General features: G+C 37.1%; 1 protein-coding gene across 1 annotated transcript; it reads right to left on the bottom strand.

The window, feature by feature from the left end:
* Positions 1 to 67,229: 67,229 nt before the first annotated feature.
* On the bottom strand, positions 67,230 to 139,493 carry Mbd2 (methyl-CpG binding domain protein 2). Its single transcript, XM_004855174.4, has 7 exons — positions 138,843 to 139,493; positions 122,774 to 122,933; positions 103,456 to 103,593; positions 81,180 to 81,270; positions 79,683 to 79,860; positions 72,596 to 72,733; positions 67,230 to 67,701 (listed from the first exon to the last, which is right to left on the bottom strand). Exons 1-6 carry the CDS (start codon positions 139,379 to 139,381, stop codon positions 72,607 to 72,609), a joined length of 1,233 nt encoding a protein of 410 aa, XP_004855231.2. The 5' UTR covers positions 139,382 to 139,493; the 3' UTR covers positions 67,230 to 67,701; positions 72,596 to 72,606.
* Positions 139,494 to 144,179: the final 4,686 nt, after the last annotated feature.

Raw genomic sequence — 144,179 nt, 5'->3', positions numbered from 1 at the left:
TGCATGACTACCTAGATCATGCTTAAGAAGCAGAGCTTTCTCTTTACAGCCCCTTGCAGACTTTTACATAAGGTAGAGGAAAGAAAGATTAAGAAAAAGTTCCTCTGAACAAATGAGCCTTTAGATGAAAGCTTTCATTAGGCACACAGCTCGTTGGTTCTAATGGGAGAGATTCAAATGAAGGTCACATTTGATCTCAGCCTTCTTCCACTGGGGTACATAGTGGGAGCTCAGCCTGTCCCTCAATTTCTGAATATCAATTAGAGCAGAAATGTCCATAGGACATGATTACATGGATTATGCATGATGAAATGGGGCCTTTAAATCTATTTTCTCTTTTCTATAACCACAGGAAAGCCAGCAAATTTTCTTAATAATCAGAAAATATGCTTAGCAATTGAAAAAAGCCTTACATGACCACATTTCAGATATAACAACTAAAAACTGCAGTAAATAAGCCAGAGAACAAGAATTACAGAATGAAATAAAAGAAATCAAAATTAATCAGCTTCCAGTATTAACTTTGGAAAAGCAGCTTTATAAAACAGTATACCGTATCACCCATTTTATTTTGGTTAAAACATATATAAGTATGTACACATGCACTAAAAAATCTGAGAAAATAGACAATAAAATAGTCCCCTTTATAGTAACTCAGTGGCTATCCCTGAGTGGTAGGAACCTATTTTTTTATTTTAATCATAACCACCAAAAAACATATGTTAAAATCCTAATGCATAGTACCTCAGAATGTAACCTTACTGGAAATATGATTGTTGCAGATGTAATTAATTAAGACAAAGTCATACTGGAGTGGAGGGGCCCAGATCTAATGTGACTGCCATCCTTATAAGAGAAGGACACAGAGGGGGATGGCCATAAGAAGACAGACACATGGGAACAGCGCCATGTGATAACAGAGGCAGAGACTGGAATGGCTGCCAGCCAAGGAAAACAGGATTCATGATGGCCCCATGAGAAGAGAGGAAGGAGGAATAATAAAGAGGGATCTTCCCCTACAGGTTCCAGAGAGATTTCATGCCGATACCTTGCCTTTGGACTTCTAGTTGGCAGGACTGTGAGAAAATAAAGATCTGTTGGATTAAACCACCCAGCTATGATTCTCTGTCACCATAGCTCTAGAAAATGAATTCAATAATGCTTTTCAAACTTCTGTTTGTAAGTTTTTACTTTCATCCAAGCATATATATGAATTTCATGACTTTGAAAATTTCATTTTATGAAAAAAAACAAAAAGAAGTAAGAAAAGAAGGAAAAGAAGCCAAGAAAGTTGGTGAGGCTAATTTTATTCTTGTTAACTACTTTGGATGAGACTATAGAGGATATTTAATAAAAGAAGAGTAAAAATCACAACTGAAATGCCAACAACATAACTTATAGAGGGCTCTCTGTAGCCCTTGGTCACTCTACTTGCTGACACACAACTGTGCCTTACCCTCTGTTAACTTCCTCCGATACCAGCAAAGAGCCTACTGATCTGCTGCTTGCACATACTCCCCTTCTATCAGGGAAGCGTTACCACTCTCAGCCCCATTGCCCCGGGGCCCTCTGTCTAGGTGACATCCTTCTATTTATTCTTTCATCAATCGTTTACTGAGCAATAATCTGAGCCAGGCAACCAGCGGGAGACAAAATAAATAAGGACAGTCCTTGCCCACACAGAGTTCACAGTCTAGTGGAGCATATAGACAAGAAGCAGCTAGTTCATTAGAGTGTAGAATGACTTGCTATGAACAGTCTTGTAGGAGCAGAGTGTCCTGTGAGCATTAGTCTACCTCTAGTTGCTGATATGATTGAGTGCTTACTCTGCACCCAGTTCTATTCCACATGCTATATGTAAACAAATTATATATTAATCCTCACCACAGTACTGTGAGGCAGATCTTATCATCTTCCCTATTTCACAGCCTTAGAAACTGAGGCCTTGAAACTGTTCCACTTAAACCATAATGGTAGCTACATTAGGAAACAAATTATCTAGTTGTTAAAACTAGATACATTAGGAAACAAATTATCTAATTGTTAAAACCAACAGGCCAGAGGGTAAACACAACTCGCTCAAGTCAATGAGTTCCACAAAGTTTGTCTACATGATCTGAGGGTTTTACCTATTAGAAGCAAAGTCCCAACCCTCTTCATAGAAATGCCTCTTCGCTGTTCGCTGGCAATGCTTCCCTGGCACCTATTCCTGGCAGCTGATTGAACACATTAAATCAGCCCACAGAATAAGTCAAACTCTATTAGTCACTCTGTAAAAATGCTAAGTCTATTTATTTATTATGAGTTATTCATAAACATCATGACTAGACTCTATAATTTAATACCACCTGCAATGATTCCTGAAAGTGGCAATATTTTACCAGTACAATCTGATTAATTGACCTATTCAAACAGAGCTCCAAATCAAGCATAACTTCCCTTTGACAGAAGTGTATTCATCTTCATCTCAAAACCAGCCTTCTTGACTCATCAAGGGAGAACACAACAGCTCATCTAAGAGAGTCAATTAAAACTGAAGTCATGTAGACATCCCACTGAAGAAATACTGATAAGCTCTTAATGTTTCCTGTTTTAAAAAAACCTTAACTAAGTAGTACACACTATGTGATTTCACTCATGTATGTTCAAAAACACACAAATCTAATTCATGGCATCAGAAGTCAGGACCATAGCTTTCCTTGGTAGCAGAGCCTGGCAGACCCAATGTCTGGGAGGGGGCATAGGTGAGGCCTCTGAAGGAATGGACATGTTCTGGCTGCTGGTGTCATGGCTGCATTCACTTCGTGAAGTTCATCACATTCACCCTTTTCTTTACATGATATATGTTATGGCTTGTGTTTAGATGTCCCCCCAAAGCCTCATGTCTTCTTAGGTGGGGCTTTTTCAGAGGTGGCTGGATCTAGAGTGTGTGGCCCTGGAATTAATTCACAGTACAATGCTAGGCTCAAGGGCACTAGGAGTGCTACCTGCCCCAAGTAGACTGGATAAGATTCAAGGGGCAGGAGGGCTCTGTTAAGGCCCTTGTTGTGTTTGCTATCTCTACCTTCAAGAACTGTTTCCCCTCTGTGACACCCCTCCCCTACATGCCTCTCTGCCTTGGAGCCAGTCAACTATGTACTGCAACCTCTACAAACTATGGGATAAATAAACATTTCCTCCCTTAACTTTGGGCATCAGGTATTTTTTCTCAGCAACACGAAAAGCGACTAGGATAGAATTTGGTACCAGAGAAGTGGGATGATGGCTGTGCCTACACCTGACCATGTGGTTCAGAAGCCTTTGGAACTGGCTCATGGGAAGAGTTGGAAATGTTCATAAATGCCAGCTGTTATAGCTTGTGTTTAGATGTCTCTCCCCACAGCTTCATGTTTTTTCAGAGGTGGCTGAATCTAGAGTGTATGACGCTAGCAGAGTGGGGTCAGGAAGGCATCCACCCAGACTTCAGAAGAAGGCCTGGGAGGCCAGGCAGTGTGCCCTTGAGAGAATAATATGTGAAGCTGTGAGTGTGAAGCAGAAGGTGCAGTGGAGACCCCAGAAGTTTGGAGAAGCCAGGACAGAAGATTATCTGAGGAAAACTTCAAGGAGGGAGCAGAACTGGCCCAAGAGAGAAGCCATGGGAGCTACAACCACCATCAGTGCCATAGGGGCAGAGCCACCCAAGCCCTTTGGAGTTTACATCCTGCCACAAATTGCCTTGGATGTTGGGCATGGAGCTATGAGACTTAATGTTTGACCTGCTGGATTTTGTACTTGCTTTACTCCCATTCCTTTCTTTTATTTCTTTTTTAGCACTGGGTATCGAACTCAGGACCGTGTGCTTGCAAGGCAGGCACAGGGCCACTGAGCTAAATCCCCACCCAGTCCCATTCCTTTCTAGCCCCCTATTTGTAACCTTTGGAATGGAAATGTCTGTCTTGTGCCATTGAACATTGGAAGTGTTTAACTTTCTTTTCATTCATACAGGGGGTTGCAGCTAAGAGTTTGCCTTAAATCTCACAGAAGAGTTTGGACTTGGACTTTCCAGCAATGCTGAACTGTTACGACTTTGGCCATTCTCGAGGATGGACTAAATGCATTTTTTCATAAAGGGATATCCATGAATCTTTGGGGGGCCAGGGACAGAATGTCATGGCTTGTGTTTAGATGGGTGGGGCTTTTTCAGAGGTGGCTGGATCTAGAGTGTGTGATGCTGGAATTGATTCATGGTGCAATGCTAGGCTCAAGGGCACTAGGATTAGGCATGAGTGCTACCTGCCCTAAGTAGTCTGAATAAGATAAAAGGCAGAAAGACATTGTTAAAGCCTCTTGTTGCTTTTGCTGTCTCTCTGCCACCATGAACCATTTCTCCTCTGAGATATCCCTCTGCCATGTACCCTTGTGCCTTGGAGCCAGCCAGCTCTGGACTGCAACCTCTACAAACTGTGAGCTAAATAAACATTTCCTCCCTTAACTTTGGGCATTGGGTATTTTGTCTCAGCAACAAGAAAAGTGACTAAGTATATATGTATATATATTTCAAATACCCCCTATTTCCTGATTTAACCTAAAGCAGACATAGCGGCCAGTGAAACAGCCACTGTGAAACCAGATCCAAGGAGCTGGCACACCTGCCTCACTAACATGCAGAAAATCACATTCTTATCCAGCAAAACCCAGTTGGTTGCCCCGAGTATCTTGACAAATCTCAAAGAAGCAAAGAGCTGTTCATTCACTGGAAATGGTATTTTATTACTTAATAGTAATTCCAAGATCTCTATTAATTCACTTAAGGGTTTTCCCACCCAATGGAAAGTTAAAAACCTTTCTAGAACAGTGCTTATGTAACTATGGATTGCAGGCTTAAGAGTAAAATCAATTCAGTGAGTCTCTACCAGTGTTTCCCTCTAACCTGAGACAGAATGGAAGAGAATGTATTGGAAAATACCAGAGCATCAGAAACAAAGGGGGTAATTATTTTGATGAAACATTTATTTATCCTTTATGTATCTAATTATGTATATTTATATGTGTTCAGGGTTACAAGTGTAAAATGCATTGTTCACTGTGAGTTACAATCATAATATTTAAAAGCCAGTAGTGTATCTGGGGCACAATGATCCCCTCCTGTACTACCAACTACTGGAGAGGCCAAGGCAGGGAGATCACATGATACCAGGAGTTTGAGAACAACCTGAGCAACATCATCAGACCCCCATCTCGATCATTAATCAATGCCAGTAGTATGATGTAATGCCAAAATGATATAAATGAGTATATTTAGGCCCAGAAAAGTAAAGCAATTTGCCTCCAAACACACAGTAAGCGAGTGACAAAGCTAAATTACCGTCTAACCCTCCTGACTCCTTGGAGGATGATTGTTACGGTGTACATCTAGATATCCCCTCACCCAAGGCCTCATATACTCATAGGTGGGCCTTTTGGAGAGGTGACTGGATCATGTGCATGTGATACTCATCAGTGAATTAGTCCATAAATGATTTTATTGCTAAATATGATGTGGATGGTAAAGTCTGGTTGGAGGAGGTGGATCACAGGAGCTGGGGCCTAGAAGGATTTGTCTCCCTCCCTTCTCCCTTGATCTCGCTCTGCTTCCTTCTACCCTGCCATGAACTGTTACTCCTCTCCCATGCCCCTCTACCCTGCCAGTCTGCCAACTATGAACAGAAGCCTCTACAAACTGTAAGCCAAAATAAACCTTTCCTCCTTTAACTTGTGCATATCAGGTATTGTGTCTCAGTGACAACAAAGTAACTAAGTGATCTTTAAACCAGCTAATCAAAAAAAAATATGGCTCATTTCCACTTTTTAAAATAGCATGTTCCTTCCTATAAGTCTTGTTTAAAGATGTATTTCCAAAACTCTCCATTCATTGTCTTAAAACTCTAAACACAACAGTGATATTGACCTTTGCTGAGATGTGTGCCGATGAGACGTGAACCCTGAAGCAAAAGCTGGAGATCTTTAATCCTTTGTCTTATAAATTTGCTCACTAAATATGACAGAGGGAATATACCTGGAAACACTGTAAAAGTCTTATTAAAGAATGTATCTGTTAAACACGTACTGCTTACAAAGTAAGCCATATAGTCCCATTTTTCCTTTATGGTCTAATTTTCTTCCTGCCAAAGCTTAGATTTTTCTTAAAAAGAAAAAAATTACTTCAGGTGAATTAGTGGTCTTACCCCCAACCAATGAGAACTGCTATAAATAATAATACCATGATCCTAAAGTTTCTAAAAGCTTTTAAGTTGTAAAGAATTTTCTCAAGAGATTTGAGTCAGGGAAAAAACAAAAATGTGGCATTTTTAATTAATTTTTAATGGCAAAAGTTGTCAGAGAAAAGGAGAAAAATGGGTAAGGGTTTTCTTTTTGTTTCTTCTTCTTCTTTAAATGTTTTACAAATAATCATGCAAGAATTTCAAGCTACTTAAAATGAACTCTGAGCCCAGAAAAAATATTTATGTTTATGTTTCTGAAGACAACTCTCCAAAATAATCATTGGCTCATAAGAAAATACATGCTGACAGGTGTTTCAAAGACAAGAATTTTTAGTTTTATTTTTTATTTCCTCCAGGGCAAGTTTGTAACCATCATATTTCTTGAAAGGTTTCTCTCCCCAAGGTATTCCACATATACCCTATTTTAAAAAAAAGGAACAGCTACAATGCAAAATGTATGTAAGGGAGGGTATGGACAAAATAGACTTGATTAAAATCCCATGGAAGACTTTCCACAGAATGGACTCTGTTCACTGAGTTTGTGTTATGACTGGAAGAAAAAGAACTCTCCTTATCAGTATCCATCCTGTCCTTGGTTTTCAGGTCCACAGACCAACTGAGCTAACATGTCAGAATGATTTTGCATAAATCATTTACTAAGCCCTGACATATCTCTAATAAAAGCAAGCCTTGACTCACCAACTGTTATGGTTTCAATCAAAAATGTCCCCTAAATGGTTTACTTGTTCAGAGGTGTGACATTTGCAAGGTGATTAGATCATGGGGCCCTAACCTCATCAGTGAACTAATCCATTGTTGAGTTCATATCTGAATGTGTTGATAGGAGGTCGGAACTGGTTGGCCCTGGGGGCATGGCTTTGAAGACCATACTGTCTTCCCTCTGACTCTTTCCTGCTCTCTATTCTCCGGCTGCCATAATGTGAGCAGTTTTCCTTTTCCATCCCCTTCTGCGATGTTTTCTACTTTAAAGCCTCCAGAACATGGACAGAAATCTCTGAATTCATGAGCCAAAAGAAACCTTTTCTCCTTTAAGTTGTATTATATCAGGTATTTTGTCCCAACCACAGAAATTAATACACCAACATTTGTCTTTCAAATATTTGATTTTAATTTGGTTATTTGCTGTGAGTCTTTCATTTCCTCATTTAAAAATAGCTTAACATTCATACCAATAGTAATAACAATAATAACTAATATTTATGCGGTCTGCGGATGCCGTAGCAACATTGCGAGTCGCGCGGAATGTGCCGAATCAGCCCGCACCCTGGCAGCAATCCACTGGACACCCGCCACCCGCCCCGCTCCTCTGTATAGCCACCTGGTTCCACACAACAAAGACACAAAGGACACTGGACCACCAGACCACTGTACTGGGTAAGTTGGAGCCACCTTCACCTCCCATCAGGACCAGGACTATCTTCAGGGGAAGAGCAGCTGGAACCTGCAATACAACTCTGCAGAGTTCAACCCTACGGGAGGACAGGGAGCTAAACTTGGGACTTGCAGCCAGAAATCTGCCTGAATCTCATGGGTCTGTGACTAGCTTTCTAAGATTTATTGACTTGTATCTGCACACTGCAACCCATGTTGTCTATTGTGACAGCAGAGACATACCCTGAAAGAGGCCCTTCATCTTCATGGTTATTTTTTATTCCCAAAATTAGTTTTATTATTTTGGTTTTTTTCTCTTTTCTTTTCCTTTGCTCCTCTTATCTTTAATTTTTTTCCCCCAATCTTGGCAAATATTTGCTTTCCTCTCCTTTTTTTCTTTTCTTTTCTTCTTTCTTTTCTCTTTCCTTTCTCTCTCTCTTACACTCACTCTTTTGCTCTCCCACATTGTTCACCTTCCCTTTTTGTCCCTGTTTTGGTCCTCAGTAGGAGTTCTTCTTTATTTTCCTAGTATTGTCTTTTTCCTTCTCACCTGTGTCCTCTGGCCATACTGCTAACCTTCCCCTATCCTTCTTCCCATCTATTTCTCCCTCCCCAACCCCTTCTAACTCCCCATCCCAAAGGGTAAAGTTGTTATATTGAAGAGTTTATTCACTATATGTTGGGTTGGTCCTCGATCTTGATTTAAGTCACACACCTAAAGGTGATAGATTAATAACTACCACAAAATGTCATTTTCAAAGATGTACTTGATGCAATGGTGTTGCTGATTGTATCACTTGGGCTAAGGTGTGGGTATTGATCTAGTCAATGAACCTTCCTAGTATAAGGAAAATGAGATAGCCTTAGAGTCATTAGAGACTCAAAGCTTAAAGACCAGCTATATCTGGAAGACACTTCTGAGAAGTAATCATTCCATAAGGGTTCTAATTACAAGCAACAAAGTTACCTACAATAAGCAATTTCAAACTATCAACCCAGGAGTTAAACCAAGGACAGTACAAAAAACAAAAATGAGAAGACATTTAAGCAAGGCACAAACTCAGACTTCCACCCCAGCAAGGGTAAATCCTGGAGGAAATGAGATGGAAAAGTCCTATAACCAACCACCTGGATGCCCTGAACTGATAGCACAGGAAGTAACAAAACAGATGAAAGACCCAATGAGAAATGTAATTGTGTTGTATACCTAAAATGTACCATAAAAGAATTTAAGGAAAAAAAAAAAAAGATGAATGAGGCTCTAGAAAAATTCAAAGCAGAAATAATCTCCCAGATATCCACAGAGATGGTGAGCAGAATGAAAGACATGATTAGAGGATATAGAACAGAAACAGATAAAAAAAAAAATAGATGAGCTCAGAAACATGCTGGAAGCCATGAATACCCAGCATAAGAAAGAAATGGAAACCATGATCGCCCAACATAAGAAAGAAATGGAATTCATGAAACAGATTCAAACAGATATTCAGGAGATCAAAAACTCCATTGAAAGTATCCACACCAGGTAAAGCAAATCTGAAGATAGAATATCAGATATAGAAGACAGGATCACAGTTAGAGACCATGAAAATAGAGATTTCTTAAAAATAATAAGGGACCACGAGAAATCAATCCAATAACTGCTAGATGATGCAAAGAAGAATAGCATAACACTGATAGGAGTCCATGAAAAAACAGGAGAAAGCACAATTGACATAAAAAACTGTTCACAGAAGTAATAGTGGAAAACTTCCCAGACAGAGGCAGAGAATTGGACACACAAATAAGTGAGGCATATAGAACTCCAACTAGCCATGATAAAAAAAAAAATCTACATCTAGACATATAATAGCCAAGATCCCGGAAACCCAACAGAAAAACAAAATCCTACAAGCAGTTAGAGAAAAGAAACAAATCACCTAAAAAGGAAAGCCCATCAGAATCACAGCAGACTTCTCAACACAAACCCTCAAATCAAGGGGAGCCTGGAGTGAAGTATTTCAAGCCCTAAAAGAAAATAACTTCCAATTGTTGTATCCTGCAAAATTATCTTTCAAAATTGATGGGGAAATTAGATACTTCCATGACAAAGAACACCTGAGAAATTTCGTGAACACCAAACAACACTACAAGCAATTCTAAACAATATCCTAGAAAAAAGCAATGAAGGTCACAAGTCCATGAGGCCCAACAGAGGGAAGCCACCAGGCAAAGTAAGACTCTAAAGGGAAAGGGGGAAAAAATAAGAAATAAAAGAGCCAACAAAAGTAAAACATCATGACAAGGATAAATCAATATCTATCAATTATAACTCTCCATGTTAATGGCCTCAATTCACCAATCAAAAGAAATAGACTGGCAGAATGGATTAAAAAGAAAAATGCAACAATATGCTGTATACAAGAAACACATGTAACTCAAAAAGAAACTCATAGACCGAAAGTAAAAAGATGGAAAAAAGTTCTCCACACCACAGGAACCCAGAAGAAAGCAGGAATAGCAATCTTATTTGCAGACAAAGTAGATTTCAAACCAAAACTAGTTAAGAAAGACAAAGATGGTTACTACATCCTTGTGAAGGGAACAATGCAAGAGGAAGAGATAACAATCCTAAATATATATGCACCAAATACAAATGCCCCCAACTATACAAAACAAATATTAATAGACATGAAAAACCAAATAAATACTAACACAATTGTAGTGGAGGACCTCAATACCCCACTATCACAAATAGACAGATCATCTACACAAAAAGTTAACAAGGAAATTCTAGAACTGAACCAAGCTATTGAACAAATGGACTTCATAGATGTTTACAGAGTGTTTCACCCCACAAAATTGAAATACAGATTCTTTTCAGCTGCACATGGGTCATTATCCAGAATAGACCACATGCTAGCTCATAGGACATGTCTAAGTAAATGTAAAAGAATTGAAGTTACCCCCTGTATATTATCAAACCATAGTGCAATAAAATTGGAGATCAATAACATAAGAAACTGCAAAACCCCAAAAAACGCATGGAAACTGAATAACACCCTCTTGAACAAGCAATAGGTCACAGAAGTAATTAAAGAAGAAATTAGACAGTTTCTATAAGTAAATGAAAATGGCAGTACAACATACAGGAATCTATGGGACACAATGAAAGCAGTTCTATGCAGGAAATTCATAGCAGTGAATGCCCATATTAGGAAAACAGAGAAAACTCAGATAAATAACCTAATGCAGAACCTCAAGCTCCTAGAAAAAGAAGAGCATAACGTGTGCAAAGCTCATACAAGAGATAAAATTATAAAGATAAGGGCAGAAATCAATGCAGTGGAGACTAAGAGAACAACACAAAAAATCAATGAATCAAAGAGTTGGTTTTTTGAAAGAATAAATAAAATCCATAAACCTTTAGCCAACCTTATCAAAAAAAGGAAAGAAAGGCACAAATCCATGCAATTAAGAATGAAAAAGGTGAAGTCACAACAGATCCAACAGAAATCCAGAGGATCAATACCTACTTCGAGAACCTCTACTCCTATAAAATGGAAAACACAGAAGAAATGGACAGATTCCTAGATGCATATGAATTGCCAAAATTAAATGAAGAAGATACAGAAATTCTAAACACCCCAATTACAATGAGAGAAATTGAAAATGTAATAAAATATTTACCAACAAAGAAAAGCCCAGGTCCAGATGGCTTCACTGCTAAATTTTACAAGACATTTAAAGAAGAACTAATGCCATTACTCTTTAAACTCATCAAAGAAATTGAAAAGGAAGCAATACTTCCAAATTTGTTCCTGGAAACAAGTGTTACTTTGATTCCAAAACCAGGGAAAGACTCACACCAAAATGAGAACTACAGGCCAATCTCCCTAATGAACATAGATGCAAAAATCCTCAACAAGATACTGGCAAGCAGAATACAGAGGGTCATCAAGAAGATCAGACACCCTGACCAAGTTGGATTTATCCCAGGGATGCAAGGATGGTTCAACATTCGTAAATCAATAAATGTAATGCACCATATTAACAAAGTCAAGGACAAAAACCATATGATCATCTCAAATGGATGCAGAAAAAGCATTCGACAAAATCCAGCATCCATTAATGATAAAAACCCTACAGAAAATTGGAATAGAAAGTCTTTATCTTAACCTGATTAAGGCTATCTATGAAAAACCAACAGCCAACATCATACTAAATGGTCAAAGACTGAAAACTGTCAAGCTAAAATCAGGAACAAGACAAGGATGCCCACTATCACCACTCCTGTTCAATATAGTTCTGGAAACATTAGCCACAGCGATTAGAAAAGAGAAAGAAATAAAAGGAATAAAGATAGGAAAAGAAGAAGTGAAACTGTCATTGTTTGCTGATGATATGATACTTTACATAGAAGACCCAAAAAACTCGGCCAAAAGACTTCTAGACTTAATTGACAGATTCAGTAGAGTAGCTGGATACAAGGTCAACACTCAAAAAACAAGAGCCTTCTTGTACACAAATAACAGACTCACTGAGAGAGAAATTAGGGAAACAATTCCTTTTATAATAGCATCCAAAAAAATGAAATATCTAGGAATAATCTAACAAAGGAAGCAAAAGACCTCTACACTGAAAACTACAGCACTCTGAAAAAAGAGATCAAAGAGGATACAAGAAAATGGAAAGGCATCCCTTTCTCCTGGTAGGAAGAACCAATATAGTGAAAATTACCATACTTCCAAAACTACTATATAGATTCAATGCAGTGCCAATTGAAATTCCAACAATATACTTCACAGAACTAGAGAAAACAATCCAAAAATTCATTTGGATCCAGAAGAGACCTAGAATAGCTAAAGCAATTCTAAGCAACAGAGACATGGCTGGGGGGGTATCACAATCCCCAACTTGAAACTATACTACAAAGGTACTGTGATAAAATCAGCATGGTACTAGCAAAGGAACAGACCTGAGGATCAGTAGAATAGATTAGAAGATGCAGAAACAACTCCAGACATGCTCAGCCACCTCATCTTTGACAAAGGAGCCAACCACCCTCATTGGAGGCAAGATAGCCTATTTAATAAATGGTGTTGGAAAAACTGGATTTCAACCTGCCAAAGGTTGAAACTAGACCCATACCTATCACCATGCACTAACCTAAGATCAAAGTTGATTAAAGATCTAAATATTAAGGCAGAAACACTAAACTTGCTAGAAGATAAGTTAGGTAGATCTCTTGAAGACATTGGTATAGGAAAAGACTTCAAGAACAAAGCCTCAGCAGCACAGGAACTAGCAGAAAGAATCAACAACTGGGATATCATCTTATTAAAAAGCTTCTGCACTGCAAAAGAAACCACCAACAGAGCTAACAGGCAACCTACAATATGGGAAAAAAATTTTAGCAGCTCTACCACAGACAAAGGACTACTATCTAGAATATATAAAGAATTGAAAAAAAATCAGACCCCCCAAATTCAAAGACCCAATTCAAAAATGGGCACCTGAAATGGACAGACATTTCTCAGACAAGGAAGTAAAAGCAGCAAACAAATGTATGAAAAAAATGTTCAACATCACTCATCATTTGAGAGATGCAGATGAAAACAACCCTGAGATTCCACCTCACCCCAGAAAGAATGGCTGCCATCAAGAAATCAACAAATAACAAATGCTGGCAGGGTTGTGGGGAGAAAGGAACCCTTCTCCATTGTTGGTGGGAGTGTAGACTGGTGCAACCACTGTGGAAATCAGTATGGAGATACCTCAAAGAACTAGGACTAGAGGTCCCATTTGACCTAGCTATTCCCCTTTCTGGGTATCTTCCCAAAAGAATTAAAAGAATCATACCACAGTGATACATGTGCACCCATGTTCATAGTGGCACAGTTTGTAATAGCTAAAGCTTGGAAGCAGCCCAAGTGCCCATCAACTGGAAACTGGATAAAGAAAATGTGGTTTTTTTATAAAATGGAGTACTACTCAGCCATAAAGAATGAAAAATTAGAGTCATTTATAGCTAAATGGATGCATGTCGAGGCCATACTCTTAAGTGAAATAAATAGGACACACGTGTAAATACCAAATAGTTTCACTAGTGTGAGAAACTGATAGTGTAAACAAGGGTTAAAATGATTAAAATGAATAATTGATCATTTGAAATAGGAAAAAAGGTCCAAAGACAACGGAGTGAAGGGAGGGGGAGGGGAAAGGAAAAGAGGGAAAGGAAAAACTATGAGAAAAGAAGAAAAAATGGAAATGAAAACTATGTAAACAGGGAAGGGCAGAGGGGGTGAAGGGCACACAAGTAATGGGGAAAAAAATAAGAACCAAGATATATCATGTACAGGTACAAACACCCAATGATAAATATAAATGAATTGTATACCTAAAATGTACCAATAAAAGAACTAAAAAAAATTAACTAATATTTATGAAGTACTTTTCTTGGGCCAGTCATTGTTCTAATTGCTTTACAGGATTTAACTCATTTAATTTTCAAATTAGGCAGATTGAAGGTTAGTTATAATGGGCAAACATTTTATGTTTTGGTCATGGTTCTATCTCTACCCCTGAAAATACTAGTGGATATATGGTGAATATTTAAATTTTTAAAATGGATTTCCATAAAACATGGCCAAGCACAATAAAATAAATGTGATCAAAGTAAGAGGTATTTTGAGGGGATGAATAGCAATGGGTCTTTTATTGTATGAATAATTTTTAGTTATACATTCACCGTATTTTTGATCATCCCTTGATCAAATGTCTACAGTAACTTCCGTCAAATAAAAACATTGTGGTGTTTCTTCATCTACTTTATTTACCAAAATCTGGCACCATATGACTTCTGGCTCTTCCTCAAAATCAAAATAACGAACAGTTGAAGACATGAAGGAAGCCATAACAGCACAACTAAAGACACTCATAAAAGAGGACTTCCAGAAGTGCTTCAGAAAGTGGAAAGAACAATGAGATAAGTCAGTTCAAAGTGAGAATTTTGAGAAAGATTAATGGCAATGTGTCTTTTACTGTCATTTTTAAAAATTTAAACATGTACTGTATGTTTTTGATCATACCTCATAGTGTCTTGCATATAATAGAGCTCAATTAATGTCTGCTGTTGAAAATCCCCAATACACAGAGAGGAAAAGTGAAGCATAGAGAGATCTCTTTTCCACAATCAAAGAAGTAAGAGATATTATAAAATGAGTCTATAACACATACCTAATGGTTTACAGCATTATTCAGTGTTAACTTGCTACTAGTTATTTCTTAATACTGTGGTTTTTTTAGAACATATACTTTTAGTATTTGGGGTTTCTAACTTAAAAGTTTTCATCATATTTGAAATTTTGAAGATACAGGAAATAAGAAATTGCTCTTCATCTTACTATTAAATGCTTACTTCTTTTAGCATTTTAGAGTTTAATTATTTGACCAAAGGATATAATCTCAAAATTATACACTCTGAGCTATACTTAATATGACAAAGCAGTCCATCCACACTGAAAACCAAGAATATCTCAAGATTTTGACTTGCATCTCCTTGATGGTTACTGAAAGTTAGTAGCCATTTGAATTTCTTCTTTCCAGAAATGTCTACTTGTGGAAATCAGTATGGAGATACCTCAAAGAATTAGGCTTAGAGGTCCCATTCGACCCAGCAATCCCCCTGCTGGGTATCTTCCCAAAAGAATTTAAAGAATCATACCACAGCAATATATGTGCACCCATGTTTATAGCAGCACAGTTCATAATAGCAAAACCTTGGAAACAGCCCAAGTGCCAATTAACTGGAAACTGGATAAAGAAGATGTGGTTTTTTATAAAATGGAGTACTACTCAGCCATAAAGAACCAGAAACTAGAGACATTCATAGCTAAATGGATGCATATTGAGGCCATCCTCTTAAGTGAAATAGATAAGACACACATGTGTAAACACAGAATAGTTTCTCTAGTGTGAGAAACTGAAGGTGTAATTAAGGATACACACAGGTGAAATTGCCTAATAACGTATTTCTCGGATTGTGTTTCCATCGCGGGTCATATGACTATTGAAATTTAAATTAGGGAGAAGCTTGGCTTATGTGGAGTCTGCTAGCTAACTGGAGTTTTCTTCCAGACCACTATTTGTTCAGTGTTGGTTTTGGGGATCTTTCTGAAACAAATCACTTCCTCTGGTGTCTTGTTGGTGCTTGAGATGCTTTTTTAAATTATATGGAAAAATGTTTAAATGCTTTTCAGTTTTGTTTTAGTTGAGTTATACTGTATTTGAATATTATCATAGGGTTTTTTTCCCCTTGCATTGTTCTTCTTTGAATGGTTTTAATTTTTGTATGTGTGTGTTTGATAATAAATTAAATTTTTAAAAAAAGAAGTGTCTATTTATTGGCCCATTATTTTCATTGGGTTATTTGGGGATTTTGTTATTGCATTTTTTGAGTTCCTGTGATATTCTGGGTATTTGTGCATTGTCAGAAAAATAATTTGCTGGCATTTTTTCACATTCTGTAGGTTGTCTCTTCATTCTGTCAATTTTTTCCTTTGCTGTGCAAAGCTTCTTGGTTTGACATAAGCCCTTTTGTCTATTGTTGCTTGTTGCCTGTGTTTTGGGGTCCTAGCCAAAAAAATCACTGCCTGTCAGTGTTTTGAAGTGGTTTTTTTCCCCTACTATATCATAATTTCACAGTTTTAGTTCTTACATTGAGGAGGAAGAAATAGTGGGAGGTTAGATAGCAGATACCCAAATAGTTAGTTAGAACTGTGCATTGACTATGCGATACACAATAATTTCTGGTATATTGTCCATGTAAGTAAAAGAGAGGAGCTTGAATAATGATTATGGAAATGTTAGTTACCTATTTTAATCAGTATATATTGCATACATGTATTGAAATATCACATTGCATCCTATAAAATGTCCAATTATAATGTTCTAATCAAAAATTAAAGAATGCTTAAGGATATGGAAATGTTAACTACCTGGATTTGATTATTAAATACTTTAAACATGTATCAAGTTAGTACACTATACCACATAAATGTACACAATTAAAATAATAATTCATTTTAAAAAGCAAAAGTGCTCTTGACAAGAGCTGATGAAGAAAGTGTGTATTTGCCAGTGCTTTGCTAATTGGGCATTTGTAATTACAAAACTCCTGTTGATAAAATATAATCTCCCAACAAGCATTTTTTAATTGTTTATGGTACTGGGGATTGGACTCAGGGCATTTACACTAAGCTACATCCCCAGTCTTTTTTTGTTGTTGTTTATTTGTTTTTCAGATAGGTCTGTTAAATTACTAAGTTGCCCAGGCTGGATACAAACTTAGAATCCTCCTGCCTAAACTTCCCTGGGATTACAGGGATGTGCTACCACACCAGGCTGTAAGAGCCATTTTTAAAGATTATTTAGAATAGGAAAGTATCTTTGTTAACAAATTTAAATAATATGGAAATGTTTTTAAAGCCTATCAGGAGGACCGGGAAGACCAGATATAATAGGAAGAAGCCCAATAGATTAGCTTACACTAAAACACAATCTCCTGACAATACCCAGTATCCTTCCCACTATGTTGCTTCATGTCAAGATAGGATCTTTAATGCACAGGTTATAGAACTGAGGGAAAGTGATTAGGTACACTTTGATGGATGTCTAAGGTGTCAAAAGTAAGTTCTAGAGGTTTGAGGTTACTGAGTGATCAAAAACAAGGTGAAGACCTGAGAAAGACTAAGGTAAAGAGGAGAGCAGGAAGGAGAAATATGTTGCCATATTTCTAAGCATTGATTGCCCTAGTCAGGGACCTGAAGATGCCCAGCCAATGATCAAAATGCCAAGGTCAACTTCCAAATGCATAAACTGCCAACAAGCCAAGAAGGTCAACAGTCACTGATCTACCTAACCAAAGGTAACTGAGATTGAATGGCCATTTGACTGGATTCCAACCACCAGGAAAGTAAGCCAGTACCAATGTGTGCAAAAATAAATAAAATTAATTAATTAAATTTAATTTAATACGTGAGGATGCTCAAAGCCCTATGGCCTGAGTCAGAATTATACCTGTGACCTCCAATAATATTTTTGTCATTCAACACTTTCAGGAAAGTATTTTTAAGTATACATTTCTAGTATAACTATTTTTATTATACATGTATGTATCACTGCATCACTATATTGTGAATATTATATAAGGTCATGTGCACAAAATGGATGGTTTTTAGTGAGATGAAATCAGTACAAAAGTGTTTGCCTATAAAGATCATTTTCTCCAAATTAGATTTTAACATGGAAGGAAAATGAGGGATGAGTTCATAATATACAAATTGAGAATTCTGTAAATCCCCTGCAAAGGCTCCTCAAGGGGAAAGAAAATAAATAGTGAAAATTATGTCCTGTTGGCCAAGGTGACATATTTAAAGATGAAAATTTCAAGATTATCAAATCCTCAAAATAAACTATCTTGCAACTTAGCACTACCTTATTTCTCCACTTCAAAGAGCTATACTTGAAAGCATCACATCCATTTGCCCTTGAAAATTTTTGTATATGATTCTTACATATTATTTTAAAGTCCTGTAATCAAAATCATATCACATAAGAAGAAACTGACAGTTAGACAACCAGTACATTATGACTTGAAGAGTCAAATGCTGTACTACTCATTATAAATTCATTAGTTTTCCTACTATAGCCAGCTGTATTTTACTTATAATGTTTAATGAATTTGCCTTTAATTAAAATAAGTGTTAATGTTCTTTTTCATGCACCAATGGATCATTGCACTCCTGGAAAACATTCACTCTTCTATTGGAAATCACTGATAAATTGACTGAGGCAGTCTGTGCTTTTAATTTTTGTGCCTGCTTCTTTTCAATTCATGCCATCTCTTTCTTAAACTGCTTTGCTTACGGTAATAACTATTATTTAATTTTTCTCTATTCATGATCTTGTCTAGTCTAGTTTTTTTTCACAGAAAAGTCAATAAAAGACAAATAATCCCCCAAAACACTGTGTTCAGTCCTGCATCATAAGTTCATTTCATGTCATTCATTCCCCAAAGCCAGGAGAGATTAAGAAATCTCTTTCTTATTTCACAAATCAAATGAATATATAATTAGCTGCTGTGAGTAATAGACAATTGAAAACAGAAATGGTTAAATTATGAAAAGAGTAACCAGAGAAATATTGCAAAAGAACAAAATTAAAGGACTCATAATTTCCAATTTCAAAACTTGCTTCAAAGCTGCAGAATCAAGACAGTGTGATACTGACATAAACTAAATTAAAAATGTATACATTTCCCCTTGAGAAATATACTTCTCCTGAGGACAATATATATATATAATATTTCCATTGAGAAATATGTACACATTTCTACTGAGAAACACCAATAGTTTACAGAGAGAGAGAGAGAGAGAGAGAGGTCTCACTGGAATAGGATTGTGTGTCCAAAAGTAAAGCCATACATTATTTATGGTCAACTGATTTTTGACAAGAGTGCTGTTGTGTTAAAATCTAAACTGTCTTCCAAACTCTCCTGTCTTCAGAATGGGGAGAGGCTTTTGGAAGGTGATTTGATCACGTTGTCACCATACTTATCAGTGGATTAATCCAATGATGAGTGCATTGCTGAATCTGCTGTTAGGCAGTGGGGCCTGGTCAGAGGAGGTAAGTCACAGGGACCCAAAAGGATATATTCTTGTCACTGGCTCCTTCCATCTTGCTCTGACTCCTGGATGCCACAAAGTGAGCCACTGTTCTCATCCAGGCCCTTCTGCCATGTCATTTCTCCCTTGGAGCCAGTCAAATATAGATTGAATCCCCTGAAAACTATAAGCCAAACTAAACTTCTCCTCCTTTAAGTTACAGGTATCAGGTATTTTGTCCCAGTGATAGAAAAGTGACTAATACAGAAAATTGGTACTTGGAGTGGGATTTTATTGCTGTCACTGTACCTGACCATGTGGTTTAGAAGCCTTTGGAACTAGTTTTCATGATGAGTTTGGAAAGCTTTGAAGATAAGGGGTAGAGAAGCCCTAGAATGCTTTAAGTAGACCTTGATGGGTGATTCCGGTTAGAGCTTAGGAGACCAGAATGCTGATAGGAACATGAAGTAAAGGCCAGGCTCAAGAGGTTTTACATGGGCATGAGCATTCTGTTGGAAACTGGACTAGAGGAATTTGTCTACATTTTGCTTATGTCATGGGGATTTATATGAAGCTAAACTTAAAGATGATAGAATAATTAATCTAGCAGAGGAAATTTCAAAATAGCCCAATGTTCAGGCTGTGGCAGGTATATTTCTGGCTGCTTTCAGACAGATTCACAGTGAACATCAGAAACAAAAAGCAGAGCAGAATGATGTGAACTTTGGCCAGAAAAGAAGCACCTGTATAGTTGTGGCAATGGAAAGTATGGATTCTGAAAAGATTAGCATTAAAAAGAAGCCAAGTGCTTTGTATCAGAACAATAAGAAAGATGATTTAAAGAAATCTAAAAAATTAGCTAGACTCCATCCTTGACAGAATCAAGTGTAGAAAAGGATAAACTCTCCTGAAAGACTTTGCTTTGAGAAGCAAGCCCCAGGGTGTCCTGCTCATTCAGGTCTCATAAGTCTAAGGAGATATTTCCCTGAATTCAGCCATCCAGGCACCCAGAGACTGCTGTAGCCATGATCCACAGGGCTCTACCTACTGCTCTGGCAGGTGACAGACCTCAGAGTCATTCACATGGTGCTGGTTTTTCAGGCATACAGACTGTAAGAGTTGTGAGCTCATTCAGGCTTTCGCTCAGATTCCAAAGGAAGGCTTGGAATGCCAGATAATGTGCCCCTGAGAGAACAAGGTATGCAGCTGTGAGAGTGAACCCAAAGGCACCATGGCAAATTCAGGAAGTTGGAGATCCCGAGAAAGTTAAACATCTGCTGAGGAAAACTGCAGGCAATGAACAGAACCTGCCCGAGGGAGAGGTCATGTGGGCTGCAACTAGCAAGACCATAGGGGCAGGGATGCCCAAGTCCTCTGGAATTCACAGCTTACTACCACCTGCCCTGGGTGCTGGACATGAAGTTACAGGATTTAATGTTGGCCCTGTTGAGTTTCAATCTTGCTTTCATCCCATTCCTAGTCCCCCTATTTCTCCCTTTTGGAATGGGAATGTTTACCTTATGCCATTGTGTATGGAAGTATTTAACTTTCTTTTTTATTTTTTACAAAGGTCCCAGCTAAGAGTTTGCTCTGAATCTCAGAGGAAATTTTGGAGTTGGACTTTTCAGCAATTCTGAAATGATTAAGACTTGGACAACTCTTAGAGATGGACTCAGTACATTTTACATAATCAGATGAACATGAGCCTTTTGGGGACCAGGAATACAAATCATGATTTAAATCTAAAATTTCCCCCCAAAGTCTGTTTTAATCCACTGATGAACTCATAGCTAAATGTCCTGGTAGGAGATGGCTAGACATGAGTCACTGGGGACATAACTTAGAAGGGTAAATGCTCATCCTCAACTCCTCCCTTTTCTCCCTGCTTCCTGGCCACCATGGATAGAATAGCTTTCCTCCACCATGCCCTTCCACTCTGTCATTTCTGCCATTCCAGCCAACCATGGACTAAATTCTCTGAAAATCATGAGCTAAACCTCTCATCTTTAAGTTGTGGATGTCAAGTATGTTTGCACTAGCATCAGGAAAGTCACTTATATAGTTACTAAGACAACTTGATAGGAAAATAATAGTTGTTTTAACATAAGTGCTAAGACTAGATAGTCACATCTCAAAGAAGAAAGTTGGACCCGTCCCTCATATTATGTAAGAAAATTAACTCAAAATTGATTAAAGGTTTAACATTATTAACAAAACTGATTAAAAAGCTAAACCTAAAACTGTGAAATCATTAAAAGATATTTAAAAGCATTAATAATCAAATATTAAAAATTGAAATGCTGAAAAACTACTTTTCATATCTCCAGTTGATGAAATTCTAAAGGCCAGTACAGGCCTGGTTTGAAGGAAAAAGAACTCTGATACACTTTTGATGATCATATAAATTAGCACTTTCTAGAAAGCAGTTTGATGACATGAATTAGTGTTGGAATCTGTGCACAATTGGACTCAGTAATTCCAATCAATGGAAAATATCCTTTAAAAATATTGGACAAGGATAAAAAGTTTTATATGCAAAGATACCCATGTAATAATTTTAAAGAAAACAGGAGATCAAAGGCAAATAAATGTCCATCAGCTAGGGTTTGATTAAACACAGGTATATATCAGAATAATAGCCATTAAAATTATTGATTAGTATGTATATTTTATTGGCCTGAAAACATGTTGAGAATTCATTAAGGTAAAACAATTAGGCAGCAAAATAGGATTTTCAATATAGTGCTAATTTTGTAAAAGTCTATACATGTGAGCATGTATATATATGAAGTGTGAATGAAAAGTGAAAATTTTTTAACTTATTACATTAACAGATACATTGCCATTAATCCTCAAAATAATCCCCTTCACTTCAAATATACTTATCCCATCATTCCTGACAGTTTTTGAAGCAGTTCTGGAAGTCCCCTTTCATGAGTTTCTTTATTTTTACTGTCATGGCTCCCTCCATGTCCTAAACTGGTTCAAACCATTTGCTTTTCATGGTTATTTTGACTTTGAAGAGACAGAAGTAACACAGTGCCAGATCCATTAAACAAGGTGGATAAGTAACACACCGTAATGTTTTCATGAGCCTGCCTTTCCATTTATGGCACTTTTCAGCAGTATTCACCATATTTTTTATCATATCTTGTAAAGACATTCACAAAAAAAGGACTTCCAGAACTGCTTCAGGAAGTAGCAAGAATGACAGGATAAATGTGTTCAAAGCAAAAGGGAGTGTTTTAAAGGGGATCAATGCCAAAGTCTCTTTAAATGTAATGAATTTTTTACTTTTAAAGTTCAGCATATTTTTTGATCATCCCTTGTACATTTCCTACTAACTCTCATATGGTTGGCCTCATTTGCAAAACTAACATATGATTAAAAATACCTCCCTACTACCACAACTTTATTTCTTCCTATAAATGAAACAAAGATTTCTTTAGAGAAGAACAAGATCCTTGAGCTAGATACAATGAAGTTACATTTCCCCAGGATATACAGCATATAACTATATCTTATTCTTACCTAGCCCTCGTAACTCTATCCATCCCAATACCAGCATATCTTGCTCAATAAAAATCTGTTGAAATATCTGTTGAAAGATATACCAATAGTCAAAAAGACATACCTATAGTTCTAAAAACTGGTTTTGATAGGATGAAATGGAAAGAATACAGGAGAAGGTACACATGAATATGTATATTTTATTTATATGAAAATATGTGCACAACTTATTATTAAGGTTTAAAAAAACCTAGACATCCCCACCCCAGACAGAGAATACAGAAAAAGGAAATTAACATTCACAGGGAACATCCAAAGTACAAAAGTTAAAGTATGTCTTCCTCTCTGCTTTTTCTTGGATCAAACTTGCTTGTATTCTCCCTCCAATATGCTGCAGATTGATTTTTCTCATACAAATATTTCCAAAAAGCACATTATGTACTCCAACCAGCTTTTTGGCTGGAAACAAACTGAAATTGAGACCAACAATTGCAAGCTAATGCAATAATTTTAGATTGGCTGGTAGAGGTTCAGGAGCCTGGATGCATCATTAGACAGCTTCTTCTTATTACTCTAGCCTGTGGCAAGAGGATCTAATCTTTGGATAATTGGGATTGATGACCCTGAGTTATTGGATAATCCCAATGATTCTAAAGAAATAACACTCTCAGCTAGCTGGTGATAATCTTTGGTAGTATAAAACATGAGGCTGAGAAACTGTTCCATGTTCTCTCTTAGAACCCTCTGGAGAAAGAGCCTGTCTGACACAGAGAAGAAATGTATTTATTCTTCCAAACGAGTTCCCTGGGGACAAGCATCTGTCAATACAACTAAAGCCTAACCCACCCCAAATGGAGCAAAAATCAATAGCTTTGCTTCCTATCTCCTTCAAAAGAGTGCTTAGAGCATTAAAACAGCCCATAAAAGATTAGAGATCAACTGTTTTATTACATGTCAGCTGTTTGAGCTACATTTCTTAATTATTTTAATCATACTTCCAAGAGTCACAAACCAGGTCCCTAAATGTGCCAGATTATAAAGATGTCGCAGGGATCAGTCAGTTTTTAAAACCTCAGAGTTGGGAAGGGGCTTCCCGGCCACCATACAACTCACCACTCCCAGCCCAAAGGAAAGGGCTTTTGGGCTGCTATCCATCCTGCCACTCTCGGCCCAGAGGAAGAGGTTTCTGAGCCACTGTAACACCACTCCCAGCCCAGAGAAAGGGGCTTCCTGGCCACCATCCATCCTGCCACTCCTAGCTCAGAGGAAGGGGCTTATGCACAGCTGTCCCACCTCTCCTAGGTCAGAGGAGGTGAGCCACATGGGCGCCAACAGCACCGTTCCCACTCCCCAGGTCAAAATGAGAAGACACATGAATAAGTCTCAAAATCAGACATCCAGATCACCTACAGCAACTCCAAAGGAAAATGAGATGGAACACTCTTATACTCAACCACAGGGACCAACTGAACTGGCAACAAAAGGGGATCTGAAAAAAATGAAATCAGAAATAATTTCTCAGATAACAGGAGAAATTGTGCTCCTAGTGCAAGACATGATTAATAAATCTAGAGAGGAGCTCAGGAACATGATGGAATCCCAACATAGGAAACGAATGGAATCCATAAAACAGATGCAAATAGATTTCCAGGACATGAAAAACTCCATTGAAAGTCTACACAGCAGAATGAGCCAGTGTGAGGACAGAATTTCAGATATAGAAGGTAACATTGCAATTAGTAACCAGGAAAAGAAAAATTGCTTCAAAATTGTAAGGGAACACGAGAATTCAATCCAGCAGCTGCTAGATGATGCAAAGAAGAACAACATAAGACTGATTGGAGTCAGTGAAGAAACAGGAGAGAGTACTGAAGACATAAAAAAAACTGTTCACAGAAGTAATGGCAGAAAACTTCCCAAGCAGGGGAAAAGAAATTGATATACACATGAGTGAGACATATAGGACTCCAAATAGCCTTGATCAAAAAAAATCTACACATAGGCATATAATTGTTAAGATTCCAGAAACTCAATAGAAGAACAAATTTCTACAAGCAGTTAGAGAAAAGAAACAAATCACATACAAAGAAAAGCCCATCAGAATCACAGCAGACTTCTCAACACAAACCATCAAGGCAAGAAGAGCTTGGAGTGACATATTCCAAGCCCTGAAAGAAAACAGCCTCCAACCCAGATTGATGTACCCTGCAAAACTATCTTTCAAAATGGATGGAGAAGTAAGATACTTTCATGACAAAGAGCACCTTAGGAACTTCGTGAATACCAAACCAGCACTCTAAAGAATTTGATACAATATCCTAGGAAAAGACATTGAGGATCACAACCCCAGGAAGCAAAACAGAATGAACCCATCTGCCATGACAAGAAATTAAATGTAAAGGGGGAGAACCCAACAAAAAGAGAAAGTCATGAGAATGATAAGTCAATATGTTTCAGTTATAATCATCAATGTTAATGGTCTCAATTCACCAATCAAAAGAAAGAGACTGGCAGAATGGGTCAAGAAGCAAAATCCAACAGTATGCTGCATACAAGAAACACACTTAATTCAAAAGAAAACTCATAGACTGAAAGTTAAAGGGTGGAAAACAATACTCCATGGAACAGGAACCCAAAAAAAAAGCAGGAGTAGCTATTCTCTTTGCAGATCAAGTAGATTTCAAACCAACACTGACTAAGGGAGATGAAGAAGGACACTACATCCTTGTAAAGGGAACAATCCAAGAGGAAGAGATGACAATCATAAATATCTATGCACCAAACACTAGTGTGCCCAACTATATAAAACAAATACCAACAGACATGAAAAGTCATATATGCACTAATACAATTGTAGTGGGGGACCTCAACATCCCACTGTCACAAATAGATAGATCAACTAGACAAAAAATAAGTAATGAAATACTAGAACTCAATCAAATTCTTGAACAAGAGAATTTAACAGATGTTTACAGAGTCTTCCACCCCACAAAATCAGAATACATATTCTTCTCAGGGGCACATGGGTCATTCTCCAAAATAGACCACATACTCACACATAGAACATGTTTAAGTAAGTGCAAAGGAATTCAGGTTATCACCTGTATATTATCAGGCCATAGTACAATGAAATTGGAGATCCATAGCAAAAGAAACTCGAAAAATTTCATAAACACGTGGAAATTGAACAACACACTTCTGAATAACCAATGGGTCACAGAGGAAATTAAAAAGAAATCAGACAGTTCCTTCAATTCAATGACAATGACAATACAACATATCAGAATCTATGGGACACAATGAAAGCAGTCTTATGAGGGAAATTCAAAGCAGTGAATATGTATATTAGGAAAACAAAATGAGCCCAATTAAACAACCTGATGCTGCACCTCAAGCTTCTAGAAAAAGAAGGGCATGACAACACCAGAGCTCATACAAGGGAGGAAATTATAAAGATCAGAGGAGAAATCAATGCAATGGAGACTAAGAGAATGATACAAAAAATCAATGAAGCCAAGAGTTGGTTCTTTGAAAGAATGAACAAAACTGACAAACCCTTAGCCAACCTTATCAAAAAAAGGAAAGAAAAGATCCAAATCCATGCAATTAGGAATGAAAAGAGTACAATTACAACAAGCCCAGGAGAAATTCAGAGGATCATCAATACCTACTTCCAGAACCTATACACCAATAAGATGGACAACACAGAAGAAATGGACAGATTCCTAGATACATATGAATTACCAAAGTTGAATGAAGAAGACCTAAAAATTCTGAACAACCCAATATCAACCAATGAAATTGAAAAGGTAATTAAAAACTTATCACCTAAGAATAGCCCGGGCCCTGATGGCTTCACTGCTGAATTCTACAAGACATTTAGAGAGGAACTGCTGCCACTACTGTTTAAACTCTTCAATGAAATTGAGAGGGAAGCAATACTCCCAAATTCATTCCTGGAAGCAAGCATCACCTTGATCCCCAAAGCAGAGAAAGACCCAAGTGAAAAGGAGAACTATAGGCCAATCTCACTAATGAACATAGATGCAAAAATCCTTAATAAGATACTGGCAAATAGAATGCAGACGATCATCAAGATCATACACCCTGACCAAGTGGTATTCATCCCAGGGATGCAGGGATGGTTCAACATATGCGAATCAATCAATGTAATACACTATATCAATAGAGCCAAGGACAAAAACCATATGATTATCTCCATAGATGCAGAAAAAGCATTTGACAAAATCCAACAGGCATTTATGATAAAAACCCTACAAAAAATTGGAATAGATGGTCTCTACCTCAAACTGATAAAAGCCATCTATGAAAAACCAACAGCCAATATCATACTAAATGGTCAAAAACTGAAATCCTTCACACTCAAATCAGGAACAAGACAAGGATGTCCACTATCACCACTTTTGTTCAATATAGTTCTGGAAACATTAGCCACGGCAATTAGACAAGAGGAAGAAATAAAAGGAATAAAGATAGAAAATGAAGAAGTCAAATTGTCATTATTTGCAGATGACATGATATTCTATATAGAAGACCCCAAGAACTCCACCAAAAGTCTTCTAGACTTACAATCAAATTCAGTCAAGTAGCTGGTTACAAGGTCAACACACAAAAATCAATAGCTTTCCTCTACACGAATGACAGACTCACTGAGAGAGAAATAGGACAAATAATCCCTTTCATAATAACATCCAAAAAACTGAAATACCTAGGAATCAACATAACGAAAGAAATCAAAGACCTCTTCTCTGAAAACTATAGCACTCTGAAAAAAGAGTTTGAAGATGATATCAGAAAATGGACAGACATCCCCTGCTCCTGGGTAGGAAGGATTAATATAGTGAAAATAGCCATACTCCCAAAACTGCTATATAGATGTAATGCAATTCCAATTGAGATCCCAGCAGCATACTTCATGGACCTTGAGAAAACAATCCAGAAATTCATTTGGAACAAGAAGAGACCCAGAATAGCAAAGGCAATTCTAGGTAACAGAGACATAGCAGGGGGTATCACAATCCCCAACCTGCAACTCTACTACAAAGCTACTGTGATAAAAACAGCATGGTACTGGCAAAGAAACAGACCTGAGGACCAGTGGAACAGATTAGAAGATGCAGAAACAACGCCAGACACACTCAGCCATCTTATCTTTGATAAAGGAGCCAAACACCCTCACTGGAGGAAAGATAGCCTCTTTAATAAATGGTGCTGGAAAAATTGGACTTCAACTTGCCAAAGATTAAAACTAGACCTATATCTCTCACCATGCACTGAACTAAAATCGAAATGGATTCAAGATCTAAATATTAAAATAGAAACGCTGAACCAGCTGGAACAGAGGTTAGGTAGAACCCTTGAAGACATTGGTATAGGAAAAGATTTTATGAACAAAACCTCAGTTGCCCGTGAACTAGCACAAACAATCAACAAATGGGATCCCTTCTTATTAAAAGGCTTCTGCACAGCAAGAGAAACCACCAGCAGTGTGAAGAAACAACCCACAATGTGGGAAAAAATCTTCACCTGCTTTTCCTCAGACAAAGGTCTACTATCTCGAATCTATAAAGAACTTAAAAAGATCAGACCTCCCAAATTTAAAGACCCAATCCAAAAATGGGCATCTGAAATGAACAGATATTTCTCTGACAAAGAAGTAGAAATAGCAAATAAATACATGAAAAAATGTTCCACATCACTGTTCATTTGAGAGATGCAAATGAAAACAATGCTGAGATTCCACCTCACTCCAGAAAGAATGGCTGCTATCATGAAATCCACCAATAACAAATGCTGGCAGTTTTGGGCCGGGGATTTAGCTCAGTGGTTCTGGTGCCTGCCTCACCAGCGCAAGGTCCCGAGTTCGATCCCCAGTACCAAAAAAAAGAAACCAACAAATGCTGGCCGTGCTGTGGGGAAAGAGTAACCCTGCTCCACTGCTGGTGGGAGTGTTGACTGGTGCAATCACTGTGGAAATCAGTATGGAGATACCTCAAAGAACTAGGACTGGAAATCCCATTTGACCCTGCTATTCCACTGCTGGGGATCTTCCCCAAAGAATTAAAAGAATCATGCCACAGTGATATATATGCACCCATGTTCATAGCAACACAATTTGTAATAGCTAAAACTTGGAAACAGCCCAAATGCCCATCAACTGGAGACTGGATAAAGAAAATGTGGTTTTTTTTATAAAATGGAGTATTTCTCAGCCATAAAAAATGAGAAATGAGAGACATTTATAGATAAATGGGTGCACATTGAGGCAATACTCTCAGGTGAAATAAATAGGACACACATGTATAAATACTGAATAGTTTTTCTGGTGTGAGAAACTGAAAGTGTAAAGAAGGTCTAAAAGGTATAATAGATAATGTGAAACAGGAAAAAAAGGGGGCAAAGGGGAAGGGGAAGTGGGCGGGGTAGGGGAAAGGAAAGAAGGGAATGGAATCAATATGAGAAAATGTGAAAATGGAAACAAAATCTTTGTAAATAGGGAGGGATGGAGGGGTTGAAGGGAGGGCTGGGCAAGGGTGAAAAATAAGAACCAAAAGAGATTATATAAAGTTGCAAATTTCCAATGATGAATGTCATTACATTGTATACCTAAAATGTACCAATGATTGGAATGAATAATTGATAATTTGAAATAGGAAGAAACGGTCCAAAGGGGTAGGAGTAGTGGGAGGGACAGGGGAAAGAAAAGAAGGGAAAGGAAAAATGATGAGAAATGGAAAAAATGGAAATAAAGTCTTTGTAAATAGGGAAGGGTGGAGGGGGTGAAGGGAGGGCTAGGAATGCGAAAAAAATTAAGAACCAAGATGCATCATGTAAAGGTACAAGTTCCCAATGAGAAATTTAAATGTGTTGTATACCTAAAATGTACCAATAAAAGAATTTAAGTAAAAAAAAAAAAAAAAAAACCTCAGAGTGGGGCCGGGGATTTAGCTCAGTGATTTCGCCCCCGGCTGCAAAAGCTCAAGGACCTGAGTTCAATCCCCGGTACCAAAAAAAAGAAAAAAAAAAACCTCAGAGTGAAAAAACAAAATGCTCAGGATACAGACACCTGTCTCAAAAATTTCCCTTCCCTTCTGGGTCCTAGGCTAATTCACATACTTCTAGTATCTATATGGGCAGCCTTGCCCAAATAAAAATAGATTGACATTCCAGGGAAACAGTCAAGTATTTAGTTCGCTTTTGAAATATTCAACTAGATGTGACTATAAATTCTTTTTTTTTTTTTGCTTAAATTCTTTTATTGGTACTTTGAGGTATACAATACGCTTACATTTATCACTGGGTGCTTGTACCTGTACATGATGTATCTTGGTTCTTATTTTTTTCCCATTACCTGTACGCCCTTCATCCCTCCACCCTTCCCTATTTACATACTTCACTTCCATTTTTTTTCTTTTCTCATAATTTTTCCTTTCCATTCTTTCCTTTCCCCATCTCCTCCCACCACCCCTATCCCTTTGGACCTTTTCCTATTTCAAAGTATCAATTATTCATTATTAATCCTTTTAATCCTTATTTACACTCTCAGTTTCTCACACCAGAGAAACTATTCGGTATTTACATGTGTGTCCTATTTATTTCACTTAAGAGTATGGCCTCAATATGCATCCATTTAGCTATAAATGATTCTAGTTTCTCGTTCTTTATGGCTGAGTAGTACTCTATTTTATTAAAAAACCGCATCTTCTTTATCCAGTTTCCAGTTGATGGGCACTTGGGCTGTTTCCAAGCTTTAGCTATTACAAACTGTGCCGCTATAAATATGGGTGCACATGTATCTCTGCGGTATGATTCTTTTAATTCTTTTGGGAAAATACCCAGCAGGGGAATAGCTAGGTCAAATGGGACCTTCTTAAAATAAATTTTTTCTAAAACTTGGGTAATGTGAATATTCCCAAAAAGATTTATATATCCAAGCATCAGTTATTTCCCAACAAGGAAGAAGGGGCTTGCCATGTCATGTAATTCCAAGAATTACCAGCAAAAAACAGCTTAATTTTTTTCTATTTCCTTCATAAGAATTCTGGGTGATTGTTTATGCTAGCTCAATTATCTTCAAAGATTTACTGCATGATATTTTATCTTCTTCTGCACTCTGCCCTTTCAAATTCTTTTTGCCACCAACTCTATTTTTGAAAACCTATGGGATGCAAGGTACGGATTTTTCAAAGAGAAGCACTACTTAATGCTGCAGGTGGGAGAGGGAGGTATTTAATAGTTTGCAGTGAAAGCACCTGGTGCCCAAAAGCTCTCCAATAGACAAACCATTTTCAGCCCTAATTCTGATCAGAAAGTTACTTTTTTCTGTCAACAGTGGTAAACATGAAGCTTACATCATGGGGAATACAAAAGATGTCAAAGCCTTGAGAACTATTGGAGTAGAGGATGAAAAACCTACAGAAACAAATAGCTAGTGTCCCATTCTTGAGTTAATGATAATAAATGACAGCTTTCAGAGCCTGCTGGAGACAGTAGGCTTCATTAAAAACACGATGGATGAATAGCACACATAAGAAAATATTTTGCCTCTCCATAAACACAAAAACTTGGTGTTTTCTGCCAACTAGGGCCATGATAGAAGCAACTGAAATCTCTAAATATAACAGTATGAGGGCAGTATAAGAAATTCTTCAGTAGTTCGATCCCCGGCACCAAAAAAAAAAAAAGAAATTCTTCAGAGCATAACTATACTTTACATGATGGAATAAGAAATGTCTAGACTAGACAATAACAAGGCCCTTTTTATTTACTTGCATTCATAATTTTCTTTGGAAGAATTAGAAGTTTCTACCAAAGCACTGTTCTATCACCTTGGATTTGTTGTATATTGAAAATTGTGTGGTTTTTATGTCAAAGCATGAGTTTAATATTATATATTAATATATCTTCACAAATTTCTGAATTAAAAGCTTATCTCCAGATGGCTTGGGAAGGAGACATCTGAATATGGTGGCCACAAATGACTACAGAATTCTAATGCTTAGAGGAGAAGGCACCAACTGCATGAAGAATATTACGTTAGAATATCACCCACCTCCTAATATGCTACCTTGGCAGGTTTTTTCTGTTTGGGAGAATGTTTCATTTGATTCAGTACTTACATGACAAAAATGTGATTCCGATTCTTCCTTCTAACCAAAGCCTAGAAAAGACGTTCTTTTTTTAAAAAACCTTATCTGTCTGTGTGAACAAGCAAATTTCCAAACAGGGCTGAGTTCTTTGTATTGACTGAAGAAGTAGCTCGGCTCACAAGCAGTACCCCCACTGAGAGAAACAGACTGAGATGTAACTGGATAGCATAAGCTTTTCAATGGAGCAGACATAGTTTTCCTCCTCTTTCCTCCCCTTCCCACCTCCTTCTCCTCTCTACCTTTCCCTGTTTCCTTCTCCTCAACCTCTTCCTTCTTTTTTAGCTCTTCTGTGCTTCAAAGTTACTAATATTCAAATACAGGCACAGTTTCTCACCCAAATACTAATTTATACTATCTGATACTGTAGATGAACCATGCAACTGCTGTACTGTGAAAAGAGATAATAGTCCAGCTTTTTGTAGCTCCTTTTCTCAGACATCCAATTCCTGCTTCCCTCTAAAAGTATCAGAACTTATACAGTAGATTTCTAAGTCACTCAACAAGCTTGTGTGAAATACTGTTATGTGCTAGGCATTGGGCATATGAAAAGGAGAAAAGCACTCCCTGCCCTACAGTAATATAAGTACCATAATAGAGAAATGAACAAAAACCTTGAGACTACAGGAGGAGTTGGTACTGGAGCAGCTGTTCCAATGTGGTTTATTATAAATAATATTTTGAGGCTTGAGAAATATTTTTTTGTGATGTTGCTCAAGTTTGTTGGGAATGTATTTGCTTTCTCTACCATAGTTTTACTATCAGAGAGTACTCTGCAGGTTCAAATCAAGGGTAATACCACCATTACTGTTCATCAGGCTAAAGGGTCATTTTTCTTGAATTCGTCTTTAGGCATCTCCTCTGTTAATTCAATCTCCATGAAGTCTTTGACTTCACAGGTATATGAAGCAATACAGTGATAGGGGTTGGTAGACAAATGAAATGACATCGGATTATAGACAGAAAAACTAGGCTAAAATTGGAAGAAGAAATGAGGAGAGTGGTCAAGAGCTCTTTCAGAAATTTGTTAATAATTTGCCCAAAACTACTATCTGTGCAATCATGTCTCAATTTGTGTATTAAATGCCAACTTCAAAATTGGACTGTGAATCAACATTTGAGTCAAATTCTATTGCAAATGTACCCCCAAGGCAATTTAAAGAAACAATTTAGAAAATTCCCCCGTAAAGCAGAGACTTTTGTAATGTGAATAACCACTTTCTTCTTTTATGTCTTGTAAGTTGGAGTTTTGTCAGGTTAGCTTAATGAAAGTCAAACTGCACCTTATATTTTATGGTAAAAAATATAAGTAGTATTGCAGAATGGCAATATGCTGGCACACTTTATATGCCGTTTAGTCATTAGGTTCATGAGATCAGCGGTTCTAGTTTTGGATACCTTGCACCAGGGAGACCAGTATGCAGGAAATAACCAGAATAGGAAGGGGCAAATTCTGTTTCAGAAAACCCTAGTTTGAAGAATATCTATATCACTTAAGGCAACACTTAATGGACACTTACTCACCTGGATTTTGTTAAACTGTGGGCTCTGATTCAGGAGATCTGGGATATTTTGAGCTCCCAGGTAATAATGCCGAAGCTACTGGTCAATGGGACACAACTTGCACAGCAAGGATCTAAGATATGTCACTGAAAGAGATGGTTAGAAGCATGTGTTGTAATTTGTAGTTTATCAGTTATATGTCCGGGCAGAATATCTTTGAGGTCACCACACCTTATGGGGAAGGGACAGGAAAAAGAGGCCTCACTGAGACCATATTTCTTACTCTTCCTGTTTTCTCCTATCTCACACTCCCATCCCCACCTTCACTTTGCAGCCAGGGCCCTATTTGGAGCAGAGAATTGGCTCCCACACCATTTCCAGGCGTCTTCATATTTCATAACATCAATGAAAAAGCAGAGCGTACAGAGAATGGTCCAAGGGCTTAGCTTTGATCTCATGCAATATCACTGCACTGAGCCTCCCTATGCTCACTCTTTCAACAAAATTAATGCCATGTCTTTGACTCTGGCCCCCTCCCTTTCTTGATGTCTCTGGAACAATAGTGTGGTGCTGGATATGTAAAGTTTTTCCTTTGAACTAAAGCAGAGGGAATACATAAGCCTCAGAATACCTTGAGCTCTAAGCACTGTATCAACTTTGAAACCAACTAACAGACTATAGATCTATGTTTTTGGAAACATGTATTTACTGGAAAATTATAGATATACCATTGCTCTAACTCTTTAAAAACACTGGCCAAATAAAGACACATAAAGAACTTCCTTTTACCTGGACCTCAGGATAATTTGTATACGTTGGTTTATTCAGTAGTCGATGAGTGAGCTATAATAAGTTGTACTTCACATTGCATTGTAAAGCTTCTATTTCCACATGATTTAGAGAACTCCTTATACCACAAATCACCCCTCTCATTCATCACGATTTACCTTCCAATCAATAGGAATCAGTCAACAAAAGTGATACTCAAAAATCAAAATATTGCCACTTCGAAACTGCAGATAGCTCTTCACCAAGCTATCAAGATTCACCAAAGAATCTTGACGTGGAAAACGAAATCAGTGTATCACAATTGTTATTTTAAAGACCTATCGGCCAAATGTAGGACATGAAAGCAAAAATTCTTGCAGATTCATCCTAGATTTATTTCTTCTTAAAATCTCCTTTTGTATGATAAGCATTTTATGCTTCAAAGAAAAACTAGGGTATATAAAACCATTTCTATTCCTAAAACCAAATTAAGGGAAAATAAAAGTAAAATTACCACAAGAATATATATTTGATTAGGATAGTTATCAATAGTATATTAACTAATATAACTTAGGTGCTTTTAAATCCTACAATACACAAAGACCTAGGAACATAATTTTTAGGTTACATTTTTGTAATGCGGTCTTCACATAAAATACAATCTGTGTATATTTCATTAGATGTGACATGTCTGCCCTCTGCTGGAAGCATGGGATTAGCATTTCAGGGTTGCTCTTCTGGTTCCTACAACAGAACTTTGCATGCAACTACAGGGACATCTTCATTGAACTGGAAGAAACGTAAGATTCTATCCTGATTGAAGGTTATATTCATTTTAGGAAAAAGGCCCCTCTGGGTATATCTTTGAGGCTTGTTAAGCAGTCTCTGTGGAGATAAAAGACATGAGAGACAGGAGGAAAGGAGAACTCTAAGGTAAGAGCTCATCCTACGAGGAGCCCTTAGGCCCATATTCTGGGTCCCATGACAACTTCCTAAAATTAACTGGGAGGAATTACTTTGAGTACTGCATGTGCTTTTCATTCACCCTATCTACTTACCCATGGAGCTGTGGTCTTATGTGAGGATCTTGTGAAGCTATAAAAGCTGGAAATTTTACTTTCAGTGTTATTTTGAGAACAAAATGTAGCTCCACCCTGGAACTGAGCAATTGTAGCATACAGCTGGAGGAAGGATGGCCCAACACTTCTTCTGTCAAGACAGCATGCCATTGTCACAGCAAGGGGGCCAGGCACAAAGTCACCTCAGCAATCTTGATGTTTTAGTACAAGGCAATAACTACAGGCCCTTCAGAGTTGGAACAACAAGTTTTAGAGCCCAACAGCAAATTCTGGTACCAAGAACAGGTCAGCCAGCAGAAGCCCTAAAACCAAGAGCAACATGATACTGTTGCAGGGTCCCACATCACCAGAGTCTTAGGCAGAGTATGTCAGGAACGTTGTCAAAGAGGAGGACAACAAGGAAGCTTGCTTGGGCTGATATGAAACCACTCATGAACAACATGAGATTCTCTCTAAAGACCTCTAGAAATGCTGTAACTGACTTTGGAAATCTTAAAGTTGTAGAATAGGCAAAAGCAAGAAGAGTAAACTTTATAGCATTTTTGTAAACAAATGGATGTAGTCTGATAAAGGAAGTTACCTGAGTCTTATGCATAATCTGGAACCTGATTATGACTCACCAATATTCAACATAATTGTCCTTGCTGATAAAATAGCAATCATACTGATGAATGAACACAGATCAAAAACAAAGGAAACAGGCCCTACCAAGGTCCTGAGTCACGCGGAAGACGCCGAATCAGCCCACTGCAGACAGGCAGGTCTGTGCACACCCTACCGAGGTCCTGAGTCACGCGGAAGACACCGAATCACCCTACTGCAGACAGGCAGCCACCTGATTCCACATTACCAAGGCGCAGAGGACACCAGACCACCAGACCAAGGTACTGAGTCCCACTGTTCCAGGCCCAGAGGTAGGGGCTTCTGAGCCATCGTCCCACTGTTCCTGGTCCAGGGGAAGGGGCTTCCTGGTCACCATCCCTCCCGCTGCTCCCAGCCCAGAAGAAAGGGCTTTTGGGCCACCTTCTGTCCCGCTGCTCCTGGCCCAGAGGAAGGGGCTTCGGGGCCACCATCCCTCCCACTGCTTCCGGCCCAGAGGGAGGGGCTTCTGAGCCACCATCCCACTGCTCCTGGTCCAGAGGAAGGGGTTTCTCAGCCACCATCCCTCCAGCTGTTACCAGCCCACAGGAAAGGGCTTTTGGGTCACCATCCCTACTGCTGCTCCTGGCCCTTGTTCCACCTCACCCAGCTCAGAGGAGGTAATCCGTGCAGGTGCTAACAGCCCCCCGCCCCAGTCAAAATGAGAAAACACATAAATAAGTCTCAAAACCAGACTTCCAGATCACCTACAGCAACCCCAAAGGGAAATGAGATGGAACCTCTGATACTCAACCACCTGGACCCACTGAACTGGCAAAAAGGGGGATCTGGAAAAAATGAAATCAGAAATAATTTCTCAGATAACAGGAGAAATTGTGCCCTTAGTGCAAGACATGATTAATAAATCTAGAGAGGAGCTGAGGAACATGATGGAATCCCAACATAAGAAACAAATGGAATCCATAAAACAGATGCAAATAGATTTCCAGGACATGAAAAACTCCATTGAAAGTCTACACAGCAGAATGAGCCAGTGTGAGGACAGAATTTCAGATATAGAAGATAACATTGCAATTAGTAACCAGGAAAAGAAAAATTGCTTCAAAATTATAAGGGAACATGAGAAATCAATCCAGCAGCTGCTAGATGATGCAAAAAAGAATAACATAAGACTGATTGGGCTCAATGAAGAAACAGGAGAGAGTGGCAATGACATAAAAAATCTCTCCACAGAAATAATGGAAGAAAACTTCCCAAGCAGGGGAAAAGAGCTTGACATACAGATAAGTGAGGAATATAGGACTCCAAATAGCCTTGATCAAAAAAAATCTACACATAGGCATATAATTGTTAAGATTCCAGAAACACAACAGAAGAACAAAGTTCTCCAAGCAGTCAGAGAAAAGAAAAAAATCACACACCAAGGAAAGCCCATCAGAATCACAGCAGACTTCTCAACACAAACCATCAAGGCAAGAAGAGCTTGGAGTGACATGTTCCAAGCCCTAAAAGAAAACAGCCTCCAACCCAGATTGATGTACCCTGCAAAACTATCTTTCAAAATGGATGGAGAAGTAAGATACTTTCATGACAAAGAGCACCTTAGGAACTTCGTGAATACCAAACCAGCACTCCAAAGAATTTTACACAATATCCTAGGAACAGACATTGAGGATCACAACCCCAGGAAGCAAAGCAGAATGAACCCATCTGCCATGACAAGAAATTAAATGTAGAGGGGGAAAACCCAACAAAAAGAAAAAATCATGACAATGACAAGTCAATACATTTCAGTTATAACCATCAACGTTAATGGTCTCAATTCACCAATCAAAAGAAAGAGACTGGCAGAATGGATCAAGAAACAAAATCCAACAGTATGCTGCATACAACAAACACACTTCATTCAAAAAGAAACTCATAGATTGAAAGTTAAAGGGTGGAAAACAATACTGCATGCAACAGGAACCCGAAAAAAAGCAGGAGTAGCTATCCTCTTGGCAGATCAAGTAGATTTCAAACCAACACTAATTGAGAGCGATGAAGAAGGACACTACATCCTTGTAAAGGGAAGAATCCAAGAGGAAGAGATGACAATCATAAATATCTATGCACCAAACACTAGTGCACCCAACTATATAAAACAAATACTAACAGACATGAAAAGCCATATATGCACTAATACAATTGTAGTGGGGGACCTCAACACCCCACTGTCACAAATAGATAGATCAACTAGACTAAAAATAAGTAATGAAATACTGGAACTCAATTGAACTCTTGAACAAATGAACTTAACAGATGTTTAGAGAGTCTTCCACCCCACAAAATCAAAATACACATTCTTCTCAGCTGCACATGGGTCATTCTCCAAAATAGACCACATACTCACACACAGAACATGTTTAAGTAAGTGCAAAGGAATTGAAGTTATCCCCTGTATATTCTCAGACCATAGTGGGATGAAATTGGAGATCCATAGCAAAAGAAACTCAAAACATTTCACAAACACGTGGAAATTGAACAACACACTTCTGAATAACCAATGGGTCACAGAGGAAATTAAAGAAGAAATCAGACAGTTCCTTCAATTCAATGACAATGACAATACAACATATCGGAATCTATGGGACACAATGAAAGCAGTCTTACGAGGGAAATTCATAGCAGTGAATATGTATATTAGGAAAACAGAATGAGCCCAATTAAACAACCTGATGCTGAACCTCAAGCTTCTAGAAAAAGAAGAGCAAGACAACCCCAAAGCTCATACAAGGGAAGAAATTATAAAGATCAGAGGAGAAATCAATGCAATGGAGACTAAGAGAACGATACAAAAAAATCAATGAAGCCAAGAGTTGGTTCTTCGAAAGAATCAACAAAATTGATACACCTTTAGTCAACCTTGTCAGAAAAAGGAGAGAAAAGGCCCAAATCCATGCAATTAGGAATGAAAAGGGTGAAACTACAACAGACCCAGCAGAAATCCAGATGATCATCAATACCTACTTCCAGAACCTATACACCAATAAGATGGACAACACAGAAGAAATGGACAGATTCCTAGATACATATGAATTACCAAAGTTGAATGAAGAAGACCTAAAAATTCTGAACAACCCAATATCAACCAATGAAATTGAAAAGGTAATTAAAAACTTATCACCTAAGAATAGCCCGGGCCCTGATGGCTTCACTGCTGAATTCTACAAGACATTTAGAGAGGAACTGCTGCCACTACTGTTTAAACTCTTCAATGAAATTGAGAGGGAAGCAATACTCCCAAATTCATTCCTGGAAGCAAGCATCACCTTGATCCCCAAAGCAGAGAAAGACCCAAGTGAAAAAGAGAACTATAGGCCAATCTCACTAATGAACATAGATGCAAAAATCCTTAATAAGATACTGGCAAACAGAATGCAGAAGATCATCAAGAAGATCATACATTCTGATCAAGTGGGATTCATCCCAGGGATGCAGGGATGGTTCAATATATGAAAATCAATTAATGTAATACACTATATCAATAGAGCCAAGGACAAAAACCATATGATTATCTCCATAGATGCAGAAAAAGCATTTGACAAAATCCAACATGCATTTATGATAAAAACCCTACAAAGAATTGGAATAGATGGTCTCTACCTTAAACTGATAGAAGCCATCTATGAAAAACCAACAGCCAATATCATACTAAATGGTCAAAAACTGAAATCCTTCACACTAAAATCAGGAACAAGACAAGGATGTCCACTATCACCACTCTTGTTCAATATAGTTCTGGAAACATTAGCCACAGCAATTAGACAAGAGAAAGAAATAAAAGGAATAAAGATAGAAAATGAAGAAGTCAAATTGTCATTATTTGCAGATGACATGATACTCTATATAGAAGACCCCAAGAACTCCACCAAAAGTCTTCTAGACTTAATAACCAAATTCAGTCAAGTAGCTGGTTACAAGGTCAACACACAAAAATCAATAGCTTTCCTCTACACCAATGACAGACTCACTGAGAGAGAAATAGGGCAAATAATTCCTTTCACAATAGCATCCAAAAAACTGAAATACCTAGGAATCATCCTAATGAAAGAAATCAAAGACCTCTTCTCTGAAAACTATGGCACTCTGAAAAGAGAGGTTGAAGATGATATCAGAAAATGGAGACATCCCCTGCTCCTGGCTAGGAAGGATTAATATAGTGAAAATGGCCATACTTCCAAAACTGCTATATAGATTTAATGCAATTCCAATTGAGATCCCAGCAGCATACTTCATAGACCTGGAGAAAACAATGCAAAAATTCATTTGGAGCAAGAAGAGACCCAGAATAGCAAAAGCAATTCTAGGTAACAGAGACATGGCAGGTGGTAGCACAATCCCCAACCTGCAACTCTACTACAAAGCTACTGTGATAAAAACAGCATGGTACTGGCAAAGAAACAGGCTTGAGGACCAGTGGAACAGATTAGAAGATGCAGAAACAACGCCAGACACACTCAGCCATCTCATCTTCAACAAAGGAGCCAAACACCCTCACTGGAGGAAAGAGAGCCTCTTTAATAAATGGTGTTGGAAAAATTGGACTTCAACTTGCCAAAGATTAAAACTAGACCTGTATCTCTCACCATGCACTAAACTAAAATCAAAATGGATTAAAGATCTAAATATTAAAATAGAAACTCTGAACCAGTTGGAACACAGGTTAGGTAGAACCCTTGAAGACATCGGTGTAGGAAAAGATTTTATGAACAAAACCTCAGTTGCCCATGAAATAGCATAAACAATCAACAAATGGGATCTCTTCTTATTAAAAAGCTTCTGCACAGCAAGAGAAACCACCAGCAGTGTGAAGAGACAATCCACAATGTGGGAAAAAATCTTCACCTGCTCTTCCTCAGACAAAGGTCTAGTATCTCAAATCTATAAAGAACTTAAAAAGATCAGACCTCCCAAATTTAAAGACCCAATCCAAAAATGGGCATCTGAAATGAACAGACATTTCTCACACAAAGAAGTAGAAATAGCAAATAAATACATGAAAAAATGTTCAACATCACTGGTCATTTGAGAGATGCAAATGAAAACAATGCTGAGATTCCACTTCACTCCAGAAAGAATGGCTGCTATCATGAAATCAACCAATAACAAATGCTGATGGGGCTGTGGGGAAAGAGGAACCCTGCTCCACTGCTGGTGGGAGTGTAGACTGGTGCAACCACTGTGGAAGTCAGTATGGAGATACCTCAAAGAACTAGGACTGGAAATCCCATTTGACCCTGCTATTCCACTGCTGGGGATCTTCCCCAAAGAATTAAAAGAATCATACCACAGTGATATATGCGCACCCATGTTCATAGCAGCGCAGTTTGTAATAGCTAAAACTTGGAAACAGCCCAAATGCCCATCAACTGGAGACTGGATAAAGAAAATGTGGTTTTTTTAATAAAATGGAGTACTACTCAGCCATAAAAAATGAGAAATTAGAGACATTTATAGCTAAGTGGATGCACATTGAGGTGATACTCGTAAGTGAAATAAATAGGACACAGATGTGTAAATACCAAATAGTTTCTCTGGTGTGAGAAACTGAAAGTGTAAATAAGGACTAAATGTATAATAAGTAATGTGAAATAGGAAGAAAAGGGGCAAAGGGGAAGGAAGTGGGAGGACTAAGGGAAAGGATAGAAGGGAATGGGATTAATATGAGAAAATGGAAAAATAGGAACAAAGTTTTTGTAAATAGGGAGGGCTGGAGGGGTTGAAGGGAGGGCTGGGCAAGGGTGAAAAACAACCGAGAGAGACTATGTAAAGGTGCAAATTTCCAATGATGAATGTCCTTATATTGTATACCTAAAATGTACCAATGATTAGAATGAATAATCGATAATGTAAAATAGGAATAAAAGGTCCAAAGGGGTAGGGTAGTGGGAGGCACAGGGGAAAGGAAAGAAGGGAAAGGAAAAAATGATGAGAAATGGAAAAAATAGAAATAAAGTCTTTGTAAATAGGGAAGCATGGAGGGGGTGAAGGAAGGGCTAGGAATGGGGAAAAAATAAGAACCAAGATGCATTATATAAAGGTACAATTCCCAATGAGAAATGTAATTGTGTTGTATACCTACAATGTACCAATAAAAGAATTTAATACCAAAAAAAAAGGCTGAGATAATGTATGGTAAATGATTTGATGATATATTAAAATGCATTGTTTGTAAATAGTATGGTGAAATGCACAAAAATAATTTCTAAAATTGTGAAGAAACATGTATTAGAACAAATAAAGTATTTTTGTTACGGAGTTGAATAAATCTAATACAGTTTTTTCAACTTTAAAAAAAAAAAACAAAGGAAACAGAAGGAGGCTGGGAAAAGAAAAATAGCTTGCTTAAGACTGAACAACTTAGGCTCTATAGGGAATATGTGGGAGAGGATCTTTAGTGGTGTAAACCTCAAACATACGAGGAAACTGTGAGCACCTTCAGTGTATTTAATTATTCCCACCATGGAAAATCATGCTTTGTGAGTACATTTCAAGGAGGCTTTTCATTCATGGATCTGATCGTCCCTTCCTCTAAATTCCTTGCATTGTTCATATGAAACTTGTCCCACAAATTTTTACCTATGAATTTTTCCATGACACTTTAAAAATGGTATTTCCTCCACTCTGTTCCGCTGGAACAGAGTAAGGGGTCAGCATATTTTAAATAAAATATTTTTATGAGTAAAATATTTTCCCAAATGACCTTTTTTTCTTTTTTGGTTTCTTTGTCTTTGCAGTACTATAAATAGAATTTAGGGATGCTCTACCACAGAGATACATCCTCAACTCTTTTATTTTTATTTTAAGATAAGGTCTCAATAAGTTGCCAAAGCTGAACTCAAACATATGATCCTCCTACCTCAGACTCATACCTGGTATTACAGGCTTGCACCAATGTACAATCCATTTTTAAAATTAACATGGACATCAGTCTTCACCCTTCCTGCTTTCTATAGGTGTCCCTGCAAAATTAAAAGGACATCAGAAGTACCCTAAGAATTAGACAATTCAAATCATCAGGTGCTAAAATTTGTATCCATAATTCCTTCACTCTTCAGGTTTTCTAAAATACTCATGCATTACTTTTAACACAAAAATTAAAAAGAATTAATCTTTCCAGCTTAATTATCTTCTCCCATGCCATTTTTGCCTACATTTTCATTCTCTGTTAATGGCAAGACAGAAAGATTTTCAGCAGAAAAACCTCATCTTTCTTCTGGGCCTAAATCAAGGTACCCCTCTTCACAGATTATATCTGTGAACCCCTAACCTCATAGCAATTACTTTCTCCTCTGAACCTAGAATATTTACTGTCCAAATTACTATGCTTCTGACAGTGTTCCTAAGTGGGACCCTATATCCCAGTGTGGGACAATCTTAATTTACATCTGGATTCCTGAAATAGAGTACTGAATAGCAGCTCCTTTCACTCAAAAATGTCCCCATTTGAGTGATGAAATATGACTACCCTTCTTATAAATTCACCTCTGAAAAAAATATCACTTCCCCAGCTGCATAGTAAATGGCTCAATGATGAGACTGTATTTCATTCCTCCAAACCCCTTTTCTACACATTACTCTGTGCTTTGCCCATGAAAGCAGCTCAAACAGTGCTTGAAAATCAACTGGTCTTACTACCCTTGACAATAGAGAATGTTCATTGCGCTAATAAGTAGATAATTCTATGGCGAGCTGCCCACCCATCCTTACACACACACACACACACACACACGCGTGCACACACACACATCTGACCACAGTGCAGAGAGAGTCTGAACCCTTTCACAGACACCATCTTATTTGCTCCTCACTCCAACTGGGCAAGGGTGTGATGTGGGTTTCTTTTGTTCCTTGCTGAGTGAGAGCTACAATTTTACATTTTTCATGTCCTTACTAAGAATTGGCCTGATATAAAACTATAATGCATAGTTTGTCATCAATGATGTTCATTTCCTCTTTTAGCATGTCCACTGCCTCCTTCATTCACAGCACAGCTAGTGAACACCTACCATGTCCTGAACATGAGGCAAGGGGTTGTGGACTTAAAAAATAATCAATTCGTCCCTCTAGGAACTTAGAATTAGGTGCAATGATAAAAACCCAAGCAATCTGTGTATATAGCTGTTGAGAAATGTATCGTGTGCCAGGGGAACACAGAGGGGAGAGTACCTAATTTTTATCCCTCTTCTTGGATGAGTTGGGGAAGGTTTCACAAAAGTGACATTGAGCTGAGTGATCAAATGGAGAATTAGGAAGAAAAGATACACCAAATGAAAGTGTAAGAAAAATGTCCAGAAACATCAATCAATTCACTGTTCATGAAAAATGTCAGTCAGTCATGGGAGCTGGATACTGGGAGGAAATAGGCAGTAAATGTAGTTAGGAAGTTTAGTGCCAAACAGAGTCTTGGCAAACATGCTAAGGGTTTGGACTTTATGTGATAGGAAAAAAGAAAACAGTAAATATTTTTCAAGTTAGGAGATGGTGTGACAAGATTTTTGCTTTACATTGCTTTCCTTTATATTTACAAATGGTGAAAGACTGCTTTCCTGTAATGAGAGGTTAGAAGAGGAAGCAGTGTTTGCAGACAAAGTGCACCATTATACTCAGAGTATATTATTATAACATGGGATGGTTGGATGGGAGTGGCAGTTTAATGGAGATTGTAAAGAAGCTAAAGCCCCCTCACTAAATAATTATCCATTTTACTCATTTGGGACCTATCCTATTTGTGATGCCACTGGCTGGAAGTTGAGAGGGAAGGAAGCAGTGTTAATGGTACAAAGGGGCAAAGGACTGAAAGAAAGGAAAAGAAGCTTCTCATTTTTGCTACAGGATGGATGACACCATTGACAAAGCTGGAGAAGATTGGAAACTCAGATTGGGGGTGCATGATGAAAAGCTTGGTTCTGCACATGCTAAATTAGAAGTGTTTATAGGAGCTCCACATAGAGAAATCCGATCGATTATGCCATTATCAGTGTTAGAGTTCAGAGGAAAAATTAGTCCTAGAGATAAAGATTGAAGTGTTTTCAGTTTCTGAGTACTAATTAGAACTGTGAGAAGGGATAATGCCATCCAGAGAAAGGCTGACTATCAAAATGAAATGGAATCAAGAACTGAAAGAGAGGCATAATTAAGGGAAGCTGGAAATGAGGCATCATCCATCATGTCAACTTCAATCAATTGGTAGTATCTGCTTGGAGCCCCCAAGCAAGATTCCAAGGCCACATCCTGGATGCCAGGATGAATTCATAAGGTGGTCGATCAGGAAGCAGGAGCAGGAGCCTGGGAGTGGTGACATCACCCATCTAGAGGCTGGTCAAAGCAAACAAGGAAGTAAGAAGCAAAAGAGTAGCAAGCAGGCACATCACAAAGAAATGCCCAACAGGAGCAAAGTGCTTCAGGAAGATCATAGAGAATTAATTACAGGCTGAGAAGAAGATCCTAGAACGGGGACATCTGTGATTTAATTCAGAGTTCTTGGTGATGGAAGGGGGAGTACTGAGGAGTAAAGGGGAGGAGTTGAGGTGACCTCAAGGAGGGAAGTAGATGTCCTCAAGAAATTTCCAGTGTGTTTCCCAGTGACCATGCTACAGTATTGGCCCGGGGATCTCAGGTGAATTCCTCACCCTTGGCTGCCATTTTGTGTGTCCTGTACTTTTTTATCGTTCTCTCTCGCATATCCTATACCATGCCCACCAGGCCTAAAACTCAACTTTGACAACATAATGAAAGAAGTTAGAAATTTTCAAATTTGAAAGACAAAAGGCCAAAAGGGCATAATGTATACAAAAGGATACATCCACTTCCCCAAATCAAGGGCTCTTTCAGTAAAAGAAATAGAAGGGGGCAGTTAAAGAGATGTAAAATGACAGCAGGCATCTGCCCATCCTGGGATGAAGCTTTGAAAAGATATGGGAGGGGAGCAACCTTCTAGGTTCAATTAGAAAAGGTGAAAAGTATCGTATTTGAAAACAGCACTACAAGTCCTAAATTTCAAATTAGAGCTGCCTTTGATTGCAAATGTTTAAACTTATATTAAAAGAAAATGGTCATCAAGGGAATTGCTTCTGAAGCCACACTCAGCATGCGGTAATGGGATGGGTCCCTCATTAGGATGAAATACGGACTAAGCTGTGATTTAAACCAGAGCAATCTAGGCCCCAAGCATTGGTCATTTTTTACACTGCACTGACCCCTAGAGGTTCTCTCTTTCCTTTACAGTGTGCTATGCACTTGGCCCACAGGGAAATAAATTAACTAAATAAGGGAGAGTGTTGCTTCACTTTCCTAAAATCAAACGCAGTGTAAAGAATAGAGAAAATCAGGGCAATGCAATCCCACTGCCAAGTGCTACCCATTAAAACCACCTTAATAGCAGCAAACTTTGTGAATTTCTCATGTCATAAGTGCTAGTAGTAATAATAGACAGATTGGAAACAAGCTCTTGTATTTTAAATGTGCATCCTTGACTTCCTGCCCCATGTGACAGCTGACACCCTAAGCCAGCTGCCAGTGTATCCAGTATGCCCCACCCCACCCCAATACAGGAAAGGATGCGAAAGTCTTGGTCTTGTCTGAAGCCCTAGTGGCCTGGATTGCCTTGTCAACTGTCACCTTGCTTAATTTCTCACCCAGAAAAGGTAGAGTCTCCAATGCTCTCATGTGTCACATTAAGCTGGAACACAACACTATGTGAAGAAGCAGGCTGCATCATTTCCGTGGACTGGAGGAAAAACATCTATCTTGTTAAGTAGTCATAAGAATTTTAATGACACACTTCTGACAGTGAAATGCTTGATTTTCAACTGACAGGCCACCTAGGGATCTGCCTACAGAGAAAGAAGGGAGAAAATCAAGCATGTGAAAGATTGGGGGAGCTGAGATTCCCAGTCTGCAGGTGTGATTTGGGGACAACTTTGAGAGTACATGTCTGAGGTCGAAGTAAGAAATTCAGCTTCTTAAGGCAGACAGTCCAGAGCAATAAGAGGATCTGAGAACTGTGCTCTAAAATTCAAGTGATGTACATTTGTACATTGATGTACATTTGTTATCAGAGAATCTACATAGTGACACCAATAGGGGTGAGGGGAAAATGTAATGGCTTTGGAAACAGTGGCTCAAAAACAATAGCTCTGTCACTCTCTAAACATAACATATAGACTGTTTCATCCTTGTAGCAGCCCAAAGCAACTGAAAGAAGCCCTGCCCTTTCAAAACAGTATTTCAGGTATACAGTGGCTTAGTCTGAATCTGGCCCCTCACCAGGGCTCGGGATACCCCACTGAACCTGGAGGCTGGGTGTTCTTCCAAGAAAGGCCAGGTGCCATAAAGAGTTCACTGGAGTCAGTGGGAGAAGTCACCTGATATCTGGGCTCCTTGTCCCTGTCTGTGCCTGAACATGCAGAGCTCTAATGAGATTCCTAATCAATTTTCCTCTGGGTAGAAATTGTCTCACACACAAGACAACTACTCTAAAGCCCCTTTCCCCAGCAGTGGCAATCATTAACATCTCAAACAAAGCCAGCCTCTCCAGAGCACACACTGAGGCAGAGGTTGACTTTATTGAACATTGGTGTGCCTGAGAAATATAAATATAATCTTAGGTAAATCTCTTTATCCTATGAACGCTAGAAGAAGCATTTTTAAACCTCTATATACAAGGGAGAATAGTCTTATATTTAAAATGAATAACTACAAGGAAAAGGAGTTATATCTGATCTAGACATTTGATTTAACACCAAAAATAAAAGCATGGAATGTAATTAAACAACGCATGCCCTTTAGCTAAGCCAGTTGCCTGTTTTTTGAAAATTACACTTGTGCCTTAAACACTGGCCCGCATACCATCTATCTGGAATTTCAGACCATCTTTATTACTGATATTCTAGGCATTGATTGGGCAGTGATCTGTTTTAATAGGTGAGTTAGCTGAAATAATTGGATTGACAGTTTCCATAGATGAAAAGTTCACTAATACACCATCTTCTGCCCATTAGGATGTCATGCGTTACTCCAATAGACTCAATGAGCATCACAATTATTCACAAAATATTCTAATTTCCAACTGCGATTGTCACTAAGAAAATATGCCAAGAAACTAAGCAGAAGAAATTCATAAATATGTAAGCCCTCACCAAATGATCCACCTCACTGTTGGCAACCTTCCCTCTGAGAGCCCCCATTTTCATTTACTTCAGGAATTCTGATATAACCCCAAGGCATATACAGCTACTCATGCCTCAAAATAAAACTTTTCCCCACCCATATATTGAGATTCAAAAAAGTATCAGGACAAATGCTGCTTGCAAAATTGTAAGGCTCCATGGTTACATCTATAATTTCTGAAAAACTTCTAGAATACGTATCTTTCCAAATTACAGAAATATGCTTATTTCTTACTTTCTTTTCTGGTTGTGTTTTGTCAGTTGAGTACCCTTTGCCCAAGGGGATAAAGCACTTCTTGCCCTCCCTGGAGTTGCAAGGTACAAGTAAGTAGAGAGAGAGCAGCCAAGAAGGGACATAAAAGCTAGTGATGACTGGCTAGCCCTGTCCCCACCCCAACTCAAGGCAAAGAAAACAGCTCCCTTAATTTAATCTTTTGATCTGGAAATGACAAAATGCTCTAAGGAAGCCCTTGACAAAACTATGGTCATCCCTCGGTATCAAAGTGATATTGGTACCAGTACACCTGAGGATACCAAAATCCAAAGATGTTTAACTCCTTTATATAAAATGGTGTAGTACATGTATATAAACTATGCAATCCTCCAGTACACTAAATCATTTCTAGATTACTTATAATACCTACTGCAATATAAAAGTTAGGTAAATAGTGGCTATACTATATATAGGAAATAGTAACAAGAAAAAAATAACTTTTTCCAAATATTTTAAATCTACAGTTGGTTGGATCCAAGATGCAGAACTACAGATACAGAGTGCCAATTGTTATTCTAAAGCTAGGGAATGTTAAAATTGTATTGAGAAGTCTTTTTTATCCCCTTTGAAATGTTAGGTTAACATAAAATGGTTATGACATTATAGAAAGCCTACAGAAGCTTTAAAGATTATTATTTATATTATTAGAGTGATTACTGACAGTTATTTAATTTGGAACCAATTACCATTGTCCATACTTTTCAGTCAAACTGAATAGTTTAATTTAGAAGGGGCATGATAATAGAAGCACACAAATTATTGACTGAATGGAGTTAAATACTGCTAACCCTGACAACAACAGTGACATGCATAGCTGCAAAGGCTTTTATTTAGATTTCAAACTGTTGCTCAGTGTAAGTTTTGGGAAAAGGTTTAAGTTATGTCAGCAATTGAAAAGATCATTGGTTCTATGGTTGCAAACATGAGTTGGAATTCTCATGAATAAGATAAGAAAAGAGAGTCCGTGCTCGGTAGGTGAGTGCTCTTAAACCAGCCTATCTGGATATAATCCACCATTTGCTAACTCTTGTTTGTTTTTTTGTTTGTTTTCTGAAACAGAGTCTTACTGTGTAATTCAGGCTGGCCTTGAACTAACTATGTAGCCCAGCCTGGCCTCAAACTCCCAGTGATCCTCCTGTCTCAGCTTCCCAAGTGCTGGGATTATAGTCATGTGCCACCTCACCAGGCACAATTTTCTAACTCTTTGACCTAAATTATGTAACCTTTATGTCCTTCTGTTTCTTCATCTGTAAAAATTATTTCCTTCACAGTGTACCTGCAAGAAATAAATAAGTTTATACAGTGGACCCTTGACTTACAAACTCGACTGGTTCCCAAAGGCTGGTTGTAACTCAAGGTGATGGTAAGTCAATACAGCTGAGGTCTGGATGTTTACCTGCATACACACCATACATAACAACAGCCAGATGAATCTTCCATTAACCTAATTAACTCCAGTTGTTCGTATGTCAGGCCAGTTGTAACTTGAGGGTCCACTGTATTTGTGAAGTACTTAAAATAGTGCATGGTGCACTGGAAGAGCTATGCAGTGCTGTATGCATGTATGTTGGATACAGACAAACATTGGAGTGTTTATTTAGTATTCATAGGAAAGGCATTGTGAGCCAAACATGAAAACCCTTTGTATCAGTATATTAGTCCATGTTTGTTACTATAACAAAATGCCTTAGGCTGGGAAGTTATAAAGAAAGAGGTTTATTTAGCTCATAGTTGTAAAGACTGAAAGTCCAAAAGGCATGGCACTGGCTCTTGCAGAGAGGCACTGGCTCTTGCAGAGAGGCCTTGGCTGCACTGCATCACATTTGCTGGCATCATGAAGGAAGCACGAGCAAGAAGATGAGAGGGGACCATGCGTTTTTGTATAACCCCTGATTTCTCTCTCTTCCTACAAAGCCACCAGTGTGCAATCATGGAAGCTGCACCCTAATGACCTAATCTAACCCTAATCACCTCCCAAAGGTCTTGCCTCTAACCATAGTCAGATTGATTTCTTCCCCCTTAATACTTAACAGTGGTTAATAAATGACGCTGAGTCTCCAAGGGAATGACTCATATTAATCCATAGCAATCAGCCACTAGATCTCTACTTTTTTTTGTTCTGTACTACAAACTCTTTAAGAACCAAATGAAAAAGTGCACATAACATAGAACACAGTAAGTTTTGGCATAAAAATTCAGCATGTTTACCATAAGTGGTGCATGGGCTCTAGATAAGAAATCTTGCAATTGAAATCTTGTATGTGGTGGAAGTATGCTGACACAATGATCTTTCATATAAATTCCAAAGGGTGTCAGCACTAAAAATGGGGTATCAAGTATTTAAGATGCTAAGAGCTGAATTGTGGTTTCCCAAAAGTTCATATGTTGAAGTTGTAATGCCAGTATCTCAGTATGTACCTATTTAGAGATAAGACTTTGTAAAAGGGTTATTAAGTGAAAATGAGGTCATTATGGTGGCTGTAATCTGACTGGTGTCCTTAGAAGAGGAGGAGCTTAGGACAAGCCTGGTAGAGAGGGATGACCATGTGAAAGCGCAAAGAGGACAAGGCTATTTGCAAACCAAGGGGAGAGTCTCAGAAAAATACAGCCCCACCAACACCTTGACCTTGGGCTTCCAGCCTCCAGAGCTGTGAGGAGATAAACCTCTGTTGTTCAAGCCACGTCGCCATGCTTTCTTATGGCACCTTAGCAAACTAACACTTAGGGCGATAGAAGTGGTAGGGGCAATGGAGTACACTGTACCAAAGGGTACAAGAGAAGGTAGCAAGTATAGGAAGAGAGAAGATGATTGCTTGTTTCTTCAAACTTTGATGTGTTGATATGGAAGGAAAAAGAGTTGAAGGAAAGCAGTGAATTCTACTAAATTGCTTTTATAAATTTCTCTTATGAATTCTACTAAGCCCTTATTTTGAAGTCCTTCAAAGTTTCTAAAACACTACAGTGTAATATTTCCAAGAGTGTCCCAATGAGCCAGCAATAAATACAAGCTTCTCATAGCCAGATAGATGCAACTACTCGGTAAGGAAGAAAGACTTCATAGGCAAGTACTCACAGCACGAATGATGTGGGTGTAGGTACTCATGTCTAGGGTGAGGGGAAACTGTGGCCATCCTTTGTCAAAAATACTAGTTGCGTTTGGCCAGGAAGCAGAGATTGTATTTCCCTGTGTGATGTTTACACTATCATTGAACATAATCAAGGATAATGAGGGCCAGGGATTTAGCTCAGTGGTTTCGCCACCTGCTGCACAAGCGCAAGGACCTGAGTTTGATCCCCGGTACCCAAAAAAAAGGATAATGATAGGGATACACCTTCAGGTAGACACAACGTGAATGTTAATGATCCATGTTGGTTCACGGAAAATAATAACACAGTTCTGTGAGCCAAGTGTGATGGCTTCTCTGCATACTCTGGTGCAGACTGATGAGAAAAGGGGACCAGAAGAAGGGGGAGAGGAAAGGAAAAAAGTAGAAACCCCATCACAGAACTGGTGCCTTTTGCTCTGGCCTCAGCAATGTTCCCATAGCCACTCTAGAAAAGAATTAGGACAATATGTCAAAAAGAGTGTGGAAAATTCAAATAGATCCTCAGAAGAGTTATTTTAGAAACTCAGCCCTGATTTTTTAACATCTGCTTCATGGAGCACATTTCATTTTTAAGCACTTTGTGGACATTGATGAATAAGCTCTCTATGCTCAGCTTAAATTTCCTTGAAGAAAAACAATCCAGAAACCACCTTGCATACATTTTTATGTTATTTTTAGAAAGACTGTAACATTCGGGAAAGATATTAAATTGATGACTTATTCTCAGGAGAAGTTTTCCCATTTACCCTGCCTGGGTCATTACCTCAGCTTGGCCCATCCGAACCTGAGCTATCCCAACAGCCAGTAAAAAGTGAAGGTAATGAGGCTGCCTCTCCAACCAAAGGCTAGAAAAAGTGAAGCATTAAAGACATAAAGCAGGCCATTTAAGTGCAAGTGCAAAATGCTAAAGCAGTAAACTTTTCTAAATTATCTAAATGTGGCTTCTCAAACCATGGGACTATTGTCCCTACAGGGTATTTTCTTTGAATTTTTGTCACAGGCTTTTTGTTTACATTTTATTATATGTGCTGCCAAAGTGAGCACTGTTAACATTTTATTCAAGTCACTTGTTGAAAAAAAAAAATCTCATACTACTTCACATTTTCTCACCTTCCTCATTCTTTTCTCATCCCAACTTCTCCTTCTCTCACATTGTCCATTTGCCATTGGTAGGAGGTTATATTTTTCTCTCACTTTTGGGGTTTTTACAAGAATATTGCCCGCCAAAAAGTTATTATCTCACTTTAAAACAATCTGTTCCTCTCTACAACTGTGGAGGTTCTCCTGTGTGGTTATTTCTCTGAGTGTACTAACCTGCCTGAGTTCAAGCCCCTGCTCTGTTGCCCAGGCCCAGCTGAGTGGCTGTGTTGAGTGTGCCCTAGGAGTCAGTATCCTATAAAAATGGGGACAGCAGTATCTCCCTTGCAGAGTTACTATGAGTCTAAACAATCATGTACGCATCTGACATTGCTGTCACACCATGAGCCAGCCTCAAGAAGTTCTCCAGCTCAGTAAGAACTAACGAGCCTTTGTCATGGAAATAAACATGAACTGGAGCAGGAAACAGGAAAGAGAGTAATGTCTACCCTGGATGTGCTTGATCTGTGTCGCTTCCCAGGCAGGAAGACTCATCACTCCAGGAATCACCACCTTTTCCAATGTGCCACCTTACTGTGATCACAAGGGACCCTGAGCCTAGGCCCCTATCTTTTTTCTCATTTATCCCTTCATACAAAGTTCTAAAAGTAGTTGTATCTTTTAAAAACACACCCCTGTGTCAACACTAGGAGTTCTTTTCTGTTTACTAGTCCACCCTGCCTATTTTCCATTATGTAGAATCACCATGGAGGACCCAATCAAATTTCAGCATTTTTTTTCTTTAGGAATTAACCAAAAACTGTCCCAAAAACTATCCAACAAAACAAACTAGTCTGCCACCAAGGAAGCAAAGAAATTTAAACTGAAATATATGTAGTAAGGAAGATGCAATTATGACTTCTTTTTTTTTTTTTTTTTTTTTTTTTTTGTACTGGGGATCAAACTTGGGTCCTTGCGCTTGCACAGAAGGCAGCAAAACCACTGAGCTACATCCCTGGCCTGTAATTATGATGTCTAAATTTCCATGTTTCACTACCACGAGCAAGATCTATCTGGAAAGTCTCCATTTCACTGAGCTTCAAAGAGAGCCACACATTAAAAATGAGAACAGTAACACACACTTCCTCAACCCACTCAGAAAATGGCCAGGTAGCTGCATCTATCCCATGCATCAGTATATAGCAGATGCTGTAGGCTGGAAGCCCACATCTGATAAAATAGCCAAAGAAATTCTAAACTCAGTTGATCACTAAGTCACTAAGACAAGAAAAAGTCACTCAAAAATACTTAATAGGAAAATGTGGAAATGAATGTCAAGATTAAGTTATAACTCTATAACTGTATCAAGATTATACCATATTAAGAATCCCAGAAGGGACTGGAAGGAAGCTGGGCAGGGTGGAGCCGCCATTCCAGTGCTCCTAGGGCAGAGGAAGTGAGCCAATCCCAGTCCCCAGGAGGAGGCTCCCCCACCACCATTCCAGTCCTCCTAGGGCAGAGGAGGTGAGCCAATCCCAGAGCCCAGGAGGAGGCTCCTCCACCACCATTCCAGTGCTCCTAGGGCAGAGGAGGAGAGCCAATCCCAGCACCCAGGAGGAGGCTCCCCCACCAAAATTCCAGTGCTCTTAGGGCAGAGGAGGTGAGCTGCACACACCCCTCCCCACCCCCGAAATGAGAAGACACATAAACAAGCCTCAAAAACAGACTTCCAGATCACCTAAAGCAACCCCAAAGGAAAACAAGATGGAACAATCTGATATTCAACCACATGGACTCCCTGAACTGGCAACAAAAGAGGATCTGGAAAAAATAAAATTAGAAATAATTTCTCAAATAACAGCAAAGATTGTGCCCATAGTGCAAGACATGACTAATAAATCTAGAGGGGACACAGATAAAAAAATAGAGGATCTGAGGAACATGATGGAATCCCAACATAGGAAAGAAATGGAATCCATAAAACAGATGCAAACAGATTTCCAGGAGATTTAAAACCATTGAAAGTCTAAGCAGCAAAATGAACCAATGTGAGGACAGAATTTCAGATATAGAAGATAAGATTGCACTTAGTGACCAGGAAAAGAAAAATCGCTTTAAAATTATAAGGGACCACGAGAAAACAATCCAGCAGCTGCTAGATGATGCAAAGAAGAATAACATAAGACTGATTGGAGTCAATGAAGAAACAGAAGAGAGTGCAGATGACATAAAAAAAAAAACTGTTCACAGAAGTGATGGCAGAAAACTTCCCAAGCAGGGGAAAAGAACTTGACATACAGATAAGTGAGGCATATAGGACTCCAGCTAGCCTTGATCAAAAAAAAATCTACACATAGGGATATTATAGTTAGGATTCCAGAAATCCAACAGAAGAACAAAGTTCTACAAGCAGTTAGAGAAAAAAAAACAAATCACATACAAAGGAAAGCCCATCAGAATCACAGCAGACTTCTCAATGCAAACCCTCAAGGCAAGAAGAGCTTGGAGTGATGTATTTCAAGCCCTAAAGGAAAACAGCCTCCATCCCAGATTGATGTACCCTACAAAACTATCTTTCAAAAATGATGGAGAAATAAGATGCTTTCATGATAAAGAGAACCTTAGGAACTTTATGAATACCAAACCAACACTCCAAAACATTTTAGAAAATATCCTAGGAAAAGACAATGAGGATCACAACCCCAGGAAGCCCAGCAGAATGAATCCGTTGGGCATGACAAATTAAATGCAAAGGGGGAAAATCCAACAACAAAAAAAGTCATGACAAGACTTTTAAAACTTTTAACTTCATCTCCCTAATGAGTGCATAATTCAATCTTGCTATTGGACTTATTAGTATTTTTCTGATTCTAGTGTTGCACACCTTTCCTTCTGCTGTACTGGCTATTTATCATCTTGGGTCTACTTTTTAATTGGGTTGTCTATTAATGAGCTGTAAGAGTTCCTTATATATTCTGGTCATAGGTTATATGCATTGTAAATATGGTCTGTTTAAGGACTTCTTTTCATTTTAATGATGTCATTTAAAGTTCTAAATTTTGATGGAATCTCATTTATCAATTTTTTTCTTTTATACATCATGTTTTTTGTATCCTAGGAAGTTCTTGCCTACCCTAAATTCATAAACATTTTTCCTTATAATTTCTTCTTAAAGTTTTATAGTTTTAGTCTTTCATATTTAGGCTCATAGATCCTTTCAAGTTATTTTTATGTATGGAAATAAACGGTTGAGGTCAATTTTTTAAGAATTTTAAAAATTAAAAAAAAATTTTTTTTAAAAGATTATACCACATTGTTCTCTTTAGCCCCATAAAGATTACAATTACTATACAAACAACATTCCTATATTATGCTAGAGGACAAAGATGGTGTGTTTCTAATGCAACTTTTAAAAAATTATAGTAAATGTGCATAATATAAAATTCACTGTTTTAATCATTTTAAGTGCATCAATATATACTTCAGTGGCATTAAGCACATTCACAATGTTGTGTGATTGTGTTAGCCACCTTTCTGTTACTGTCACAAAATCACCATATAAGGAGGAAAGGTTTTTTTGGTCACTTGGCCCTTTTGCTTTTGGGCTTATGGAAAGATAGCACATCATGTTGTGGAACACAAGTGAAGTAAGCTGCTCACTTCATGGAGGCTGGGAAGTAGAGAGGTGGGACTGTCTCACCATCTCCTTCAAGGGAACCCTTAATAATCTAAGACCTCCTAATAGGCCCTACCACTTAAAATTTTCACCAGCTCCCTAGGGACTAAGTCTTTAACAAATGGGCCTTTACATGGGGACATGTCCAGATCCACACTATAGCAGCCACCATTCCCACCTTCCATCTCTAGAATTTTTCATCTTCCCAAACTGAAACTTTGTATTTATTAAATACTGACTCCCTTTTTATTAACCCATTTTCCAAGCCCATGGCAATTAGCATTCTACTTTCTGTATCTATGAAATTGATTATTCAAGATACATATTTAAAAAAGGTAGAACCCATGGTATTTGAAATTTTGTGACTGGCTTATTTCCTCTAATTCAACTTTAAAGTAATACTTAAAAGTTGGAAGTAAGTTCTTGTATATAATCTTTATTTAGCATTCATTCAAAAATATCTAATTTCCTCTATATCAAGAACTGCACAGAATAAAAATATATTGCTTGCTCACTACAATCTGGTTATGGAAATGAGACAAAGAGCCAGGAGTTGGATAAGAATAAGGCCACACAGAATAACAACCCCAAATGGTTGTCATCAATGGCCAGAACCTAAGTGCAGACCGTTGGTGCCATGAATGGGAGAGGTGAGAAAACATCAGAGTTGACTGGAGTGTGAGCAATTAATAGAGAAAGACCTTAAAAAATTGATGAGATTTCAGTAGCACTGCAATGGAAAGAATTTGGGACAAGGACGCAAAGAAAACCAATAAGGATGGAAAAAGCAAGAGGAAGAAAAGAGGAATCTATGGCTGGATATAGGTTACTCGTTGTGCCTGTGCTCCCACCCATTCTCCTCTGCTTCCTCTATTTATGACATTTACCCTCTGGCTTCCTGGTGTGGCTGATGTCTAGACATTGGTGAAAATACTATTCATACTTCTACTAATAGTCTCAGTGAGTCCCTTCACTGAGTAACTTTTAGCCAATCCCATTAAGGATAATATCAATTTCCTGTGGGGTCCTGTCATGCTGGGATGTGTATCACATCTGGAAAGTATTTTGTATCTTCATGATTGTATCCAGCACAATCCTGAGCATATGTGTATTAAGGTAAATGAAGAAAAGTCTCTCAAGCAAAACATAAAATTGCTAAATTGCCTTATTTGTGTATGACTTATATTGAATTTAGAAATTCACTATGTACAGAACATGAGCCTAGTTTTTTCAGTCCTTGTAGAAATGAGCAAATCTTTTAAGATGTATTAAAGTTATTGAGTTTTGATAGTAAAACAGATGAACAGATAATAATGGATAAACAAATATCCATAGCAATAAAACAATGAACTTCTGATACACAAATTATTATCAAACGCATTATGCTAAGTGAAGAAGCTAAACATGTTGCATAATTTCATTTATATAATGTTTCCTAAAATTGTAAAATTATAGGGACAGAATGCAGGTCAGTGTTTAATAACAGATCAGGGTAAGGAAGGGGTTGATGACAATGGAGGAGAACACAGGAATTTTGGACGGTAATAGAACTGTTCTTCATAGTTACAATGGTGAATATGTAACTGTTCATTTGTCAACACTCAGAACTGAATGTCATCAAAAAAAGACTGAATGTCAGTGTATATCATGCAAATTGTAAATATTTTTTTTTCTTAAAAACCGGAACAATCTGTTGTCCAAGAATGCAAGGGCACCTTAGAACTCTCTACCATTCTTATTCATCTCTAGAGACTTCCATTTATAAAGACAAAGTAAAATGTTTACACATTTCCACACAGCCCTGAACTCTCTCTCTCTCTCTCTCTCTCTCTCTCTCTCTCTCTCTCGTCCCCCCCCCCCGCCTCCTCTATCTCTATTTCTATCTCTATGTCTATCTCTATCTCTCTTTAAGGCAGGGTTTTTAGCGACATTTACATTTGGGAAGATTGTCTCATGCATTGTAGGATTTTCAGCAGCATCCTGGCCTCTATCCACTTGATATCTCCAACTGTGACAACCAAAAATATTTCAATATTGCCATATGTCCCAGTAATGGTAGTAGGGGGAGAATTGCCCTAAATTGAGAATCACTACTTCAATTATTAGAATTACTTTATAGAATTCTAGGGCCGGGGATTTAGCTCAGTGGTTCCGCTGCCTGCCTCGCAAGCAGAAGGACCCGAGTTCGATCCCTGGTACCAAAAAAAAAAAAAGACTTTCACCACTTTATACAATTCTATAGATAATTACACAGAAATTTTTAGAACTACAGAGTTATATAAGCCTAGTTGATGTACTTTATAGGAATCTTAGAGTGTTTTCTAGGGTAATGTTGACCACACAGAAAGAAAGAATGAGAGATTTTTTTTCACTATTATACTGACTTTGGAACCTCAGGACTCCCCAGAAATAATGACTCCATTGCAAAAATGATACAATTTGAAACTTTTTCTCCTGTCCAATAGCCACTGAGATGGTTTATCCCTTTCATGACTGTAGATTAGAACCAAAAAAGATCTAATACAGTGTAGGAAAAGGATGGATTAAAAGATCTAGAAATATTAAAGATACGAAAGACCTATGCCATTACTGCAATAATTATTATTGCTGAAGTTTAATGGAAGTCATTTGCTTTTTCTTACCAGGAAGTAAAGTGTTTGCAAGATTATTCAGATTATGTCTTTGTTGTTTATCCTTAAACCATTTATTTGCTCCAGATTAAGAAAAATGGCAACTGTGTCTCAATTATCTTATGTAATTTGTTCTCTTCTTTTATGTGATGATTACAAGGAAGTATTTTTGCATGGTAACAGTAGAGTTGAACAATAAAGGTTTAATGTAATGGCATTAAATGTTAATGACTATTGAAGCATGATTATTCTAGAATACCTACATGTTAATTTGATTATCGGTGGAATTTTGCTGAATGGCTTAGTAATAGCCAAATTAGTATCTGCTACCAAAAAACTTATCACAGAGTGCATATTAAATTTGGCATTGCCCAAAGAGAAGACTGGCCTTTCTTTGTCCTTGTCTTCTGGGGAGTATTCTAGATCCTATCCAGTAACAGTATTGTTTTTTAGGGCCAGATCTGGGCCCAGTGAATTTTAGAGAGGAGCCAACCACACCTGACAGTAATTGGGTGGTGGCTGGTCACTCCAGAAAGACCAACCACCAGGCTTATTGTGGGAGTTTTGAGTTACAATAAAATGTAACCATAAATATAATAGTGTTTAATGAATTCTTTGAGTCTTTATAAAAAATTATCAAATCTGAAGATGGTTTTGGAAATTCCCTAAACTTGTAATTGGTGTCAAAGTGAAGGTGGTCATGTTGAGCAGCTTGCCCTTAAACTTTGCAAATGCCTAATGGCCAGTACTGTACTTACCATAATTGGTGAACTTGTCCCTAAATTCACTCCTTTTCAAAGTTCTTGTTCATGCCCTCCAGGAACTTGCAAACTAGTTAAGATGAGAAACATCTGAGGAACAGGCATATACAATATGTCAGCAGAGTCATGTTACTAAGAAGGGACAGATGGGAAGAAAGAAGGCATCTGACAAGCTTTTAAGAAAGAAATGTGATGCTCTTGGGCTTAAAGAAAACAAGATTTGGACTGAAAGTTAGGGGGGAAAGCTAATTCTATAAATAAATAATGAAAAATAAAAGCACAAGTGAGGGAAAGTATGACACAAAAGAACAGTAAGCAGTTTGAGATGGAAGGCTGAAGCAGGTGTTTGTGGTTAACTCCCCAACTGCCACATCACTCCCATGATTAATCTAAGCTGTCAGGGGTAATTCCAACGCCCTTTCTCAGAGACTTGTTTAGGAATGAGCATGTTACCCAGCTCTAGCCAATGAAGTATGAAGGAAAGTATTTGGAGGCAGGTGAAATGCATAGACCAAGGGCCAAAATGTCATTTAAAGGATTAGGGCTGCACACAAAAGGATAAAAGCCCACTGTAAATGTGACCCAGAGCATCATAGGACCTAAAGGGTATATGAGAAAGATCTGGTAGCAATATACAAAATGAGATATACAGGGGGGAAGCTAGAGGGAGGAAAAACAGGTAGAAATTACTGTAGCAATCCAGGAATAAGGTTAATAAAAACCTGTATTTGAGTAGCATGAAACCATGACAATGAGAAAAAAAAATTTTTAATAGAGATTCCAGAAACCAGTGAGAATTAGGGTTCAAAGTTGTCTAAAGTTTGAGTGTGTGCCAGTTAGCAGTAGTTTAAAAATTTAAAAAGATTTAACAAGGCACACACACATGTATTATTGAACAGAAGGTAAGTATTAGTAGGGCTGGTGAGAATGGAAGAATGGCATGGAGAAGCTAGGCTCTTGCTGCCTTTCCCATACGCCAGCCTTGTAATGTTGGTTTCTCATCATGGTTTCTTCTCAAGGTCACACAATGGTTGCTGGAAATCCAAACGTTGGGCCTTAATTGGGAAGATAAAGGTGGTATAAATGTTAATGGCTGTTGAGCTAACCCACCTTAGATGTCTGCCACACACCAGGTAAACTAAAGATATGAAAATTAAAAGTTTTAATTTTTATTTGAGAATATGAGCTAAGTTTAGTTTTGAACATTTGAATTAACAAGAAAGTGCTAAGTAGGTATGTTTCTGAGTATAAATTCCTTCATTGTTATATTTATTTCTTCCTCAAATCTTCCTTGAGATGCTGTATCAAGGAGAAATCTTTTGAGTAGTTTGAATTATCTTCCTTCTCTAACTCTTGCCCATATTTCTTCTTGCCTCTTTACTGATCTTTAGAAATATGTCAATAGACTATATGGAATTTTATTTTTCAAAATTTCAGGAACACAAAGATTATGACTGCTATAGTTGAGACAAATGATCTTCAAAGGCCTACGTGCTAAAGGCTTGGTCCCCAGCATGTGGCTGTACCGGGAGATGGTGGAACTTTTAAAAGGTAGGGCCTGGCAGGAAGTTAGATAATAGGGGGTGTGCCCTTGAAGGGAGTATGGAGGCCCTGGCCCACTTCCTTTCTTTGTCTTTGCTTCCCACTGCTCTGTGGTAAACAGCTTCCACTGCCATACACTCCCACTGTGATGCACTGTTTCACACGGGCCTAAAACCAAAGGATCAATCAGCGATGGACCGAAACCACCAAAATTGTGAGCCAAAATAAACCTTTCCTCCTTACAAATGTATAAGATAGTACAGTGACAGAAAGCTCATTAGTTCCATAAATGGATTTAAAGATCCAGGAAAGTTGAGTTTGTTTTTGAGTAATGTGTCTGCTCTGACACTGTGTTAGGTGTCTTCGGTGTTAGATGACTAATTCATCCTCTTCCAACAGCAGCTTCTAATAAGTCTGGTTCTTTTTTTTTTTGGTACCGGGGACCGAACTCAGGACCTTGTGCTTTCGAGACAGGCGCCAGAACCACTGAGCTAAATCCCCGACCCTAATAAGTCTGTTTTGTTCCAAAAGCCACAATAATTTTTAAAATAACAGTCATAGCTGCAAGGTTGTGGTTTTCTCATTTATGACCTTATATTCAGTAACTCTCCATGTTTCAGAGAGACAGAGGAAAGAGAAGGGTTTTTAAAGACATTCATTTCCATCATAAACAGCACATTCTATTATATATCTATCTGTAGCCTTCTCATCAACTTTCTACATTTCTATTTTAATATAACTATCTTTTGTTAAGTCTAAGGCCTTTGTATAAATGATGTTGTGTCCAACAAGGCTTCTTACAGCTTCCTATCAACCTCCCTAACACATACAAACACTGGTTCTCAGTCCAAAGGGATCAAACCAGTCAGCAAAATGCAAAGTAATCCCCCAAGAGTATATTCCAATCCCTAAAAAAATCACCAGGGTTATTTGTTTTGTTTTCTGCTTTGTTTTTGTTTTTTGAGGGAAGAAGTTATTTCCATCTGTGAAATACATTACCAAGACAGGAGAGAAGCACTATGTTTGGGCACTTTGTTAACATAAATTCATTAAACCAAAGGGAAAACTGATACAGATGATATTAATTTGTGTCAGCCTAAACCAGCACAAGCTTCAATGGAATGAAATCACTGGGCCACCCCTTGGTGGCTCATTCTTGTTCAATTACATTCCCTGTGGGGAATTTTACAGAAACTATGGCTACAACCCTAGGAAAAGAGCACGTAATCACACAACTTTGCACGTAATAACAGGTCATTGGCAGGCTCCTTAATTCAATGGGTATGGGGACAGACCCCAGATGAAAAATCCTGCAAGGGAGGAATAATCTCAAACTCTTTTTCAGTAATAACATTTTTTTAAAAGAATATGTCCCAAACCTATGGATATTTATTTTAAAATTTTACCAGGTAATACTCTACAATATGTACATAATAAAACACTCAAAAATTAAAATAGCAAAAGTGTGAGATGAAAACATGTATTAGAAGGTCAAATATTTTCCTCCCAGTGGTTTTAAACATCCTGTACCTGTGCATACCCTACTTTGAATATTCTTCCTCAGGGCCTATAGTTCAATCTCACATAGCTGCCAGACTTCCCTGAGAGTCAAGTTCATGAAGCAGAAAGCTACAAGTGCTACAGAGGAAAGACTAGCCAAACCCAAAATTAAAAAAAAAAAAATCCCAACATTCTGTAACTAACAAGCTATGTATTCCCCACCTCTCACACAAAAGATATAATCCTTGTAAAGGATTTCTCAGAAGATTTTGTTGGCAAAGATCTGACCATTCACACAGAAAATGACCAGATTTCCTTTAAAGAATCACTCTGTGCTCTATTAAACTTTCAGGCCATAGCTATACTGTACCTGAACAACTAAACTGTGTTGCTCTCTATCACAGAAAAGCAGCTTGAGGCCTGAGTGGAGGGTTTCGAGGGCATAGTGTCCTAGAAACAGAAGACATCTGAATTCAAATCCCCATTCTATTAGCTTGGATAAGTCATTTCATTTGTCTGAGTTTTAGTTTCCTTAACTCAAATGAGGATAATGAAAAGACTATGTAACTATTGAGTGGTTAACCTTCAAAGATGACATTAATGGTGGTGAAAGTGTTCTGTAAATTATAAAATGCTATGTAAATGAAAACAAAAACTTTTATGGTCCTATCATAAAAGCAGAGCTTAATAATTGAAAAAGTAACTATTACCAAAAAATGTATGTCTTTATAGAGAAAAATCAGTGTGAATTTAAATTTTATAGTCTACCCAAGACCCTATGAAATATGTAGATTGATTGCCCACAATTCCAACTCCCAATCCAACAGCTACTCCCAGCTAATCCTAATATAACCTATGTTCCTTGCCCTACCTATGGACTTTGTAGAGGCAACTGGAGTATTTTTCTTGCATAGAGGTCACATATACATTCCAAAAGTGAAAACAGGCAGGAAGATTGAGCTGTGGCAGCCCCACTGGAGGCTTAGAGGCAAGGGCCACACCAAGACTAGGGCAGCCCTTCATCCCCCATCCCACCTCTCCCAACTCCCACTCTGAAGAACACCCTTGCAGTCCATTCTGTCTCCTAGGCATGCCAGCAGAGTGAGCAACTGTTTCAGCAGCAAAGAAAGTATGTCGATGGAAACGCTTTGAGAACTTTGGGGCCCTGAATGCCAGTGTAAAGTTCTTTGTGTCCAGGATCATGGGCCAGAGATGTTCTTCATGGATTAAGTCATTGAAGATGACTTACACAATCATTTTAAAGCTTCAAAATTTATTGCTGTACATTTTCTCATAGCATTTACTATGGAAATATAATAGTGCAAATATTTGGATTTTATAGCATTTGAGAGGTCACAAAGCTTTTAATATCTTTTGCAATAATTTATGAAGATCTATATTATCCAAGTTATATTACTTTTAAATTTAAACAAGTAATCTTGTATTCAAAGAGATTACATAATGCTCTCTAGATCTCTTCTCTAGAGCAAAAAAACAAAACAAAAAACTGTGAAAGCCACCAGGGCATTCCCTTTCTTGAAAATATATACATACAACAGTTTTCCAACTGCATGATTCTTTGTTAAATCACAAATTCATTCTTTACTTATTAACAGGTTTGTATGTGCCAGACACTGTGCAAGGCCGTAGGGAAAGTAGAATGAAAACAATTTCTGCTTTCATGATGCTTACAGTGTAACAGACATGCCAAAAAACTTACAATACAATACAATAAAGTGCTTCCACAGAGGTATTTACAAAGTGTAGCAGTAACTTGGAAGGAGGAAAAGAGCATCTGCCTGGAGAAATATGAGTGTGTCACAGAGGAGGTAGCTACTGAGCTGAGACTTTACCAATGAGCAGGAAATTGCCATGTAGACCAGCAGGCAAAGGAAATGACAGTTACAAAGACATGGAGGCTCGAGGGGATGAAAGGAGCAAGTAATGCAGGTTTTCTTGAGCCAACAATACAACAGGAACAGTAATATAATGAAGCGAGACAGCGAGGCAGTTATGAAATCATGAAGGGCCCTTTCAACCATTCAATTTATTCTGCCAACATTTACAGAGTGCTTACTATGTGACAGGAACTAGTCCGAGTGCTGAGGCTGAAGCAGGGAACAAGACAGACATCCTTGCTCTCATGGAGCTTACATTCTAGTAAGAGATAGACAAAAATATCAGCAAATAAAATACAGATTTAGAAATTTTCTACAAAGGAAATAAACAGAGTACTGAAAATATAGTGTTAGGGTAGGGATAGTCAGGGTTATCAAAAAGTGTCTCTTGGAAGTGACATAAAACTGACACCTGGGGATAACAATAATGTTCTGTGTACACACACTACACACCAGGCACTGTGCTAAACACGTTATAGACAGTATCTCACTGAATCCCCACAACAACTCTTATGAGGTAGGTATTATTCTTATTTCACTGAGGAGGAACAGGATCAAAGATTAAGTAACCAGATAAGTCACACAAATGGCAAAACTAGGATTCAGACACAGGTTCTCCTAATCTCAAAGTGCTTGCTCTTAAAAATAACTCTAAACTACTCCATTCCTACTACTGAGGAATTTTGAGCAGGAAAAGTATTCAACCACTTTGCCCTATTTTGAGAATCACTCTGATGACTACATGGAGGAGATAAAAGAAAGAGACAGTGAACAGGCGAAATAAAGGAAGCCACTGGAAGTCTAGAGGAGAGGGAAGGTTTCCATAACAATGGGACGGACAAGGGATGTGGCGTGCATGTAAAAAGTGGAGTTAATACAGTAGTTCTAAAAGGATTGACAAATGTCACAAGGAAAAAAAAGGGAGGACATGCAGGATCACTCCTGAGCTACTTCTGCTTTGCTTTTACTCAAATTGGGAAATGCACGATGGTGGTAAGTTTGTGGGGATGAGATGATGAACTTGATTTTGGACAAGTCCTGTCCACATATTGGGAACCTCCTGGACTTATTATAGAATGGTCCCCAGTAGGATATCATTTAAGTTTTCAGATCTTGTTCTCTACCTGAGCAAAGTATATAAGAAAAAGTTTTATAGTATGTACACTGTGTTTTTACTTTTACAAATCTGTTCAGAAAAAACACAGGTATCTTGGTTGGCTTGCATTGTAAAAAGAATATATGATCATCAAGGTGAAACTACCCCAGCTTGATTGCAAATAGAGACTCATGGACTTCAAGGGGGAGGAGGAGAAAAACCTTTGGCTATCCTTCTAATTAGTCATACTAGCTCTTAAAAAGAAATTGATATTAACTCTCCACCCACCCCACTTAGGACACTGATGGACCCAAACCAAGGACCATCTACCAACTGTCCTCCCAGAGACTCATCCACCAGCACAGCTGTTCCAAGGAAATTTGTATCCTATGGTCTGGGGATCAAACTGGAATATAAACCAGGAATTACAAGAAGTATTTACATAGTTTGACAATAAAGGTCCAGAAACACAATGCCCCAAATTTAGCCAGTCATATTGCTTTAACTAACCTCCTCTTCCTCTTTCCCTTTGAGAATTAAAGGAAGCTAGAGGTACTGATAATAAAATGTACAGTGACAGTGATACAGAATTGGTCACATCGTTGACCACATCAGATGTGGTCTAATTTTATTTTTATTTATTTACTTGTTTATTGTCATGTTGAGGATTGAACCTGGGGCCATGCTAATAAGTGCTCTATCAGGTCTAATTTAAAATGAAATAAGAAAGAAGTACATAAACTATTCCTGTAGAACGACATCAGTTTTTGCTGCATTTCTCAAATTTTGCTTTAATTATAGCCACTCCTCCTTCCTTGAATTATGTTTAGATTTTAAAATTAATGAATAAAGCAATGCCAGCTTATGTAATTAGACATCATGAAATTTAACCAAGAAAAAAGAAATTTAAGTGGTAATAGAAGTTAGGCATATGAGTTTCAACAGAAATAAAAATGTTAGGGCCGGGGATTTAGCTCAGTGGTTCCAGTGCCCGCCTCACAAGTGCAAGGTCCCTAGTTCGATCCCCGGTACCAAAAAAAAAAAAAAAAAAAGAAAGAAAGAAAGAAAAATGTTAATACTTTAGAGGCTGGATACTGATTAGTAAAGTACCACAGTCTGGCTCTTTAAGCAACTCTGCCTAGGAGCTGCCTCTCACTGTGGTAAGAGTCTGACCTGCACCTGTGAACTTAGTAAACTGCTGGATGTTAGTTAAAGTGAAAACCGTTTTAGCAAAAACAACATGAACTTCAAGTAATACCTAAAGTGTACCTGTGTACCTAACTCATGTGGAAAGAAAGAAAAAGTCTTTTTTAAAAACAGAACTGTCAAAAGTATTAGTCACATGCTAGATGACAATGTAAACTTCCGGTGAAAGCACAATTCTCAACATGTCTGGAGGCACACAGCAAGTGCATGAATTACTTTCCACCACCTCTGTTTCAAAGCTAAGGCCCAAGGATCAAAGTGAAATGTGTATCAGGAATATTAAGAAGGGGCTACTTTCGTCCTTACTTATTGTGTGTGCTCTTTAACAGAAAAAGTTCCAATCAGTCTGTGAATATAATCATTTATTTTTCTTTACAGTGATGATGGAAGAATGTACAGGTGTCCCCTTTCAATAAAGTATAAAAATCTGTTTATATACAGTGAAGTCACAATAATCTTTCAGTGGGAAATTTATTTGGTATTCATTTTGTTTATATTAAAACTGTGGGGGAAACAAATATTTCACATAAGTGCTACATTTCCAGTAGATTGCACCCTGCATGAAAAGCTCAGCTTCATTTTAAAGGTCCTTCTTGATATTACAAAACACTAATTTTAGGTCCTAGGACTCAAAATAAACATCATTTTTTAATAATAGATATATACATCAAAAATACATCTAAAAAGGCATTGTTTAGTGCTATTATTAAAAAGCTCTATGGGCTCGGGTACATTTTTTTCTTGCAGGCAAAACCCAGTGGAAACGTTTTTATTCAATTTCTAATAATTTGCTCTTGGGGAAAGTCAGTCCAAAGTTACCTGCAAGAAACAAACAAACAAACAAACAACTTAAATAATACAGTGATTTCTAAGTGAGAGGTCAGCAAAACTCAAAAACATTAAAGGCAAATTTCACTTTGAACCTCCATTAAAGTCTTGATTGCACATTTACAGTATTTTGCAATTAAGTGCTCAAAATATCCTCCCAATGTTTCAGATGTTCTCTTCTGGTAAACTTTAATACATTTAATTTGCAAAGAAATGATATGTATCCTTTTGTATGCTTCTATAAATGTTTTCTATCTATAATTAACTAAATTAACACAATAAGGGAATTCAAAGGGCATACATATGAAAAATCATAACCACCAAATCCAAACATTTTGAAAATATTTCTATTTTCAATGATTTATTTTACTTCCTAATGATTGATTTTACTCTAGAACATTTATAGAAGATAGATATGCACTGAGTTTTCTTAATTATTCTGAATTTTGTAATATACAATTGGAAGTATTTATGTCTTTAGTATGATATCTCATTCACAGTTAAATATTTTAACACCTTTATGTTTATAGTTATTTTCTTGCAATCATTCTTAAAATTTTTGAGGACCTAATCACTCCTGTATGACTTATGTGACACAGTAAATCTCAACCTGTTATTTAAATAAATAAATGTAGACCCACCTTGCTAATAAGGAACATTAGAAGGAGCTGTGGCATGATGAGACTGACAGACCTGAAGTGAACCACAGGCTGGAAGACTCAGGGTCCATCTCTCCTAAGCCACGTGAAGTTGGCCATGTCCCACTCTTTGCCAACCTAAATCAGACCTATTTCACACTACAGAGATCTAATTAAGTCATGAGGCTATGCTCCCATTTCTTAAGCCCTTTATGTATATTGTAGGCTAAGTAAGTAATGTAGGTTTCTAAGGAGAACTTCTGAATCCTCTACAATCTACACGTCTAATGACCCATCCTAATGCATTCTCCAGTTTAGAATATGACAAACATAACAGGAATCTTTCCCTACTTAACATACCAAAATAATGGCCACTTTTAAGGACTAAAACTCGTATTTCTCAGTAATAACAAGTTTATAATTACTAGGATCCATATTTGTGCAAGGCAAGGAGCAGCTGCCAACTTCTATAGTTGTAAAATGCCTAACATACATGCTTGCTTATGTAAGTGATTTCAGTGCTGCCTTGCTATCAGTCTGCAAAGTCATCTCCAAAGGAAGCATAGCTTTAGCTAAGCCTTACCTAGATGATGGTCCTTGATTATCCCAAACCAACTTCACAAGAGAAGTCTTGTGAGAGGACAGTTTGTAATAGTTAAATCTTGAAAACAGCCCAAACGCCCATCAACCAATAAATGGATAAAGATGTGGTTTTTATATACAATGGTGTACTACTCTGCCATAAAAGATGATAAGCTGGAGACATTTCTAGGTAAATGGATGCACCTTGAGGCCATACTTTTAAGTGAAATAAATCAAAGACACATGTTTAAATATCTCATTGTTTCTCTGGTATCAGAAACCAAAAGGGCAAATAAAGACCAAAATGGATGATAGACACTGAGAAGTAGGAAGAAAATGTTTAAATGGACAGGGGAACAATGGAGGGAAGAGGAGGAAGGGAAAGAAGGGAAAAGAAAAAATATAGAATAGAAGAAAAACAAGGAAACAAAGTTTTTGTAAATGAGAAGAGGGGTTAAAAGGTGGGGAGGGGAATGGGGAAAAAAGAATCAAGATATATTATGTACAGATACAAATTTCCTATGATGAATGTGATCATTATGTGTATCAAAAGTGCACCAATAAAATTAATTTTAAAAAACAAAAATGGCAGAAAAGTAATTAAAAAAAAAGTCTGAGAAACACCTGAAGCTAAAAAGCTCCAACAGAAGAGGAAGGCCTCCTAAGGACTCCGACACAATGGTACAGACGCTAGCACAGCTGTAGTGTTGCAGATTCCCTCACTGCACTCAGCGATGGCACCGCTGGAGCCCAGACAAATGAAACGTGTCAAACTTCTCCCTGTCAGAGTTCACACAGAGTGAAGATGCTTATTAAACCTCATTACAATACGTCTTTACTATCTTGAAAAGATAGCAAAATCCAGAATGTCAACATAGTATCTTTTTGTCCTCAGTAAGATGAGAAGGATTTAAAATAGAACTGAACTGGATTTAAACAGTTTTGTGTAGTCAGAAAATTACGTGACACAATAGCGCTGCTGTCACCAGACATGTAAATGCTAGGACATTCTCCCTATTACTTGGAAAGGAAGATGATGTCCACAAGGAAACTCACCTCCTTGCACTCCCTTCTCTTAGTCTGTTCCTTTACCAAACAGAACTCCTCCCTTCCTTCAGGGGCTCAGTTATGAAACTTGACTCATCCCTGCCACTCTCTCGAGCTCCCTTTCAATCGTCTAGCCAAGACAATTCTGTCCCCGAATGTATCCCAAATCTAGTGTTTCCTCCTCTGCTCCCCACGACTTGTCAGTATTTTGGAAAGCCCCCAGTGTCTCTTGCTAGACTACCATAATACCACCTCAACTAGCCCCTCTGCGTCTAAGCTTTGCCTACTCCAAAACTTTCCTGCAGCAGCCTAAAGTATCTTGTAAATCATCAAATGTGATCATGCTCCTGACCCTCAGCAGATTTCCACTGGTTTTAATAATCAAGCTCAAAGTCTTTAATCATAACCACAAGCCCTACATGATTAGGTATATTACTGATACAACCCCTCCCTGCATTCAAACCACACCAATCCTTTCTTTGTACCTTAAAGAAATCAGGCTTCTCTTTGCTGTCCCTCTAATAGGTCCACTTTTTACCTGAACTTCCCTTGACTCATTCCTATACATCATCAGGCTCAAAACAAATGTCACTTCCTCAGAGAGGCTTTGTTGACCCTTCACATCATGTTAGCTAACAGGGATTCTGTTTCTCCTTCTCTGTTTTGGCCTCAAAGGGAACAAATAATTGGGTTATAAGTGGCAGAAAGCAAGACAGACCTGCCAAAACAGGATAGAAGTTAGGGAACAAGAAGCCATATTGAAGCCTTAAGATTCAAGTGTGATCATCTAAAGACAACAGACAAACAAACAGCCCATGAACCTCATGTGTGAGTTTAGGGTAAAATCAAAATTTGAATTTTTCAGGAAACCTATGTGTTATACTTAGCAATGCCCTTCTCATTCTCTCTGCATCAAGTCTCTGGTAGACAGAACCAGGAAAAAGGAGAAGATCTTGCCTATCATCCCACTATAATCCTAAAGAGGGAAAAATATACCCCAGAAGGCAGCTACCTTACTTTCCTGGACGAATTCCTCCATACCTGACAGTGCCCTTTTCTTGTGCTTTTCTTTTCTTTTTTTTTAATTAAATTCTTTTTTTGGTACATTGTAGGTATACAACACACTTACATTTCGCATTGGGAATTGTACCTTTACATAATGCATCTTGGTTCTTATTTTATCCCCGTTCCTAGCCCTCCCTTCACGACCTCCACCCTTCCCTATTTACAAAGACTTTATTTCCATTTTTTCCATTTCTCATCATTTTTCCTTTCCTTTCTTTCCTTTCCCTGCCCATCCCACTAGCCCTACCCCTTTGGACCTTTTCTTCCTATTTTACATTACTGATTATTCATTCTAATCAATGGTACATTTTAGGTATACAATATAATGACATTCATCATTGGAAATTTGCACCTTTACATAGTCTCTCTTGGTTCTTATTTTTCACCCTTGCCCAGCCCTCCCTTCAACCCCTCCATCCCTCCCAATTTACAAAGATTTTGTTCCTATTTTTCCATTTTCTCTTATTAATCCCATTCCCTTCTATCCTTTCCCCTAGCCCTCCCACTTCCTTCCCCTTTGCCCCTTTTCTTCCTATTTCACATGACCTATTATACATTTAGTCCTTATTTACACTTTCAGTTTCTCACACCAGAGAAACTATTCGGTATTTATTCATGTGTGTCCTATTGATTTCACTTAAGAGTATTGCCGCAATGTGCATCCACTTAGCTATAAATGTCTCTAATTTCTCATTTTTTATGGCTGAGTAATACTCCATTTTATAAAAAAACCACATTTTCTTTAACCAGTCTCCAGTTGATGGGCATTTGGGCTCTTTCCAAGTTTTAGCTATCACGAACTATGCTGCTATGAACATGGGCACACATATATCACTGTGGTATGATTCTTTTAATTCTTTGGGGAAGATCCCCAGCTGTGGAATAGCGGGGTCAAATGGGACTTCCAGTCCTAGTTCTTTGAGGTATCTGCATACTGATTTCCACAGTGGTTGCACCAGTCTACACTCCCACCAGCAGTGGAGCAGGGTTCCTCTTTCCCCACAGCCCCGCCAGCATTTGTTGAAGTAGAAATAGCAAATAAATACATGAAAAAATGTTCAACATCACTGGTCATTCGAGAGATGCAAATGAAAACAACACTGAGATTCCATTTCACTCCAGAAAGAATGGCTGCTATCATGAAATCCACCAATAACAAATCTTCTGTTTTTCTTGAATGACACCTTAGAGGTTTTCCACAATAAAGAAGAGCTTAAGGATTCCTTAGAGGTGGCTGCAGGGGTGTGAATGGCCTCAAAGAATGAGAATAAATGGATGCAGTAACTTACATGGCCCTTAAATACAGACAGAGGGGCCAGCTAGGAGTTTAGCTCAGTGGCACCACACCTGCCTTGCAAACGCAAGGTCCTGAGTTCGATCTCTGGTACCAAAAAAAACAAAAACAAAAACAGATAGAGGGACCAAAAAACAGCACAACCACTTCTTTGTAGAGGAGTGGTTTCCCAGTCACTGATAAAGAGGCTACATAGTAAAAATAACAAGAAAATAAACAGCTTATGTTCTAAGTGTCTCTATGTCTGGTATTAGTTTACCTATCATATTCTTAGGCTTCATCGCCACTGTCCATTTCAATATCCATCTCTTCTGTATCAGCAGCCCGGGACAGGATATCTGCCATCAGTGCTTCTTCTAATTTCTTCCGTACTTCTTGTACTCGCTCTTCCTGTTTCCTTTTCAAAAACAGAAGAAAAAGACACTGAAAATTTAGCAAGCAATGAAAATATGAAGCTGCCTCAAAACTTCATCTTTACTTCACAGTCATTAAATTCCTGAGGAAAAAATACACTTTACTCCCCATTAATGTTTGCAAAATTTACTTCTACACTTGCAGACTAAATACTGAGCACTGGCCAAAAAGAGAGATGTTCACAGGCAGTTAGCCCTGTTTCACAGAGAATTCTGGAAGGAACAGATTTATTTCAATGACCTCATCCTTAACTTTAAGAACTTCAAGTTATGTGGCTAGGTACTATGCTGCACACCTGTAACACTAGCTACTTAGGAGACCAAGGCAGGAGGATTTCAACTTTGAGGCTAGTCTGGGCAACTTAGCAAGACCCTTAGCAAATCTCAAAATGAAACATAAATTAATGAAACTAAACTAAAAGAGTAAATAAGGATCAAAATGTATAACTGATATTGTGAAATTGGAAGAAAACGTCTAAAGGAGTAGGGGAAGTGGGAGGGGTAGGAGAAAGAAAAGAAGGGAAAGGAAAAAATATGAGAAAAGGAAAAAATGGAAACAAAGTCTTTGTAAATTGGGAAGGGTGGAGGGCGTGAAGGGAGGTCAGGGGAATGGGGAAAAAATAAGAACCAAGATACATCATGTAAAGGTACAAAATCCCAATGATGAATGTAACTGTACTGTATACCTAAAATGTACCAATAAAGTTAATGGGGAAAAAAAGAAATTAATGAATTTAAATGGATGGGGATATAAATCGGTGCTAGAGCACTTGCCTAACATGTATGGGGCCCAGGGTTCAATCCCCAGTACCACCACCACCACAAAAAAAAAAAAAAAAGACCTTCAAGCATGTGGAGATTTGGGTTTATTCCTATAAAGGAAAATTAGAAGTAACTTGGAAGCAGGGACACAAAAGGGAAGTAATACGGAAGATGAAGGAAAAGTGACTTTTTTGATGAAGCACTGAGAAAGACACCAAGCAGAAGCACAAGAGACTGGGATTTGCTCTGGCTCTCTGTGACTATCACAGGGGACAGCCCTCCTCAGCTCCCAGGTCTGCAGGCAATAGTTCAGCATGAAAGAGCCAGGACCACATGAGCCTATACACTGAGCATAGAGACCAAAGTGCACTTCTTCAACTGAGATGAGCTAAGGAGGTCAAGAACATGTATGAGTTTCTCTATGTCTCAGTGATTATCAGGGGACTTGAAAAATGGGAGTAACTCCAAGGCACAAACAAGGCTCTGAACCATTAGACGGAAACAAAGTCCAGGAGGAAAGCTGTTCAATACATTTCATCTTTAAAAAACAGACACAAAAAATGAGATTAATTCCCTGAGAGGATAAGAGAGAAATTTACATCCAGAACCAAGCAGAAAGACAAAAGTTGAAGACACATAAGAGAAAAGGGGGTACTGGTAGGTAAAGGTCCTGGTGAAGATAAGAAATGTAGTGGTGAAAGCAGAGGTGGGAGGATTAAGCTCAAATGGAGGAGAAATTAAGCCCTTCCCAGAGAGCAGAGGAAAGATGGGCAAGATGGATGCAGAGTGGGCAATGGAGCAATACAGTGACAAGGAAGAGACACAGGAAAACTGAAAGAAAAAAGTGGTTTGCTCTACCAATAACTGAGGAAGACAGATTGCAGCTCTGCCCAAATCTAGCACAGCAAAAGGCAGAAGAGTCGTGTCACAGAGGATCCATCAATAGTCAGTGAGTGCTCACTTCCTGAGGCTCAGCCATGTGGAAGTGACATCTGCTGTCCTCCTGACCACATCTATCTGTATCACAGAAGACTATGTACACAGCAGTGGAGATAAAATATACTATACAGACACAAAGACTTTATTAAACTTTTCTTCATTAAACTCCAAAAGCAGCACAAAGAGTTGAAAGATATAGACTTCCACTTTTTAAAATGGATATTTTAGAATGGGCAGAGATGGGGGTGGGGGTGGGGTGTTACTGGGTCAGTCTGTGCTCTGTAGCCTCTCTAAGATTTAAAGAAACTAGAATTGAACAGATTTTTATATAATGTACAGGATGAAGAACACATTATTCTTCTTACATAGTCTCTCCTCTAGCTCAGTGACTCGAAGTTTGTCAAATGGCACATCATTCTTACTGGCAGTGTCCCACTCCTAATACCAGTACAAGAATATGTACAGCTCCCCTGGAGTAATCGTGTGAGGAAATAGAGCAAGTGGCACTTTTGGTTAAAGAAGCGCATCTTACATTCTTACAATCTGCCACCAATTTTCTTTATCTTAAGCATTACTTCCCACATTTATGAAAGCTGAAATTAAAGTATTTTCCCATTGTGGTAGGCAGAATTCCAAGGTGCTACCAAGAGTCTTACTTCCATACACACTCTGTATATACATTCTACCCTTAAGGGTAGGTGGGATTTGTGGATATGGCAGGAAATCACTTCATGATTATGTTACTAATCAATTGGCCCTGAATTAATCAAAAGAAAGATTAATATAGTAAGCCTGAACTACTTACTGGGGCTGAGCCCTTCCTGAAAGAATTATGTAAGAGCACATGGAGAAGGCCATGTGGCAAAGAATTGCAGGCAGCCTTTAGAAGCTGAGAGTGACATCTGTCCCATAGCCAACAAAAGAGCAGAGGTCTTAAGCCTACAACCACAAGGAATAAATTCTGTAGCAACTGTGTGAGCTGGAAAAAGAAAATTCAAGATCCAGAAGAGAATGCAGTCCAGCCAACACTGATATTAGGCTTATGAGATCCAAGCAGAGAACCCAGCTGCTGAACCAATGAACTGTGACCTAATAATGCGTCTTCTTTTAAGCAGCAATTTTTTTTTTCCTGCTACTGGGGATTGAACTCAGGACCTTATGCTTGCGAGGCAGGGGGCAGGACCACTGAGCTAAATCCCCAGCCCTAAGCTGCAATATTGTGTAGATTTGTTACAAAGTGTTAGAAAACAAAAATACCAATGAGTGAAATATTATCAAATATTCTTGAAAAGATATACATTTAATATGTGAGATGTTAATGGAAACACAACATTGGCTACACAATTGGACTAAAGGTAACAATTTTATTTGTGGTCATTTGTTTTGAACATGTAATAATTCAAAAAGGAATGTTTGCTTAAGAATTTCTGTTAGAAGGGGTGGAGAATTTAACTCAGCGGCACTGCACCTGCCTCGCAAGCACAAGATCCTGAGTTTGATCTCTGGTACCAAAAATAAATAAATAAATAACCCAAAAATTTATGTTAGGGACTCACTGAGAGGAACTGGAGAAACAACTCCTTTCCCAATAGCATCCAAAAAAATGAAATTCCTAGAAATCAGTCTAATAAAAGAAATCAAAGACCTCTACTCTGAAAACTACAGCACTCTGAAAAAAGAGATAAAAGAGGATATCAGAAAATGAAAAGACATCCCTTGCTCCTGGGTAGAAAGAACCAACATAGTGAAAATGGCCACACTTCCAAAACTGGTATACAGATTCAATGCAATCCCAATTGAAATCCCAACAGTATATTTCACAGAACTAGAGAAAACAATCCAAAAATTCATCTGGAGCCAGAAGAGACCTAGAATAGCAAAAACAATTCTAGGCAATAGAGACATGGCAGGGGGTATCACAATCCCCAACATGAAACTATACTACAAAGCCACTGTGATAAAAACAGCATGGTAGTGGCAAAGAAACAAACCCAAGGATCAGTGAAACAGATTAGAAGATGCAGAAACAACTCCAGACACACTCACCCACCTCCTCTTTCATAAAGGAGCCAAACACATAAAGGAGCCAAACACCCTCACTGGAGGAAAGATAGCCTCTTTAATAAACAGTTCTGGAAAAAATGGGTTTCAACTTCCCAAAGATTAAAACTAGACCTATATCTCTCACCATGCACTAAACTAAAATCAAAATGGATTAAAGATCTAAATATTAAAACAGAAACACAAAACCAGCTGGAACAGAGGTTAGGTAGAACTGTTGAAGACATTGGCATAGTAAAAGACTCAATGAGTATCTAAACTTGCACAAAGAATCAACAACTGGGACCTCATCTTATTAAAAAGCTTCTGCACAACAAGAGAAACCAACAACAGCATGAAGAGACAACCCACAATGTGGGAAAAAAAATTTACCAGCTGTTCCTCAGACAAAGGTCTACTATCTAGAATCTATGAAGAACTGGCAAAAAATCAGACCTCCCAAATTTAAAGACCCAATCCCAATATAGGCATCTGAAATGAACAGACATTTCGCAGACAAATAAGTGCAAACAGAAAATAAACATATGAAAAAATGTTCAACATCACTGATCATTTGAGAGATACAATTGAAAACAACACTGAGATTCCACCTCACCCCAGAAAGAATGTCTGTTATCATGAAATCAACCAATAACAAATGCTGGAGGGGTTGTGGGGGAAAAAGGTACCCTCCTCCACTTTGGTGGGAGTGTAGACTAGTGCAACCACTGTGGAGATTCCTCAAAAAACTAGGATTAGAGGTCCCACTTGACCCAGCTATTCCTCTGCTGAGTATCCCAAAAGAATTAAAAGATTCATACCACAGCAATTTATGCTCACCCATGTTTACAGCAGCACAATTTGTAATAGCAAAAACTTGGAAACAGCCCAATTGTCCATCAACTGGAGACTGGATAAAGATGTTTTGTTTTTTTTATATAAAATGGAGTACTACTCATCCATAAAGAATGAGAAACTCAAGACATTTATAGCTAAATGGATGCACATTGAGGCCATACTCTGAAGTGAAATAAATAGGACACACATGTGTAAATACCAAGTAGTTTCTCTGGTGTGAGAAACTGAAAGTGTAAATAAGGATCAAAATGTATAATTGATAATGTGAAATAGGAAGAAAATGTCCAAAGGCAAAGGGGAAGTGGGAGGGGTAGGGGAAAGGAAAGAAGGGAAAGGAAAAAATATGAGAAAAGGAAAAAATGGAAACAAAGTCTTTGCAAATAGCGAAGGGTGTAGGGAGTTAAGGGAAGGCATGGGAATGGGGAAAACGTAAGAACCAAGATACATCATGTAAAGGTACAAATTCCCAATGATGAATGTCATTATATTCTATACCTAAAGTACCAATAAACTTAATGAATTAAAAAAAAATTGTTAGGACAATTAAATCAAAGGAGCAATTTATTTGACAAATTTACCCAAAATCAAAACCATCCAGAGATCTGGTTTTGAGATATTTTCCTTTTCTATCAAGAGATCTGGTGTTGAAGCCATCCGCATTCCCATATCACTCAGAGAACCTCAGTCAATATCCATACTAATCTAGTGGAATCCCAGCTAATTCCATATTCAGTCCAAGACAGAAAACAATTTGTCTCCCAAGTGATTTTCTTCCTCTATCCAAAGAGCAAGCTAATATCTTGCCTTGGTTTTTACAATATGTTATTTTAATTTCTTTAAAAATAAAGTTGATCATAAATTCCATGCAATCAAGACACATGAATACAACTTTGAATTGTTTTACATGTTTGCAAAAGGAATTACTTTAAAACTCAAGAGGGGCTTTCCAATAATAAATCTAGCTAGATTCATACATTTAGAAATATTTTATGTCAATTTTTATAGATTTAGGGAAAAAATACAAATAGAAATATATTTTTAAATTGTATGATTCATAAGTGCCATCTGCTGGTTTTGTCTAGGAATAATTTTCCAGTAAATTTTTGATTTACATTCAGAAGAACATTGAAATATACACACTGTCATATTTTTAAAGAAAATATAATATACTACAGTATCATTATCATTATAAAGTAATAATCCTGAAGTTCATAAATCCTAGACAAGAATTTCTTTGTGGTTTACCATCCAGAATAGGTTTGCTTCTCCTGAGCAATGCTTTGCTTATACCTTTAGGGTATTATCAATCTGAGTTGGATGTTTTCATTTTGCGATTTGCTGCTAAAAACTTAAATTGTGGCTCAGCCTTAGAATAAAAGATTTTAATAGATGCAGCGTAGGTTCTCTCTCATTCCTGCTTTATTGTTTTACTCCTTGCTGTAACTTTCCTCACACGCTTCTCATCTTGCTTTAATGTGTGTGTGTGTGTGTGTGTGTGTGTGTGTCCAGAGCCTCCTTAAATCTTTACTTGAAACAAAGTGAAATAGGGATAGATAAATCTCTAAATTGAGCTGAAGTGAAGTAAACATAATCAATGTAACTAAATTAAACTCTCAAAACATGACTGAGCTTAAAGCAGCATGACTATCATCTGCTTTAAAAGGGAAGTTGGTTTGCACACAAACCAATAAAGGGAGTAATCATAAAAAGCATGTTTGAGTGAAAGGGGATCCTTACAGCAGAAATTCAGAAACCCAAATTGCAAAACAGTGCAAAATGATATGTGTACAACTGATCTGATATCTGTCCTTTGGACATGCTTGTGATATCCCCCTACTTTTTTTAAATGTGCATTATATTAAGTAGATTATCACTCCCCACTGTCTTCAGAAAAGCTCTGTGAAAGAAAAACATAACTTTCTGGTGGAGTCATCACTTACAGATTGAGGAACCTTTAACAGAACTACTTGGAACCAAAAGGATTTCACATTTTTTCAGAACATCTGCACATGCACAGTGAGATATCCTGGGGATGGGACCCATGCCTGAATGTGAAATCCATTTATGGTTCACATATACCTAATCATAGCCTGAGGGTAATTTTATGTGATATTTTTAATAATTTTGTGCAAGAAACAGTTTTGTGGTATGGGATTCTTCATTGTGGCATCATGTCAGAGCTCAAAAGGTTTCAGATTTTAAAGCATTTGAGATGTTAGATTTTCAGATTAGGGATGCTCAACCTGTACCAGGTATGATACTGAACTTAATGGGCAGTATAAAATTTACCCACAGGCAAAAAAAAGCTTTTTAAAGTCACGTTAAACTGCTTACCTAATGTCTTCATCTGTGACAATGAAAGCTTTGCAGAGGGGCTGAGATGTGTTAAGCCATACAGCGGGGTTCTTTTCCACAGCAGCAGAGACTTGTCCTGTGATTGGTGCAGAGCTCGTGTGCAAAGCACTAGCAACAGCAGATAAAAGGGTCTCATCATTACTACCTGGACCAACTCCTGCAATTAAAAAGAAGCACTTCTTAAAGGAAATTTTTGAATGTGCTGAGCAAGCCTTATGAGACTTACAACAACCAGTATTTTTGTGTTCAATTGGCATCATATTTTTAAAATTGATCCAAGCCAAAGCAGCAAAGGACAATGTCATATCCACTTAAAAGCTATTATACAGCAGAGAATTAACACTAAAGAAATCATCACAAAAAAGCTAAGCACTTTAATAAAATTTTAAAATATATTTTCACAAGCTTAAACTGTTGAAAAATTGGCTACACTCCTCAAGCAAGGTCAATTATTTTGATAGTATAAGTGCTTTATAAAGGCATTATACTCATATATCCCTATTAAGTTTCTCTTTATGACTTTTAAAATATATATCCAGCAATATCCAATATTCATCTTCTTTGTATCTCTTTAGAATATTTCTTTGTGACTTTTTAAATTATTTCTAGTAGTATCCCAATGTTTATCTTATTTGTTTCAAGAATTCAATGCAAACATGCTATGCCTGCAGCTTTAACAGCTTTTTCAAATACATACTAAAATATCCAGAAAAACTGCACACTTTGACCATTTGCAAGAGACTGACACCACCACAAAATTTAAATGAATTGCTTAAAGTCCTAAACTTGTTTAGCTAAAGCAATAATTTCCAAGAATATAAAAGGATAAGAATTTAACTGTGAATTGTGAGGATTTTTGATCTACAATATATCAAGATTTAGAAGCTGAGTTCTACTTGAAAAATAACATTTCTCTAGAACTTGGATTTACCATGTGATTTGAAAGGTAGACTGGTAACTGAGTTCTCCACCCCAGATCCCACCAGCTGCTACTGCTGTAGCAAAGTACATGTTCCCACTGCTATTTACGGCAGCATTTTGTGGAAGAAGGGGCAGAAGGAAAGCAGTTAGTTGTTTATTCAGTAAGAGGATAAGAGAAAGAACAAATGGTGGGACCAGATGCTGCTGTAAGCAGGAAGCTTGGGAAATCCTGTTGATTATCTACATTCAGTGCTGAAAGCAGCACACGGGTAGAATCAGATGACAAACCTAATCTACAGCCAAAGATTTTACACAGAAAAAAAATCTCAGGTAATACACCACATGGAAGCATCCCTACAACATCCAAGTTTTTCTCATTTATTTCCTGAGTTTACTACAACACAAAAGGAATGCCAACCAGCAAGGCACATGATTTCCCCAAAGCAAAGACTAGGTACCAATTCTGAATCCACGATATCTAACATAGTGCCTGGCATCATTATAAAGGCACGTAAGGCACTTATAAATATCTGCTCAACTAAACTTAGATAATACCTTGAAGACCTTTAGGTAGTTCCATGGTTTTTATAATTTGTTCTGTTACATCTGATGCACTAAGTCCTTGTAGCCTCTTCTCCCAGAAAAGCTGTAAAGCAAAATATCACTGTTAATAGATACATTGAGACAAGAAAGTAGCGCATCGATGCTGTTGAATAATGAAATTTAAATCATTTCAATAGCTTCCTATAATTTTCTCATTTTTTTCCTTACAACAAGATAAATGATACTCCAAACGTGAATTATTTCAACACATCATAACTCTTTCCAATGACATTACTCAAAAATGTTTTGTCATTTTATGCAACTTACTCAGTTGTTGTAGTATTACAGATTGTTATATGCTATATACTGTATATAGTTCTTTATAAGCTATCTTCCAAAGAATATAATTTGATTTTTAAAGAATTTATTTGTAATGAAATTTTAATATTAAAATTTATCAGGGGAAAAGAAAAAATATGTATTAACCCCTTTATCCAATATCAGTAGGGAAAGAGCTACTTCATATGGGTGAGTTTTTTTAAGACACTAATGTTTAGCCCTTCAGCATGCTTTAAAGGGAAAAAAGACCCACGTTTTCTGAAACATCTTAGTACTACCTTAGTTTTTAGACTGGACATCATGGTTCTGAAGGATTTTCTCCCTGTGGCACAGGGCTTGGGTCATTGTTGTCACTCAGCAGTCCTGGGTCATTGATCTGGGCATCAGTGAGCACAATGAAAGGCTTGTAATGCCTTGGGGGCTACTAAGGTATGCAAGTGTTTATTCAAACACTGAGTGGCCCCAGATAGTTATGCTTTTCTATTGTATATTCTTTTTATACTTTAGTCTTTCTCCTAGTTAGCTTTTCTCATTAATTTCACTCATCCATTCATCACACATTTACTGAGCTCCTATTATGTGCTATACTTGGCCTGAGGAGGCAGTAGTTAACAAGGTAGACATTATCCTTGTACTCAGGCCTTATTTCTATTTTAAACTGCTTCATATTTTCTTGTTTACTGCAGATAAAGATTTTTAAGGACAAAAGGATTATACAGGACATTCTGTCCGTATTCCTAGATAGCAGGGCCAGTCACATAGTTGTTACTGCAAAAACCTTTGTGTTAATGACTGGAAATGGGAGCAACTGGACTCAGCATGAGAACGTGACAGACATGCCAAACCATACTGAAAGCCCAGATCAATACCCACAAAATGTATGACCCTGAACATGTTCTATAACCTCTTCAGAAATTTCAATTTCCTCTTCTATAAAAGTGGGTACAATTGCTATCCCGTAAGATTATTGGGAGGATTAAATAAAGCAACTTATGTAAAACAACTCCCATATTCTGTAAACACTGTTTACAGAATTTAAGCAATTTCTGGCTATCCTCGGGGTTTTTTGGGTTTATGTTCTGACTTTTGGATGTATATAAAGTATCAGATAATTGCCTTCCAGACAAATGAAAAGATATGGTAGTATAACTCTATTTATGGCAGAATAGTAATACTAATAATCTTAATGCTAGCACCAAGAGTAACCTGTTACAAAATGCTTAACTGTCCTCCAAAGGCCTTGGTATATGGAAACATCTCCTGTCTCTCTACAGATTCTATCCCCACATATCAGTAGAATATGTGGCCAATATAAACAGGTCAATAAGATGGCATGAGTAAATAAATCACTATGTAGATAAAGATATTAGATGAGAATAATAACTAAGGAATGTGATAAATATCCCATGAAATGCTATCTGCTTTCTATTTACTCTTAGGTAGAGAAATATCATCTTTGTTTTGAATATCACAGCCACAGAAAACAAACCCTGGTTAAATTTCTGATCAGTGAATGCAGAACCCATGGATATGTAAGTGTGTATATGTGCATTCATACATATATGCATATATTCAGTCGTCCCTTTGTATCTGTGGGTTCTACATATAACTGATTCAACCAACTACAGTGGATAAGCTTTCTTCCTTGTCATTATTCCCTAAGCAATACAGTATAACAAAAACTTGCACAGCATTTACATTGTCTTAAGTATAATAACCTATATATATGATTTAAAGTAGAGGGTAGGATGTGCATAGATTATATACCAATATTATACCATTTTATATAAGAACTTTGAGCATTTGTAGATTTTGGTACCATTAGAGGATATTGGAACCAATTCCATGAGGAGGATGACTCTATATATAATTTAATTTGCAAAGATAAATGAATACTGCCAAAAAATAAAAACAGCTGGGTTTAGTGGAGCACATCTGTAATCCCAGCACTTGAGAGGCTGATGCAGGAGAATCACCACAAATTCAAAGCCAGCCTCATCTACATAGTGAGTCTAAGATTAGCCTGGACTACACAGGAGCTCTTATCTCAAAATGAAAACAAAAACAAAACATATGTAAACATGAGAAATATGGACAGATATGATTGCTAATATTTTACTCCAATATTAGATATTTTAAGATAATTTTGAACCTATCATTTTAATTCTTAACTTTAAACTTATGTCACTAAGAAGAAAAATTATACAACAAGTTAGAAAGGAAAATTTTGCAAACTCTTGGATTGAAATGTGGGTGTATGACTCTAGATTGTATCAAGTATCCCCACATGTCATCTAACAGCCCTCAACTATAGCTGAAGTCAGAATCTGATATGCACAGATGGATCTTGCACATGTTCCTTCAATGCTAAAAGCACTGTCACCAGAGTTCAGAAGCAGAAAAGATTAAATGCTTCTGCCAAAAAATGGTTGTGTGTGTGTGTGTGTGTGTGTGTGTTTCTCCAGGGAAGCCAGACAGGGATTGGGGATGGGAGGGAGTTAAAGAAGGGAAGAAGGTTAGTTTGAAAAAAAGAAAACATTAATAGATCAAAGTAACTTCCCCCATCCTTTCTACTAGGCTCTCAAAGCTAATAAGCTCACTTCATTTCACTGAGAACTATGAATCCTCCATAAGATAAATCTGTTCATATCTCAGCATGTTCCTAACTCATCTTTCTCTACATCTATTTTCTAAGATTCTTCCCTGTTTTATTGTTTTGAGTGATTGGGAGGGGGTTCTTTTCATTTTAAAAAATTTTTAAATGTACACATAGTGGCCATCATACTGAAAGAAGACAGTATTTTCCATATTGTGTGATTCAATTAATATAATATTCTGAAAACACAAAGCTATAGGGATGGTTGCTAGAGCTGGAGTGGAGGACGGATCATCACAAGGCACTTGTTTGGAGTGTTGGAATTTTACTCCCTCATTTTTAATAAGCACACACTTAATCCAATTGATACAATAACCATCCCCCCTGCCCTGGCCTGTTTCCCAAGGAATGGTCAATCTGTGTACCACCATCTCCCTTCCCTCAATCTCATTTCACTCAATCAGTTCATCTCTTTTTCTATCCAATTTTCACTAAATGTACTCTAAAAGACAGTCCCTTCCACTCCCCAAATTCTATGATTTTTTCATTATTTTCAGCCACTTTATGGCACCCAATGATTTGGGGGGAGCAGAGGAGAGAAGAGGTCTTCTACTGCCTAAATTTAAGGTTTCTCAGACTACTAATTTATGAACTCCAGAGTTTTACTAGATGATTGTGTTTACCTGGCGTTCTTCCCAACCATCTCAAGTCCAAAGACAATAATATTCAAAAGATTAGTCTCTCCAAATTTGGAAGGAGTTCCCTTTTATAATAGCTTCCTATTCTCTCCTGGGCATATTTCAAACACCACTCCCATCAATCCTAATCTACCTGCTGAAAATCTGATTTCACCTGCCTAATCCAATGGTTTTCTTGGGTTAATCTTACTGCCTTATGTGACAGGAAGCTATCAATAAATATAATACTTAAAAAGAACAATAATTTGGGCCTGGGGATTTAGCTCAGTGGTGCTACCGGACTCTCAAGCACAAGGTCCTGAGTTTGATCCCCGGTACCAAAAAAAACAACAAAAAAAAACCCACTTCAAAAAAAGAACAATAATTTAATACTTGGAGAAACTCTCAAAATGTGTTATTGTCCTCAGTTATTATATGCCTTCTCTAATCCCCATGAACCAGACTCTCCAAGTGCTTCTAGTATCTGCTCTCTGTCACCCTCCAGTATATTAAAAAACTGGATAGCTTCCATATGTGCATCACTTTGTACTGTCAACAGTCTAGACATGCACTACCCAGTAAACCAGATGACTGAGGAAGAAACATAGGATGGAACTAAAAGTCATCTAGAACCACAAAAGAGCCACCCTAAAGCTTCGGTGATAGGGCAACTCATCTTGGGAGAAAGCACCTTACTAATCACTTCTAGCTCAGTACTTACTAATCTCATCTACAGCTACCTCTCTTCATAGTTCTCATACTGACTACCTGCAGGACATCAGAGGAAACACAGCTGCATGTACTTTATCTATCTTAGCTTTCCCAAGAACAAACATGGTGATGTGTCACAAAAGTTACTTCTTTGGTCAGATGAGCAAGCAAATATGTTTACTGAAAGAAAAACTAACCCAGAATACAACTGTAGCATTTTCACCTTTTAATTGCTATGGATTTAACTTAGATTTTGAGGATTTGTTCACTTGCCTTATGAAAAATATTCAAGAAGATGAGGAAGAAACAAAGATCCCTCTCTTTCTCTCTCTCTCTCTCTCTCTCTCTCTCTCTCTCTCTCTCTCACACACACACACACACACACACACACACACACTACCACCAACCTCCTCACAACCATTTGCAAACACATACCCATATTCTGATGTTCTAAACTAAGGCTAGTAATGTTTATTATTATTATTCTCCACCTCCCTAAGTTATTAACATGTACTCCAAACAGATTTATCCTCTGTTGGGAGGTCAGAAGAAAATGGTTTGCAATGAAAAAGTAATTAGAGGATCAATCCAAATTCAATAAATATTCTTTGAGTGCCCACTACATGCAAAGTATTTTGCTGGGCACTGGAGATGGTTGTTAGTATAGCAGACAAGTATTGCCCTCAAGGAGCTTTGTCTGGCAAAAAGCAAACAAAACTCTACAAGGCAGGTTGCAATAATGAAGATGCAAAAGTAACCTTAATCTGAGATTCTAGGAAGATTTTTAGACAGAAACAGCTCTTGAAAAATATGTAAGAATATGTTATGAGCATATAGAAGAGGAAAAACTATCTCTAGCCAAGAAAGTAGCTTAATCAAAGGCTAGAATTTCTAAATGATTTTATATAGAACAATATACAAAGTGGCTTATTTTAAATGTATATTCTGAAGCTTCATTCTCAGAAATTCTGTCCCATAGGTCCAGGATTAAGTAGCTAGCTTTATTTTATTTCTTTATAAGCACCTTAGGTTACTCTGATCCTGGTACAAGTGCCTCATTTAATTGGGGGTGAGAGATTGGCAGTGGATACAGAGAACCATTAATAGTCATCACCAAGATCTCCACGTTTTAATACTAATTATGCCAGATAATTTAAAAATATATTTTATTTGATCTCTTCCTTGAAGACTGAAGGATGGTATTTGTCTTCGTATTATTTCACTGTTGAAGGACATATGTTGAAGTTTATTTAAAAGTCAATGTGGGCCAGGGATTTAGCTCAGTGGTTTCGCCGCCTGCTGTGCAAGTGCAAGGACGCGAGTTTGATCCCCAGTATCAAAAATTTAAAAATAAAAAAAATTAAAAGTCAATGTAATTGCTCAGATGTAAAGAAAGGACTTATCCAAAGTTCTTTTTTGTCAGTTAGACTATGCTCAAACCATCCTGACATAGGAGGAAGAGAGGAAGAAGGAACTGTTACTTAGCCACCATGACTTTTTTTCTCATAGGCCTATTACTGTGCTAAGTGTTTTAGGTACAGGAATTCAGTTACTTTTTCCTATAGCAGTCTGGAAAGGATATCATCACTCCTATTAAAGGTAAAGAAATTGAAGCTTGGAGAGGTTAAGTAACTTAACAATGGTTATACACCTAGTTGGTGGAACAGTTAGATGAATAAACAGTCCTGCTGTTAACAACAAAAACCCTGCAAAAGTATTTGCATGTTTGGTTCTAAATCTTAAGAGTACAGGCCTCGGATCCTGCTATTCAAATCAAAGTCTAATGACAGATCAATAAATGCTAAGAAACTATCAAGTTATTCTTAATCCACTTCACTATAAATATCCATTTCAGAAAGCTATGTTCAAACTCTAACTTTGTCACTAAGTAATAAATACTGTGTCATTTAGCAACCCTAGACAACCTATGCCTGATGCCTGCCTTCTCCAGATACAGAGTTAAGAGACTAGGCTGGTGACATATTTAGCTAAATCTCATACAGAAATTTAAGGAGGTAACAAACTGTGATTTGAGGTAATTCACACATTAAAACCCCCCAAAATGGTGTTATATGTATATTTTTTTCTGCAAGTTATCTTTCTTAGACCTCAATGAAAATGTCAACCACACGGCGTGCCAAAATTTCCTTCAGTGGATGAAAATTAAAGATTGAGATCTCTCCTCTAAGAAAATACTTCCAGATAAGTTACAGTAACAATATGTGGGGAAAAGTGTTTCATAAAATGGGAGGATGGGAAGATTGATTTACTAAGCCTATGTAACTCAAGGCTTTTGAGTATTGTTAAAGATTAATTACACTAACACTACTTGTCATGACCACACTGAAAAGCATCTATATCAAATATACCAGGATTACTTTCATCTACTATTATACTCAATCTGAAAAGCATTGATGTATCTGTTTAGTATTTTTAAAAATCACTTGCCATAACGACATCAACCTTTCATGTTTACTCATGACCTCAACTTGACAGTCAGCTCTAAGGATAGGAATTTCTAACTTCTGAGGGGCAGAGTGAATGGGACAGGAAGGGCTTAAATTCAGACCAACCCATGTGGGGGCACTGGCCAGAGGTGTATATGAGATGGATATGCAGAGATAAGAGTCTTTTACAGCCACGAGCCTACAAGAGTGCATGGTTACAGATTTAAAGAGAGTCTACTGGGCCACAAGTCACAGTGTGCTCAAAATTCATTGCCTTAAGAAGTGACTGCTCTGGCCTTTGTCCTCTCCATACTCCTCCATCATTTAATTTGGTCCCAAAGTCAGTGATTTAACAGACCATCCTCACCTTCCCCTGTTATTCCCTTGTCACCTACAGGAATTCTTGCCTTTCCTTCTTTGATCCTTGCTTTCTGGTTCTATCAATAAAAGGCCACAGAGGCTTCAGTTCAGGGCTGAGAAGTCAGTTAATGGCAGTCCCTCTGGGCCCTCCTGGAGTATGGATCGGACATTGACTCCCAGTAATCTTTTATCCTTTTGTGCCACTGCGACAAACTCACATTGAAATTCTTTAAGGGGAAAAGAATTTGACATACAGGTAAGTGAGGCATATAGAACTCCAATTAGCCATGATCAAAAGAAATCTTTACCAAAGCATATGATAGTCAAGATTCCAGAAATCCAACACAAGAACAGATAATGAAAAGCCATTAAAGAAAATAAATAAATCACCTATAAAGCAAAGCCCATCAGAATCACAGCAGACTTTTCAATGCAAACCCTCAAGTCAAGGAGAGTTTGGAGTGAAGTATTTCAAGCCCTAAGAGAAATTCTTACTTTATCACTAGCTGTATAAACCTTGGACAGCTAACTTAAACTCTATAAATACTAATATTGGGAAATAAAAATAATATCAAAGCATTATGGAAATTAAATGAGGAAGATTCATAAACACTTGAACATACCCAATATAGAAAAATCCATGTTTCATCTATACATTGTAGCACACTATGGATCATACAATAATTAATACTTAATAAGTAATCATTTTAGTAAAATTAGTAACTATAAACAAAGCAAAAATAATTCTGAAAGACACTAGCAAATGAAGAGTCTGAGTATATGCATATGAATCTGCTCTTCTCTCTCAGCTGGAGATTTCTTGCTAGTATACTTTGATAATAACAAAGTACTCCTAACCAACCCTGAGGGGCAGTGAAGGAGAAGGAGAGAGGAAAAGTTTTAAGATACTTACAGTGGCAGCCTATTGGCAAGGCCAGCAGAAATAAACATTTGAGGTTCTTTGTTCAAATTGTGTTAAGAATTTCAAGGGACAACAGCAGAGCTTAAACCAAGCACAGAAACCTTCTAAGTGAGGGGTTCTTCAAAGAATCAGGCCTACTGAAACTGCACAGTTTGCGTAAGTGCCCACAATGGTGCTGGTGGTATAGGGCAACATTAAAAGAAGGAACAGAGAAAGGATGCCCCTGTGCTGTACAGCAGATCTTAGGGAAATGCTGTAATACAGTCTTATCCTGTGAATTTCCTAAAGGAAGGTAGGCAACAGAAAATAGCTCTGGCTGGAACAAAGGGAACCTTCTCCTAATTTCTCATCAAAATAACCCAAGGAGTTTTTCTCCCCACCATTCCTCACTGGTAAGAACAGTGAAGAGCCCAAGGCTCTGCACAGCTGAGCAGCAGGAGGAAGTAAGAAGAGAAGCCTTGGGGACAGAAAAACTATCATCAGAAGAATGGACTGAAGCCTACAGAAGATCAGAAGTTTGCTCTAGTTCAAGTCTAGTGGATAAAATGGACAGCTTTTAATTAAGATTTCCTGACCTGTAATTTTCTTGTTATTTTTAGTCTATCTGTTCCCATGTTGAGATGATAGTAAAGCTCAGAAAAAACCTCAAAAGTGCTCTGAGCTTGTTTCAAGAATATAAGGTGGAAGAGAATCAGGGACTACAAACTACATTTCTGTGCTGCTATGAATCAAGAGGGAAAAAAACAAAGCCCTAACCACTCAGTGGTTCCTCATTCCTGGCATTACTGGGATTTGAAGTCAATATTTAGCAATATTTAGCAGCATCTTTGACCTACACTCAATTAAATTGATCTACACTATTAAACGCCAATAGCACATCCCAGTGGTAACAACCAAAAATGTCTCTGAACATTGCCAAATATTCCTGGATGTCAGGAAGTAAAAGACAGAGGCAAAATCAGTTCTGGTTAAGAACTACTAGTCCAAAGAAAGTGAAAGACAGGAGAAGATGGGACATTTAGTAGCCGGGGCCCAGATCTCACAGAAGAAACAACAAGGACAATCCTCTGCTGGCATATACCAGCACTACAGGGCACTTGTTCTCTGCTTTGCAGAAAGTTCCTATCAGAAATGAGCTTTGTGAGAGTAACCCGTGTGTGGTGCCTCTTTTCCCAATGCTAAACAACTAGGGAGTTAGGGGATGGGAATAGGGGTGCACCAGTCAACTAATTCTAAGCAGAATTAGGAGAAACATCTCTTAGCTTAAAAGTTGAAATTCAATGTATTTTGACAGACATATGGTTATGAACAGTAAATACTGTTAATAATTCCGACACTCTTTAGATTAAATGGTCTTTTATGGGCTGACTTGAGATGCTAGAACCATTATAATATTGTTTCTACTGGAAGATGTAGAGTTTCAAATATCTGAAACATGAATTCTTATATCACACACATAATGTGAGAAAGTGTTTATTTGTACAGATTTTAGAAAGAGCTTTCTGTATTTTCCAGGATCAGAGATCATATCATGTGGTAATTTGTCTCTAACTGCTGAGAAAGGCACTATTCCAATTAAAATGATTTTCGGTGTTCAATGTATAGATATAGGATAAAGTACAACAGGCAGGTAGATCTTTAACATGTGAAATTCTGTCAATTCTTAGTATATAGTTATCAGTAGGCCTGGCTATTTCTAACCTAAAAAAAGAGAGAGAGAAAACATCTCACCAAACTCAGCCACATAGAAAATAAAACTTATTTTAGCCCTCATATATTATCTTAAAAGGCATTTCCCATTTGAAAATATAATCTCCATTGGAACAAAAATATTTGACCATATAGAAACATGCTGAAGTTCAGTAATGAAACTAAATAAAATTCATCTAAAGCTTTCATATATCTACCTTCCTCACTGGAGGAGATGGCTCAGAGGTAAAACACTTGCCTAGCATGCCCAGGACTGTGGGTCCCACCCCCAGCACCACAAAACAAAACAAAACTATTTATTTTTGCTTATCTTAAACACCATAAGCTGAATATTATCTGTTTAGTCACTGAGCCTAAAACAATAGACTCCATGGCTGACTAGAAACACCTCCCTCCACTTCAGGTGTCACCTTATCTCAGAGAAATAGGTATCTTGCTGCCTTGAGGTTGTCCCCAGTATGCCCAACTTTTCTCACATTTCTCATCTTCTCCCTTCCTCTCCTTGGGCTTCTTCCCTTGAAAAGACAAGCACACTTGACTGGGACAACCTAAAACATGTCCTTATTTATGCTGCTTCTCTCTCAAACCATGTCCACCTTCCTACCACTAGTGGAGAAACTTGTCTTACTTTCTTACTCTCCATTCATCCTTTTCACATTTACTAAATCTCATAAAAGAATAAAGGATGGGGGCTGGGAATGTAGCTCAGTAGTAGAGAGCTTGCCTAGCAAGCCCTGCATTCAATTCCCAGATCTATTAAATAATAAAAATAATAATAATAATAGGATCTTGTCACATACTTGTACACTAAAGCAAATTCCAGAGAAAGTAGTTTATTTTCACTGACTTGAAAAATTAAATACGCCAGACAGTAGGTTAGGGCAATACAGATGAATGATGTTTATGCCCAGAAGGAATTCACTATTCAGATTATAAACTGCTCTGTTTTAAATCAACCCAATATAATAACTGAGTTGTCTAGTTATAGTGAGCAAATACAACATAAGTACCACGGCCTGCAAACATCAAAGGTCAAATACGAAAAACCTCTTGCTTTGTCCTTATGTCCTAGAAAAAAAGTGCTAAAGACAAGAAAATGTGATGACAACCAAAGCAAAGACTGATTTTTGTGGCTATGCAAACTATACTGCAATCTCTTGTTGAAGTGAAAAATAATGATTTGGGCTAAAGAGGATAGAAGGATGAAGCTGAAAACAAAAGTTAGGGTTGATGAAGATGAAGGAGCAGTAAACCCTTGCTGTGGTCATCTTGATTTTGCCATGAATGCTTTCTAACTTACTCTTCTCAAATGCCTAAAAGGTACAATTATCTTAAGATGATGATGAAATTATTCACAGTGCCTAAATGTTTCATGTGCAGCTTCCATAGAAAGGTTACAATAATTTTTTATTAGTACATAAGTTCATATAGGGACATAAGTTCATACATGCTCATTCTGTATCTACTTTCTGTATTTATCACTTGTCAGCATACTTGGAATTATCTGTACAATGTTTGTCTTCATTATTAGATTGAAAGTTCTGTGAGGATAGTACGCAGGTCTCATCTTTTTGTTTATATAATATTTATAATATAACCAACAATATGGAAGGGGTAATCAAAATACATGGTGAATATTTAAATTTTTAAAAATATATTATAGTAAAAGACATTGCTACAAATCTCCCTGAAAATACTCCTTCCTGGTTACTTTGAACAAACTTATCCCACCATTCTTGCCACTTTCTGAAGTCCTCTTTGGTGAATGTTCTTACAATGTATGATCAAAAGTATGGTGAAAATCCCCAGTACCAAAAAAAAAGTACGGTGAATGCTGCTAAGCACAGTAAAAAGAAAGGCAGGCTTGTAAATACATTATGATGTTTCCTCATCCATCTTATTCACCATATCTGGCACCATGCAATTTCTGGCTCTTTCAAAAGATAAAATGACAATGAAAGATAAATGTTTTGAATTGATCAAGGAAATCCAGCCAGGCGCAACAGTGCAACTAAAGGCATGAAAAAGAGCTTCCAGTACTGCTTTAGGAAGTCCCAAGAATGATGGGATAAGTGTGGGGAGTAAGTAAGGGGGAGTACTTTGATGGAAATTAATAGTAATGTATCTTTTACACTAATAATTTAAAATGTTTAAACATTTGATCATATCTCATATGCTATTGAATAAATTAATTATTTCAAAACCAACTCAACTGCAGGAGCTTTGATCTTTAATACATAAAGATTTTTTTGTTTGTTGTTTAGCAGAAGAGATGCCCTTAAGAAAAGTGTCCTTAAAGTTAATATAGCAGCACAATTCATAACGGCTAAATCTTGAAAGCTATTGTCCTCTAGGTCCATCAACATGAATAAAGAAAATGTGGTATTTATACACAATGGAGCACTACTCTGCATAAAGAAACATAAGCTTGAGTCATTTGTAAGAAAATGGATGCATCTTGACACCATAATGTTAAAGTGAAATAAATCAGACACACAAGCTTAAAGATCACATGGTTTCTCTTGTATGAGAAACCCAAAATATAAATAAAGAGCAAGACAAAAGATAGGTAACAGGAAGTAGGGAGATGGATTTTTCTCAAATGAGAAGGGGAGCAAGAGGTGAAGAGGGAGGGAAAGGGTGAAATAAAAAGTAAAGTGTGTTATGTACATGTGCCAATCCCCACAAGCAGTGTAAACATGTACTGCAAACATATTAATAAAAAAAGAAAAAAGCTCACGTTAGTTGTGTGAATTAATTCCTAACTCTTTATAGTGGGACACTAATGGATACTTATATTTTTATAATGCCAGTAAGTCAAGAAATAGAAATACATATGTACTATTTAAAATATACCATTAAGCAATGACTAGAGTGTTTTTTAACCAGATTATAAGTCCTCAAAAATCATCAGAAGTATGATTTTATTTATTTATTTATTTATTTATTGGTACGGGGGATCGAACTCAAGACCTTGAGGTTGAGAGGCAGGCCCAGCACCGCTAAGCTAAATCCCTGGCCCTTGAGAAGTATGAATTTAAACAGAAAACTCAGACCAAAGAACAAAAATAAAAATATCACAAAATGACAAAATATTTTTTAAAAGCATATAAAGACAGTGGTAGAATTAAGACTGAACATATCTGTAATATCAAACTAAATGTAATAGTAAACTCACCAATAAAATAAAAAATCCTTAAATCAGATAAAAAAACCTCAATTGTAAGTTTTATGCTTGTAAGAAACATATATAAAACTGAAACTCAGAGGGTCAGGGATTTAGCTCAGTGGTGCTACTGCCTACCTCATAAGTGCAAGGTCCTGAGTTCGATCCTCAGTACCAAAAAACAAAAAAAACCCTGAAACTCAGAAAGTTGAAAATAAAAAGAAATGGCAAAGAAAGAGCAAGTCAATACAGGCATAAGAAGCAAAACTCCAAAGATTACTTCAAGGCAACAAAGGTCAATATAAAATATAACTCATTACAATGAAATAACTTCTATAAAATAAAAGTTTTCTTACTAATTTATAGAATTGGAATTTGAATTTTTGTGGGGCAAAGTACATACATAGACTACATTTAAAACTTGTTAAAGGTCTCCTTAATAACTCACTCCACCTTTCAATAACAGAAAAAAGAGAGCAGAAGCCACAAATAATAAAAATGTTACTAGAAAGACTGAAGACATAGCTCAGTAACAGGGTACTTGCCTACCACTAAACCACTAAATCTAAAAATTATGAAATGTACAAATTCCCAGAACACATTAAAAGACATATAGAAAGAAATATAACATAATGAATATCTATCAATATACCTATTAAGTAAGTTTAATCTGTAATTTAAAACTTTCTCATAAAAAATTAGGATAATATGACTTCACAATTAATTCTTTCAAGCATTTAAAGGAAACTACAAATTTTTTTTTTTTTTTTTTTTGGTACCAGGGATCAAACTCGGGACCTTGCGAGGCAGGCTCCAGAACCTGAGCTAAATCCCCACCCCAGAAAATACAAATTTTACACAAACTCTTATAATTATTATAAGAATGAAAGAATATCTCCCAGCTCATTTTACAAACCCAGTAAAACCTTAATATTAAACATGAAGAGAAAATGACAAGAAAAGAAAAATGCAAATCAGTTTCTTTCATGAATATAAATACAAAGCCTTCTGAACCAAATGATAGCAAGTCCAAAAAGGTAAAAATGAAAATACATCCTGGCCACATTAGGCTTAAACCAAGAATCTGAAGTCCACTTGACCTTTCAATAAAATCAAGCAATGAAATTTATCACATAAACCAATCACTATAATTCATTATATAATAGAATAAAAATTGTCTGATCTAGAAAAAATATTTTAATAAAATTCAATAGATATGCATGAAAAATATTAGCATACTTGAAATAGAACTTAATTTCCTTAAACTGACAAAGTATACTTACAAAACAACCTGTAGCAAACTCCCATTTAATGGAATAAAATGACTTTTAAAATGTTTCCTGGTATCATGAAAGAGGCTGTTATCAATTCTATTCAAGATTGTATTAGAATTGCTCTCCAGTGAAAAAGGACAAGGAAATAATACCAAAAGTTTATTAATTGATAAGGAAATAATAAAACTTTCATTGATGGATGACATTTGTTTATGCATTATGTCCAACAGGATCACAGATAATTTAATGAATTTAGGATGGTTACTCAACACAAAATCAATTCATTTATAACAGCAACAGATAATTAGACACTTAAATTTTTTATAAATGTTACCATTTACAGTAGCATAAAAAAAAATCAAATAGGGGCTGGGGATTTAGCTCAGTGGTTTCGCCGCCTGCTGCACAAGCTCAAGGACCCAAGTTCGATCCCCGGTTCCAAAAAAAAAAACAAAAAAAAATATCAAATAACTACAAATCAATTAGGATGTATAACATAACTAGACTGAAAATTATAAAACCTTAGAAAATTTGTAGATTGTAAGTGTTAATATTTAATATTATGAAAATATTAACACTCAATTGATTTATAAATTTAAATCCTAAGAGATTTTATAGAAAATATGATAAGCTAAATCTAAAATTTATGTGGAAATTTCAGACAAAAATAATCAGATAATTCTGAACCAGAGTAGCAAAGCTTCATAACTTACACTACTATATATCAAGACTATAAAGCTATAGTAATAGTACAGCATTAAGAAAGGCTAGACACACCAACAGAAGAGAACAGAAAGCCCAGAAGCACATATACAGACAGATCAAAGGAATAAAATAGTCCAAAATTTTACTTTCAGATAGATAAGCATTTCGTCTATGACAAAGGTGACAATGCAAAATATTGTCAAAAGAACAGTCCTTTTCAATAAGTGGTGCTGGGGCTGTTAGATATCCTTATGGAGAGAAGAGGGGAATCTACCTCACATTAAGCACAAGGGTCAATTCCAGATGAATTATGTGTCTAACTATAAAAGAAACTTTTAAAAGATAACATAAAGGAATATATTAGTAACTCTGGAATAAGCAAACATTTCTTAAAACAGGCCACAGAAAATCAAAGAGACTGATAAAGTAAATTCTTTATTTTTTTGCAAATCTTCACTAAAATACTACCTGCAGAAGAATGTAAAAAAAAAACAACTTAAGCATACAGAGCATTTAAATTTCTCAAATAAACACACTTGTGTAACTACCACCTAGGTTAAAATATAGAATTATCACCAGGACCCCAGAAGTTCCACCAGTCTCTATTCCACCTCTCAACTTGCTTAAAATTATGAGTCTATATTTATCAAAAGATAACATTAAGAGAGTAAAAAGAGAATACACATACTGGCTGCATATATTATGAATTTTATCCAAAAATATAAAGAACTCCCACAATCAATGAGAAAAGAATGACCTAAAAGAACAACGCATAAAAAACTTGAACGGGTACTTTATAAATAGGACATTTATATGGCCATAAACAGATAATTACTTATTAATACTGTATTACTAATTGCCAAGGAAATGCAGGTTGAAGCCATAAAATAATATTACTAAACTTATTTGAAATGTTCAAATTTTAAAACTGGCTATAATAATTCTTGACAAGGATTTGAAGCAGCTATATAGTGGTAGTAGAAGTGTAACTTTGAATAACCATTTGCTAAGTAATTTGGTAGTATGTAATACAGCTTAATATATATACTGTATATTCTATGACCCAGCAATTCTCCTCCTAGGTGTAAACCCAAAACTAGAAACATGTGCTACCATGTTAATTGATGTAACATAACAACAGCCAACAAGAAATACATAACCCCTTTAGACAAACATGGTGGTGCATGCCCATAATGCCAGTACTCAGGAAGCTGAGGCAGGAGGATCCTCACAAGTTCTAGCCCAGCCTGAGCTACATAGTGAGTTCAAGACCAGTCTGACCTAAACATCAAGACTCTGTCTCAAAAAACAAAAAACAAAAAACAAAACAAACAGAAAAGACATAACCCCCAAATAAACAAACAAAACTGTCAGTGGAGAGAGCAGGAAAAAACTAATATCAACAAATAAAAACATCCCTATAACTAATATACTAAAAGAATGAACAGATTATATCCATGAAACAAGAGTGTAACTTTTTATGTGACGATCAAGACCAAGACCGAGTCACCGAGAATTAAAAATACAATCACCAAAATTCAAAATATGAAGGACTAGAAATTAAAAATTAAGACAATATCCTAGAAAGTAAAATATCACTAACCAGATGGAAATACAAAAGCAAAGATAAACAAATCAACTATAAGATGTCTAACATCCAACTTACACAAAGCAAGAATGGAAAGTTATGGGATTCAGAGAGAAAGAAATTAAGACAGAAAAGACACAGAAAATTTCCTAAACAACTCAAGATAAATATATAGACTTGTGAATCATTAACATGCAGGTGTTAACTGAAGCCATGGGAAAGAATGAAATCAACACATAATATATCCTGGGAAACTTCAATAATTTAAGAGCTACAGAACAAAGAACCTAAGAGAGGAGTTGAACAAAGAACCTAAGAGAGGAGTTGAAAAAAGACAGTATTGAAGAAAACCAAGAAAGTAACACATCATCCCCAAATAGACAATACTGTATTTTGGAGGTAGGGGTAATCACAGTACTTAATGCTAAAGCAGATCAACTAACTTAAGGACTGAACACTGTTCATTCAATTTAACCATGATGATCAGCAATCTTGGTTAGGACAATTTTAATGACATAGTAAGAAGAAAAGTTATACTTCAGAAATATAAAAATTGAGTGAGAGTTTAAGTACTAAATATACACACACAATTACAAGAAGTGTCACTCTAAAGGGAAAAGAAAGAATAAATTTTAAAAGGGAATATGGAATAAAGTGAATAATTTTTTTAAGACAGGAAATATTTTAAAATATTGAAATGCTTTGGGGGAAAAGCCAGGCTTCCTTGAGGCTGAGGATAAAAAGTAGTTAACTTAATCCATGGGGTAAGGTCTCTGAGAAGGTAAAAGGGAAGGCGGCAACAGCACAGATGTCAGAATTAGCCTTAGGCTACAAGAAGATATATTCAAGTTCAGATCAGAGGGGTAATAAAAAAGCCACACATTAGTTCAAAATCTTCTAAACATTTCTCATTTGTAAAATTAAACACAAATGTCTCAGTCTATTCAACTTTACAAGTATTCAAATATAAATTTAAAATGAAATACCTTTATAAAATATTTAATTACAAAAAACATTTTGATAATGCACAATGCATAAAAGGTAAGCTGAAACTGGAATGCATTTAACTTGTTGATGATCTTTTCATTTGATACAACGCTTTGGAAATCAGTTTGATGGCATATATCAAAATTCATAAATATCCACAATAATTGTATTTCTGGGAATGTAACCCAAGAAAATATTGCAAATATAGGAAGAAACATATGCATAAAGAAACTCACTGGACTGGTACATCTAATAGTAAAATATTTAAATAAATCATATACTACCACAATATCCAATTGTTGGCATCACATACAATTAACTTGAAAATTATAGATACAGATTACATAAAACTGTGTGAAATTTTTAAAAACATATACATGATCATTATATTTCTTTAAATTCATTAAAATGTGGAGAGAAAATATTAAAGTCATAAAAGAGATAAGGTTGTATTAGAAAAAAATATATGAGTTATTTTTACTTTTGTCTATTCCAAATTTCTTTATTATGAAAAAAGCAAAAGATAACATTTTAAAAACTTGTAAAGACTGGTATTTAAGAAAACTTCAACAACATGAACCACTCAGTTACAATTACTTCCCATAAATATCTTTATCTCCAACCAACCTGTCTCCTCATTTGGGGGAAGAGGGGGTCGGTTATTAGGGATCAAACTCAGGACCTTGTGCTTGCCAGGCAGGTACTGTGTCACTGAGCAAAATCCCCGGCCTTTGTCTCCTCATTCTTACTTGTTCCCAAGTAAGAGCTTTGCAAAAGCTACTATCCCAAATTGGAATGTTCTCTCCCTCCTGTTTGCTTTCCTAAATCTCAGTCAATCTTCAAAGTCCAGCACATGTCTAATTTTCTAAAGCTTTCTAAACCTCCTAGCCACAATAACTTTCTACTCTGTGAACATTTATAGCATTTGTCTGTAGTGTTTATTCGGCACTTTGGGGAATGTTGGCAAGATGCCTTGTACAGAGCAATGCTTTAGAGTGGTATGGGACATGTCCTCTATTTTCTCTACCCAAACAGACAATTTTTCTGTCTAGAGAAAAGAAATATAATATCTACTCTGGCACTCTAAGCTTAAGCAGATATATTTCTCTATCATAAAAATCGTATCCTTTGGAAGGATTAGCAAAACAAAATAAAAGGGAAAAATCTAAAATCAAGTATAAGATTCAAATGTGCTCCTACACTGGCTTTAAATGTTTATCTCTACAAAAAAAAGTGAATATTCTGTAAGAACTGGAATATTCATAAATTATCAAAAACCCTGAAAGCCTATCATGATCCTATAATTTAATAATTAAAATGAAAATGTAAAAATTCAAAGATGAAATTTCTTCAATGTGAGAATAATAGAGAGACAAACAAGAGGCCACTGGCATCAAAGATGATAGTATTAAAGAATAAAGAATTAGAAATGTGAGTTTTTCACATACTGAAAGAGATAAACTAGGAAAGATTCCCTTACCAACAAAATCGCAAATAATTTAAACTAAAGAGAATCTTAGGATGGATTTTATATATCTGGCTAAATAAGGGTATTTCAGTGACGTTACTGTTTGCAATGATAAGTTGGTAGAGTGCCCTCCACCTCATTCCAGGTTTCCTTTCAATCTAATGAAAAGACAATATCAAATATGCTGATACTATATATGTAAAAAAGCTAGCTACTTCCCCATCATAATCAGGTCTTATATATTTTCTTTCTACAATTTTAACTATAGGCAGAAATCACTACTGAATGCTGTACTGAATTCTGTTTAATGTACTTTCTTTTACATACACTAGTTTGTACTTTTAAAGCTAAGATTTTTTTAAAGTCAATACATTAGAAATTTATACTTTACATATTTTACAGAATTCATATTAGTCTGCCATGTAATCAAAGCTGGGCATAGGATGTTTTATAAAACAGAATTACTAATTTTTATGATAGGTTTCCATCTAAATTAATAACTTCAAATCTATTGAAAGGGGAGCCTAGATTAAGATCCAGAAACAGAAGCCCAGTTCTAGGCTTCTAAATTCAACACTCTTGCGGGCCGGGGATTTAGCTCAATGATTCCAGCGCCTGCCTTAAAAGAGCAAGGTCCCATCCCCGGTACCAAAAAAAAAAAAAAAAAGAAACAAACAAACAAAATTCAACACTCTTAAAGGAATTATTACTAACTTGATTATTTACTGTAACCATGTGAATATGGCTAAAGAAAAAAATAATGTCATCTATAGAAACTTCAAAAAATGGAAACCTTAGTTTAATTCATTTGCTGAATAAAACATAACCACCAAATTTAATAATATGCAATTTATATTATCAATATAGTTTAATGAACGTAAATAATGGGTAGCAGAATTGAAAGGAACATTTTTGTCTCTGTGTATTCGGTCAACTATCTACTATTCCATAATGACTGAATAGCAGTCATCTACTTTATGTATGTCAAAATATAATTAAAACCAACATCTTTCCTTTGCTAACAAACCTAAATCCAAACTAGAATAGTCAAGATTACAGATCATGATTTTTAAAATAACGGTTTAAAATTGTCTCTTTACTACTTTCTTGTATTTGACAAATTCACAGTCCTATATTCTGGAATCCTACTGGTAACAGAAAAGTCTAATATTATCTCAACTCTATGTTGAAGACAATGAAAGAGAAAAGACCACTAATGTCTTAGTATAATCAAAAGTATCCAGTAAATACTGTCAAATGTAAGGATAAAGTGAAAAATACCCCATGCTTTTGGAGAAGTAACCTACTGCCTAATTTTAACACTGCTGGTCTACGCAAGCTAAAAGGAAGAATAAACCCTCAAAAGACCTGGGTTAAAATGACATTAAGTTTTTTGGTGAGAGAGGGAGGGGAAGGGACTTAACATTTGTAACACATTGTTTTCACTTCAGAAAAATCTCATAAACCACAGTAGAAGAAGAAAAACTAAAAACTATTCAACATACCAAAGAGTAAGGAGCACCTAGTCTGATTTCTTCAGCTTTTAAATTCCAGGTTACCAGTATCTCTACAGACAGCTACACATTCAGTAAATATATATAATTAGTATAGTTTTTTAAAATCTGAGTTTAGGTGCAGAAAACAAATTATTATTAAAATAACCAGAATTTGCTAAGTAATTGGTCTTTACACAAAACACTTGGGTGTAGAGACTACATTGAGAATGATTTGGCAAAGAAAAGATGAGGATAAGCTATTAAATACTATCTGTCCTCAGTAAGACAATTTAAATTCCTAGTTTGGAGTAGTATTATTAGAGATTATATTCTTTTATCTTTGGGGATTTTTGAAGCAAACTGTTTTACTGAATTATATACTTCCAAAATTTTCAAATAATAAAAATCTTTGTGAGGAAATGATTTTTAAATCACAAAAAGTCAAAAGGCAAGATGTTCAAGACTTCTGACAGTATCTAAGAAAGAATACAACCAGGGAATGGCTTTATCAAGGAATGGCTTTATCAAGGCTGGCAAAGTTCAGAATGGCAGAATCCCTTCTCGCTGTAATGAATATACTGTCCTGGGTGCATAGTAAAACAGAAAGGAAAAGCCTCACATAGAAAGCTGAATGGCCCAAAGAAACCCTAAGTGGTGATAAGAGCCTAAAGGCACATGCAGGTACGCATCTTTTATATTGGATGTGATACACTTACATGGCCCCTGTTGAATCTCTTGGGGACCAACAGTAAAGCAAGTTTAGAACTTCAAATCTTGAGACATCTATAGCAAGATGCTGATCCAATGTGGCTCCAAATATCTTCTGTTTTCCTGGCTCACCTGAAGAGGAAAAAACACTACAGAGGATGTGGGAACTGAATTTCTTTATGTAGTTTCTTCTAGAGCAACTGTCTGAAAGTTTTGGCCCACTCCATGAAGTCTGGAGATGAAACACTTGAAGAACTAGTGAAAAATAAATTCAAATGAAAAGGTGGAGTGAGACATCTAAAAGGGAACAGCAGAGCAAGCTGAGGTAAAACGGTGTTTCTAATCCTTAGGTGGGAGGAGGCAGAGAAAGAAGAGGGGAAAACAATGCACAGATGTTTCTCCCTCCACCCCCGCATCCCAACTGTTACTAAAACTTCACTAAGTACCTAGACTTTTGACCACAATTAGGGAATGAATAAGCAATATTACAGAGAAGGTTTAGCATTTTGTCCAGTCTCCCTCCCTGGAGATGTGGCAGTATTAAGCAGGAGGGAGCCCTTTCAGATAATACCTTTTTCCTAAGAAAAGCTCATGGTGGAATTCAGCTTGAAACAATAAAGAAAGAGAAAAATAAATTGAGTTTATAGAAAAATGAAAGTCACAGGACAATTTACCATACTGACAATGTTTATCTAATTCTGTTTTCCAAAAGGGGTGGGACAGATCTCATGAAATAAATCAGAACCAAAGAAAAAAGTAGTTTCCAAATAGAAAATATTTTTTAACTAAGCAACAAACTGCATATTTTATCTTTCTACAAGATATTATCCCTAAAAAGATAATTTCTAAGAAAGTGTGATTAGCAGAACCAAGTCTGATATATATTACAACACAAAAATATGAAATTATAGTCCATTTTAATTATTCTTTTTAAATTTTTCCTCAAAACATTTTACCTAAATTTTGTATTATTAAACTTATTCTCCAGCATTTATGTAATAGTCTAGAATATAAAACAATTTTCTTTCCAAATACATTCCACTTTTACCAGAATACACTTGAATTCTGACTGGTAAAAAATACTACACCAGAATTTTCTGAAAAATAAGATTGGAGAATGAATTAGATCCTTACCTGACGTGGTTGTTCATTCATTCGTTGTGGGTCTGATTTCACTTTATTACTAGGATGGTTTGTGACTTTGGTTACTGGTTGTTTGAAAATTGATGCTGTTTGTCTAATTGGCAATGTTGTATTCAAGTCTGGTTTACCCTGTAAATATAAGTGTTTTCATTAGTATTATATGTAAACATAATTTGATGAATTTTTAATTCAATATTTATCACTTTAAATGAGATTATTCAAAATTCTGTCTAGCATAGCATTTTAAATAATTTAGAAGTTCATTTTAAGCACTTCATTAGGTAAGACATGCAGAAATTTTGCTCATAACAAATGTATACTTTTAAATGTAAAAAAATTCTCTGCATAAAATTTGTAATTAATATGATTAGCACAGTACTAAGGACTTTATATGACCACATATGTGTGGGTTAGAAAAAGAAAAAGGACAACAAAGACAGTAGTGGTTTCTACACTCTGAAAATAGAGAAAATATTGGGATTAAATATTTTTGTGCATTAACCTGATCGCCAGTTAAGAGGTCAGGCTGACAGAAAATCACATAAATTAATTTCCTTTTTATATAAAACAATTGCTAATTCTAGCAAACAAACTTAGTTTAGAAAAATAAGGGGCCGGGGATTTAGCTCAGTGGTTCTGCGTCCTGCCTGGCAAGCACAAGGACCCAAGTTCAAACGCCGGTACCAAAATAAATAAATAAATAAATAAATAAATAAATAAATAAATAAATAAAACAAGAAAAGTCTGAAAAATAGGATAAAATAAGGATAAGGACCTTGCGCTTGCAAGGCAGATGGTAGCACCACTGAGCTAAATCCCTGGCCCCAAAAATTCAAATTTTTAAGTAATAACACAACTGATAAATTCCACACCTGGCCTCATGTGACAGGTTTGCTAAAAATGCTGTATAAAATTACCTTCAGAGTATTTGTAAAAGATGTATATGAAACAGGAATATTATATGGGGATAGCTTGGATCCCACTGCCAAATGAGATATCTTATCAGATATATGCAGACATTCTAAAAAGAAAAATCCAAAACACTCCTGGTCACAAGCATTTTGGACAAAGAATAATTAACCTGTATTTGTCATTTTATCATATATTATATGTAGTGTTTTTACAGAAGAAATTAAAAATTTAAGCTTCAGTAAGCCATATAACACATTTACCAAGTTTTAATCAACCAGTAAAATGTAAGGTACATTCTAGAGAGATCAAGATGTGGCACAGAATTGCTTTTAAATTCATTTGCAACATTTTAAAACAAAAAGAAAAGGAAACCCAATTTAATAACTGTGTGCTTGGATTCTGGCCAAAAAAAAAAAAGTTGAGTTTATCTGAAAATATAACTGACACACTTTTGGTACATGAAAGTTACTTGATAAATTTATAGGATATGTGACAAGCATTTATCTTTATTACTGTCTCCAGGTAAAAATTGTAATGCCAACTTCCATACAACCAAATAATGATTCTCAACTCTAAGCATGTATCAGAATCACAGGCAGGACTTGTTAAAACACTGAAGACTGGCCCTCATCCTGAGATTCTACTTCAGTAGAGCTGAGGTGGAGCCCCTGGGAATTTGCCTTTTTTTTTAAGGTCTTTCATGATGTTGATGCTGCTGATGTAGGGACCACACTTGGAGATGACTGCTCTAAAACAAAGATTGCTGGTTGGTGGCTGGTGGACCAACCCTGGCCAATAGATCTTTTGTTCACTTTTTAGTACCTTTACTAATTAAGCCAGCATCTAAAAGTGGAGTCTTCACATAATGATAGCTTCTGTCAAACACTGAAAGATGTAGTGATGCCGAACCTGGTTTGGCAACAACAGGCCATGACTGATCAGCAATGGCTGCCCACTAGAGAGGAGTCAGGCTCTCCTGCAACATTCTGCAACAACTCATATTTGCATTACTCATCTGGGCCCTATGGGCATGGAGTTTGTAACCTTCACTTAAATAATATTAGCATGTCTAGATTGGTAAGCATCATATTAACCTGGCAATTATTACAATTATAGTATTATTTGGATCCACTATTAAATCTCTCATTATCCCTCTGCCCACTTTTAAAAATCTATATGTACTAGTATGAGTCTAACAATATTATTTCTCTGATATTTACCTTTATAGGTTTTCAAAAAATATTTCATAAATGTACAAATGTAACTTACAGGCTTCAAAATAACCACCTAAGAATGCTAACAGTGTCCATTTTAAAAAGCTCCCCTGTAATATTGTGCTGCACTGGGTTGGACATCTCCAACTTATGATATCTAGAGCATTCTGAGGCCTTAAATGAAATCATCCAACCTCTATCAATGAAAGAATCTAAGAGTCAGCAGGTTACAATCACTATTCCAGTATCTAAGTGTGACTTTCTCCCCAACCTGCCTTTCCATTCTAGTGTATTCATGCTTAGATTTTTCATGCTCTAATTTCTTAAAAGTTTTTCTTACTCTTGCCTAGAGGCTGCCAAACTCCAAGCAGTCACACAAATGGAACCAATGACAAATGTGCTAGACTTCTTTTACTGGGATCCACCAGATCGACCTTGTAAATAGGTCATAACTGCTGATCCATACAATACGACTTCTATGTTGGATTCTGAAGTCCCCTGGACCTTCTCCTTATCCTCTTTCTGGGAGGCTATTACTAGTTCCTCCCAGTGGAAACCTTTGTTGGCTATATTCATAGCAGTCCTTCTGACCTTATTATTTGGCCCATGTATTAACTGTTCTTTTGGCTTTCGTCTCCACCAGACTTAAAAGCTGTAAGGCTACCCAAGATGACAATGCCTGGTGCTTATCAGGGCCTTTAGATAGACCCTCTGTATAGTAACTCTAACTGCTGATCACAACTATGACCCTCTTCAGCTGGAAATAGCCAGAAAGGTCTTCACCCTTTGCCCCCTCACAGCAGTTGGGGGTACTTCTTCAGAGGGCGGACTATGCAGATAGGTAGGTAGGTTAACTAGATATCTTGTAGGCAGCTAGACAGGGCCAGCCCACAAGGAGCCAACATGGAGGACAGTGAAGACACATTCACTGCAGGCCAAAATTGTAAGAGAAACTACCACACCCATGTAGGATAAATAGCAGTAACTGATAGTCTATAAATAGGTATCACCTGGACGGGGGACCAAGGTCTTAACCCAGCCTTTCCAGGAAATATCCCTGACCCCCAACCTTACTGAAAATCCTTGTACTCTTGCCACATGACTTGCTCCCCCATTTGACCCCCATTTAATCAACATTACCTGGGTGACTATACTTGTAATCTTATTGGCTGGTCATGGTTTTGTCCCACCTCATGCCCACCTTGTAAATTTCCATTGAGTCTTATAGTTTTGTCCCACTTTGTATCTGCCTCACCACATGGCTTTGCTGTATAAAACATCTTTGAAGTGAGGTGGGAGGGCAACCCACTTTCTGGTCCCCTCTCTTTCTCTTAGGCAGAAGCTTTCTTTCTCCCAATAAATTTTTCCTACTCTTAAAAAAAAATCATCCAACCTAATCCATAATGAGTTGTAAAAAACATATAAATGCATATGGAAAATTGCTGTTAACTAATTAGGTATAATCATAATTATGTCACTAAATATATATAGCTGAGAATTGAACCCAAAGCTTTAAAGCTAAGCTACATCCCTAACCCTTATTTTGTTTTGAGACTCAGCAAGTTCTCACCAAGTGGCTAAATTGCCAAGACTGGGCTCAAACTTGTGACCCTCCTGCCTCAGCTTCCCCAAGTGCTGGAATTACCGGCATGTACCGCCAAGCCTGGCTCCATTCATTAATGTTTTGATTCTTTATTAAAGAATCTGTTCTTCTGGTACTAGAACAAAGGTGGTATCAGTAGACATTAAAGTATATTACACCTATCTGAGCAAAGTTATTCAAGCACAAAATTTTCATTGTTGCAAAAGATAACTGGAGGCAGCAGGGATTATTCTAAACTGAGAATCCTGATGGAACAGTAAATCTATTAATACTGCAACGGGGGGGGGGGGGATTTAGCTCAGTGGTTTCGTCGCCTGCTGCGCAAGCGCAAGGACCCAAGTTTGATCCCCCGCACCAAAAAAAAAAAAAAAAAAAAAAAATACTGCAATGGGTAAGTCTGATCTTTTTTGCATTAACTTCTGGTTTGGGTGCAATAAAGAAAACTCAGGAAGAAAAACTAAGTTATTTAAGATACACAATTTCTGTTGCCTAATGAGACAGTTCATTCCCCCATTGGCACAGAGTAAGAGACATGAATTCAAGAGTATGATGCCCTATTTTTCCTCTTAATCTTATTCAGGTTTCAGTATTTTTCCCTTTTAATCAGCTGACAAGCTTGACAGAAATATTTTGCTGATTAATTTTGGATTCCAAAGCAGTATCATGCAAAGTTGAGTAAGTTGTAAAGCTGGACTAACTGGTTTTCCCAGAAGCTGTCATAAAAACAATAAATTATCACTCTTTCCTGAGAACTGCCAGTCACTGTTAATTCATCCCCAGTTGCATGCCTGAGTTTTTAAAACTATCAATCTACCATAAACTTGGGAGTTAAAAAGTCGTTCATGTACTTGAAATCTTCTTTCAATGTAAAAGAGTGAAGTTTTTAATATTACAAAATACAAACTGGCAAGTACTCATTGCAATATTAGAACTAAAAGTTTCCAAATTTTGATAAATCTTGGTACAATACAGGCTGAAATTTCAATCAGAATTTAATGAATTTTATAACAACAGGTATATTAGGCTGAAAGTATTTAATTTTGAAGGTCTTCAATCTCACTAGTTAGGGAATATAAATTTTATTTGTTAAGTTTTTTCTTCCCAGCTCAGGATGTAGCTCAGTAGTAAGATGGCCCTGCATTTAATCCCCAGCAATGGAAAAAAAAAAATCTCTTTTAATAAGCATGTAAAGTGGGGTTTGGGTTTTCTTTGTATATTCACAAAGGACATATATACAATATAAATTTAAATTTTAAAACCAAAATCAAAGATAAGGAGAAAATGCTTTTTTGAAAAGAGCACTCTTAATACCAAGGCTAATAATTATATGTAGATATGAATTTTCCAGGGGCCTGGGCAAAGAAACATTAAATACATAGCTATGATAAGAAAGGAGGAAGCCTAACAATTGATGAGTAGAACAAAAATTGCCCTGGTATTAAATCTAGAAAAAAACTATAAAGATATTCAACCACACAACTAATATTAAGCAGATTTCAATTTTTTTTTTTTCTCTTTCAGTGACGTTTATTAAAAGCCAAGAACATAGGACTTGAAGGACAACTCAAAGGCAATTCTGAAAGGGACTAAACCAGTGGGATCTGATGATTAACCAATCAGCAACCTAATTTGATAAAGTAACGAAAGAAGTGAACAGCACATATAAACCAGTGACTATCAAGTATTTCTTATATTCCCCCCCTTAGAGAATTTTTTAAATATATACACCTTACCTGAATTTTAAAGCTGGCATCAGGATTATTCATATTTTATTTAACGTAGATGGTAATAGAGGCTGCACTCACTAGAAATACTGATACTTTCATGTTTGTATTATCTTAAAATGCATCTCACAGAATCTAAATATTTCTATCACTCATTTATACATGAGCCAATGCTTTAGTAGTAATAAATTTTATTTTTTTCTTTGAATTTCATTCATTCCCACAGTAATGTTTCCTATTGTAAACTCGAATACCTATGATTTATATATAAAAAATGTTTTTTATAATTTCTGTGACCAAGACTGGGGATTTAGCTCAGTGGTTCCAGCACCTGCCTCGCAAGCACAAGGTCCCGAGTTCAATCCTTGGTACCAAAAAAAAAAAAATTTCTGTGACAAGGGCTTAGACATTCAATCCTTCTGGTTCCTTATAATTACTGGTATATACGCTACCAAAAAAAATTTGTTACAAATTTTAATTGACTATAAAAAGTGAAATGTTTGTATTTGTGTATGTAGCAAAATAAAGACTTTTGTTGGTTCTTATGGGATTTTCTGAGGTTTGAGGGGATTTTGTTTTCGTTAACAGGTTCTCCTTATATTGCCCTGGACTATCTTAAAATTTGGTCCCAAGTAATCCTCCTTCCTTAGCCTCCCAAGCTGGGACCCTAGGAATGTGTCACCATGTCCAGCTTGAAATTTTTTTTCAAAATACCTTTGTATTATTAGATAGTATTACTAGAATGGCACAAGATTTAGCATCAATTCTATTCCATTCTTCATTTTGTACAGATGTAGCAGTGAAAAACCTTGTTCACAGTAATAAGTTTTATTTTCACTCAAATCACTAAACTCAAAGTATCACACACTGAACCACCAGAAAATGTTAACAAACAGTTGACATCTATATAAATTTTCTAAATTTGTTGTACTTGTGAAAAGAATTGACTGTTACCAAGTTACTCATTTTCTCAATCCAATATTCCAAATTGAACCTTTATTGGAAATCAATTGTGCCATGGTAATACTGCAGACAAGTGAAAAGTGTGCTTGTCTAAAATGGGTAGTTGATAATTATGAGAACTAAGAGAAAAATAACATGTACCTCTATCATAGGTACATAGGAAATGGATCTTAAATGATATTTTGGAATAAATTCTTTGAAAACTATCCATGTCAAACATTCACACAGCAGTTTGAACACCAGAGACTTAACACTACATATTCTAAGAACTGCTTTCCTCAGCATTGGTTGTATATATTCTATGACCCAAGCCCAAAGGACGGACTCAACTTTTTTTTTTTTTTTAAGGACCCCCTTTACTTTAAAATTCATGAAAACATCACACCTTGTTTGTTTTAAGGTAAAAATATTGCTCTACCTACCTAGAGTGTTCAAACAAAACTGACACTTCCAAATATTGGTATCGTTTAAATTCTGTGGTTTTGCATACACAAACTACCCCTAAGAGACATTCTCGCCACACCTTGAGAAACAAAGTGATTTGTCTCTAAGGCCAATTTCCTAGATTTAATAGTTATGATGACACATAAATTCTGGGTAAAGAGCAACTTTTTTTTTTTTTTGGTACCGGGGATCGAACTCAGGACCTTGCACTTGCACAGCAGGCAGCAAAACCACTGAGCTAAATCCCCAGCCCCCATAGCAACTTCTTTCACATTAACATGATATGGAACATCACCAAAATTTAACCTATTTACCATACTATTTACATGCCATAATTTGCTACTTAAAAGTGTAAAATTGAGTTATTTTCAGTATATTCAGAAGTATACAGCTTTCATAGTTTTGCAAAAAAAAAAAAGCACGTATGACACGCATCATTTTGTACAGAAAATCTACTTAAGTTTAATATCCTACATAAGAAAGATTTTAAGATAAATGGCACCACATTAAAAAATAGTAAATGGGAGGGCCACACTTTCAGCTCATTTACAAAAAGCTGTACTTGTAGTTAATAGTAAAGAGCAGAAGATTAAAATTCACTGTTGAAACAATTTTGAAGACTTCAGCTTGAAAATATAATTTCTTGGAGATTTACTTAATTATGAGGTTCTTAAAGGATTTACAACAAAAGATGCCAAAGTTTCAACAAGCTATTTAGAGCAGCCCTTCTCAAACTTAAGCAGCTATTGTATGGAATTAATTATCTCCTCTACAGCTAAGTTGGCACTATGTACACATGCCTGGGAGAATTGTGAAATAGTCACAAAAGTGGTTTTCTGTAGGGCTTAATTTCTTTCCAGATCTGGAGTCTACACAGTGAGGTTAATTCTTCAGGACTTATAAAAATTTGTGAAAATAGTCTTCCATCATCAACAGAGAGCCAAGCATCCAAAATAAATCTTGTTAAAGCCGTAACATAGGCAACCAAGTCCTGAAATCTACCTTTATTATTAACATGGCAGCCAAGCACAGGTCCTCTCAAATGGTTCTCACATTTGGATACATTTGAACTACTAATACTGTAATAACCCTAATATCATACTGAACAAATTATTCTCACCACCAAGCCACTTGCTAACATAGCTAAAGCTCACGTACTTTTTGCTTTCTAGCACTTTATCCAATCGTTAGCTAAATTCATTATTCAAATTGGCCAAAAAGATGGAACAGCACTGTTAGATAATTAATAATCTATTATTTTTATTAGGTAAATATTAGCTAATTATCCTTTGTGTATTCACTTTTTAAAAATATTTCTGTATATAATAGAAAATTAAGTTCTTTGCACAACAGAATACTAATTACTTCCAACATCCTTTGCTATATCTTACCCTTTCTTACTTCATTCATTACTTAATTCATTCATTAAACACTATCCATCATCCCCACGTGGACAAATACAATAGCCTCCTCATTGGCCCCTGACTTCTACTTCTGCACTTCCAGAATACATTCTCCACATGTAGGCAAAGTAACTATATTGTCCCTTAGGTAAAGCCCTCAAACGGAATGCTGTACTCTTCCTTATGCTGGCTGCCAAGCCCATGATTAGCCTTGTCTATTTCTTTAACCTTACTCAGTATTACTTTCCCACTCACTAAGCTCCAGCACCCTGCCCTTCTTGCTATCTTCAATTACTAAGTGCATCTTAGGGATTTTGCATAGGCCATTCCAGTGGTGGCAAACCTATGGCATGTGTGCCGCAGTGGGCACACACAGCCCTGTTGGCATGCAAGTCAGGGGTATCAGTTGTTTTTTCTAAAAAGTTTCACCATCACAAGCCTATTCCCTCTGTATGAAATGCACTGGTTCTTGTAGAGCTGATTCCTTATTATTCAGAACTCAGCTTTAAAAACAACCTCAGAGAAACTTTTCCTGGTCACTTGACCTAAACTGATCACCGTCACTTTCACATCACTCTCCATTCACTGATTAGCATTGAATACCTTAGGGCTGGGGATTTAGCTCAGTGGTTTCGCCGCCTGCTGCACCTGCTGCGCAAGTGCAAGGACCTGAGTTCAACCCCCGGTACCAAAAAAAAAAAATAAGCATTGAATACTTTATGTACGAGTTTGTCATCCCTAGAATATAGTCTCTATGAACAAAGGCTATCTCCAATAACTATGCAAATAGAATGTGCTCTTAAAATTCTTTGGAATAACCAGATGTATAAAGTGTCGTTACACATTAGGTCCTGTGCAATGCAGCCCTAACCCCTTGAGTAGTCTCGTTTGCTATCTTAAACTTACAAAGGAAATGTAAATTTATAAGTGAAATGTAGTTTAATTAAACTGGGCATAGAGGTTCACACCTGCAATCCCAGCGCTGCAGCAGGAAGATCACAAATTTCAAGCCTGGCCTGAGCAATTTAACAAGTTAGCAAGACACTGCGTCAAAAAATAAAAAGGGTAGGAATTGTATCTCAGGACAAAGGTCTTGGGTTCAATCCTCAGTACAACACACACACATACATTTTATATTTTTAATATATATTAATATAATACACAATATCTACCTCAAAATTATTTAAGCCCAGAATATACTCATCAATATTATCAGCCTAAAGCTTATCAATACAAGAGAAATAATCCATAGGCTTGTTCCATCTATTACTATTTAACATTGTTATACTTATGGGTAAACATGGCCAGCACATTCTTTATTCACAAAACCAGCCATATATAAGTCTCTCATAGGAAAATAATCCAGTCTACACATGGGTGGTTTTAGCCATCACTGTCAACCATAGCGCTGTTGTATCATGAAATAATGGGAAACAAAGAACATAATCTAAAGCTCAGCAGGCTGACAATATGAGACTAAGACAACAAAACCAGCTATGTTCACTGGAAGGAGTTATACCATATTGCTCTCAGGTTCCGGAAAAATATGTTCCTTAATTTTGAATCAGACAACTTACATTATCCCACTGTAAGTAACTTTTTGTCTGTATAGTTAACCTAAAATCCAGCACAGTGGTTCTAGAAACAAGACTCATGGAGATTCTTGGAATAAAGTACAAAGTATATGGTCAATTAATAGAATGTCAATGGGTAAGTTATAAAAATAGGTTACCTTATTCCTTAGATGAGTTGTATAGAAAGTTTAACTGATAAGGATATTAACTTGGAGATAACCAGAGCTAATTAACCTTAGATACAAATAAGCCTTAATGAAACTCAAACTTGCCTAAAATAGACAACTATTCTCCTTTGAAGGTTAGCAAGAGTTATAAGGGACCCTATTTTCTGCTAAGTAGTCCTGTTACAGATCACGGTGTAGGAGGCCGAGAAAGTCAGCACAGCCAATTCTTGTGAGGATCAGAGTTCTAGACAGATCCTAGTCACATTAAGATTTATGGACATGATTCTACCAATTACTACAACCAATCCTATCACACCTCACATCCCGGTCTACTTAGTAACCAAATGAAACGTCACTCAGATCATACATGATCACCTACTCCTGTCCCCGTAATATTCTGTACAAGTCACACCCTCTTGATCTGCCCCTTCTAAGCTCATACTTCAATGCTCTCAGTGTTTTTATCTCGACTAAAAGTATACTTTATAGCACAACTCAGTATACACAAATGTTATATGAAAATCTAAAACAAACTTACCCTCTCTAAATTTGATGCATACTGACCATTTCTAGCCTGTATTTCATATTTTAAAATTTCTAGTGAAGTCATTACATTCATGTGATGATCTCTGAAAACCAATCCCCTAACTTTATCTATCCATCCTCCAATGCTGACTATAAATGCTTGAATAACTGATCAGGAGTCTTTCCTATAATCTCAGTATTTTGTCTAAAGTGCTGGCCTTACTGAAACCTGTCCCTTGAAGATAGCACTTCCCTGCTAAATTTCTCCCTTCTCCAGGGGAAGGAGGGCTTCCTTTCTCTCTTAATCCCTTGCAACTATATATGGGCCAGAAAGCAGAATGTTTTCTCCTTTCTACCTATTACTTTCAAATCATCTCTCCAATTGTGTCATTCTAAAAACAACATAGTATCCAGCTACACTACCTTCTAACCCTCTTCCCTGTTTTCTCCTTCCTTCATCAGACTTAACTTTGTTTCAATTTTCCTCTCCATCCTAACTTTTGTTCTCATTCTTGGAGACCTCAACACTCATATGGATAACTGTCTTAGTCACTTTCTCATCACTGGAACAAATACCCAAAACCCACAACCTAAAGGAGACATTTATTTTGGCTGTTTGGAGTCCATAGTTGGCCAGCTAAGCCAGGGAGGTACGGTAGGAAGGTCTGCTGGAGGAAAGCTGTTCAGCTCGCGGCAGCCAAACTGCTACTAAGTCACACTCTCCTGACCTGCCTCTTCTGACCAGACCCCGCCTCCTAAAAGCTAATCAGCTATAAAGCCCCCATAATCCAATCACCTTCGAGAAGTTCCACTTCTCAGCAAATGAAACTTTGGGGGGACATCTAGATATAAACCGTAACTCATTCAACATCATGAGTCTTTTGATCTAATCCTCTACCCAATCTCACTTACCTAATATGGCCACAGGCTTGTCAATACTAGTAACTACATCATCTCCAATATCTCAGTGAAGCACCCAACTCTCCAATTTCCAGTTCTTTCCCTAATGCTTACTTAGACACCATTTCCATCTCCTATATCCATTCACCTTCATATTTTCTCACTGTGCATACATGCTTAACTTTCTTGACCTCCATTACTTTTCCAATCGTGCTATCCATTTCCAGTTTCAATCTCTGAAACAGATTAACCAAAGCATCCATCATCATCTAGTGATTCTCCACACTATTCAAAAAATTTAAAGAACTATCTACACTGACCAATTTTATCACAATTTACAACTGAATCCAATCTGGCTTCTGTTTCCCACCAAAACTGTTGTTATTTTAAAATTCATGTTCCTAAACTCAAAGTTCAGTTTTCCCCTAGGCAACTAATTTTTGAAATGTCTTCCACATCTCTCTTACCTTACTAGCCATTTTTTTCTCACTACTTTTATCTACTTTGCTGATTCTACTTTAACCAAATTCTAATCAACTGATTTTTCACAGGACTTGGCCCTCAATTCTTTCCTGGACCTGAGTATTCTTCATCTGAACACTTCCTCTCAATCTAAATACCAAAAGCTCACCTTTTGAGTCCTCTCTTCCTATCCTATATCAAACTCATATCCTATACCTAATTCATTAGCAAATCCTAATTTGCTAATCCTAATTTAATTTTCAAGAGATCTAGAATCAGTCTACTTCTAATCTCCAAAGGCATGAGTGTAGTGTATCATCATTCCTCACTGGATAAAACTACTTCTCTCACTTCCACTTTGGTCCATCCCACATAAAATTAACAAACACCTCTACTCAACGCTGGCTCACACTTAAAGAAATGGCAGTTATCCCTTGGAAAAATTTTTAGGACCTGCAAATGCTAGATTTATCATGTTATTTTTCAGTCCCTTTTTCCGCCTCCAATTTTACCTACAGAAGACCAGTGATACCATAGTGACCAGAAGATGCTCAATTTAGAAAGGTCTGAGTACACTGACAATGAGTATCTCTGGGAAAGTCTTTAATTACTTTCTCAGTAGGCTAGGAATATTGGTGGAAGAAATGAGGTATTTGCACTCAATTTGGAAAGACTCCTCAGAAAGTAGAACCCAAGAAGCAGTTCTTAGCACAACATGCCCTACAAAATGGTAATCAGAATTTTCTTAGGGCAGGGCTCTTCAGTGCTCAACTAGCCATGGGATCTAGACAGATACAAGCCTGCCGACTATGGTACTAATTCAATAACCAAAAAATCCAGTCCAAGGCCTAATTTGAGCAGAAGCAAGTGATCTGGCCCTTCATCTACTTGCTCACATTCTGTCAAGGTCTTGCTCCTTCTCTTGCTTTAAAAACATTCGTTATTAAGTTTTTCAGCAACAGATCCCACAGAGAATTTGATAAAGATAAACTCTTAGAAAAATGCACACAAAAAATGCCACACATAATTCAAAGGTTCCTAGATGTCTTTCTGAGGCATGGATTCCCAGGTCAGAAAACCTACTGAGCCAGGTGGTGCACGCCTGTAGTCCCAGCCCGGGGGGGGGGGGGGGGGGGGGGGCGCCTAAGGCTGGAGGATCACTGTTAAGAGGCCAGCCTAGGCTACATGGTGAGTTCAAGATCAGCCTGAACTACAGTGAGAACCTGTCTCAAAAAAAAAAAAAAAAAAGAAAATAGAAACAGAAACCCTCTACTGGATTTTTCCAAGTTGGTCTTTCACGCCTTTAAAGGAAAAATAATAAAAATAATGTTTCCTGATTGTGCATTCTCTTCTGAATAGTATCTTCTCTCCCACCACTTGTTCAAGCTTCCTAAGAAGTCTTGCTTTCATGGAAGAGGGGTAAAAAATGCACATGTATAATATGTTTGTAATTTCACAGAAGCTCTAAAAGAACATACCAAAAGAAAAAAAAAACATCACTTAGCAACAGTTTCTTCTAGGGAATAAGAAAGGAAGTAAAAGGATACAGAGCGAGACATTTTTCACTGAATATCCATCCTTTTCATTATTTGCCCATATTACTTCACGAAATATTAAATCAAAATTTTAAAGAATATTACAAGACCAGACATATTTCATTTGTAATTTCTCATTTCCCAGAAACTTTAATTTTCAAAATATGGTTTCTAATCCTTTCCTTTTCCAAAACTGGTTATATAAAGGTTACCAAATGCCTTCTAATTTCAAAACCCCACAGACATATAGTCTTTATCCTCCTTGATCTATCGCATTTAATAAAAATCCTTCCTAGGTTTTTATACTACTACTTTCTCTTGATTCTCCTTTTACCTTTCTAGAAGGTCATTCTCACTCTCCACAAGATTCATTCTGTTCATCTGCAAGCCTGTTAGACCCTACAGTGGGTAATAAATACCAATGATAAATCATTAGTATAAGAATTCTAAATCCTCGGAGACCCACAAAATCCTTTTGGAAAGTCTAAGACATCAAAATTATTTTAACTTAATATTCCTCACTCCATCTCCCTCCTTGCTTCTCCTTTACCTCTATCTGAGCCCAATCTTCAAGTGACTGACTTAAGTCAATTCTGTGTTACTAAACAAAATACTCCTATAACTTATAAAACAATATGAATCCATTCGTGAGGGTGGAGCCCCATGACCTAATTACCTTCTACCACCTCACCACCACCATTCTAGGAGCTGATTGTAGCACATGAACCTCTAAGGGACAAATCATGTCTAAAACATGGTAACAGCCAAAACCAGCAGGCATCACTAATTCCCTCTTTGTAATCATTATGTCCTTACATCTATCTACTGATTTCTCCCAAGTCTCACCTTTCCATACCTCCTGCCACAGCATTCATATCATCATTATTTTTCTGGATTACTACAGTCCAACCAGGTTCTCTACTGTAATTTCACTCTGTCTCAAATCCAGTTTCCATACTGCATCATATTCTATATCCAATACGCAAATCTGATTCTTACCATCACCATCTACTCAATCTTTCAAACTGCACAGGTACTGACTGCTCCCAAGATACATGAGCTTTCTATAAAATTTTACAGAGGATAGTTAAAACAGTCATCTTTTAGCTACACTTGAGAACCTAGGACAGAGTCATATAGAACCCACGTCTGTGTTTATAATCACAATAACACACTAACACTTTGGGCAAAGATAATTCATGAGAAATGAACAATGCTAGACTTAACATACAAGTTACACGACTGAAGAATACATGATCTTTATTTCCAAGTATCAAATTTGGGTAGAAAAATGTGATGAATGAACTGTGTCCTTCTGAAGTATTAGTACAACTATTAAGCCAAACTCAGAAATAACTGTTCTATACCATATTCATATTGTAAGCAATCTGTAAAATATACCAGAGGTTATATTGTTAGAAAAATTGAATTTTGTTAGTTTTATAGTTTTAATTTATAAAATTCTGAGGTTGCTGAAAGCTAGAAACACATATGAAATGCTACAGTAAAAAAAAAGTGTTGAACAACAAAACCAAGCTACTTGGAATTCCCTAAACATAACTTTATATTCAGAACCACTGTAATGTTCTTTATCTAATCATAGAATATCTCCAATTAAAATTTTTTAGAAACAATTATCTTTGCCTCTACTATTTCCTTAATATGTTGAGTCATAACCCTAAAACCTTAAATATCTCTTCTTTGAAAAGTCAAAGCCTTCATAAACGCCTAAACAATATTTAGCTTTTGAAGCAAAAGTTTCTGCTGTTTCATTTATACAGAGACTGACATCGCTAAGAACTGTGCTGTGTCTGATACGATAGCCACTAGGTGCATGTGGCTATTTATATTAAAGAAAACTTAAAATTGAGCTATTCAGTCACATTAACCATAATTCAAGTACTGAACAGCCACACATAGCTGTGGTTTAAAGATATTCATCATCACAGAACATTCTACTGGATATATCACATTATAACTTGTTCCTTGAGAAAGCTGCTTGACTTCTAATATCAAATGAGTTGACGGGCTGGGGATTTAGCTCAGTGGTTCCACCGCCTGCCCTGCAAGCGCAAAATCCTCAGTTCGATCCCCGGTACCAAAAAAAAAAAAAAAACAAAAAATGAGCTGATGGCTTCAAATCTCTAGTTTTTTCTTTCCATTAACCTAATGTAAGAGCTTTAATAACTGACTTAATATTCCAACTCTACTCTGTGAGTTGGAAAAATGGGACTTGAAATAATTACAGCAGTGGCAATACATTCAATAAAACATAATGAAATGGAATTAAAAATGGAATAAACTTTCAGGGTAAGGTTAAGTTTGAGACAAGTAGAAATACATACTGAAAAACAATAGTAGATAATAATCAAAATTAGTCAATGGGATCGCACCCTATCCACTCATCCCATAATTAAAAACCACTTTGTAAAGATCTTCAAAAAGTATTTTTCCATGGCCAGGGATTTAGCTCAGTGGCACCATGCCTGCCTTGCAAGCACAAAGTCCCGAGTTCAATCCCCGGTACCACAAAAAAAAAAGAGGTATCTTTCCAATCACATCTAAAAATAATCAGCCAATAAACTCACCTTTGAGATGGAAGACATTAAGATCACAGCTTGTAATCAGTCAATACAAACTACAATTTAGCCTATTTCAAAGTTTATTTTGTTGACTACAACTCTAATTATTTTAAGAAAAGAGGCTGGTGGGGGTAGGGGGACTCAAAAACACCACAGTTAATGTGTTGGCCAGGCTTACAACTACATTAAAAAACACCTCCTCAGATTTCTAGCGATCACTTTAAATGTTTCAGCTTCTTTTATACTGTACTACAAAAAGACGTAATTCAGTTAATCATGCCATAAATATATTTTCTGCTTCATAGAGATTTTAAGGTTGGTGTTACTCCAGAAGAGCTTATTTTAAAATATGCAAAACTCCACTCTGTGACTACTTAATAAAATCAGATACAAAAATAAGACCATACTCCAAAAAATTCATATAGAAAGTTTCAGGGAAAAAATGAAAATGAAAGCCATTTCCAAAAGAATGTATTATATATTAATTTATTTAATAAACATTTATTATCACTAGGAACTTATGGAATGAGGCTAATACTAAATAAAATAAACATCAAGCAACATTTATTAAGTACCTACCGTGTAGCTAGGCTTTGGACTACATATACAAAAACAAAACAAAAAAGACATGGTCCCTGCCCTCACGGAGCTCACAGTCTAGCTAAAGCAGGCAGTCACAAATACAGGCAAAGCACCAGGGAAGCAAGAAGGGACTGGTTTTGCCTGGAGAACGCAGGGCGGGATTTCCAGACATGAAGACAATGGAGCTGGGCCGTGGAGGAGTAGGAGTTCGTCAAATGGAAGGGAAGGGGGAAGCGCATTCCAAGCAGAGGAGACAGCATATGAGCAAGCAGAATCTTGAAAGTGCATGCCATGGTGCAGGATGATGAGTGGTCCAGTGCAGCTAGAGCAGAAAGATGCACACAAACTAAAAAGATGAATTAGTTTTTGGTTTTTAATAAACCATAACTGGTAAATCTCATATTATACTAAATAATTTTAACAAAATTGTCATTCTAGCAACAACAGGGCAATTTGAAAGAATTCATTTCATAAATATCTATGCCCCTTCTATAGGTACCTGACCACTATAGAGAACTTTTTTCCACAGAGAACTTTTTTCCACAGAGAACTTTTAAAAGGTAGTTTTAGAGCTAGATCTTAATTTTCCTCTGTACACTTAAGAAGCAAAAGAACCCTAGCGTAACGATTTCCTTAAGATGCAATCACCTACACACATACATGGTTCTAGGTCCTAACTTTTGCTAACTTGGGATCCCTCCACTCTTACCTTTCTTAACATCTTTGTAACTATTAACCCAAACTAATCTCATAGTTAAACAATGCAGAGGCAATTTAGCCTTCCTTTCCCTTTGGCCTTTCCAAACAAAGTACCTGAGAATGCCCCAATGGAAAATATAAGATTCAATATTATGATGTGAGGAGACAATGCCTTCTGACCTCCACACCAATTTTCAGAAATTAATTTTGTAAAATGAAACTATTAAGGGGCCGGGGATCTAGCTCAGTGGTTCTGCCACCTGCCTCACAAGCACAAGGTCCTGAGTTCGATCTCTGGTACCACAAAGGAAAAAAAAAAAAAAAAGGTGAAAACAAACTATTAAGGTGAATAAAAGCAAGCACGAACCAGAGACTCTACACCAGTGGTGGCGAACCTATGCCACATGTGCTGCAGTGTGCTATTTGTTATCACTGAAAACTTAAAGGTTTGCCATCACCGCCCCAAACCCTTCAGAAAAAGTAAAAAGAGTTGTTTACCGGTACTCAGATACATGGCAGCTTAAGGAAGGAGCAAAGGGGAAAGGAACAGAACTAACACGAATCAAATACTTTGCTAGCTATAAATTCCTATTTAATGCTAGGGAAAATTCTATTTATTTATTTATTTGGTACCAGGGATCGAACTTGGGACCTTGCACTTGCAAGGCAGGCACCAGAACCACTGAGCTAAATCCCTGGCCCAAGGAAAAATTTATTACCTTAATTTTTCAAATAAAAACTTGAGGCTCTCAGTAGTTAAGAAAATTCCTATGACTACATCATCTAATAAGTAGCAAAGCCAGTTCACCAAACCATGCCTGCCAAAGTCCTAAGCCCTTTCTATTGTACTAAACTGCCTCTGGGTTCCTAAAATAAATACAGCTAAGTTATATCAAGTCATATCCCAAGAAAAAATAAGACTCTAGTTTTCCATCCTTTATCTTCACATCATTAGTGAGAGACAAGAGGTTGTGGCAACATATACACACAGATCTCTAAAGTTTTAAAACATTTTTAAATTGATTAAAATAGTTAACTTAGGTAACTACACTGATGACTTCAACCTCATCTCCTAGCTCCTTACAGATGGAAATAATCTTAGCAGTCTTAGAAGGACTGTGGCAAATCAATGAGTCACTTGTGGGTTACAGACACTTAGCTGTCCTTAGAGGAAAAGAAGTGTGCTTTGTAAAGATACTGGGTATTTTAATGTAATTAAATTAGCATAATTCAAATGAGAATTGTTTAAATTGATATATGATACATTATCAACCCAACAGCCCAATAATATTAGACCGTAATAGAAGCTAGGCATGGTAGCACATGCCTGTAATCCCAGCACTCTAGGAGGCTGAGGCAGGAGCCTAGCCTGGGCAACTTAACAAGTGTTACAGTATCTCAAAATTTTAAAAAAGAATTGGAGATGCAGCTCCATGGGGGGGGGGGGGGAATCTCTAATCACAGTATTGGGATGAGAATATTATACCTGAGAGTCAGTATCTTCAACATTATCAAAAATCAAAATCAAAACTGCTCTTGCTCAACTTCTGAACTCGAAAATTACTATAGGTAAAGATTTTTGCTACATTAAAATTTTGTCTTGGGCCGGGGATGTAACATAGTGGTGCCATGGCTTCCTGGCAACTGCAAGGTCCTGAGTTCCATCCTCAGTACAAAAAAAAATTTTTTTTTACTCTTTTTAGGCAACAAGAGCTATTTTTTTTAAGTGAACAATTAGTATTAATAAATCTTCTGTAAAATGATCCAATGGGTCAAAAAGTATGATATACACTGGCCTAGAGATAGTGAAATGTTTTCTAATGTGCACAAATTACTTATGCTCTCTCTGTGCAAGTACTGCCAAATATGAGAAAAAATTCAGAAGTCAAAAACTTTTGCAGGGGGTGGATGCATTTGTACAACCAAATTTTCAGTAACATAATTACAACATGAGATAGTTTTTGGAGAGCTTTTGAAATAGCGTATATAAGCTATATATGCTATAAGTAAATTAACCAACCTTATTCTGATTGAGAGGATCATTCCGCAGTCTCTGTTTGTTCTTCTGTAATTTACTAGGCATCATCTTTCCAGTTCTGAAGTCAAAACTGCTGAGGTCAACAGTATTTCCCAGGTACCTTGCCAACTGAGGTTTGCTTCTGAACTTCTTACCACTTGGACTAGAAGAAAGATAAAGTTAAATATACAAAAGGCAGCAATAATACCATACATTTCTATATAAACCTTTTCTCTCGGTGACTTCCTTTATTCCTCCAATTATTACTTTATAATTTTACATGGGTTTTTTTTAGCACTATTAAAGTTTTAAGAGAACTTCACAGCTTCCCTGTAATAAAAGATAATGTGTCATCTAATAAAACACCCCCCTCGGTACACCACTGGAGCACATAACAGATGTTGCTACAGATTATCCTAGTAATCACTCACTCAGCAATTGCTAAAGAATCCAAACACAAACTGGACCTATAGCACTGCATGCTCACTACAAATGTCTTCAATCCTACAAACTCTTTCCAAACTGACTTTGGAAAATGCTGGGGTTTTTACCCCCTGTATTACATAAATAAAACAACAATGGTAATCAGAAAGAATCTGAAATTCTGAAGTCAATAATTATTAAAAACACACAAACAAACAATTACAATTTATATATTGTAATTTGGGCTCAAAACTCTTAGAAGAAAATTTCTAAATGTTGACAACATTTAAATGCTCCCTACAAGACCTACTGCAGTGAAAAAAGAAAAAGAAACTAAGGCAAACATTCATAAACTTGTTTATACAATATTAATATTAGTTTTATTACAAAAGTATACTGAGAATAATTTACTTCTTTTAAAAAATATTGCAAAAAGTGGAAAATTATGGAAGTGCCAGAATTATATGAAAGACTAATTTTTTCTAAGATGTATTTCCTATGTGGCATTAATTCATAAGAAAATTTTTATAAGAATGTATCAAAAAAGAATGTGTCCAAGGTCTTGTAAATTTTCTAAGCCAAATATGCTAGAACTGCTAACACCAATGTGGTATGTCACCAGAAGAAAATAGAGAATTCTAGAAAACTCAAAGAAGCCAGCATGTCATATTTAGGACCTACCCATGTATCAACTGATCACAATAAGAGAAAAATAATTCAACAGAAGACAAAAGGAAAAATTCTGGGGAACCAACAATAAAATATTTCTTGGCAACAATAAAACAATTTTCTGGATCAAGTCTAAACCAACACATGGCACTTGTGTTCTATGATATTCCATCATTAAAAATTTTAAGACAACCAAAGATCTTATTGACTTCTTTTCCCACAATCATATGACTTAAGTATTCCTAAATGAGAATTCAAGATATATAGAACTCAGCCAAGAGATGAAGACAACAAGTTGTAATAACCATAATCTAAAAAAAATGAAAGAAAGCAGACAACCAGAACACTCCAAAGAAAACAATATAGGGGGCCAGGGATTTAGCTCAGTGGTTTCGCCGCCTGCTGTGCAAGCACAAGGACCCGAGTTCGATCCCCGGTACCAAACAAAAAAAAAAGAAAAGAAAACAAAACAATATAGGATCACATATAGCAAAGCTTAACTTCAACTCTAACCTCAATTTCCAAATACACTCAGTAGCACAAAATAATCAAGTCACTTTCAATACTGTCCAAAACTTGAATCATCTTCCCACCATAATACTTCCACCCCCGAACCTCACCTTTGTTAGTGGCATCACTACCTACCTAGTAATACCTAATCTTCCAAGCCAGATGGGCACATCACACTCTCAGTGCTCCCATCTCTTAGCCACATACCCACTACCAAGTTCAAATTCTAAATGTTCAGAGGCTCAGGCAGGCATGGAGGCACATGCGTGTAATACCAGCTATACAAGAGGATGGCAAGTTTAAGGCCAGCCTGGGGTACTTAGCATAATGCTGCCTCAAAAAATAAAAACAGCTGGGTATGTAGTTTAGTGGTTGAGCATGCCTGGGTTCAATCCCCAGTACTGTACCATGATGGGAAGGAGGGAGTTGTTCAGAGACTCTTCCATGCTGACAAACAGCTTCATCTCCTTAATAAGACATCAAAAACTTTAATCCTACCAGCATTGGTACCTGCATTCCAAACTTAAAGTCACCAAAATATGCCACATACCTATAATTTTCCCAGTCATGTTTTTCCAGACAAGAAGGATGAATACAAGCAGTATCTTGCCTGTCAAAAGGCTATTAAACCTACAAGCCCAGCTAAAATGTCACCTCCCCTAGGCAGCTTCCTGTTATTCTCCAACCCACTTTAAAGTATCTAAACCAGGGGCTGAAGATTTAGGTCAGTGGCGCCGCGCCTGCCTGGCAAGCACAAGGTCCTGAGTTTGATTCCCCGTACCTAAAGAAAAAAAAAATCTAAACCACACTTGGTGGAATGCCTTAATCTCAACACTCAGGAGGCTGAGGTAGGAGGATCTCGAGTTCCAGGCTAGCCTGTGCTATATAGTGAGTTCAAGGATGGCCTGAACTACACAGAAATACTGTCTCAAAAAAATAAAACAAAACAAGAAAACCTACTCTCCCCTGCAATTGTTTCATTACAATTCCTACACATTCCCCGGAAGAATCCAGTAACCAGGAATTATAATGCCACTTTCTGAAACTCTTAAACATTAGATTACAAGCTAGTATTGAAAAAGGTAATTTTCTGATAACAAGGAACCTTAGCAATTGAAGAAAGGATGTCAAGTCGTTTTCATTTACAGACATAATGGAATAATAAGTCCTATACTTACTTAAAAATTATACTACATGTAATTTAAAAACTAAACTGGAAAATATTTTTATGGTTAGTCTGTAAGAAATGAAGTATTACTAAATGAACCAAACTAATTTAAAAAGTTTATGTAAAATACTCATCACTTACAGAACTACAATCTGTATTAAGCTAAAGTAGTGATCTTATATAATCATATACTCAAGTTAGTAGTAAAGATTCTTTTTTTGGTACCAGGGATCGAACTCAGGTCCTTGCGCTTGTGAGGCAGGCGGCAGAACTACTGAGGTAAATCCCCAGCCCTAGCAGTAAAGATTCTGAGAAACTATTTGAGATAAATCTTGAGTGAAAAACGTCTCGCCACAAAATAAAATGGCAATTCTCAGACTACCCTCAAAAGATCTACTTAGTTCAATAAAAAGCTGAGCTTTTTTAACTGATTGTAATTTTCCAGAAAATGAAAATATTCAAGCAGCAACTTTTACTGAAAAGACAAGAGAACTACTAGTCTCAGCACGTGGCTTAAAGACAAAATATGAGGTCATTTTGGGGGGAATCATTTGACAGATTTCACCAATTAAACCTATAACCAGCAGTTTCTCTTGCAGCAGTTGAAATGTCAGTTATCCACTACATCTGAAAACCTACTAGAGCCCCATAGTCACGTTCCCTATAGAACAAAACTTATTAGAGATCAATCCATTTTAGATACCTCTTCCTCAAACCAAAGAAATTTAAATACCTAAGACCTCAATTAGAAGTCTATACTTGCCTCCAGGATAGACTGCACCCTTTGCATGTACAAGGCCCTGGGTTTGGTCTCCAGCACAAGAAAAAATAAATAAAAGGCTATACTGATAAAATGTGATTGTGTAAATTTATGATCTAGATTAGCAGCTTAACATGGCTTAAAATTATTCCTATATTTATTGATTTTTTTAAAAATATTCTTTATTAAATAAGTCTCACATGCTCCCCTAATAATCTAAATTAGCAATGAAGAAAAAAAAGGCAGAAGTCAAGTTTTATTCTTTTTTTTTTTTTTTTGATACCGGGGATCAAATTCAGGTCTTTGTGCTTGCTCAGCAGGCGGCGAAACCTCTGAGCTAAATCCCCGGCCCAGAAGTCAAGTTTTAACTATTAACATGTGCAAAGAAAGCTGAAATGTTAACTGGTAACGACTAACATTCACAATGAATCTCCACCTCCTGTCATAAAGATGGGACTTCTATGAAGCATCTGTATTGGACGGCTACAGGTACTTGTCATACACACTGCTATACAGAAACAGCAGTCCAAACCATTATTTTTTCTGTAACTACAGCTTGTGTGCAATCCTTTGAGAAAATTCAACCTAGTTACTACAGGAGATTTTAAGGTCAGGGATTTTGTTCTGGAAAAAATGAAAGCAAGCAATAAGAGCAAAAGGCCCAAAAGAATAGTTAAAATAGGAAATCCACCAATGAAGTGGCAAACTGAGGACACAAGCACGGGTATTAATCCAGAGTGCATAAATTACCATCTGTCTCTAAAATGGCTGCTGTAGGTTCAGGTCTCAGAAACACCAGGATTTAGAAAGTGACTAAGCTTTTATTTTAAAAGTACCAATTCATAACTCAGAGAAATTATTTTGCTTTTTAACTCAGAATGATGAAGGATATTAGTCATTTTCAGTTTTCTCTGACAAGGAGATTATTTCTAATCCCAGTAATGAAATACTATTTTCATTTTCAACCACACACACAAAAAATTCCATAAACTGCCCCATGAACATGCTATTTCTAACCAATTTGTGATTGCATCTTTAATGTCTCCTACTCACTGTTTAAATACCCTGAAGAAAAGGACTAATTCAAAATAAAAAACATAAGTTGTATTTTTCCAGTTCATGTAAGAACATTTCATCACTTAAACTTTTGCTTCTTTGTTTTGTTTTGTTTTGCCTTCTTTCATTTTGATTACAGTGTTTAAAGAAATTCTTAAGCCTAACTGCATCTTAGAAATTTTTAAGTATAAAGTATCAAAATAAAGAAATTTTATCTGACATTGGACTTTCAAATCTTAAAAAAAAAAAAAAAAAACCTCAGGTATCAGAATCTTTAAAGTACATCACCTTAATTTAATGGTATTCACATTTTTGTCACATTAACTTAGCTGTGATCATTACTGCCTGAGCTAGACAACCAGAACATGGCCCACCAGGCAATGACATAAAAATTGTTATCTGCAGAATATCTGCCATGTGCCTATGAAACCATTGCCCTAACACAACGTTTTGTTTTCATGTTGCTTTGGATAACATGGATAATCAGGATGTTTAGTCAAACTATTATGAAGAGCAAACACAAATATATCTCAAACCTATCTCTAAGACAGTGACCTGTGAGAGTGACCATCACTAGAGTTGAAGAAGATGAAGTTGGTTGTGAATGGCAAGGGTCACCATAGGTAGCAATAGCTGGCTGTGTAGCTGAAGAGCACATGCAGAGCTTCATCACTCCCAGTCATTATCAGGAAGTCACTTTTAGGGAATAAAAATCTTCACACTAAAAATTCTGTAAGCGCTAGAAAAGTTTGAGACCAAAAAGAAAAAAAGAAAAAAAAAAAAAAATATATATATAGTTATTTCTACCCCTTCGTGTGTTAAAGCTTATTGGTTACTTATAAGTATCCAAAGAAAAAGTGTCCCCTAACTATGTAACAATTGTGACCAGAAATCAAGGGTTAACTACAAATATGAAATTAGAATCATCTTTTTGTACTTAAATACAAAAGTCTATACTCAGAAACCACCAAACCAATAAAAGAATGTGTACCATTACTTCAACACATACATGGATGCAAAACTGCAAAATTCAGCTACTCACACCCCTCTTCAACTTCATCTCACTAAGCACAGGCTTTTTCTAAGCCCCTCTCTAAAGTCTGTTCCTGATATATTTTTAATCTATTCTTACAGTATATTTCCATCTTTCATGTCTGATCAGTTACTAAATAATCACCTTTGAGCCCACCCTTCTTTTTCACTGCCACAGCCCAAATCTAGTCTAAAATCACTTCAGGTCTAAACTACCAAGGTAGACTGACTTGCTATGTGCCAGCCTCTTTGTATTCTAAACTATTTACATTGGTCTTTCTGAAACACCACTCTGACCACAGCTCCTCTTTAAAAATATTCAATGTAAATTTAATTTTAAAAACTTATAATATGTACAATTTGAATTTGTGTCAAAATAAACAATGAAAATTAAAAAAATGTAAAATAACCCCGTAAGTATGCACAATTTGTGTTAACATAGCAGTTAAAAATAAATTAAAATTGGGCCGGGGATTTAGCTCAGTGGTTTCGCCGCCTTCTGTGCATGCGCAAGGACCCGAGTTCGATGCCTGGTACCAAAAAAAAAATTTAAATTTAAAAATAAAGGTGAAAGCCTTCAAGGGACTTTTTCCCATTAGCAAAAGGGAGCCAAACATCTTAGCCCCGCATATGAAATTCATTTTTTTTCATCTTTTTAACCTTTCAACCCTACTTTCCATTTCTCCTACATAGTGACCTTTGCTCTAGACACACTGGCTTATTGTACTGCATTCTGCTAAATGGCTTGCAAGAGTCACGTGTTATAACCCCCATATCCAAGATACCCAAAACAGCCCTCCATCTAATATCCTACACCTCCACCATACAGAAATCCTCCACCAAACCCAGTAATAGGAATATTTCCTTCCTCTGAATCCATATAGCAATTCATGACTACTTACTACTTAAGTACAAACCTATAATCAGAAAACCTCCAAACCAATAAAAAGAATGTATACCATGGCTTCAACACACCACATACCCCAAAAGTCAGCTCCCCACATATTCCTTCAACTCCTTGCAGGAAGTAATCATGAATTGCCCACTGGGTTCTCTGCTAGTTTTGCAACATCAAGCTCTGTATGATTATAAAATTTCCACAAGTTTAAATCTTATATTCACAAATGTCTTACTTATTAAATGAGGTACTTATTTATGAATGAAATTATATGATGTCAGATTTGCTTCAAATAATGAAGGCTGGGTCAGATGCAATAGACTGGGGTAGGGATGTAGTAAGACTGACCACATGTTAACAATAGTTCAGGCTAAATAATTTTTATACAATTCTACTTGTTTATGTATGTTTTAATTTTTCTACAACAAAATGTTTAAAATATATAAGCATTAAAGTATGCAAATTCAATATTTCCTCTGAAAATAGAAAAGAAGTTTTTAAAAATATCAAATCTTGCAGGGAATGAAGAAAGCATGCCTGTAATCCCAGCTATTTCAAAGATTGAGGCAGGAAGATTACAAATTCAAGGGCAGCCTAGGCAATTTAGCAAATCTCACAAGACCCTGTCTCAAAATAAAAATTTAAAAACGGCTGGGTGGGGATAGAGCTTAGTGGTATAGCATCCCCCAGGTTCAATCCCCAGTAATAGAAAAAAAAAAGACACTGGACAAAAAGTCTGATCATTAAAGGGATGGGAGTGGAACAGTATTTTTAAATAAGAAAAATATACTATTGATTGCTTTAAAAGATGTAACAGTAGGGCTGGGGATTTAGCTCAGTGGTTCCACCACCTGCCTCGCAAGCACAAGGACCCGAGTTCAATTCCAGTACCAAAAAAAAAAAAAAAAAAAAGATGCAACAGTATTCTTTTTTTCCTTCAACATGAATGTGGAAGAAATCACCACACAATTTTACGTGGTATAGAAAACTCACAAAGCCAGGCATGGTAGTACATGGCAATAAGCCCAGAATGATCTGGGAGTGATCACTCTAAAGCAGGAGGATCAAAAGTTTCAGCCCAGAATGACGACTAGCAAGACTCTGTTTCAAAATCAAAAAAGAATGTGTATGTAGCTCAGTATGAAGGCTCTAGGTTCAATTCCCAGTATCAACAAAAAAGGGAGAGAGAAACAGAGACATGGTCGGAGGAGAAAAGAAAAATACTTATTTTTATTGAATTAGAGACTAAACATTGTTTTTGAATGCCAAAAAGGAAAGTCTGGAAATCATTTCAAAATACAACTGAGGAGAGGGAGTTGTAGATTAAACAAGATTGGCCAGGCATTGAGGACTGTTGCAACTGAATGAGTACTGAGGATTTCATTATATTTTTTTATCTCCTTGTATATATTTGAACTTCTCCATAATAAAAGTATGTGACTATGTATATACACATTCATACATACTCACACTCCTAAAAAACAGACTGGGAATACTAGGTCAAAATATTAACAGTGGTGCTTTTAGAGACCACAATAATGATTATCACTTTCTTTTCTAAATTCTTTTATATTTTCTAATTTTCTGCATTGAGCATGGGTTACTTTTATAACCAAGAAAAAAGTGTATTTTTTTAAAACCCCAATAAACTATAATTTATGTGCCCTAATAATATTTCAAATCATAACAAAATACTGTAAATCTTCACATAATTGCCAAGCACATGCTTCTCTTTATACTGGTTAACCAAGAAGAAAGGAACTACATTTTACCGATGTGACCTGACCATCTACTACACACCAAATCCCTTACATTCACTTAATCTAAAAAAAAAGTCCATGAAATGAAATTCTTACCCTGGATTTATACTTAAGAAACCAGAGGCTTGCAGAAAATTAAAAATCTGTCCAAGTTAAAGCAGTAAAGCACAATTCAAGCTACACACTTCTAACTCAAAAGTCCTCATTCTATATTCTAAACTATGGCTACCCAAGTGTGATCTGTGGACAAATGTACTGGTCCTCAAGTAGGTACACAAGTGTAGAGTAAGAATTTAAAATTTCTATGGCAACTTGATGGGATGACTGGGGAATGTAATAATAAAAGTTGCAACATGTTTTCTGTGTCTACTTCATTTTTCTATTATTTTTATTGTACATCACTTAAAGATACTGTAATACCTTCAAAATTATAGTGAAAGAAATAATAATTTAGTTCAAATTAGGTAGAACTATCCTCTCAAGACAATACAAAAGCAATTTTTGATGGCAGATTTTTTTTAAAATAAAGAATAAAGGGACTCTTCAATATTAAAAGGAATCAAAAGTCCTATAGCTTCCTTCAGTTCAAAAAATCTACATATAATGTATATGCATAACACACAAGTTTAAGGAAAAGTTATGTTTACTTCAGCTATTCAGTAATCATCTAACTGATTCAATATGAGGTTGGATGATGAGCAGAACAGGGATCACAAGGCACCCTCTATCCTGCAGAAGTCAAGCTTACGTTATCTACAGCCCATATGAACCATTGTATACCTACAATGTACCAATAAAAGAATTTAATAAAAAATTAAAAAATAAAATAAATTTTAAAAAAGAGAGAAGGGAATTAAACGTGTTTCACTCAGCAATGATTTATTAAGAACCTTTCATATACTAGAGACTGTGCTGGATAGTGAATATTCAAAAATGAATTTCAGTCCTTGACCTTAAGGAAGTCCAGAATCTGGTAGACAACAAAGACCTGCTAACTACTTATTAAAGCAAATGTAAGTGCTTTGGACCTGCGATTTAACTCGGTGCCGCCAGCCTGCCTTGCAAGCACAAGGTCCCGAGTTCAATCCCCAGTACCAAAAAAAAAATCCAAATGCAAATGTAACTGCTAACAGAAGTGTACTCAAAATGCCATATAACTGGCCTATTTCTACCAGGGGCATCTGCGAAAACTCTTTTGAGAGATGCATACCTGTTAAAAATTTAAGGATATTCTTTCATACTTTGTCTAAGGATTCATCCAATGTAAAGATAAAAGAATACCAAGAAATCTTTAAAAAGAGATGATATCGTAATATTTCTTGATAAATACTAAGTATTCAATTCTAAAATCTAATTTTAAACATTTGTATTCATATAGAGCTTATGTACATCAAGTTTCCAAGCAAATGAGCTAGAATCCATATTATAGCAAAAAAAGGAAAAGTATGAGGTCAAAGACATTATTTAAATTTCATTCTATGCCATACTTTCATTCCCCTTCTTTGGGAAGTTACAGATTTCAGAGGTTCTGATGAAATCATAGTCAATCTTTAGTGAAAAATGGCCAAGGGCAATAAAACACCAATAAACAGGAACAGCAAATGGCATTAATTTGAAGCCAAAACCATAACCCCATGAAGTAAGAGTTGAGTTTATTTCTAATTGGCCATGAAGGTTTTGAGACGATCTCAAGTATCAGTTAAAAGACTATAAATTTTTATTAGTCCCACTATAAAATTTTAAAAACAAAGAACCGTAAGTTTCCCTCTGCAAATTACCTGCTTCTGTTCCAATAATTAAAACTAAACCATAAAAAAATACTCTGACAAATGAAATATTTTTAAATGATTTGAAAAAATCATCTACTGATTTCTGTTGGAGATTATTTTTAGGCTGCATATGCATGAGTTCCTTTTGAGCTATGTATTTCCTCTAACACAGGTATTGTGGGTAAGGTGGCAGGTGAGATTTTGCATGTCAGATTCTAAATATCAGATGGAGGACAGATGACAACGCTGTACCTTAACAAAAATTCCTCTAGCATATCACAAAAAAATATGATGGTGCAGCTGAGGGAGCACAATTTCCACCATACCTGTTATGTCCTTCATTTCCGGATACAGATTTCAGTTTTGCAATATCAAAAGAAAAGACTAAAAGGCAACCCAAACTTTGTGTCATAAAATAAGTTCTTAATAAATATTCAATTTCTTTTTCTAACTAAAAAGCTTTTTTAAAAAAATTGGTCTTTAGGGTACATTTCAACTTTATCTCAACTCTGAAAGTAAATGAGCTTCTGTGAGAAAGTATCTCATAGGCTACATTTAGCCTGTAAATGACAACTTGATTTCTTCTAATTTAAGTGAAAGCTTTTAAAATGAACATCTATAGACTTCTTAGAGAATGGGCTGCCTATCTAAAAATCTAAGAAATAATAATATTAATCCTAGGTTGAAAATAAATCAGAGAAAACTGAATGCTTCTATTACCAAGAATAATACTGTTTAAATTATTTTAACTTACCACAATTTTTTTCCTTTTTTTTTTTTTCTCTCCAGTATTACATAAGGCCAGAAGGTCACCCTTGGGTACAACAGTTTCACTACCAAATAGGACTGAAAATTCACACTTCAACATCTTCAGGATACAAGTATAACAGTAAATAATTACATTATTTCAGTGGCACACCAGCCTCAATAAAGTAGACCAGGCACGAGGTGTTCCAATATTTGAGGATTCAATAGGGAATCTTGCGCCAGGCAGCAGTGCAAAGTGGTTAAAAGTTCAGAGGTTAAGCCTGACAAGGTAGCACACACTTGCAATCCCAGCTACTCAGGAGGCTGAGGTAGAAGGATGGAAAGTTCAAGACCACTCTGGGCAACTCAGCAAGACTCTGTCTCAAAATTTTTTTTAAAAGTCTGGGTACATGATGGAGTAGTGGAGAACCTGCCTAGCATACACAACTGCCTAGGTTCAATACCCACTCTGGGAAAGGGAGGGAGGTATGGGGTTAAATCACCTGCTTCAGTATCCTTAACTATACAGGGGTACAATCTCTAGTACATTAACTTCCCTATGCAAACTTCCATTTGCAAAATGGAAGAAATTCCATCTATTCCTAATAAGGATATGAAGATTGTATGTAATAGTTCATTTGATAACAAATAATATCAAATCTGTCAAAATTCTGAGTTGTGACACAGAACACACATAGAATTAAGGGAAAGAAGACCCTATATTGTATCCTATGAAAAACACAGACAAAATTCATATGCTGATTTGTTACTTGTGTCTGCACTATGAGCATCCTGTTTACCATTCTAACAATATCTCCAACACTGAAAATCCCAGAAAACAGCTGTTTTACACTACACTTACATTAATGATGAAAATTACACACAAAAATGGTTAACCGTAATAATAAAATATCTCAAACAATTTCATCCAACACAAGTAATGTAAATAAAACAAAAGCTAGTAAGTCATATAAGGCTTGTTTTATAAAATTCCAAATGTAGTATTAATAAGTAAACACCTATTTAGCATCTGTGTGTGAAGCATTGTGCCTAGAGGGAAGGAAGACCTATGTGAGACAAAGGTTCTATGGAAATGAATACGTGAGTAATCTAGCAGATAGCAACTTTAACTGGATAGGAATAAACAAAAAGAAAATATGGCTGCAGCTGAGTAATCCTTATTCAAAATCCTGGCGATCAGAAGTGGGCTGGTTGGTTAGTTGATTGACTGATTTTTTTTGTTTTGGGGAGATTTGACCCAAAAAAGGTAAAAGAAGGTTGGTTAAACTTTTACATCCCTGATGATTCAGAATTCATGCATCCAGAATATATCTACATATTTAGTTTAGTGCTCTAGAACTGAATCCACATAATAAACACTAGGAGGTACAGGTAACAATCATTCCTATTTTATAAACAGAGAAAACACAGCACAGAGAAGTTAAACAACATACTCAAGTCTGCACCCACTGTTAAGTGCAGATTTGGAATACCTCTTAATCCTTATGCTGCCTTCCCTAGAGATGCCTACTTTAATTAACATCACTCATGATTTTATAGACCTCAATTACAACTGAATCCTCTTCTTTCAAGATCAAAAAGTGAAATCATTTTAGTTTTTCTTCAGATGCCTAGTCTTTATAATTACGTATTTTTTTGGTACTGGGGATTGAACTCAGGACCTTGCACTTGTGAAGCAAGTATGGCACCACTGAGCTAAGTTCCCAGCCCTACTATAATTACTTTAATTCTCTGGTTCTACAATACCTTTTTTTCAAGGAAGTAATGTGGTGTAAATTCATCATTATCCTGATAAATCAAAACTTTATTATTATGTTTCCAGTACCCAGCCAGAAGATACTTTATGGCAAAATCTGTAATAGTTTTACCATGACTCCCAGGTCTTTAACCCCAAGTTATGACCAAGAGCTTAGAATTCTACAAGTTTAGACCTGAGTTTTTTTTTTTTTAAAAAAGGCAAGTTAGAGCGCCTAAAGGATTGTACGAAGAGGAAAATAATATTTCAAAAATATCAATCAGCAACATTATGCAGGGAACCAAAAACTAGAACAGGATCAAGATGACCAGTCAGAAAATTATTGTTCAAATCATGGGTTCAAACGATGGCAACAAACTTTTTCAGAAACTATACCAATGAATCCAACTTTATCAAGCCACACCTGTTTAAAAAACACATTTTGGATGATAACACATACGAACTGCCACACTATCAGTAATCCTGACAGAAGACATAATTATACTGCTTAACTGGCAACCAGTGACACACCTTCCTATTAGAAGTTGGCAGTTTCAGGAAACAGCCAAAAACTATTCTACCAAAATCAGAAGCTTTTCTGATGAGCATAATTTCAGTCCGATTAATAAGTGTCAGCACACCCCACGTTAACAGGCACAGATTAAATTAATCTCCCCTGGGGCAGGTTAATTTGGGGGTTAGCGCTCTTAGAAGCTGTGTGAACAAATGGGTGCAGGTGTTCACATTAGCAACTGGAGCGTTCGCTCTTCACCCACCTATTAACAAATATGGTAAGACCTTTGTGAGCTACTGTTTTGTATTTTTTTAAGGGCAAGATGTATAAGGGACACTGATATGTAAAGCAGTTAACACTGTGGGTTGAAAATAATTTGTCCTCTACAGTAAGTAGGTTACCAACATCATTCATCACAGAAAGCTAGTCACAAGTCAAAGAAACTACTATGCTGTAAGTCTAAAATCATCTTACATGTATCCTACTGTTTCAGAACGTAAAAAAGAAATCAAAAATGGATGTTAACGATCCTGCATAGTAACTCACACTTTGTAGGTAGTCAATAAACTACAGACAACTTTTTCTAGCTCTGCACTACACACCGTGTCACAAATCTGCTCAGTGTTTTTCATTTTGCATAAACAAGTAAAAGTCAAACTATGCTACAGCACTCATAAAAAGATGTTCAAAGAGTAATTATCACCACACTAGTTTGTGATTGCCTTAAGGTAAATTTGTTTAGAAAATTTCTTTTACATTGTTCAGACATTTCTAGTATAAAATATATAAAGTCTGTATAAAGAATTTAACATTTAGGGCTGGGGATTTATCTTAGTAGTTCCACTGCCTGCCTTGTGAGCGCAAGGTCTTAAGTTCAATCCTTGGTACCAAAAAAAAAAAATTTTAACATTTAAAGCATTCTAACATTCAAGTAGGTGTGATCACAAATTGAAATGTTCATTATAAAGATCTTTTTAGCAATTTTTTTTTTTTTGGTGGTGCTGGGACACAAACCCAGTGCCCCAAGCATGCCAGACAAGCACTCTAACCTGAGTTATATTCCCAGCCCAAAGTTCTAGTTTTATTTTTTTACAAACAGGGTCTCACAGCATTGCTCAGGCTGGCCTCGAACTGGGCTCAAGTAATCCTTGGCCTCAGTCTCCAGAAATCAGAATTACAGGTATGCACCACTATGCCTGGCTCGACTTTTTAAAATAACTTTCTAGCTACCATAAGATCGAGAAAAAAAAAGCTTTGTCATAACCAGAAGTTAATCTGAACAAATACGTCATCCCTAAACCAAACAAGCCATATCCCAGGAGAATTGTCATTGGGAATGAAATTCAAAGTCTAAGATGGCCAACTGAGAATAAATCCATTCCTCAAGGAGTTCAATCTCAGACATATAATAAGTCTTGTCAAATGTAACTGCCCACAAGACATTAGCATACAGTTCACAGAAGGTTCTGCCTATTTACAAAGAAAACCAAATGTGCTGCAAATGAAAGACTACGCAAAAATAAGCAATTGTGATTATCACTGAACGCAACAAATGAACTTAAGAAAAGTAACTTTTTTTCAACTAGAGTAACTTTCATAACATTACGTTAAATATTGAATGATACCGAAATACAAAACAAGATAATCATCTTTATATTTTTAAAGGAAGTTTTCCATTTTATCATTAGATTTGAATTTACTAAAACTGTTCATCCACATATTTGAGTGGCTATCAAAAATACGTTCAGAGGCTGGGAAACATACACAGCTCAGTGGCAGACTGCTTGCCCAAAGATGCCCAAGGCCCTGTTGGAGCCCCAGCATGGGGCAAAGGAGCGTCCATATTTGCATGTCAGCAGTAATCACATATTATATATTTGTATATTTACACACACAAACATTTTCCAAGTGGAATGACCGAAGAAAAGAAATTCTAACATTATTCCAATGGCTAAATGGCTGGCAACTGGCTCCAACACTCAAATAGTCCCTAAAAAAATGTTTCTGTCTATAAACACAGCCCTCCAAACCACTGAATATAAGTTTATACTCCTTTCTATAAATGGAATGGTTTATAAAAACTTTTAGTAAATTTGTTTATAATTCCACTGATATCAACAGCCACCGACAGTTTCCTAAGCTTACTGTCTCATACAAACTAAGAACAGGAACAGCATAACCACAAGACTGCAATATTACATTAAAGTGAAAAACCTTAAGGCATTGAAACCAGATTTCTCAACCTTAGCCCTGGTGACGTTTAACACCAGACAATTCTTTATTGCCAGTGTGTCCTGTGTCACAGGACTGGACCATCTTTGACTCTAACCACTAGATGCCACCTCTCCTGGTGTGAGAACCAGGTCTCCAAACATCGTCAAAAGTCTCCCTCCCACCTCCCCACCCTGGACCCAATGGTGGTCTAGGAGTCTAACAACTTAGTACAGTGTTTCAGTTTTCAAAAGAGTATGTTCTGCAACATCAAGGAGTTCCAAAGAAATTTAGGCATTCCAAATGGCTAATTTATATGAAACTTTCCAGGATCCCACAAAGTAACTGAAACTTTGTTCTGCAGACAGCTGATTCTCCCACACGTGCATGATTAAACACTCTTGCTTGCTGATGATGAATCTGGGACAGGCAGGGACTGGAGCCAACACTGACTACTTTTATAGTTTCGATGAATTACACCTATTTTAACCCTTCAGTGGACTAACCATTCCTACCACAGCAACCTTTCCTTCGCAAACCATTTTCTCTGACGCCGACGCTTCGACTAAGATGCACTTTACCTTTCAGACTCTATGCTTCTCATAGCACTGGGGTCAACTTTCACCTATGGGTTCCAGACAAGTTCTACTACCCGGGCCGGCCTACCCCTGCTTGCCACATTCCCTAGAGGCCCCGGCTCTGATCTCGGCATCCTCGGTCCAGGTCAGCTCTCGACCCCTGAACCCGGCCTGACAGCACCGCCCACCCCCACCCCCACCCCCACCCCCACCCCAGATACCTGAAGTAGTAGACATCGCTCTTGCCGGCACTGAGCCCAGATTTTCGGATCACTTCCTCCTTCTTCCATCCGGGGGGGAGGGCCGGGCAGTCCATCCTCTTCCCGCTCTCCGTGGCCCGGGGTCCCCTGGGCCCCGGCCCCGCGCTCCCCGACGGGAAAGGGACCGGCTCCCGCCGGGGGGCGCCGCCGCCACCGCTGCAGACGCCGCTACCGCCGCCGTCGCCGCCAAGGCCGCCGCCGCCACTCGGGGGACGGCCGCGGCCCCGGCCCCGGCCCCGGCCCCGTCCCCGGCCACGGCCCCGGCCCCGGCCACGGCCACAGACGCCGCCGCCCCGGCCCGCCTGCTTCCACCGCCCCCGGCCACGGCCGCCGCCCCGAGCACCTTCCCTGCGCACGCCGCTCACCGGGGACGGGGCGAGCGCGCTGCCCTGGCCCCCCTGCTCTATGGCGGAGTCGCCGCCAGCGCCGCTGCCGCCCGCCGCGCTCTCCCCCTCCTCCTGCTCCGGGCAGCAGCGGCCTCCCCCCGGGTGCGCGCGCATCCAGCCCCCTCCCCAGCCGGCGCTGCGCTTCTTCCGTAACCGAGCCTTTGGAATCCCGGAGACCCGCCCCGCCCGCAGAGCGGCGCGCGGGGGACGCGCGCAAGCATCATAGAGCGGGCGCGCACAGAGCGGCCCTCCCGCACGGGGCGTGGCCCCAGCCACCGCCTCTTAGGTCCTCCAAGCGCTCGTGGCGGCCATGTTGTCTCCGCCTCCCCGGGGCACGCCCCCAGGCCCCACCCATTCAGCCTTCGGCCGCGCCCTTCCGGCCCCCGCCGTCACCGTGCGCGCAGAGTCCGGAAGCTGGGAAGCCGTTCGCCCTGAGCCAGCAGTGCCGGAACGTCCAGAGGGAGTGCAATCATTTCGTTTCACATGGGGTCATTGCCTCCTAATTAGTGAACAACCAGCAAAATAGATATGATTTTACATTTACCAACTCATCTATTCACTTAAAGATAAACCCCTTTCCTGCTTCTCCAAGTCCTCTCAAGAGGCTCAGATTCAAGGGAATAAAACAAAATGTTCCATTACATAAAATTCAGTGTCCTTCAGAGCCTGGCTTCACAGTCGTTGACTAATTCTAGAGTTTTGTAAGAGTCTGGGGGAAGAAATGATATAGAAGTATTCTCCAATCATACGGGGTTTACTTCTAGATTCTCCTTAGAATGACTGAATTTACCAGATTTCATGGGATCTTAATTTAAACTTTCCTGTGTAACATAAAAAGCGATGGGCTCGATTTGGTAAATAACTCCCTTATGTTGAAAGTCCAGCTTAACTCATTATCACAAGCCTTAGGGATCTGTGGAATTGTCTGGCTCTGGCCCCTTATTCGGGAGTAATTTTTTTTTTAAATAATGGCAAATTATCTGTTGCCTGCCTCGCAAGCACAAGGACCCTAGTTCGATCCCCGGTACCAAAAACAAACAAATAACGGCAAATTAAGGAAAATGATTTAAATTTTAGAGAAGAATTTTAGACTTCTATAAATGCTAAGTATATATAGAAATGGGCTGTTAAAATTCAGAGCAAAAAAAGAAATTCAGGATGATGTATTATGAAATATTTGAAAGGTATAAAGCGCATTTTATCAAATTGATAATAAACTAGGTGTTACGTCCTGGGGTGGACACCTCACCATGCCAGGTCACTCCATGCCACTGCTCTGCTGAAGCGCACTTCCCAGTGATCCTAAACCTGGCACCAGTAAGGAACTTTAAAAAACGCAAAGTTTAGTACAACAAAAGATGGTTTATTTGGGGAGAAAAGATGGGAAAGAAAAAGGATAGACAGCTACCATGAGGTGGTGGAGGCTTCAGAGCCAAAACCCCACGTAGCTCTTATCTCTGGCTTCCTTTATTGGGAAGTAGTGTCTTTCCCATCCCTGGGTGGGCACTCCTCCATATCTGATTATCTTGACCGTCTTTGATCTTAACCTAGGCCCCGGCCACTTGGTTTCTTCTTGTCCCTTTGTAATGAGTAAGTGAAGGAGGAGGGCCTCTTGGAAAGGCAGCTTACTTAATGATTAAGTACAGGGGATTATGTATCCATATGTGTATCTGGTGTAATATTATAGTGATGTTAAAGTGAGAACATACACACATGTGTATATGGGTAGGTGCGTGCGTCTGTGTGTGCTCGCTCATGAGCGCGAATGCCTTACATATTAAATAACAGCCCTGGCGTTCTGTCAAATGGGTAAAGTGAGCAGGCTTTCCTCATAATTGTGTTGCCCGACGCCCGCCTCTCCCAAGTCTAGCTAGCTTTTCCCTCTTTTGTTTTTCTAATTACCCTAACTGCAGAGTCTACTTGTGAGGGCAGAAACTGCTTTTAGTAAGTTTCTCTGTTGATCTAATAAAGCTCAATGAGGCCTTTATCCTATCTTTTCCCTACCTACCTGTCCCTGCATAGGGTTTCTTTATCCATAAAACCTAAAAGTTGAAGACTAACTTAATTGCACAGAATTAGTTAATAAAACAATCTAAATTTTAAAATATATGTGATTTGCCTCAATAGGCAGACATTAACTTATTCACAATCTTGTCTTTGAACACTACCTTAGACTTCTTTTAATATCTTTGATTGGAGATATACTGTTATAACTTCTGACAGTGTGGGACTGTGTGATTCAAAAGTTAATTACTCCCCTAGATTCTGTTGTAAATTTGATGGTTGGAGTGTGTTTGCCTCGGGACAATGGACAATCAGTAATAGGGCGAGGTTACTCAGCCATCTGTTTGCCCTAAATCCAAATGTCCGGGGGCCCAGTATCTATAGAACAATCTGTAAACAGGGTGGTCCTGTCAGTCAGGATGTCTGCTGAACATCAGCATGTGACAATGAGCCACTAACCTTTGTTCTTTTTTTTTTTTTTTTTTTTTTTCTGTGAATCCACATGTTAACCCCCCCCCCTTAACCCCCTATAAAACAACCTCGGACTCTGAGCCAGGTACCTCTCTGAGCTATTTCGCTTCGGGAGTGCCGTCTGGCCAGACTAATAAAGGTCTGTTTTCCAACATGGCCGGTGTGTTCCTTCCCGGGTGGTCCTCGCTGTAGCTAGCTCCTTGGAGCATTTGGTAAGGCCTTGGTCTTACATTCTGAAGGCACCACTGGGATCCTCGGGTGTGCTCCACTTCAGCTCCTTGGAGCATTTGGTAAGGCCCTTGGCCTTGCATTCTGGAGGCACCGCTGGGATCCCTGGGTGTGCTTCACTACAGTCAGCTCCTTGGAGCGTTTGGTAAGGCCCTCGGTCTTACAACAGGAAATCTATTTACAAATGTGGGCAACAAAAACTTGGATGATCAAGTTGAGTTCTCAGGAGAAAGACCAGACCCAGAAATGTGCATTTAGGAGTCATTCCTGAAAGTGACAACTGCAGGAGACCCTGCAAGTAATTAGGAACCTGCATGGTAAATAATAAAAGAAAAAGGATCCAGAACTGAATTTTAAGAAATACCAACATTTAAGTCCCAAGAGAAGGAATAAAATGCGCTCACACACGAGACCGGGTATTTAGTTCAGGGTGCCTCCGCCTGCCTTGTGGCTCAAGGTCCTGAGTTTGATCCCCCATACCAAAAAAAAAAATGCACACACATACAAAAAAAAGACATAAAAGTTTGGTTGTTGCTATATGGCAGCATACCTTGGTTTTTCACACTTAATTAAAACTATAGGGGACAGGGGATTTAGCTCAGGGGTTCTGCTGCCTGCCTCGTAAGCACAAGGTCAGGAGTTTGATCCCCAGTACGAAAAACAAACAAATGAACAAACAACAAAAAAAAACATAGGGAGAGCATGAGCAAAATTTCAGTAGAAGCAGTAGTTGAGACAATAGATAAGAAAAGATTATAATTTTGGAAAAGTTTACCTTTCTATGTTGTATTTAACAAGGTTACAGGAAAAATATATAAGGGATATAAAAGCATATTTAAAGGAGTAAATCACATGAACTTAAGATCATTATTTTTACTTCTATAAGATTCCTTTTGCTAAATCTCAGTAGATGTAGTTTAATATTCCCTTTGTTAAGAAAACTCTCATTTAGGCATTTCAAAAGCTTTCTGGTCATACCTGGATTTTTCTGCTGCAATACCATAGAACAAAATACAAGGAGGAAAAAAACAAGACATCTCATAAAAGAAGAAAAAAAATCTCAATTAAGGAAACAATAAATTCCCTCCGGGACCAGATTGAAACCCTGAAAGTTTTGAGAATATATGCAAAATACCTAGAGATAAGCCCCTGTATTTTCCTTGAAATATTGGACAAATAATAAACTTTTTTATAATTCCAGGAAGATGCATTTTATATCACACCTCACAGAAGCAAAGCAACATTATAAAGTTGTGACCAAATTTTTAATGGAAAAGATCTTCCTAGTTTATTTTGTGGAAAAAAATGTAAGACAAAAGCAAGACAGGATTATGTATGAAATCTGGTCCATTCAGGGAACAATAGAGATTTAACCACCCTGGATGGCTGTTTCCCAGGTGTAAAGGCAGGTGCTAAAACACCAACTGTCACCACTGGAAGACTATCCATTCTTTCCAGTATTTTTCCCTTTGTTTACTTTGTAAGACTGAGATTAAGCCATTGCAGAAGATGTCAGATTTCAAGAAAAGTAGGTGTTAATATAGGTTTTTATTATGAAAAACAGAAAAATTAAGACAATGAAACTTAAAAGACCTATTCTGAAGAAATGACTTTTTGAGATCTGTATATTTTATTGACAAACCTAAAACCCACATTGGAACCTTTGAGTGTGGTAAGATACTTAATAAAAGAAGGATTTAAATATTAGAAAAGCTTTACATTTTCCAATGAGTATATTTGCATCAAGTAAGAGCAAGGCCACCAGTTTTCCTCTCTTACTGAGCCAAACAATAGGGTGAAAGTTAGAATTTATCAAGACATTACATAGGAATGAAGCCACAACCACAAAACATTTTCCAGCTCTAATTAGCAGGTTTTATGACTCACTGAGTTGGCCCAACTACTGTTCACCTCTCAACTACAATGAATTGCTGCTGGCACAGCATGTCAAAGGGCCAAATGACACTTTCAAGTACATTCAGTATAAATATTTTTTTATAACCTTCCACTTGGAATGACTGCAGAGGAATCTTAGGTGGAATAATTCAAACTGAAATAAGATGAGTTAATTATTGGGAAAACAAGAGGTAAGTTTGGGACCAAAGGGAATTATTTACTGAGTGTCAAACTTTAAAAATTTCTGCTAATTGCAACATTAGTCAGAAGTACATGGTTAGGATTAAAAGATAGAGAAATGCTTATTTGATCC

The sequence above is a fragment of the Heterocephalus glaber genome, unplaced genomic scaffold (assembly GCF_053883595.1).
Source record: "Heterocephalus glaber isolate CG9 unplaced genomic scaffold, H.glaber_assembly_v1.0 deba00000331, whole genome shotgun sequence".
Lineage (NCBI taxonomy): Eukaryota > Metazoa > Chordata > Mammalia > Rodentia > Bathyergidae > Heterocephalus > Heterocephalus glaber.
This window is presented reverse-complemented; position numbering and strand designations above follow the sequence as displayed.

Bases quoted from the DNA above. Each gene is read 5' to 3' on its own strand.
- Mbd2 (XM_004855174.4), bottom strand. From the start codon at position 139,381: ATGCGCGCGCACCCGGGGGGAGGCCGCTGCTGCCCGGAGCAGGAGGAG. The intron at 81,271-103,455 runs GTAAGGATCTAA...TTTGCTTTACAG, and splicing joins TGAATGAACAACCACGTCAG to CTTTTCTGGGAGAAGAGGCT. The intron at 79,861-81,179 runs GTATTATCTAAG...TTTTAATTGCAG, and splicing joins ACTACCTAAAGGTCTTCAAG to GAGTTGGTCCAGGTAGTAAT.